The sequence below is a fragment of the Sarcophilus harrisii genome, chromosome 2 (assembly GCF_902635505.1).
Source record: "Sarcophilus harrisii chromosome 2, mSarHar1.11, whole genome shotgun sequence".
In the NCBI taxonomy this organism is placed as follows: domain Eukaryota; kingdom Metazoa; phylum Chordata; class Mammalia; order Dasyuromorphia; family Dasyuridae; genus Sarcophilus; species Sarcophilus harrisii.
The window spans coordinates 475,751,563-475,895,741 of NC_045427.1; the positions used below are offsets into that span (position 1 = coordinate 475,751,563).

The window sequence follows — 144,179 nt, forward strand, 5'->3', positions numbered from 1 at the left end:
ATATCTGAGTCAGGATTCAAACCCAGCTCTTCCTCCCCAGTCCAGCTGTCTATCTACTGTACTCCCTAGTGTGCAGTGTCCCAGTCTGCCTTCAGGAATATAATGCCCCATTCTTTGTGTGGCAGTGTGCCCGTAGTATCTGTGCCTGTGTACTGTACACGTATGGCCCCTTAGCTGTGTATCCCATGGCCCTGTGCATCCCTATAACTGCTATCCTGGTGTGTCCTTGTATGTGTGCACTGTCCCATTGTATTTTTTGGTGTATTTATTGTGACTGTGAATGGATGACATCTTTAGATCTAGGTTTATATAGTGACTCAGTATGTCTCTTCAGCCTGATGAACTGGTCTAAGGAGCTTGTGGAAGATGCATCTAGGAGGGATTTAAGACTAGGACCAGGTCTGAAGAGCTGTAAAATAAGGCTGTAGGTGCAGGGGGCAATGAGATGGGGGCTTCCAGGCTAGTTTGTGAGGAGGGGTGATGGTAAGAATGCAGCTGAGAAAAGAGGAGCTGGGGGGAAGAGGGGGGTTTTGAACCGGTTTCATGCTTCATAGACCTGAAGTTAACAAGGATTTCACTGCCTGTTGTCCCAGAGGCGCCAGTGATTGGCTGCAGGCAGCTGGAGCTCAAGGGGAATCTGCCTGCCCCCTGGAAAGTGGGATTAGAGGGCCTTCAATTCCCAGGGAGTGAATGGGGGGCGTGGTGTGCTGATTGAAATGAATGCTAAAACCAGGCTGTAGCCAGCCATGTGGATCCAGAAGGAGCCTGGATTAAAAAGCCCTGTATATGCAAATGGCCAGGAAGTGTACTGAGCAAAGCTGGAGAATCTTTCCTCTTTGGAAGCTGGAGGTCTTACCCTAGAAGCAGAAAGGCGAACCCCTTCCTTCAGTGAGGATTCCAGGAACACTCATCATTCATTCATTCCAAAAATGAACCCAATTCACTGCTGGGGAGCTGGGGAGACGTAAGGAAGAGACTCATACTCGGGGAATCTGATGTCTAGTGCAGAACCCTGACAGGGACCTTTGAGTTAAAAAGCACCTTATTTCTCCTCACCAATCCCCAGGGAATCTCAGCTTTAGATCTGGGTGCATTTGGACTGGTTTTAGTCAAACCAGAAACAGAGACAAGGAGGAAGATGGTGAGGAGAAGACCAGGGATTCGAATACAGCTTCTCTTATTATAAGTCATGTGTTCTTTCTACTACATCACACTACATCTACCACACCCTCTGCTGCTCAGCCTTCTCTTCCTTCCTCTGTTGTTCTGACTTCAAGGTAAATAAAGAGGCCGAGGTTATAAAACAAGCTCTGTCACTAACTTGCTGTGGGCCTTGAATAATCTGTTTTCTCTTTATGAGGCTCAGTTTACTCATCTATAAAATGAAGGGGGTGGAATAGGTGGTCTCTTGTGCCAATTGCAGTTCTAATTCCTTTAAAACATCGCCAGCTCTGACACTATGTTTTAAAGTCCCTTTCAGCTCTGACATTTTTGTTCTAAGTTCCCTTCTAGCCCTGATATTGTTTGAGTCCTTTCTAGTTCTAATAGTCTGTGTTCTAGTATAACTTCTATCTCTAACATTCTATATTCTTAAGGACCCTTCCAGATCTAATATTCCATATTCTAAGGTTCCTCCCAACTCTGACATTCTATATTATAAAGTCCCTTCTAGCTCTGACATTCCACATTAAAAGGCTCTCTAACACCCCTGATTCTCTATGTTCAGAATTTTTTTCTAGTTCTGAGAGGGTCCTAAGCTTATTTCTACCTTTGGTATCCTATGTTTTCAAGTTTCTTCCATCTCTGAAGTTTTATATATATTTCTGACATTGTGTGACCCATGATCAGATTCATTCTCTCTTTGGTAGCTCCTTGGTCTTGTTGGATGGTCTTAATAAACTATAGCATACCTGAATACCCATCTCTAATCTCCCAACTCCTGACACTCACCATTGAAAGGTATGGTTTGAATAACACTTCCTCCATGAAGTCTTGTCTAACAACCCTGAGCCACAAGGATTTCACTTTCTCCTGTGATTTTCCGTAGCCTAGATCACCTGCCTATCTGGAGCTTACAAATTAAGAGAACTTAGTGTAGACTTCCTAGTATTGCTAATTATTCTTGCATTCAAATCTCATCTCCTCAACAAGATCCCCCTTGCTGCCCAGTGTGGAATCACAGCCATACAATAAATCTGTGTTCTGTAACTTATTCCAGGATGTGTGGATGATCACCAGATTTTTTCATCAAAGGGGGAACAAGATGACTCCATGAACCTGCCCAGAATGACCTTACTTAAAATGTTAGATCTGGGAGGGACTTCCCAGAATAAAATACCAAAGCAGGGAGGGACCTTAAATCTTAGAAGATTTGGGGCATTCGATTAAAGAGGCATTAGAGACCATCTTGTCCAACCCTTTCACTTTACAGAGGAGAAAGAGTGGAATGAATTTAGGAAAAGAGGAAACAACCATTTATTAAGTGCCTACTATTTGCTAGGCACTATGAAAAGAACTTTACAAATATTATCTCATTTGATCCTTATAACAACCTTGGAAAGATAAATTCTATTACTATCTTCAATTTGCATTTGAGGAAAATGGGGCAGACAGAAGTTTAGAAATTTGGCCAGGGTCACACAGCTAGTAGGTGTCTAAGCTGGATCCAAACTCTGTTCTGCCTGACCTGAGTCAAGAAGGACCAATGCTCTATCTACTGTGATATCTAACTGCCCAGATACTTTGCTACTAACAGTGTGATCCTGGACAAGTCACTTAATCTCTGGGTTTTCAGTGTCCTCATTATTAACAGAGGACTTTAATAGCTTCAGTCTCTGCCCTTACAGGCATGGTTAGTGTGAGGAAGTTCTTTGTAAACATTAGAGCATTTAAAAAATGTCTTTCCCAGGGATACAGTTTCCCCATCTGAAAAAAAAAATGAGAGGGCTTATAGTCTAGGTCCCTGGCAACTGTGACACTGAGAAACCTATGAACTGAGAGGAAGTGATGTGCTGAAGACTACTGCCTATGTTGGTGGCAAAGCCAGTTCTCCTGCCCAGTCCAGGGGCCTTTCCATCACATTATCTTGGGACCTCTCCAGAGTCATAGAATCATAACTTTGATTTAGAGTCGCCAAGGAGCCGAAAGTCAGCTAGGTTAACCTTCTCATTTACAAATGAAGCAACTGTGATACTAATAGATGAAATAACTTATAGTAGAAGCAGGATTTGAATTCAGTCTCTCTGTCTCACAATCTTATGCTCTTCCCGATGGAGTCATTACTCTTAGAAGGGACCCACAGATTGAAGGTAGAGTAGGGTCCCTCCCTGGCATATGGGGAGTTAACTGAAATGGAGGTGGAGGGAGTAGCCCAGCAGAGCTTCCTGAGTCCTTCCTGACAATAAAGCTAATGAGTCCCTCCTTGCCATTTCTTTTGCACAATAACATTTAATCATCATTTGTGCAGCTGAGAAGGCGTTTGCAGCAGATGTGTGCAGATTCTGCCAAGCGGCGATTTTCAAGTGTAAGAGAAACATCCCTGCTTCTTTGGGAACACCTGACTCTCTAGAGTTAGCACAGTCTCCTGGGGAGTGTGTATGCAAAGATAAGTACATGACCAATGATCCATGCATGTGAGCACATGTACATTCATGGAGGGGGAAATGTTCAAGAATATATGTGTGGACATACATGTCTGGGGATACACATGCCTATGTACATGAAGATGTGCATGAGAAGAGATGGTATTACAGTAAAAAGTGCCCTGAACTTGGAGTTAGAATACCTGGATCCACCTTTTAGTGGCTGTGTGATGTGGGACAAATTATTTTCCTTCTCTGGGTCTGTTTCTTTGAGTGAATAATGTTAATAGTATACATTCAATGGGACAGTTAGGTGGCATATGGATAGAGTGCTGGGCCTGAAGTTCAAATCTGGCCTCAGACACCTACCAGCTATGTGACCCTGGATAAGTCACTTAACCCTGTGTGCCTCAATTTCCTTGTCTGTAAAATAAGTTGGAGAAAGAAATGGCAAACCACTCTGGTATCTTTGCCAAGAAAACTCCAAATGGGGTCACAAAGAGTCGAAAACAATTGAAAAACAATAACAAGCAACAACAAACATCTTCTATCTTCACCCACAACACAGCACCTCACACATACAATGCAAGACTATAACTTGTCTTTGTAGAAGCAGCTTGGTGGTGCAGTAGACTTGAGTGTCAGACTTTGAGTGAGGAAGACTTCAGTTCAAATACAGTTTCAGACACACACTAGCTGCATGCAGGTCACTTAAATCCTGCCTCAGTTTCTTTGTCTATAAATAGGGGTGATAATAATAGCAAATGAGATAATGCTTGTAGAATGCACAGCTAAACCTAAAAGTGCTATATAAATGCTAGCTATTATTATTGTTGGACTGGAGCATTCATTTCTTTTCATAGAACCTGACAGAGTGGCATCTATATAGCATGCATGAATAAATGTTTAATTGGAATGTCATGTCTTTTGTTTTACCCACAGCGCCTCACACAGCCATCCACAAAGGAAGCAGTAGCAGGTTTTTGGTGAGTTGTTCATGGTCTTCTATTTCCAGGCACATTTCCTAGCACAATACTCTACACCAAGTGGGCACCAATAAATGTTGGTTGGATAAATGAATGAGCACGGTTGAGTTCATATGGTTTGCCAATAAGCATTCCTATCCTTTGGTAGACTAGAGCCTGAAGGGAAGGGAATATAGGATAGATCTGTGAGAGGAGAGGGGAGGGAATAAGCATACATTGCTTACAATGTGTCAGGCACTGAGCTAAGTATTTTTGCAAATATTATTTCATTTGATCTTCACAACAATCCTGGGACACTGAGGAAGACAGGAGTTAAGTGACTTCCCCATGGTCCCATAGCCAGGAAATATATAAGATCAGATTTGAACTCAGGTTTTTCTTCTGACTCCAGGAGAGGGTAAGATTATGGGCTGAAATATGACCAAATGGGCTTTCTAGTGAAATGAGGGCTGGAAAAGCCCCAAAGAAGCCTTCTTCCATAAGAATGCACTTGGAGCTCATCTAGATTTCAGTTCCTATGAGGATATCCAGTTACAGGGTTTCTTCCCTGGAAGATATATATATGCCAAGTATCCCTCCAGAGGGGATACAAACCCAGAATAGAGGAAGTAGAGACTAACTTCAAACCTGTTTCTTCTGGTAGGAACTGTAGGGAGGTTTGATAAACTTACTTGCCTCTGGATCTGGGGTCCCTTTCAGTCCCTTATCGAAATCTTATCTGTCCCTCAAAGTTCAGCTCATAATGCCCTAACTAAATTCCCCTAGCTAAAAGTTGTCTTTCCAAACTCATACTCCCATAGTACTTCTCCCAGAACACAACCTCGCCATCAGTGTCTTCATCAGTTCAGATGCTCTGTGTCTTATCTTTCTCTCTAGGTAATGTTGCTGAGTTGTTATAATTACCTCCCATAGAACCTAGCACAGGACCCCATGTTAGAGGTAACACCATTGCATAGGTTGAGCACTGGACTTTTAGTCAGGAGATCAGGATTCTAGCAGTGACTTTCGACACTATTTTTATAACTTTGGACAAATTACTTCCCTATTCTGAGGCTCGATTTTCTAATCCATAAAAATGGGTATACAACACACTAGCTCTAACATTCAAATCCCACTTCAGATGCTTCCTAGCTGTGTGAACCTGAACAAAGCCTTCAGTTTTCTCATCTGTAAAATGGGCCTGTCAGTAGTACCTACCCCACAGGCTGCAGTGAGGTTTAAATGAGCTAACATATGTAAAACACTTTACAAACTTATAAATGTCATATAAATGTCAGTGAAATTATTATCACTACTTCATAGAGTTGTGAAGACAAAGCTGTAGAGATGTGAGTTATTATTACAGCGGGTACTTAACAAATGTAGTGGAGGTTGATTTGATACCCAAACCTTGCTTGAATTGAATCAGAGCTGTTGTCAATTAGGCATGGCAAAGTATTCGTCAAAACTGGAGGGAATGGCCTTCAGGGAAACAGCCAACTCACAGGCTAACCCAGCTTTTCTTAGTTGGGGCAAAGTGTTTATTTAAAGAGAGGAAGGGAGGGTGTTTGGAGGAATGCATGCAGTTTAAGAGCAGAGATCCTAAGAGGAGGGGAAGGACAGTTCAAGGGTGGAGCTTTGCTAAAAAGATAACACCTCTAGAGCTGGAGATATGAAAGGTAAGCAAAGAATAGTTGGGGGTTGGAAAAGGTGTTATAAAAGAGCTGGTTTGGGAACCTAGAAAAAAGAGGAGAGGAAATACGATCATTTGACTTCAAGTATTTGAAACCTTGTGACAAGAGATAAGAGTTTTGGGGTGTAGTGGGAGGAAGAAGGGAATGAACTTCTTTTTAAGCAACTACTGTGGGCCCGATACTGTGCTAAAAAGTATTAAAATATTATCAAATTTGATCCTCACCACAATCCTATGAGGTAGGTGCTTTGATTATCCTCATTTTAAAGTTAAGGAAACTGGAGGCAGACAGTAAAGTGGTTTGCCCAGAGTCAGGCAACTAATAAGTGTCTGAAGCCAGATTTGAACTCACCTCTTCAGAATTCCAGCCTCCATGTTCTATTCCACTGCACCACTTAGCAGCCTAGAGAATACGGAACTGAATTTGAAGTCAGGAAGACCTAGATATAAATACTGCCTTAGATGTATGACCCTAAGCCCTTCTATGAGCTTCACTTTTCTCATCTGTAAAAATGGTAATGACAATAGTACCTCCCTCAAAGGAAGATCAAATGAGATGCCAAAATATGTAAATCATTGTGCAGACATTAAAGTCTACATAAATGTGAGCTGTTATTAATCTTTTTGGCCCTAGAGAGCAGAATGATGAGAAAGAGAAAAAAAAGAGACAGAGAGATTGAGACAGAGACAGAGACAGGTGTGGGAAGGGAAGAAAAAGAGTCCCTGACATAACAATCAGAGCAGTCTAGAAATGGAATGGAGTGTGTCATATGATAGTGGGCTCCCCATAATAGAGAGCCTTCAAGCAAAGAGGCCTGATAATTACTTATTAACATTGATACAAACTAGATTTCTGCTCAAGAAATGGTGAACTCAAGATCTTCCAAACTTCTTCCATCTGGGACTCTAGGATTGTATAACTTTAGAGGAAATCTTGCAACCTTGTAAACTTACAGACTGAAGTCAATGTATTATAGCCCAATTTCAGTTATGATGTAATGGCAAATCTCCTTGGCTTGGGAGTCAGAAGAACTTTTTTGTTGTTGCTGTTAACTGATTTCCTAAGGGAATCTTCTGACCCTAACATTCTATGTTGTTCTAACATCACTTTCAGCTGTGATATCCTGAGACTTGATCTGTGAATTTCTTCCTAGATTGTCTATTACAGCACAGGGCCAAACTTACAGCTAATTATTCCCTTCAGCCCAGGTCAGGGCCTTGAGCTCATGAGGGGGTACCAGTCTTCATATTTCTTCTCTACAAAGGTAAGGCCACTGCATCTTTCTTTTGTTTTTCTCCCTCTGTCAGTAGACTCAGGGTGCAGAGATCTCTGAGAGAGGGGACATCGAGGACCCAGGGCGTTGAGGTTAGATTCTCTATTCTCCTTGCTGGAACCTCTCCCACAGCCACCAGTCTTCCCTTCCCTCCGTTCCCTTGCAGTCGCCCACGTCTAGGAGAAATAGATCAGTCCCTGTAGGCGGATAGATTAAAGATCTCCACCTTTTTTTCCTTGGCCCCCACCAACCAGCCTGGCGGCTCCATCCATCTCTCTTGAATCACACCCTAGAGGCACTAACGGCACCTGGCATTCTGAAGTCTGGCTTCTCCCTGCGCCTGCGCAACCCCAAAGGTAACTGTACCTTAGAGACAAGGAGGGCAGAAGTAAGGGAAGGGAGGAAAGGAAGAAAAACCCAGGCCCTACCTCACTCCCAGCCTTTCGAGTTGCCACTCTAGCTCAAGTCTTCCCCACTTGTTTCCAGGGCTCAGGAAATCTCCTTAGTTTCCAGAGACCCGCACAAAAAGGGGCTCTGAGAAATCACGTGATGGCTCAGACATCCCCTTGTCTTAACTCCCAGGATCTCTTCTTCACTCTGAGCAGATTTTGCCTCCCCCAACTTCCTTTCCTACCCCCCAGAAGATGGTTGTGGTTGGTTGCAGTAAGCACATAACTGTGTCATTACCTAGCTCAAACTTTCATTGGCTCCCTATTTTCCCTAGGATAACCCCGTCCACCACCACCACCAAACAACATTGTTTTGTGTTTAAGCCCATAATAATCAGACTCCAGCCTATTTTTCCAGGATTAATGGATATTGTCCATCTTCACTGACTATTCCAACCTAACTTGATATTCCCCCTACAGGATATATCTCCTGGCTCCATACAAATTGCTGCTCGAAAAGCCTCCTGGAATCCCTAGTTCCCTTCAGGACTCAACTCAAGTTCCACCTCTCACTAGAGGCTTTTATGATCCCCCCTAGTTGTCAGTGTCCCCTCTGTATTTATTTTGTGTTTACTTGTACATGTTATTTTCCTTCCAGGAGAATATAATTTCTTCGAAGTCACAGTTTTTCGTTTTTGCTTTGGTATCCCCCAGTGTCTGGCACACAGGTTAATAATAAACTCTTATTGAATTGAATATGCTCTTAATGGGTCTTTCTTTTGGGGCAAGGGAGCCTTAGGTTGGGAGAAGGGTGTTTTCCCTCTATATAGAGTAGTAATCATTGCAGCTAGAAAGAGAACTTAGAGGTCTCTCAGGCCACCTCCCTGAATAGGAACCCCCTTTACAACTTTCCTGACAAGAAGTCATCCAGCCTTTGCTTGAAAATCTTTGACAAAGGGCTCACTACCCACAGAAGCAGTCCATTCTACTTTCAGACAGATCTCTTCGTTAGAAAGTTTTCGTAATGTCTGGCAGAACTGTCTCTGCCATTCCACTCACCCCCACTTCCAACCCGGCACTACCTACGTATGCCTTCCAGTGACCATGCTGAAACCCAGTAACTCTTCCACATAATAGTCCTTCAAATAAAAAAGGCTCCCATTTCCTCTTCCCAGCATCTGCTCCCCTAGAGACTAGGAGAGATGCCGGAGAAAGCCCCCCTACAACTTCCCTTATTTCTAACCCAGGTTTTGTTTCCTGACGGATCACAGTCTCCTCCCCCACCCCATTTCTCATGCCTCTAAAGGTCAAAGCACACCCCAAATCCGTTTTCACTGACCCTCTGAATGCCCCCCGCCTGGAAAGCTCCAGGATTTCCCCTTCCCCTAATCACTCCGGATTGTCAGTGCGGGACTTTTAATACAGATGGGGTTGAGAGACCACGGGACACGCGCTCTGAGCTCCCCGCGAGCTCTGGGCACGAAGTTGAGGGTGAAGAGGGTTAGCATTGGGGAAGGGCCCCGGGTCTGTATCTGCTTCTTTCTGTTCCCCGACCCTCCCCACCCCCACCCCCAAACTCAAGGCTCTCCGAGTGAGGTTTGATCAGACGGTGGGAACTGAGGTGAGCGGGTGGGGTGGTGGGGGGTGCTTTGGTCTTTCGGAGCTGCCTCAATGCCAGAGTCACGGAGCCCCGAGGAGAAGGGCGGGCTAGGACGCGTCACCCTCCTCGTCTGCCCTGTGCCCGGCATAGAGCGCGGCCAGCGGGCGGAACCGTGGCCCCCAGCTGCTGAGATAGGAGAAGTCCTGCTCTGAGCTCGAGCGGGTGTGTACCGAACTGAGCGAGGCTGCGGGCGAGTCCGCACCCTCGAAAGCATACGTCTGGAAAGCGTCGTAAGGCGGCACAGACAAGTCCGCGTCCGCCAGCGCCACTTTCCTGCTGATGAAGTCCCTGAAGAGGGAGAAGTCCAGCTCCGGGCTCGGGGCCCCCTGTGGAAGCGGGAGGGAGGGGCGCTCCGACTGCAGACCAGACTGGAGGCCGCCCCCGCCGCAGCTGCCCCCTCCCCCGCCGCCATCCCCGCCTTTGATCTCGCTAAAGTCGTACAGGCTCCGCAGCGCCGACATGTCGTAGGCCTCCGTGTCCTGCTCTCCACCACCCTCGTCGTTGTACTTGATGACGTTGTCTCTCATGTCCTCGTCTTCCTCTGAGCTCAGGTGGCTTTTGTGGTGGCGCTTCAGCGTGAGGATGAGCAGGACCAGCACTGGCCAGGGACAGGGAAGGACACAAGGAGCGGAGACAAGGAGGATTTGGCCCCGGGAGAGGGAAGGGTTTGGTCCAGAGGAGAGTAGGGGTAGGGGATCGATTGGCCGAGAGGTGGGAGTGCCCCACCGAGGCCAATGCAGGGAGGCAAGTTTCGGGGAGGGAGTCGTGGAAAAGCGAGGAGAATGGAAAACAAGCTTAAACGAGGGGAGGAGGCGGAGAGGACACGGAAGGGACAGGACAGAGGACCACACGGAGAACATGGTGTGGGCAGAGGGAGGAAGGGAATAAATAGATGAAGTAGGCAGGGAAAAGATGGATGAGAGACCCACCAGAATGAGGGTAATAGGGAGTGTGTTGGAAGGAAGAAGAAAAGAGAGACATCATTGGAAAAATGGTCCTACGTATGATCTTCAGTACCCCTACCCCCAACCCGTCTGACTTCACCAGGGTCCCTCTCCTGTTCCCACAGAGGGGTTGATGTGGCAGGGGAATCCTAGCGCACACCTCCAAAAGAGACCGCAACCGGCTGTCCTGCAAGTTAATCGGAGGCGCAAGTGAGGTGGATAGATGGCAGGGTATGAGTGGGCTGGAGGCTGGGGGAGTCACTGGAGGGGGAAGCTGGAGCAGATGGCTGCGAGAGCAGGCGGGCAAGGGCTGCAGATGTGACTGCTCCATCAGCTATTCCGCCCGTCACCTTTAGAACACTGATGGGCACTTTATTCGTTTGTGGGCAATTAGGCAGAAATTTGTTTGCACTGCGTTGGAAAATGAAACCGATGTAAAGTGCACCCAGTGGGAAAGGGGTTTCTGAGCTGAGGGGGGGGGGTGAGAGGAGCCTGTCCTTCCTATTTCGGGACTCTCTAGGTTGTCTCTTTTGCCTCTGAGTGTTGTGGAAGGTGAGGCAAGTGTTAACTTAGCCATAGGCTGGTTCCCCTAAAATAGGAGTGGGGGAGAAGAAGCAGAAGGGAGCTTTCTTAGGGACTGAAGTCTGGACTAGGTGAGGGAATGTCCAGATGCAGTACTGTACAAGTTTGAGAAAAGGTGAATGTTTGTGGGTTGGGGAGGGAGACATCCTCATTTTTTTTTTTTTTTATAATAGACCAATGACCCTAGACCTCTAGGAATCTTCAATGACCTCATCTCAGGGTTGTGGAGTAAGGAAAGGATGGACCCTTAAGGCTCCTTTTAAGTTTCAAGAGCTTGAAACTACAATAGGACTTCAGACATCTTGTATATATTCTAAATTCTAGAGTCCCTCCCAATACTAACATCCCATGTTCTATGCTCTAAGCTCCCCTATACCGTTGACATTCTATGTTCTAATGTTCATTCCAGCTCTGAATTCCCAAAGGTCTCCAACAATTCCTCATTCAGTGTAGGAAGGAGTGGGGCTGGGTCTTGCAGTGGATATAATGAACATGGACTTATTTTCAGACTGGAGATTGGGAAATGAAGTCTTCTGGACTCTACATACAACCCAGGCTACAGAACACCACAGTAAGGGAGCAACCTGCCAGAGGGGAAAAGCTGGGTCCACAGCAGACTCACCAACCAGTATGAGGATGCAGACCAGCAGGGCAATGAGGGCCCCTGGGCTCAGTGAGGCAGCCATCACATAGGCTGTGGTGTTGCAGGACTGGATGGCACCAGCACTATCACAGCCACACACACGGATGGTGAGGGTTCCTGTGCTGCTGAGTGTGGGTGGCCCACTGTCCACCACCAGTATGGGGAGGAAGAAGACATCTTGCTCCTGTCGGTTGAAGCCCACGTGTTGTGTGTGCACGGCTGCTGTATTATCTAAATAGAGGTAAGGAGGCATGTGGAGAAGGCAATAACTAAGCCATTACCCTGGCCTAGCCTCTGATTCTACCCATTGGTATACTCTTAGAATCTCTGCCCCTTCCCACATCCCAGTGATTTACTCCCTTCATCTTCTTTTGTAAGTCAATCCTTTCCCATCCCTCCATCACATTTATTGTTCCTCCCTGGCTTCCTGCCAGCTCCTTGGTGCAGAGGTACTCAGAATGGAAGTGATGGCCCTGGCTTCTTTATGGGATGGGATGTGTCAGACTTGGAACCCTCCTTCCTCACTCTTAAGAAGAAACTTTGCTCTGCTTCCCAGCTCTGCCCAATTTCTTCTAGATTTTACTCTCCTCCTCCTCCTCCTTCTCCTCCTCCTCCTCCTCTTCTTCCTCCTCCTCAATTTGAGGTGATTTCTTTAAATTTAATCAGTTCAGTGCCACAAAGTCCAAGAGACAGTGGGTATGAGAAACTTGTCAAAAGAGTACAGCAAATATTTGATAAATAACTATCTTATCCTAGGCACACTAAATTGATTTCCAGTCAATTTAGTTATAAAACTTTTGTGTACCCTTGGAAAAGAAAATTTATTTTATTTCATGTGTTCATATTCATGATAAGCTCTAGAATTTGTTTCATTTCATACTTAATAGGAAGTAAGCAAAGATTTACTGATTTGGGACAGGGATTGGAGGCTAAGAATGCCCAGACAAAGATTCTTTCCAGCACTCTTGTTTTATTTTGATCTTTTCAACCTTATCTCCTGCATCATCCCCAACTCCCTCACTTCAGAAAGTCTTGACTCCAGGTATGCTGACCCATTTGTGGCCAGGTCATTCCCACCTTTATGTTTTGGTTCATATTTAGAGTATCTGCTCTCTTTTCTTGTGCTGCAATCAAGCCAGTTCACCCTCCCAATTGTTCTCCAATGCAGTAGACACATGTGCCTTCCACATACTTAAAACAAAAGGCCCTTTCCTACTTCTGCCTAGCTAAAATCTCCCATCCAAAGCCTCATTTGGCTTCTTCCTATGTCCCAGCTTATAGAATTTCTCCCTCTGAGTTCCTATAATCCTGGCCATCTGTATCCCTCACAGGGGTTTTGTCACACATGGTCTGATAATGGGAATCTTGTCTCCTCAACTGAATCAAGATCTCAGGGCAGAAACCAGCTTTTCTAATGTTTTGCTTTCTTCACATTTCTCACAGAGCCCCATGCTCACATTCACATGGGCAGAGACACATGGGTTTCAATCAGCACTTGTTGACTGACTGACTAACCTTTGAGAAGGCAGATACTTATGTCAGGTAAAAGTAATGTTTACTGAATTCAGCTTAGAGGTTGAGCTGGCAAGACAAGGGGAATAGCTGAAAAAGGAATTCGCTTCTGGGTTTAAGCTTCAGCCTGTGTAATGGGGAACTTAGAGGGGTGTGTGTGGGGAAGAAATAGTCACTAATTAGTTGTTTTGTACTCACAACTGTCTCCTGCTTCTATTCTATTCAATCTCTTGCTGTCAACCTCTAACACCCTACCTGTATTGGGAAATCCTCTCCAGAGCTGGGCCCTTAATAGCCATGATGATAATTCTCCTTTTTCATGGCGCTTTGAGATTTACAAAGTCCCTTCTTCATGGTGTCCCTGAGATGTAGGGAGTACAAATATCACCACTCTCATTTTACAAAGAAGGAAATGAAGGCTCAGAGAATAAAGTTACTTGACCAGGGTTACAAAGCTAACAAATGGCAGAACTGGAATTTGAATCCAAATCTCCTGACTTAAGATCATCTTTATATTGTATCAGGTAAGGAGACCAGACCTTAGGGAGATATAGTGGACCAGGACCTCAAGCCTTCTCCCTCTTCCCCCAGGAGTGACCTGGTAGTCTGAATCCCTATAGTTAATATACCTGCCAATGGTCCAGGTTAGGGAAGCCTCAGAGGCTTGGAGGGGTGCCCTTTTCACCACTGCAAAGAAAGGGTGAGGGAGGGGAGCCAGGGAGCGGCAGGCATCCATCTGGGCTGACATTCATCAGTGTCAGTCCCTGGCTGCAAAAGCAATATTTATAAATCACGTTTCCAAACTGGCTACAAATTTGTACAAAGAAACAGATGGGCCAGGGGTAGCAGTTTGTCACAGTGGATATTTATAAGAAAAAGGGGAGGGAAGGGGGGTGCTCAGGGACAGGGAGGGAGGAGAGGGCCTCCCACCCACTCCTCTAAACGGATTTTTCCTAGCATACAGTAGTTGCCACCCACCAGCCCCCAAATTCCACCAACCCACACAGATAAACAATTACTGAAAGGCAATGCATGTGGTAGCAGAAAAAAAATCAGACTTTTGATCAGGACACCCTGGTTTATAACCTAACTATGCAAATTATTGCAGTGTAAGTGGACAAGTCACGCTCTCTGGACCTCAGTTTATTCAGCTGTAGAAAATAACAAAGGCTCTATAAAAGTGGTAGAAATAACATATGGAAAAGCTAGAGTCAGGAGAAGTTTGCATTGACTTCCAATATTTATTAATTTCACAACTATGAGTAAGTCATTTATCATTAAGCCTTCGTTTCTTTATCTGTAAAATGGGACTAGAACCAGCAAAATATACCTCAGGAAACCATTGTAAGGATCATATGAGATAATGTGTACTCAATATACTTTGTAAACCTTAAGGTACTATACAAATGCCAGACATTATCATTATTATTTGTACAAATCTCATAGGACTACTGTGAGGAAAATGTTATACGATGGTGAGTTATTACAATTATCATTATTGGATTTGTTCTGGGCTTCATCCCCACATGATTTAGATATTCCCCAGCCCCCAGCCAAACAAATATGATTAGAACATTCGGATATAGAATGTCCCAATGTCATTTCTCTTGCTTCCAGATGCTGGAAAACTGGAAGAAAGGAAACAACTATGGACCTGTGGGAAATAGGGGCCATACCTTCTTGGAGGGGGAGGATAAATCAGGCTGCAAATGTCATGCTCTAACCCAGGATCTTCAAGGAATTAATTCTGGATATACACCCAGATCATCCCAGGGTGGTCAATTCAATGATTAAAAGCATGAGGTTAATAGGTGTGATCTCCTGGGTGGTTGACTTGCTTCTATTCCATGACTCTATTATCCTCACCTATCCCTGTCAGCTTCATTAAAAATGCATGTCCTCAATCATAAGAAAAACTAGTGAGAGTGGATAGTTCAGTAAAACCTATTTCTACTACTAGAAAGTTTATTGATCTCAGTAGCACTCTCTTTGTGTACACAAAGGATGCCAACATTTTATTTTGGAGGGGAATGAGTATAAGGTCTCTCATCTTGGGACAAGAAAAGGTGCTTGAGAAATCCTTTTCTCCGACCTCTTCTAATACCAGCAGAGGATATAAGTTCTCTGATGTTGGGAGTGGTTAGACTATGATGGTGTTAACACTGGAATATTATCTGTTATCAGCTTCTCCATCTCCCCTTCTTAGAGTGTATCTCTGTATCTCAGTAGGAATTGCCCACCTTTCTGCTGGATCACTTGGTGGTCCAACTTCTAATTGTTCACAAATAAGTGCATTCCACTTTGGGAAAGCTCTGACTTAGGAAGTTTTTCCTCTGCCTCCCTACGGCTTCCATCCATTACTCCCAGTTTTGTTCCCTAGGAGTAGAACAAGTCTACTTATCCCTCCAAATGAAAAACTTTCAGATATTTCAAGATAACAATCGTTTCCTAAGTTTTTTTCTACTCCAAGAAAATAGACCAAATTTCTTTCAACAAACCTGTGATATAATGGGAAATCCAATCATCTTTTCGTTGCCTACTTCTGGACAAACTACAACTTCCTAAATGGTGGTGACTGGAACTGGACATATTATTCTGGGTGGGATCTGACCTTTCTAGAGAACAACAGGGCTATCGCTCCTTGTTCTGCATACACTACACTTCTATTAATGCAATGAAGAGAAATGGTATTGTCACAATTTGACTCATTGAGAATGCAATGTGTCATGATCCCTATATCTTTTTCTTTCTTTACATTTTTTTGGCATTCTTTTAAAAGTATTGATATCAGGACAGCTAGGGTGGCACAAATACCACTTCAAACACTTATTAGTTGTGTGGCCCTGGGCAATTCACTTAACCCTGATTGTCTCCAAAAATAAAAGTATGGATATCTTTTGTTTTTATATCCCATTCATTTTTAAATATATTCTTCTGCCATCCCATACTCAGTAAGTTTTATAAGAAGGAATTAAAAAGAGAAAGAGAAATTCTGTTCTTTCCCCACATAAACTTTATAAAGCATCCTTACTCTATTCTAGTCAAGGCACTCATGTCTGAAAAGCCATTCACATTCTGCTCTCACTATTAATCCAGCTAGTCACACAATTTTCTCATCCCCTTTAAGGACTCAGCTCAAATTTCACTTCCCATGGAAGCTTCCTCTGATCATTCTAGCTCAAAGGGACTTTGTACCAATGTTGGTGGACTGACTGACTGACGGACATCGATATGGCTCCACAAGACTCTGAGTCCATTACCAAAGTTGGGAGAGATGTCTATGATCCATGGGAAGGGATGGAGGAACTAGATGGGGCTTACCTTTGATATCAAGCAGCGAGAAATGAGGGTTACTGACGGCCTCAGGCACCAGACGGAAGTAAAATCGATGACCTCCCTGTGGTTCATCTCGGTCCACCACACTGATGGTCTGAATGAGCTAAAAGAAAAGATAAAGGATAAGCATAGGCGCTAATCATTGCCAGTCAGGGTGAGATAAAGCTACTCAGGGTCAGTCTCTAGACAGAAGACCTTGGTGGTAGCATTAAGAAGGGGAGATGGAGAAGCTGAGCCACACAGATGTTCCCATCCTGACCCTTATCTCACCTAGCCTTCCTATCCCCGGATAGACATAGTCCGTGAAAAAGCATGGGATTCATATGCAATTCTTAAAAAATAAACAGCATGTGACAAATTCATAGTACCCTCTTGTATGTTCTTTACATATTAGAATATTTGTGTTTGCTGATTTTTAAGTTCATAATAAAAAAAAGAAAGTTTGATTTATTTATTTTATTATTATTAAATAATATTTATTTATTAATGATAACTATTTATGTATTTATTTGCTGCTGGGGCAATTGGGATTAAGTGACTTGCCCAGGGTCACACAGCTAGGAAGTGTTAAGTGTCTGAGGCTGCATTTGAACTCAGGTCCTCCTGACTTCAGGGCTGGTACTCTATCCACTGAGCCACCTAGCTGCCCCCAGAAGATTTTATTTTTAACGGGAAGAGGTAGAAGGATTATGGAACTTGTAGCCATGAGGGCCTAGCTCTGTGTTCCTGGCTAATTATCTCACTACTATTATCCTCCACCACTAATTATCTCATTGACTCTGGATACCTTATTTAAATTTTCTTCCCATATCAGTTTTCTCATGTATAAAATGAGGATGATGCCTGCCTTATGTACCACACAGAGATATGTCATGTGTCTCAGAATGAGATAGATGTGTGTGACTAAGTTTTGTAAAAGTAAAGTTCTAGAGAAATGTCAGCTTCTCTAGAATTGGTCATTACCTGGCCAGGCTTTGCATCCTCACATACAGCAGCTTCATAGGGGGTAGCCAGTTCTGGAGGGTTGTCGTTCACGTCTAGGATCCGTATCCGAAGGGATGCTCTGGATACCTGTGAGTGATTGTCTGTAATCCAGAGGATGAGGGGAACAAGACAGAGAGTTAGGTTGGTTGAAGGGTGATACTGCTCCCAACTACAGAATTCTTCTGTTCTCTTTCTCTGGACAGAATCTATGCCCCAGTGGCTGGGTTTACCATCAGGACTGGGGTGGAACCAGATAAGGCGGGAGAGAGGTTGGGTACAAATCAATGAGAATGGGTCCTCTTGGGCACTGGTCAGCAGACAGTATGGCAGCTTGACTATTTGAAATAAGGACATCTCGATCCTAGGATCACACTCTGTTACAGCTAGTTGTATCACCTTGGACAAGACAACTCATCTTTCTGGGACCCACTTTCTGGGATTCATATCATGAAGGAATTAATTGCATGAACTGATGCAGAGTATGCATAACAAAATGGATAAAAACCACTGAAAAACATCAAAACTGATCCCTGAGGTCACCAATCTTGGACAGCTAGATGGTGCAGTAGATAAAGCTTTGGCCCTGAAGTCAGGAGGACCTGAATTCAAATCTAACCTCAGACACTTAAGATTTACTAGCTGTGTGACCCTAGATAAGTCACTTAACCCAATTGCCTTGAGAGAAAAAAAAGTTACCAATTTCAGAGAAATGACCACAAAATATAGTTCTTTCTCCTATCAGTAGAGGAGCAGTGGACCAGAGAAGAAGAAGAATACAAACATTTTTGCATGTTTATCTTGCATAACAAATATTTTTTGTTATAAGGGAAGGTTCTTTGGTGGGGGAGAAGTATGCTATTGAAGATGGTGGCAGTAATATAATAAAGTTATGAATTTTTTAAAAGTTAAAGGTTTTTTAAATTAGGGATTTTCTATAGAAATTAAGTGGATCAGCTCAACAGAAGTAAAAATTCTCTAGCAATGAAAGCTACCCAAAACTGGAATGGAATTGGATTGGGGAGATAGAGAGGTACCAGAATTGTGAGGCAAGGTGGGGAACTCTATGTCATGGAAAGGTTTTCAGCATAGTGAAGATGATCACTTGTTAGGGAGGAAATGTTATTAGAGGAAATATTGAGCTTCATGCTGGACTATCTGATCTCCAAGTTCTTTCCAGATGAAAATAAGGACCCAGTAGTTCTAAAGAACCTATGATGAAAAATGCTATCTACTTTCAGAGAAAGAACTAATAAATTCTGAGTGCAGATTGAAGGATACCTTTTCACTTTATTTTTCTTAGGGTTTTCTTGGGGGAGGGTGGCTTTTTGCAGCATGGCTAATATGGAAATATGTTTTGCATGACTTTGCATGTATAATCACTATCATATTGCTTGCCTTCTCAAGTGGAAGAGGAAGAGCAAGGGGGAGGGAGAGAATTTGGAACTCAAAATTTAAAAAAAAAAGTTAAATTTTTTTTATAATGCAGTTGGAAAATATTTAACAAAAATAAAAATATACTTTAAAAATTTTTTATATGAGTCCAGAACCCAGTCTAAACTTCTAGCCTTTCTTCCCTGGACAGACACTTTGGCCAGACCCCTATCTCAATCTTTGCCCCAACCTCAGGCAATCAAATCTGACAGGGTTGATATCATCTTTGTTCCCCCCAAATATGGGATTTTAACTAGAGCCTTAGTGGAAAGAGCACTGGATTAGGAAGCATAAGACCCAGGTCTGAGTTTTAAGAGCATAGCCAGATCTGAAAGTAACCCCAGTCCAATTTCCACTTTACAGTGAAGGAAATTGATATTCAAGGAAGCTAAATGACTTATTTCTCAAGGTCACACTTACATTTGTCAGAAGCAGGATATGAACCCAAGTCCTCCAAAGTCTGTGCTCTCTCCTTCCACTGTACCATGCTGCCTCTCTGTTCAACCACCTACTACCTGTGTGATTTTGGACAAATCAATTCCCTTCCTTGGTTTGTTTCCTTATGATAATAAGGTGGTTAAATTAGTCTTGAAATACCTTCCAGCTCTAATATTTTAGAATGCTGGAGGTGAAATTGTGTGTGTGTGTGTGTGTGTGTGTGTGTGTGTGTGTGTGTGTGTGAGTGATGTGGCTAAAACAAAAATTACTAGAATCTAGAAAGGGTTGGAACTTAAACAAAGAAGATTAGAGAGGTTCATGTTCAATAGAGAGGAAGAATGCATAGAGGAGGGAATTTCCCATGCCATGTCGCCTGGTAAGGGAGATATTTAAGGGCAAGGGAACCTTGCTTGTACTTCTGGCATTATATGGTTGTCCACTCACTTGGATGAGCTAGTATTCTGTCCTACCCCACTATTTTCATTCACTTAGGAAGGGTGGAATAGAACATGGCAATCCGCTTCTGCCTTTGCTTAGATGCTAAGAATTGGCTGGTGTCTGTGAGGTTGCTGATAAAAAAAAAAGGAGCCATCATTTGGAAGGCAGGTACAGATCCTCCTGGGTGGGGGGAAGCTCTGTAATTAACCAGGAGCCTGATCCTCTGGCTGAGTTCATTCATGAGTTCATTATACTTAGAGAACCCTTTCTCTTCTCCTGGGGCTGGCCACTGCCTTATCTTTCCAGCTCACCTAGATTTGCCTTTGGTGATTACAGGAAATGCTTTTTTGGGGGAGAGAGAAGTCAAGTCGTGACTGGAAGCTCTGGGTGATCTGTTGTTTTTAAAAATGTATTGTTCAGACCCTTACATAAAACAGTTTCATTTAGAAAACTGAGGAGGATATGAGAAAGAGGAATGGGGGTGTCAAGAAGATACAGGCTGACAGTTGAGCCAAAGGTCAGGACTGGGATGGACAGTTAATTTCTTCTCGCCAGGCAGCAAACCCTTTTTTGGAGATTGGTGGTAAGAATGAGTGAGGCACAAAGGATTGGAGTTCACATCTGCCTGCTCTCTCATCCTTTAAAGCTTTCTCATCTGAAAGCTCCTCCAGGAAACTTTTAATTCCCCCATGACTGAAATTGATCTTCCCTTTATTAGATCTCAAAGCACTCTATATTACAATTGGGCTCTTATCATATTGTTTTAATTAGTCACCTAGTTACCTGTGTAACTAATTTTATTCCTAATAGCAAACTTAATGAGAATTGCAATAATGTCCTTTTTGGTTTTGCACTGTAAGGCACAGAGTAGGTGCTCAGGAAATATATGGTAAATGAATGGAGCCCATCCAAGTACTCTGAATTTAATTACCTCCTGTGTGCAGGACTCTGTGTACAAGCACTAGGAACAGAATGCAAAGTTTAAAGAAGACATGATCCCTGCCTTCATTCAGCTTATATTCTAGGAGTAAGGAGGACTGGATTATAGTTAAACAAAATATATTGTCAGTTTATGTCCTTATAATCCTTATAAGGATTAATAAGGAGAGGAAATTGTCAGGATCTACCAAGGGTGGGGTCAACATGCCAAGAGGTATCTCTTCTCCCCCTCCCCAGCCCACAACTCAAAAGGGGCAAATCCAACCTTAGTTATGGCTAGAGCTAGTTTGAGGAACCCTGGGAAGGTTTCCTAAACTAAAGATGTAGCATTCTTCTTCATCCCTCTCCCAGCTTAATTTGTAATGTCTACAATCCCACTATTTGGGTCCTTCATCTCAGTTAAGTATCACCTGGTCTAGGCTCCTCTTTCAAAATGAAAACAACCCGGAAAGAGATGGGATGGTGGGAGACATTCAGTCTTTCATACCTCAGTGATTTTATGGGAAGTTTATTGTTCCCTATACACAGTATTCCAGCTCTGGCCTCCTGGCCTTTTCAAAGACTGCCCCTGTGCTTTCCTTCTTTACCTCTTCCTCTTTAAATTTCTAGTTCTTTTGGTATTCAGCTAAGGCATAACCTCCCACATGAAGTAATTTTTGGATCCCTCTCGTTGTTTGACTATGTATTTAGTTACTTGCTTTCATATTCCCACTCATCCCTTCTCTCCAACAGAATATAAGCTTCATGAAGGTAGAGATTGTTTTATTTTTGTCTTTGTTTTCCTAGAGCTTAGCAAAGGATTTTGTGCTTAGAATGTACTTAGTAACTGCTTGTTAAATTTAACTGAATTAAATATATCACATGTGGGATAGGGGACAGGGAGAGTGCAGAGACAAAAAAAAAGATGGTGGGGAAAAGACCTAGTTTATCTTCATGAGCCTAATCCAACAAAGTTAATTGTAATCTAGAATGAGGGTAATTAGTGTGGTATAATGATAAAAGCACTAGATATAGTGTCAAGAAACCTGAGTTCAAATTCCTGCACCAACATTTTACTAGCTATCTGGACCATGGTCATGCATGTTACTTTATCTGGGCTTTAGTATTCTAATCTACAAAGTGAAGACAATTGTAATTGTCCAGTCTTCACAAGAGGTTTTTGTGAAGAAAACACTATGTAAATCTTAAAACACTATAGAAATATGAGCTATATTGATCTGCTTCCCACACTAGCCCTCCAATTCCATGAGGCTAGTACCTGGGACAGCTCCCAAGGGAATGAGGTAGAAGAAACCTCAGGTACAAATGCTAGGTAGGTAAATCATACCTGGATCTCCCTCCTGTTAGAACCCTGTCCTAACTGCACCTGCCTGCCCACTAAAGGTACCCCAATCCCAAGGTGGCAGGGTTCCCCCTTACTTACCTTAGCATCTCAGCTAAACTGACTGACATGCAAATTAGTTTAATTATTTCTTCTTCTAAAATAAATTATATTTTGCAGTGACTGCAATATGTTGTGTCAGGCAAAATTACATTCAATATTTTTAAACTAATTGATGCAGCCTTGAGGAAGCCTGATTGACAGCAGTGAGCGGCACAGGCCTGCTACCTAAACGGTTTCTGAAATTAAAATTAAACACGAAGCTTTCCTGCCTTTCCTCCTAGAACTGGCACACCATTAATCTGGGAAGGCAGCTGGGTGAGGCAGGGAAGCCCCGGTGTGCTTAGGAAGTCCAGGGTGTGTCACTAGTAGGAATGACCCTTATTGATGGCATGCCCAGAGCCACTCATTTGTTGTTCAGTCATTTTTTTCTGTTGTGTTCGACTCTTCATAAACCCATTTTGGGAGTTTTCTCGGTGAAGATACTGCAGTAGTTTGCCATTTCCTTTTCAAGCTCATTTGAAAGATGAGAAACTGAGGCAAATCATGTTAAGTTTGCTCAGATTCACAAAGTAGTAAGTGTCTATGGTTAGATTTGAACTCATGAAGAGTCTTCCTCATTCCAAGCCCAGGTCTCTGTTCACTGCATCATCTAGCTGCCAGAGCCACTTAAAGAGAGATTAAAGCTGAGGACTCCTGACCTATAGATAAAGCTCAGAGATATTCTTTTTCCTCAGATGGTCCTTGGATCCCAGTAGAAAGGCCCCTCCTCCATGTGGAGAGGATATGCATTTTGTGAGTACTTAATAAATAAATGTTCCTGGAACTGACCTGGATTGCATATTTGGGTCAATCTGACTCTGTAGAGTCTTGATACATAATGGAAAGGTGCCTGGCATCCTCTGCCCCCTTTATAGGAAACACATAATTGTGTGGAATAAGAATTATAGCAGAAGTTAGGAATTGTAGACTCTATCCCAGCCTCTGTCATTAATTTAACTGTGGGCACTTGTAAGTGAATGTGGAGAGTCACAAAATTATGATTTATTATGAGTAAATGTTTGATTGGTATACTTGTTTTATATACCTACATACCTGAGGTAATCTAAAATTTCTTGGGTAAAAAGGGTCACAAGTGGAAAAAATTTAAGAAGTCCTGAACTAGATGGCCCTTAAGGTGATCTCCAAGGAGAGAAGTAGTCCACAGACCATAGCTAGTCATAGAGTTGAAGAACAGAAAAAGATCTTGGGGAGTCCCAAGGAGGGTAAATGGTAATCTACCCTCAATGGATCTTACTCAATGGAAATTAATTACTTTCAAGGAACCCTATTCCATTTTTGGAGCTGGGAAATTTTTCCTTATATAAAGCTGTAATTTGCCTCTCTACCTTGGTCCTAATTCTACTCTCTGCTTATGTGTCTCTATGGAGATTGCTTAATTCAGTGACCCCAGAATATTTTCAGGATCTCAAATCCAGATTTACCTCACTCATCAGGATAGTGTACTTTTATATCATAGCATGCACACCAACCCTCTTCAGTCCTCTTTCTCCAAGGTACTAGATACCCAGACCCAACCCCATATCAAATACCTCTTCTATGTCATAGTTTTCCAAATATTTAAAGATAAATATCTCACCCTACTTTCCTCATGTATAAACAATTATGATCTATGCACACATTCATAGTGTCCTTAATGAAAACCCAGTGAGGAAACAGGCAGGTTTTTGCTGAGAAGTGCTATTGCTGATCATATCTTTGGCTACAACTTTAATTGAGAGGCGTAGAGAAGATATAAAAGTCCACTCTGTATGTTGTTTGCTGATTCCTTTAAAAAATGTGTGACTTAGTAGAATATAATGCAGCCTTCAAGTCTCCTCAAGTAAGATGTCTCCCACACACATCTTAAAAGTACAGGATTCGATGATATGTGTCTCTATGGAGATTGCTTAATTCAATGACCATAGAATAATTATAGGATCTTAGATCCAGATTTATCCCACTCATACTAATGTACTTATATATCATAGCATGCACATCACCCCTCTTTCTCAGATATATAACCACTCCCCAGACATCCAGACCCAATCTCCAAACTCACATATACTCCTTAACATAACATAGAAATCTACATGCAAAGAATATAATCACATATATGTCATTCTATGCCAAAACCAAAAACATGGCAAACAATCCACCAGCCAGTTACCATCCAAAACACCTTCATTTCAGCTTCAGTCCTCAAACATTCTCACTTATTGAAGAGATACATGGTTTAGTGAAGTGTTGAACTTCAGTCACAAGACTCACTTTTGAATCTCAGTTCTTTTAAGACCTTCTCTATCTGTGGGATTCTGGGCAAACATCCCCCTCTGTGAGCTTTCCATTCCTTATTTATACAATAGGTATAATTAGATTTGTACTATGTACTTCATGGGCTCTCTCTCTTCCTCTGTCTCTGTCTATCTGTCTCTCTCACACACACACCCCACAAAACATACTTCTTACCTATACAAATCCCCAGCCATCCCTCCTGACCATATTATACATACATACATACATACATACACCCCGCCCCCGCCACTGTGCACCTGCTTATCCTAGTTCTTAAAATCTGAGCCTTATACAAACAATATACTGCATATCAACTGCATATTTCACCAGAATACCCATATATTCCTCAGAATAGGTCAACACATATACCCAGGCACATTCTCCTATACAGGAATCAGCTCTCTGTTCTTTTTGCATAGCAGACATGCACAGCACACACACTCTTCCATTTCCACAAATGGCCCCCATTTGTTTTTTTTTTTTCCTTTTGCTCACACCCATCTGACCCACTCTTATAAAGAGAGATAAGCCCACACTGACACTATCCAAGGCTGGAAGGCACTATGCATGAGACATACTAACATCACCTGGCTAGGTGTCCTTGCTTGTAGGGGAGGGAAGAAGAAAAGATTAGAGAGAAAGAAATGAAGGAAATGGAAAGGAAAAAATAAAGAAAAAGAAATAGAAGAGAAAGGTAATAATAAGGTAGAAAAATAAAAGGGGAAAGAGGAAGAGAAAGAAAGAAAGTAGAGAAGGAGAGATCAAGTAGAGAAACAAGTAGAATGAATAAAAAAAAGTCAGACTGAGAGAAAAAAAAGAAGAGATGAGAGTGTAGAGGGGGGAAGAGGAAGGGGAAGTAAAGGGCAGAGGGGAGTGAAAGTAGAGAAAAGGAGAGAGACAGGCAGACAAAGGGGTGGGAGTAGAGAGGAGATAGAGATAAAGTAGAGAGACAGATTGAGGAAGGGGGGATTTAGTGGGAGACACGACTGCCAATGCCTGTCAGCCCCTGGGCTCCCCTCCCCTGGCTGCCGGCCTTCCTATCCTCCCTTGAGGGTAATTAGATTGCGTCCAAACACAATGCTCTGATTAGACTCACTCCCCTCCCGACAGGAAGATTTATCATCTCAATTACAGGCAAACCCAGCCTCAGATACAGCCAGGAGTAGAGCTGAGACCTGTAATAGGGAACCTACCCTCTATCCTCTCCCTCCACCCATCACCTCCAGGAAGGTGCCAAGTGCTTGTTCATCATGGAGGAGGAGGGAGAAAAAGATGATGAGACCAGGTTCATGGAGAAACACTGAATATGGCCCCTAGGAGGATACCCTATTAATTAGTCTCTATGGGGAAGTTATGAAATGAGGGATTTATTCCTCAATTTGAATATTAATCCTATTGGGTCCTGAAATCACTGAATGTTACATCTGAAATGGACCTTAAGACATAGAATTTAAAAGTAGAAAGAGGCTTTGGAGATCTAGATCAGTTCCTTCATTTGCCCTAAACCACATATCAAATTAGTGGCAGGGCTGGGACTTGAATCCGGATCCCCTAACTACCAAGTTATGGGATCTTTCCTCTCCCAAGAAGATTGGCACATTCTCAGATTTTCATTCTGGGGCAGCCAGTGGGCCAGTTAGAATCCTGGGCCTTGAGTCAGGGTTTCTGAGTTCAAATCTGGCTTCAGACACTTACTAGTTATATGACTCTGGACAAGTCACTTAATTCTGTTTGTTTCACTTTCCTTATTTGTAAAATGAGCTAGAGAAGGAATGGCAAAGTATATACTTTGCCATTCCTTCTCTAGCTCATTATATATATATATTACACATATCCATATTACATGCATATAATACACATATATTACATATACATACACATATATTATATATTACATATATGCATAATACATATGTATTATATGTTATATAATTATTTATGTGAGTGTGTCTATACACACATACACACACACACACACACACACACACACATATATATATATAATTATATATACACACACAAACACAGGCAAAAAACCTTCAAATCTCAGAAATCAAATCTAGCTTCTATTGTCTTGAGACCCTTGACCCAATGTCCTGCCTTCTTTGGGATATGTCTGGACACCTTTGAGGACATGATTCCACCTTGACCTCAGATGATCCAGTTCTCTTGGAACATCTGAACTAGAAGAGAATTGATATTATGGAACAAAGAATGTTGGAGCTGGAATTGACCTTACATTACAAAGTGCCAGAGCTGGAAGGAAGTTTCAAATGTTAATGTTAAATGTTAAAATGTTAGAATGTTAACATGAAAAGGGACACCGGACTGCAGAACAGCAGAGCTGGACTGAAGCTTGGAACTTTCTCCACTGTTCTGCCTTCCTGAGGATATGCTTGGTCTCCTCTGAGCACATTCATAGACCTTAATTCAGAGGTCCTAGAGGGTCAAAGCATTGCAGTTAGGTGTCACACCATTCTACCTACCCCTTTCTGACCTCTGCTTAACAGCTGGTGGAAACTGGACTCTCTCCTACATCACCCCAACCCGCCCTGTAGGATTTTTCCTCCTGGCCTGGGAGACACTGGATTTTAGTACAATTCCTGCTCTGGTACCACATGGCTAGGTGATTGTCTAAGTCACAGGATAACAGAATGTTATGATTGAAAGGGACTTTTGAGACAGTCTAATCCCCTCTCCCTTTACAGATGAAGAAACTGAATCTTTAAAGACATTAAGAAATTTACTCAGTCACAAAGCTAGTGAATGGCAGCATTAGTTTCTTTCTCTGAATCTTACTTAGTTTTACAATCCATAAAGTGCTGCATTTGACCTAGACAATCTTTCAGTCCCTTCTGGCCCTGACATGCTATGTTCTAATATTCCCGAGGATCCAGGTCTGTAGTTCTGTGATTCTGTCTTTCCCTCTTCCCCTAAGGTTTAGTTAGCCTCGTTCTCTAACTAGCCCGGACAGGAGAGTCCCGTTAGGGGTTCATGCAGCAGATGAGATTAGCTTCTTATTGTCCTACATTGCCTGACCTCCAGCCTCTAGGAATTTATCTGCTGCTCCCAGGTCCCAGACACCCAGAACTGCCCCCACCTCCCTCTACCCCACAGTGGGGACCAGTTAGACCTCCAAAATTCTCGCTGTCACTTTGAAGGCTTTCCTTCTACAACTGCCCTTTCCACCAGAGGATTCAGACACAAATTGTACTTTAAATTCAATATCGGTCATTAATATTTCATGATTACAAAACGTTAAAGATAATGTCAGTGGAAGGAGCGTCTGGATGGGCAGAATGGATGACTCAGAAGTTACCGGCGGAGGGGAGTCAGAATACTAAGCGGCTCCACAGGCCTTTGAGGTAATCCAGTATGACAGGCGGCCCTGCTGGAGGGGAACTGCAACACTTACTGACTTGTTCGGAAATCTTAGCTGCTGTGTATAAATATTTCCCCTCTGATTCTTGTCACCTTGTGTTTGCCGAAAGAGAGAGAGCTCGGCTGGTTGAACTAGCACCCCCACCCCCTAACCCCCCAGTGTGTCCTGCTCTCCCCAGCGGTTCTCTCCACCCCCAAGCACGGCACACCCCGTTCCCGCCAGCACACTGAGAAACGGAGAACTCTCAGAACGTCAAGGCTTGAAGGAGCCTTAGAACACAGAATGTTAGAACAGTAGTCTGGAAGGAGCCTCAAATCACAGAACAGGGTATGTTTGAGTTCAAAGAGACCTCAGAACAGACTGTAGCAATTGGAGGGGATTTGAAAATACAAAATCTTTGGGCTGGAAAGGACCTCAAAGGTCAACTAAAACAGTATTTCCCCAATTTAATGGAGGAGAAAACCAAGGCTCAGAGAAATGAAATCTTGTATTTCCTCTCATTTGCAAATTGAGGCTGATATTTAGAGTGCAGAGGTTCTTAACTGGGGCTGGGGGGAAATCTATGGATAGATTTCAGAGGCTTCATGAACTCAAATGGGAAAAATATCTTGATAACTGTATTTCAGTATAACTGATTTCCTTTGTAAGTCTGTGTATTTTGTTTTATATGTTTGTTTTTCTTGCATTTTGTTTTGTTTTTTCTGAGAAGGGGTCGGTCCATGAATTTCACCAGACAGCCTGCTCTAATTCTTATGGGATAAATATGTAAAATGTATTATAAACCTTAAGGCACCGTATACACTATTATTATTTGTTGCCCAAGGTCAGAGTTGTCTGACATTGCCATCAGAGCAGGGACTAGAAATATCTTGGAACGCCTTATGGCTCTTACCTTTACCCTAGAATGCCCCCCTGTTACCATTCCTGAGGAGGCTTCTGTTCAATCAGAACTGGCATTGAGTCCCAGATCTGAGCCAGCCTCCAAGTGTAACCTTGGGCCAGATACTTCTTTCTTCCTTGGGCCTCAGTTTCCTCAGATATCTATATCTATATCTATATATCTATACACACATATATATTAATCCCTAAATTGCTTGCCTTCAGGGATCAAAGGAAGATGCAATGCATCTGCAGATAGAGGGGGCGGAGCTGGAGGGTTGTACTTTTTTTCTTTGATGAATTTAGTAATTCTATAAATGTAAGGGATTAATTTTACTAACACCAGTTTATCAGGCAGGTAATGTATACAGTTGTGATTTGCCCCTCTCATGGAATAAGAAATCTATGTTATACAGTAATTCAACCCTCCTGGATTTTGTGAATCTGGTTTTGGGATGCCCTAGAAAAGCAGGGCTCCCTTTGGTTATATACTTTATAAAAATCCATTGGAATCCAGTTCTCCTGGAAACTGGGATTTCTAAAAATGCTCTGGTTTGGGGAACAAGATCTGTGGAAGCTCTGATTTCACCATAAGAATTCTAGGCTCAATGCCCTGGGTCTGGAGGCATTTCACGAAATGCACATGAAAGATGGTGGCTCTAATTTACTGGACAATAGATTTGGAATTTTGAGAGACCTTAGAGCCATTGATTCCAACTCCACCAAGAGAACTAAAATGATTCACCCAACACACCACCACCACCTAGGTAATATCTGCTATAGGATTTGAATCCAGTCACACTAACTCCAGGTCTATTGTTATCTTCCAGTGAGGATGTCACAGTCATTCCCCAGGGGGAAGGGAGCTTTCCCAGAGAGAGACTGGGGCTCTGGTCAATGTGCTTCCAAAGGTCTGTTCCAATGGTCCTCCTCCTCCTCCTTGACTAATCCCATCCTTACAGACCCAGAACTGGATCACATGTTCCCTAAAGAGATCTCTTCCAGTCCTAGCATCAGCTCTATTCTAAGTTCTTTCTCTTTCAGTTCAATTTAGTTCATTTCAATTCAGAAGAAGCTAGATGTATTGTAGATAAAGTACTAGACCTAGAATCAGGAAGATCTGAGTTCACACGCAGCCTCAGACACTTACTAGCTTGTGTTTTCCTAAGTAACTCACTTGTTTACCTCAACTGTAAAATGGGCTTAATAATAGTACCTACCTCCCAGAGTCATTGTGAGGATCAAGTGAGAGAATATTTGTTAAGCATTTAGCCCAGTGGCTGGCACATAGCAGGTGACTAATCAATTCTAGTTTTCTTTTTAGTAATTTAATAGAAAGAGCATTAGACTGAGAATCAGAGGCCCTGGGCTTTTGTCCCAGATCTGGTCTTTCTTATATGATTTTGGGCGAGACACTTTCTTTGGAGCAATTTCTTACCTGTAAAATGAAGAGTTGAATTCAGAGCTATTTTGGTTCCTTCTCATTCTAAAATCCTAAAGGAGTGCATTAATAAGAGCAGAACAACAGACACTACAAAAGGCTACGTGGGAGCCAGGCTTAATGCCCTTCAGATCTTGTCTGTCTCTGTCTCTCTGTATGCCTCTGTCTCTCTGTATGCCTCTGTCTCTCTGTATGTTTGTCTTTGTTCTCTCTGTCTCTCTTTTTCTCTCTTTGTCTGTCAGTTCGTCTCTGTGTATGTATGTCTCTCTCTGTGTCTCTCGTCCCCTGTCTCTCTCTTTCTCCCTGTCTCTGGCTCTCTTTCTCCCTGCTTCTATCTCCCTCCTTCTCTCTGTCTCACTCTCTGTCTCTGTCTTTTTCTGTTTGCCTGTCTCTGTATGTGTGTATGTGTCTTTCTCTGTCTCTCTCCCCTTGTCTGTCTGTCTGTCTGTCTCTCTCTCTCTCTCTCTCTCTCTCTCTCTCTCTCTCTTCTCCTCCTCTCCCCATCTTTGTCTGTCTGTCTTTCTGTCTTTATCTCTCTGTCTCTGTCTCTCCCCTATCTCTCTCTCTCCCCTTGTCTCTCTCTCCCCATCTCTGTCTCTCTCTCTTCTTCTCCCTCCCCATCCTGTCTCTGTCTTTCTGTCTTTATCTCTCTGTCTCTGTCTCTCCCCTATCTCTCTCTGTCTGTCTTTTTTCGCCTGAGGCTTTAGCTGCCTCCTGGGGAGCAAAGAAGGGGGGGGGTTTCTCCTCTCTCTTCCCCAGCTTGGCGGCCACTTGCTCTGTTACTGCTTGTTCTTTTCCTTTCATGCCCCGGGAGGAGTGGATTCAAAGGCACTCATAGCAGCAGCCCAGAGGTTTGCTCTTCCTTTGTATTTCCTTTTAAACTGGAGTTGAAAGCAACAGAGGGAACTTCAGCAGAGGGACTTAACTGGGCCCAGGGCTGGGGCAGTGGGGCTGGACTTAGCTGGGGGAAGGGGCAGGAAACCTGGGCCTCCCCAGGGAGAAGTTTCTCCAGCTCCCTCTGAATGGAGGTCATCTTGGTCAGGGATCTTGATTCTCTTAATGGGGGCGTTGGAACCTTTGGCTTTAAGCCTTTCTTACTAAGTGGGGCTTTATAAGCTTTCTCCTCTAGGGTGACTACAGGGTCAGGAGCCTGGGCTCAGGAAACAAGGGACTGCGAAAAGAAGACAGATTCACTGCAGACTGCAAGTGGCAGTGGATCCAGTGGATGGCAGAAATAATAATAAAATAAAAAGATCGTAGAGAGTCAGAAGAGGTCTTGGAAATTATCCAGTCTAGCCCTCTGTCTTTGTTCTGTCATCTCAATCCTGTCTGACTCTTTTTGACCTCTGCTGAGGTTTTTTTTTTTTTTGGCAGAGATGCTGGAGTAATTCTCCGGTTCATTTGACAGATGAGGAAACTGAGGCAAACTAGGTTAAGTGACTTGTCCGGGGTTACACAGCTAATAAGTGTCTGAGGCTGGATTTGAACTCATAAAGATAACCCTTCCTGATTCCATGCCCAGAGTTCTACCCACCTTATTGCCCCAACCCTCCATTTTGCAGATGAGGAAACTGAGGCACAGAGAGATTAAATGACTTGCAGACAACCATCGACATACTGTAGAAAAGCCAGGATTTGAAATCAGGTCATCAAATATCAATTTCAGCTCCCTTTCCATTATGCTGTGATGCTATTATTTGCACAATCCTATATAAAAGTCACAACGTCTCTGGGACTCTATTTCCTTGTCTACAAAATGGGGATAATAATCCTTGCATTACCTACCTTATAGTGTTGTTTGTTAGGAGAAAATGCTTTGTAAGCCTTAACTCATGAGAGAAATATGAGCTATTTTTCAGATCAGCGACAGAACATCTATTAACCATGCAAAGGTTCTGGGCCCTTAGCCAGCGGGAGTGCCCCAGGAGCACAGTACATGGAGTCTCTGAGGTCCAAGCCCACTATCCTCTGGAAAGAGTCTCCTGATTCCGCTACAGTTCTTTGCAGCGTCTCATCATCAAACTCTGCATGTACATCTAGTATCTACTTCAGCTAAATATCATCCTCTCTTCTGCATTCTCTTCAGCTCAACCTTCTGCACTCTGACAATAACTGTCTGTTGCAGGTCTCTGACTCAGCTCAGGGTTAAGGACTCTGGTATGTCCTGAGAAAGTGGGACAGACAATTGAATCCCCATTTGTACTTGATTGAAGGAAAACTAGGGCTAAAGGGAAAGATGTCCTTCTCTTCCTGCCTACCTTCTTCTCTTTCCCCAGGTAGGAAATCTGGCCCAGTATTTCAGACAGGTCTGTTTAATTAGCAATTAGTAAACAATAAGAGGGCCCCATCTGACACTTGGGCTCATCAGATCTCAATGGGAGATGGATGGTTGGTTTGGGAAGAGGGAAGGCAAGTCTCTAGTGGTTCTGGAGAGAATCTTGAGGAAATCTGTGGACCAGGGCCATTGTAAAAGAGTTTGGGGAGGGAATTCTCAAGTAATGGAAATAGTAAGTAATAGCAGACAGAAGAAAGGGAGTGTGGGGAGAGGAGTTGGCAGGGACCAGATGCAAAGGAGGGGTGGTGTGGGAGGCACCTAGCCATTGTTGTCATTAAGAAACCAAAAGAAGGCCTCTGCTACCAAAAGAGAGACTGGAGTGGGGTTGGAGGTATCCAAGGGGACTGGATCTGTAGGTGGTCTGCAGGGCTATAAGCTTCATGGTTTTTTCCAGGACCAGAAGGCAGAGCCTCCCTCCCTCCCTGTCCTATTCCCATCCCTGCCCCACTCACCAGCCTCCATGGCCAGCACAGTGATGTTGTGCCAGCCTGCTGTCTCCCGGTCCAATCCCTTGCCTGTCACAATGGCACCAGTGTCAGCATCGATGTTGAAGATCTGCTCCAAATCTGAGTCACGGTCGATGGCGTACCTAGGGACCCAGGAAGAGCAGAACTGAGTGGCTCTGAGCCCTAGGAGACTCCCCTCACGGAAATGAGAAGAAGATCTGAAGGAAGTGGGGCAGGGGAAGCTCAGCCTCACTGTCTCCCTCCTTTCCTGCCATCTCAACCCATTTGAAAGGCATAGTATTGTAGTGGATAGAGTTCTGGACTTTGAATTTGGAAGGCGTGCATTAAATTCTTAGTCACAAACTCTCTGAGCCTCACTTTCCCTGTCTGTAAAATGAAGGGGTTGGATTTGATGGCCTCAGAGGTCCCTTCCAGCTCTAAATCTATAATCCTATCATCTGTGCGTCATACTATTCTCAGCAAGCCCTCCCAGCTCTCATCTAGCTTACTTCATCTAAAATCACGAGTCCCAACATGATTGAGGTCTGTGAACAATAGTTTGTTGCCAAGAAGCAGCAGGATGTAGGATCTAACTTAAGAAAAGTTAGAATTACCAGCAACCTGGGATAAAATTCCAGTTCCATCATGTGGTTCTAAGGTTCTAAAATCTGATTCTATCATTTACTTGTGGTATGAACCTTGAATAAGTCACTTAAACTCACAGAGCCTTAGTTTTCTCAGAAAAGGATTAATTCTCAATCTCCTTAGATGGATCTCCATCCAGACCCACTAACTGTGAGTATCTTCAAGTGCTCTATTCTGATTTCTCTTCACTTCTTCTATATTTCTCTTGGTGATCTCATCAACTCCCAAGGATTCAATTAGCATCTCTATGCCAGTGATTCTCAGATTTACTTTCTAGGCCTCACTTCTCTTCTGATCTTTCTGATCTTCTGGTCCCTGCCAACTCCTCTCCCCACACTCCCTTTCTATTGCCTGCTATTACTTACTACTTCCATTACCTTGAGAATTCCTTCCCCAAACTCTCTTAGAATGACCCTGACCCACAAATTTCCCCAAGGTTCTCTCCAGATCTTGCATCTTCAGCTGTCTATTGGACATTTCAAACTTGATGTTCTAAAGGTATCGAACTCATCATGTTCAAAACTGAATTCATTAGCTCAGTTCTTGTGGATTCTACCTTATGTAACATTTCATATATGTCCCCTTCTCTACTCTGATCCTGTCACCATCCTGGTTCAGGCCCTCCTCACCTCATGCTTCTTTTGGTTGGCTTTCATTCCTGAACTGCCTCCCTACTCTAGTCCATCCTTCATTCAACTAGCATAGTGATCTTTCCTTTTTCTTTTTTTTTAAAATAAATTTTTATTGCCAGAACCCATGCCAGGGTAATTTTTTTGCAACATTATCCCTTGCACTCACTTCTGTTTCGATTTTTACTCTCTCTCCCTCCACCCCCTCCCCTACATGGCAAGCAGTCCTATATATGTTAAATATGTCACAGTATATCCTAGATACAACATATGTGTGCAGAACCAAACAGTTCTCTTGTTGCACAGGGAGAATTGGATTCAGAAGGTAGAAATAACCCAGGAAGAAAAACAAAAATACAAACAGTTTTACATTCATTTCCCAGTGTTCTTTCTTTGGGTGTAGCTGCTTCTGTCCATTATTGATCAATTGAAACTGAGTTAGGTCTCTTTGTCAAAGAAATCCCACTTCCATCAGAATACATCTTCATACAATATCGTTGTTGAAGTATAAAATGATCTCCTGGTTCTGCTCATTTCACTTAGCACATAGTGATCTTTCTAAAGTGAAGATCTGACTATGTCATCCCCCAATTCACTCCAATACTCCCTATTCAGGATCAAATATAAGATCTTTTGTTTATATTTTAAAGCTTTTCAAAGTCTGCTCCCCTGATTTCCCCCCACCTCTCCAATATTCTTACATTTTACTCCTCCCACATAGTCTACCATCCTGTAGCTCTGTTCTCTTTGCTGTTCCTCACACCGAGGCACTAGGCAGGACACTGGATGGGACACTGGGCCTACAGTCAAGAAAATCTGACATTTATTAGTTGTGTGATGCTGAATGTCACTTAATCTCTTTCTCTCTTAGTTTCCTCAACTGTATAATAAGGGTAATAATAGCACTCATTAGAGTAAGGCTGTTATGAGGATCAAATGAGATAATATTTGTAAATCATTAAGCACAGTGACTGGTACATAGTAGATGCTTAATAAATAGCATTACTCTTTTCCTCTTCTTCCCTTCCCTCTCATAAGATGAAATTAGTCCCACCTTCTGCAAGAAGTCTTTCCCAGTCTACCTTAATCTTAGTGTTTTCCCTCTGAGATTATGTGCAATTTAGTGTGTGTGTGTGTGTGTGTGTGTGTGTAATGCACACCTTATCTGAACATAATTGTTTGCCTATGGTTTCTCTCTCCTGATGTGTGATCCTTGAGGGCAGGAACTATTTTTGCCTTTTTTGTTCCCCCCCCCCCACATAGTACCAACACATATTAGTGCTTAATAAACATCTATTGTTGTCATATCAGTATTTCACTCATTTTGGAATTATGCTAAGAAAATAACTAAAACCTTACTCTTAGGAATATATCCTGAGAACATCAAAGTTATCCCATGTACACCAATATATTTATAATAGGACTTTTTGTAGTTAATGTCCATTGATTGGGGAATGATTAAACAAATCACAAGATATGAATGTAATAGAATAAATCTGTATCATACAAAGGATGGATAAGAAGAATTTAAGAAAAGCACAAGCAGACTAAGTTGAACTCATACAAAGCAAGAATGCAATATAATCAAATAACTACAACAAAGTCAATGGAAAGAATATTAACCAAAATCAAAATTTAATGGTGGGATAGTAGTATCAAGAATCCCAATATGAGGAGGCTCCAGAACTGGATTTGTAATAAAACTGATGATTAAATTTCTACTCTTTTGTTTAAAAAAAACCCCAAATCTTACTGGTGGGAACTAGCCTGACAAAGAGATGGGAAAATGAGCTTCCCTCTGTTTTTTTGTAGAGGTGCATATATTTCTGCATATATTGTCAGACTCAGTTGATGGGGTGGTTGGTTTTGCTGAACTGCTTTTTTCCTCTTTCTTTTTTATTCTTTGTAACAAGAGGTGACAGGGGAGATCAGACAGGGCTACATTTAGAAATAGAGATGATATAAAAACAAAAGATGTCACTAAAGTTTTTTAAAAATTATAATTGTATGAACAATCTCACAGGATTGCTGTGGGGAAATCCTGTTGTAAGCCTTAAGGCACTTAGAAATGTGAGCTACATGAGCATGGCCTAAAATAATCATATTTCTCTTGCATTTGAAGGTTCACAAAATACTCACAGCAACTCCTGAAAGATTGTTAGGGAAGTATTAGTATATCTCACATTATAGAGGAGGACACTGAGGCTCAGAGAAGTTATTCAATTATGCAATTTTCTTTAAGTGAAGTAGCTTATTAGTGTGTGAGGTGTGATTTGACATCAGATCTCTCTTGGCACCAAATTCAAAGCACTGACTACCATACCACACTACCTGACTATTATTAACTGGTTAAATCTAGCAAATCACCAAATTATAAAAATAAGGAACTAAAAGGAAACTTGGAATCCAGAATGGTAATTCTGGAAGATTCATAACCAAGTATTTGAGAAGCTAGAGCAGGGAGGACACCTAAAAAGTAGCACATCATCCCTGGAAAGGACCTCAAAGATCATCTGGTATAACTCCTTTTTACAGAATAGATTAGTGCTCAGAAAGAAGAAGAGACAAACCCAAATCTTTCCCCATCTGACCACCTAATCTCAGGAGGAAAAAAAAAACATTTTGATAAGGAAGAAAATGAACATCAAGATTTCAAATGCCTTCAACCATTTTCCATTTCCTCTTTATCCCTGGTGATCCTACATATTCTTCAACACTCAGTTACCATCCTCAGATTAATGACTGGAAGTAGTTTGCCTCCTCCCTTTCATCAGAAAATTTGTTTGGTCCTCTCATATTTTAATTTATATTCAATTCAATTCATCAATATATATTTAAGTGTCTACTATGTGCAATGATGCATTGTGCCAGATTCTAGGGATAGAGATTTTTTTAGACATAATACCTGATCTCAAGGAGTTTACAGCATCACATAATTTGCATAATGAAACACAGAGTGTAATGGAAACTACAGACAAAGGGGACCTAAGAAAATGTGAGAAGGGAAAAATACTTTTAATGGGACAGGCTCAGGGGGAGGAAAGAGAAGATCATCAGGGTCAGAGTTAAGCCTGGAAGAGAAAGCTTCTAAAAAGCTAAGAGGTGGAAAGTTCACACTCCAGCTAGGGGAAAAGTTTGTGAATGAATAGAGGCAAGAGATGGGATATTCATTTTGATTCACAAGAATGGCTTCTTGTTCTATATGGCTAGAAAAGACTCATGTAAAGTGCTAAAGACAGGTTGCAGACATATTGTGGGGAGCTTTAAATGCTAAGCTCAGTCTATCTTTTCTCCTATGAGCAATAAGGAGTCATGGAAAGATTTTAATCAGGAGATTGAAATGATCAGATATGGGACCTTTCCATCTTTGATGTCCTTGAGAAATATTTTTAGCAGTGGAACTATTTCTTAGCATAATTTTAAAATTAGTGAAATAGGGAAATAAAATGTGTTTTAGGAAGATGATTTTGGCAGCTGCCTGAAAGATGGATGGGGCTCAGAGGTTGAGGGGCACCTGAAAGCAGATCAGTTTTAAGAGGATATTATAATAGCCCCAGGGAAAAGTGATGAAGGTGTCAACAAGTATAGGGGTACTGTGAGGGGGAGAAAAAGGTATAGATTTGAGAGACACTGTGGAGATAGAATCAATAGGGCATGACAACTGACTAGATGCAAGGGCTGGAGAGGGAAGAGTCAAAGATGATTCTGAGGTATTGAGCTGGGTGACTGACTGGGAAAATGGTGATGGTATCAATTTAAATAGTTAAGTTAGGCAGAGAAGAAGGTTTATCAGGGATGATGATGCATTCTGGGCATGTAGAATTTGAAATGCCAGTGGAACATGCAAATAGAGTCTCTTCAATAAAGTAAATGGCATAATATATATCTGTTGAAATAATGGAACCAACTCCTCCTTAAAAACAGGACTTACAGAGAAGTTTGGATTTGTGAGTTGGTTGATCTTAGCATTAATTAATCAACATGCATTTGTCAAGTGCTTGCTATGTCAGGCACTGTAAGTGCCTGAGGGGATATAAATACAACAGTGAAACAGTCCCTGCCCTCAAGAAACATGTATTCTATTGAAGGAAGAGACAAGATATGCATATATAGATAGATACAAAATAGTTACAAGTAGAATTGTGGTTAGAGCCCAGCTAGAGAGGTTAGAGAGGGAGACTAGGAAGTCTCAGAGGGAGGTTAAGAAAAAAGTGGGGGCAGCCCTATCTAAAAGGTGGCAGGAAACAGGGCTGAGTATGAGAAGTTGTAAAAAGGGCCGTTTGATGGATCACACTGGATGTAAACAAGAGTAAGATATGTTATCGCTCCACCAACACTTCATGTTAGTCTCCTGTCTCTTTGTCTTAGCAAGACTGCTAACAACTATTCCATAAAACTCTTCCTCCCCAATTATTACTTAACTACTTATGACTTTGAGCAAGACACTTATTTCACTTTTCTGGGATGGGTTTTCTCTGCAAAATGAAGCAGTTGGCCTGGGTTCCTTCCAGCTCTAAAGCTGGGATCACCCTTCCTTTCCCGGTGGTCTCCCACACCTACTTCTAGCTTCTTCAGTATCCACACTTCTAAAACTATTAGAGAAACGGTTGGAAATGTCCTTTTCCCAGGAGGGCTCCACATTGTTGAAAGGTCTTAAAGGATTTAAAAATATGGGGACTTAAGGCTCCCCTAGTTTCACAAAGGTGGAAACGGGTGCGGCTAAACGGCAACGCGTCCTAACTAGCCTGGGCTCACGCAGTAAGGTGACTGAGGGGTACGGTACCCAATGTGAGCCAGGCCCTAGGCCTCCAGTTCATCATCTCCCATCTCTCTCCAGCTCCACTCCCTCCCGTTTTCTCCTCTCCCTTCGTTTCCTGTTTCCCTTTCTCCTTCTTCCTCTCTTCTTGCCATAGCATAGCAGCACTGGAGGATTGGGGGCCAGGGGCCATCTAGCAGACGGGCACTCGGCCGGCTCCTCTCCCAAGGCTGCATCTCTCGGCCCTTCCCGCTCGGCAGCCTGGCCAGCGCCAGGATTTGTTCGTCTGAAGCTTTTCAATTGCCGCGTGAAAAAAGCCCTTTGTTCCGGCCCCTTCCCGGCTCCCGCCTGTCTTTGTGCGGCGGGGGCGGCGCGGGCCCGTGTCTAACACATGTCTCGGGCGGCCCGAACAAGGCGGAGGCTGCGCTCCCGCCAACGTCTTCCAAGAGCTGATAAAGCCAGGCCCTGAGCGTGGGGAGCCCCCCCCACCGTCCCCCCCCCCCCCTCCGCAGCTCGCGGCCCAGACAAAGGGCGTGCGCCACGGGCCCAACAAGCAGTTTATTGTGTGGGTCCGGACAAAGAAGGCCCGGAGGGGGGGCGGGAGGAGTGGCGGCGCGGAAGAGCGGGGAGTGGGGAGCCTAGAGCCAGAGCGGAGAGCCAGCAGCCCCTGTCCAGCCGCTTCCACCTACCCCACCAGGTTTGGGGGCTGAAGTCTCTGCCCGACCTCCAGGGAGACCAGCTGCATCAAAGAGGAGCTCAGCCAGTTATTATTTGAGACTGGGCCCCAGCCCAATCAGCCCGGTCTGTGACAACCCACGTCCAGCCAAGCTGCTTAATTAGCACCATCCGACAGCCATGCAAAAGACGCTTCATTGAGCCTGCACAGAGGCGGCCCGAACGCAGAGCTACTGACTGCAGAATCAGGAGTCCAAGCTTCTCTTTCCAACTTGACCATTAACTGGCTGTGACTTTGGGGGCAAGTCCCTATCCCACTCTGGACCTCAGTTCTCTCCTCTGCAAATGAAGAGGGTCAAAGAGATGTTTGCCAGGATAGCAATGGGTTATGCTTTCCCTGTATCTTGTCCCTGGCGAGATCTTGGAACATGAACTGGGTCTTTTCCCACAGGGAGGTTACACTACATTGTCTAGTAAGGGAGGGAGAACAGGGATACTATTATAAGAGCAAGCAGGATGTGATAACTGCAAGACACAAACTGAATGATGGGAGATCAAATGAAGAAGAAATCACATTCTAGCCAGATCTCCCAGAGCCAATCTTCTGGGAAGGAAAAAGGAGAAGGAAGAAATAATAAACTGGGCTTATAGTCCTACTTTACTATCCTCTCTGCTTCTAAATCCTACTTATCCACCTCCTAGAATCAAAGAACTAAAAGGAACTTTGGAGACTAGTTGGAGTGCAATTTCTTCATTTTGCAGATGAGGAAACTAAGTTCATAGGGGGAATAACTTGTTCATCTCAAGATGCTTGAATTTGATGTGAATGGGGCAGATCTCCGGATTGATGCCATAGCTGGATACAACTGTTTCAGGAAAGGTTAATTCAGTGGGGAAGAAATGGGGTGGGTAATTGGCCTCACTAGAGAAGTCCAAGTTAATAGCTTCTAGTTCATGCCTCTCAGCTGAGGATTGCCCTTCTGGGTGGTCTCCCTATCCTGGAAGATCATTTAGAGCTAGAAGGCATTTAAAAATACAGAACATAGATTTTCAAGGCTGAAAGGAATCTTAAAGTGCATTTTAGTCCAACCTTTTATTTTACAGAAAAGCAAAATGAGGTTGATAGAAGGGAAGTATATTTACCTCTTTCCACTCCCCTTATCTTGCTCTTTCCCTTTTCTTTGCTCCCTTCTTTCCTTTCTCTTCTTTACATTTTCCCACTTCTCCTATCTCTCCTCCTCTCTTTGCCCTCTTTTCCCCATCTTTCTCCTCCCCTTTACCACTTTTTTTGTCTTCTTTCTTATCCTCTGCTCCTTTGCTTTCTCTTCTACTCTCCTTTTCTTAACCCCATCCTCTTCTCTTTTTATTTGCTCTCCTACTCCCTACCTTTTCCTCCTCCCTACTCTCTTCCTCTCCCTCCTCTTCATTTCCTCCCTTCCATTTATAGTCTCCTCCTTTCTCCTCTCCTCTCTGCCTATCTTTGCTTTCTTCCTCCCCTTCTTATTTTTATCTTTTTCCTCTCTCCACTTCTCTTAATTTCCCTTTTTTCTCTGTCCCCCCTTTGCTTCTCCACTTTCTGTTCCTCATCCTCCACTTTCTTCTCAGTCTTCTCTCTTCCTCCATTTCCTTTTTCTTCCTTCCCTTCTGTCTCCTTTCTTCTTTCTTTTCTTTTTCCTGTTTTTCTTCTCCTTTTCTCCCTTTTCTTTCCCTCTTCTTCCCCTTTTCTCTCTTTCTTCAATCTTTTCTCCTTTCCATCCTCCACTTCATTCCCCATTCTCTCTTCTTCTCATTTCCCTTTCTCCTCCTTTTGTCCTTTTCCCTTTTTCTGCCTTCTTACTTTCTCCTCTTCTCCTCCTCCCCCTTTGCCACCCTCCCTCTCTTTCCCTATCCATACTCTTACCCATGTCTCATATTTTCCCTTTTCCTCTCATTCCTTTTCTCCTTCCTTCTCTTCCTCTCTTCTCCCTCCATCCCTTGGCAATCCTCTTTTTTGCTCTTTCTGCCTCCTCAGCCTTCAGAGGCTGCTTGTTCTCAGTTCTTGGCTCTTTTGTTTCCTCTGTAAGTAAATAATGTAGAGAAAAGGGGAGGGAGGGAGGGAGGGAGGGAGGAATGGAGGAGGGAATCCCAGGACTGGAGCGTGACAGCCAGGTGTTCCCAAGGACAGCAATGTGGCTGCCAGGCACAGGTCATAGTCATAGCTGCTGAGCCTAGAGTCCTAGTGTGTGTGTGTGTGTGTGTGTGTGTGTGTGTGTGTGAGAGAGAGAGAGAGAGGAAAAAAGGAGAGAGGGAGAATGTGAATGGCATATTTGAATGTGTGTGTGAATATGAATGGCATGTTTTGCGTATGTGTGTGAGAGAGAGGGGTGAAGAGGAGAGAAAGAGAGAAAAAGGAGATAGAAAAGGGAAGAGAGAGAGAGAGGAGGAAGACAAAGACAGAAATAGACCAGAGAGACAGAGAGAAATCCAGAGAGACAGAAATAGAAAGAGGCAGAAGGGAGAGAGAGAAGAGAGACAAACATACACAGAGAGGAAGAAGAGAACAGAGACAGAAAGACATACAGAGAAAGACACAGAAAGAGAAAGGAGAAGGAGAGAGGAGAGACATGGAGAGAAAGGAAGAGAGACAGAGAGAGAGAAAGGAAGAGAGAGAGAGAGAGAGAGAGAGAGAGAGAGAGAGAGAGAGAGAGAGAGAGAAAGTCATTTGCATCTCCCCAGGTTAGGAACTATAGTCAGAGGCCTCTCCCAAAAAATGGGGAGTTCAGGTGTCCTCTCTCACTGAACCAGGTAGGTTCAAAAAAATGGGAATTGAAAATGAAGAAAGGTAAAGGTAATTGAGAACAAGCCTAGTGCGTGGGAGCAAAAAGAAAGGCAAAGGGCTCCCTTCCAAAGACAACCAGAGTGCCAGGGCCTACGGAGAACTCCTCATTTGTGTGATGGCTTTCTATTTCCCGGGGCCCCATGCAGAGGCCCGTGTGTCTTTATGCTTGCCTATGACATAAAGCAATAGAGTAGAAAGAGAGCTGACTTTGAAGTCAGGGATCTGCGGTTGGATGCTACTCTGTTTCTTTGTACTTGTGTGGCCCTGGACAAGTCACTTCCACTCCTGGGACTGTTCCCTGAGGTTACATGATCTTCAAAGTTTCCTTTGGATCTACATTCTATTTAGTTCAACAAATATATTTTAAGCAGTTATTTTATGAAAGGCACCAAGCTAGGCTCTATGGTTGCATTTTTTTTTAAACAAATGATATAGTTTCTACAACCAAAGAGCTTATACAGTACTCGGAAATCAAAAGTTCTGTAGTTCTGTGATTGAGTTTTGAGTCCCTACTATCCACTGACTAATCCTGGGGCTAAGGGCAAGTCCCTTTAATTCACTAGGATTGTTTCCTTTTATTTAAATAGGACTCAGGGTGGCAACTCCCTTTTTTCAGACAAGGAAACAGATCCAGAAACTTGAAGGATTTCCTAAAATTTGGGGCTATCCCAAAGTAGAATGGACTGCTTCATGAAGTAATGAGTTCTCTTCATCAGGGAAGGTTTTCAAGTAGATGTGAGAGTGATTACCTTCTGGAGGAGACACAAGGGGTTGGGCTTCTACTTCTGAGATCCTGTGATTTAGGAATGGACCTCAGAGGTCAGTGCCGGTCCTCCCCTGTCTCTCCCCCTCAGGGCTCCAGGGAGGATCAAATGAGTGTTTTATAAACAGCAAAAGTGCTGAATGTGAGCTATGATAAGGAATATATGAGTAAATAGGTACAGCCAGGTAAGCAGGTGTGTAGCCATGATTGCTGACTATCTATTTCCAGCTTGAGCTGAGCTCTTTACTTCCCAGACTATATATAGGCTCTTATTCCTGGAAAGGGAGAGGGAAGCATATATAAGGTGTTCTTTATAGATCCACCCAACCCTGCACAAGCAGGTGTGCCCATCTGTGCATACCCACCCAATCCCGCGTCACCATGGGCACATGTCTCCCAGAGAAGCCAAATGAGTTTTAGTTCCCAATCATCACTGGAATAGGACAACTCGATGGACACATATTATGGGTGTATCAACACAAGTCTTGCACATAAGTCTAGACATCAACACTAGAAGGAGCTGGGACTCCTCTAGTCTAATCTCATTATGGAGGGACCAGGTCTATGATTGTTTCACATCAAAACTCTTTCTAAACTTAAGGGTCTTACAGAGAGTTGTGTGGAGCACTCACTGAGACATTAAGTGACTTACCCAGGATCACACAGTCATTAAGTATCACAGACAAGATCTGAATCCAAGTTTTTCCAGTTTTTTGGAGGCTGGCTCTCTCTGTTACCATATTGCTTTCCTATCCCTCATTTTGCAAGTAGAGGAACTGAGGTGCAGAGAGAGAGGAGATGGATTTTCCGGATCACACAGTGAGTTAATGGCAGAGCAGAGACAGACAGGTGACTGAGTAACTGGTGTTAGTACACAGAGATGTCTGCCTGCAGGTGCCTTTAGTAAATACCATCCTAGCTTTCTCTTTCCTATGTTTACTTAGTGTGTGTGTGTGTGTGCGTGTGTGTGTGTGTGTGTGTGTGTGTGTCTAGCAGAGGGATCATTCCTTAGGTCCCTTTTCCCTACTTCTTGACTCCTTCACCCCACCCTAAAACTCCCCTATCCGAGGAATCCCATTCCTCTGTCCCGAATCCTATTGGAGGTCAGCCTGGCAGGTGGGTACACATGCCTCCAAGTGCATACTTCTTCCTGTCCTATAGATTTGGCTCCTTTCTTAGGCTTCCAAGCCAGCAGAGGGGGCCTGGGTTGCAGCAAAGAAACCCACTGCAGAGAACAGTTGTTTGGCAAATCAGCTTTTCAATTCCCCCTCTCATTCTTGGAGTGACTCAGTCCAGTTTGCAGAGTCCCTCCCAGCTGCTCTTCTATGCCCAGGGTAATCATAGCCGTGGGAAGGGGGTTCTCCAGAGAAAAGAAATAAAACAAGAGGGGAGGGACTTTGTATAAATGAGCTGGTCACCACCCCCTTTCCTGGTGTGTTCTTTCTCTCTCTCTCTCTCTCTCTCTCTCTCTCTCTCTCTCTCTCTCTCTCTCTCTCTCTCTCTCTCTCTCTCTCTCTCTCTCTCTCTTTCTCTCTCTCTCCCTCTCTTTCTCTCTCTCTCTCTCTCACACACACACACACACACACACACACACACACACACACACACACACTTCTACCCTTCTTTATCCTCAAGAATGGACACTCCTTTGTGCTTAGAAGTTGACTATTTCCTTCTCTCTGCTTACTTGTTCCAGACTGGTATCCCTTGAGCCCCACCTAAATCCATAGTTCATCATCCATGGATGTCTCGCTCTATTTCCAGGTGGGTGACCATGTGTGTGTAATGATGCCTTTGCTGGCCCTCAAGCAAGAGGACCCTACACATTATTTTAGTTTCCTGGGACCTGGCTAAGTCACTATTTGATCTCAGGTTGATTTCCTACTTGAAACCTCAGTTTCTTTCTTTTTTAATGCAGGAAAGAGTTATTTTACATTTTTGGAAGAATGAGTGCCTAATTTAATTTTTAAAACTCCAAAGTTGGTCTCAGTTTCTGTAAAATGAATTTAGACCAAAAAAAGATCTCTGAGTTTCTTTCTAACTGTATAATACTGTACAAGGCAGCTGGGTCTCTCAGTGGATAGAACACTAGACCTAATTAGGAAGACTGGAGTTCAGAGCTCCCTAAATAACTTACCAGCTGTTACCCTGGGCAAATCCTTTGACCTATCTGGCTCAATTTCTTCAGTTACAAAATAATAGCACCTTTATCCTAAAGTTGTTGTGAGGATAAAATGTGATATTTATAAAGTGTTTTGAAAACCTTGAAGTGATACATAAATGCTAGCTATTATTATTATTTTATGTCCTAAAGGGACTTTAGTCCCCCCTTTCAGTGCTGGTATCTCTTATTCTATGTTCTAAGGTCATAAGATCACAGGATTTCAAGCTATAAAGGGCCATGGAAACTCTCCAGGACATCTCTTTCTTTTATAGGTGAGTTCACTGAAGTCCAGAAAGGCCAAGAACCTATGATTCTATGATGGGATTTGTTCAAAATTGCATGGTATGAAATTGTTATTATAGTTTTAAAGGAAGTGAGCTGGGATTTGATTCTGGCTCCAAATCTTGCTTTTTAAAGTGTATATCAAGCTGCCTGCCTTTCAGCTGTGACATTCAGTGTTCTAAGACTTTTTCCAGCTCTGACATCCTATGTTCCATATGTCAACAATCTTGATTCGAAAGCTCTGATGCTTCAGGAAGTTTTGGTATAAACAGTATGTTCAGGTTCCTGCAAATAGGATTATGTGGTCATATACAAGGTATTTTATTACTGCTGGTCCATTCAGCCCCTGGATGAAACATCATATAGATGAAATTAAGCTGGGGGAAAAACTGGGTCAGAACAAAGTTTCCCCAACCCTCCAGTCAGTGATTTGGTCACTTTGGCTCTGGTTGCTCACAGCTAACAAAGCCTATGCCTGCAAAGTAGGATAGATCAAGAAAGGCTGGTCAGGAAGGATGCAGACTGGTAGATTGCAGATGTTTTTGCAAGGTTGCCCTAGTCCCCGAAGAGTTCTAGATGTCCATCTAACCCATTATTTCCCGTATATAACCTTTTCTTGATTCATCGTCCAAAGAGTAAGTAGCTCCCAAGTCTGGCATTTAAAGCCCTTCATTCTACAGATTTATTTCCTTATCCTCTTTGAACAGGAATCTTCTGCTCCAAAGAAATGGATCTTCTTATATTCCTTCCTCCATACTTTTGCTTACACTGTGCCCCCCCCCCCAGCCTGAAAGGAGTATAGGATTTAGAGCTGAAAGGGACTTTTAAAATTATTTGGGTCAATTCACTTATTATACAAGAGAAAACTGAGGTCCAGAAAAGAGCAAGAGGTAGCCTGAGGTCACAGAGTGAGTCCCCCAGTCCCCAGGAGGGAATGACACATCATCATACAGAGAAAAGATTCAAACTCATCTCCTGACTCCTCACCCAGCATGCTCTTCTCACTAGCTCTTATCCTTACTCCAGTCTCTAGAGGGAAGGGAAGGGGGAAGGAACAGACATTTATTAAGTATCTACTATGTGCCTGGCACTGTGCTAAGCACTTCACAAATATTATCTTATTTGATCCTCCCAACAATTCTGGGAAATAGGTGCTATTCTTATTCCCATTTTATGGTTGAAGAAACTGAGGCAGATAAATGACTTGCCCAGGATCCCACAGCCAGTAAGTGTTTATGGCCAAATTTAAACCCTGATCATCCTGACTCCAGGCCCAGCCCTCCTTCCGTTGATGGATATCCCACTAGTTGTTTAATAGATCAGATCCTCTTCCAGGTGCCCTTCCTGACTTTCCCCAACAAGATACGGTCTCCCTCTTTTGTACTTCTTGGGCTGGAGGGAGTGGAGGCGCAGTAGCCCTAAGAGCGCCAGGTAGGGTCAGGGAGCCTCACCGGACAGGCCTGTTGGCAGCATCAGGGTCCAGCGCTGTTATCACGCCCACAACGGAGCCGATTTGGGCATCTTCCTGCACTTCCATGAGCCCAGAGGGCGGCCGGAATTCGGGGGGCTCGTCCACATCCATCACCGTCACCCGGACGATCGCTTGGTCCCTGAAGGTTCCCAGGTCTACAAATCGTGGGTCCACAAACTTGTTCAAGGCCTCAAGTACCACTGTGTGTGTGGCCTGAGCCTCAAAATCCAGGCACTAGGACACAGAGAGGGACCTGGTGAGAGGGCATTGGGTCCTTAGTGGGAACTTTGGAGCTCGGGCCTGAGGGAGAGGCAGGGGTCCCGTGGAGCCTGAGTAATGAGTCAGTGGGGGTGACAAAGACCTGGGCCCTCTGTGCTGCCCCTTTGGGGCCTTCTGGAGAGAGGGACAACTCAAATACCCAACCCTGGCAGTAGAATGGCAGGCCCTTGCTGGGGCAGGCCCTTGCTGGGGCAGGCCTTTGCTGGGGACGGGTTATCGGGATAGATATCCACAGTGGGGATATATCTCCCCCAGGAATGGACCTCTTCATCTCCCCTTCCTGGGCCAACCAGGTGAACACCCCAAGCTCCTGTTCCAGCCACCACTCAGACCCAGGGCACTAACCTCTGGCTTTAACCCCAGTCCTGCCACTGCCTTGTTGTGCAGCCCTAAGCAAGTCACCCCTGAGCTGGGTCTCAGTTTCCTCCTCAATAGAATGAAAGGTTTAAACGAAAAGCTCTCTAAGGCCTCTTCCTGCTCCAACAATCTGTGGTCTGAGAATTCCAGATGTGCATTCAAAATCACCCATGCGGCTTCTGATTCCTTGGGGACCGACCATTCTGAGCCAACTCCTCAGGGGATACTAATAATTAATAACCTCTCCCCCTCTCAGTAAATACTGACTAGGACCTTCTGGAGACCCCAGCTTCACCCAAAGGAGCACAGGTGGTAGAATTTTAGTTTCTGTAGAAAGTGCTGGGAGAGAGATTGGAGCAGAAAGGCTTTCTCCGAGGCCCTCCAATAGCATGCCATAGGGGCTGCCTAGTTTTTCTATATATAGGTAATGTTGGCTCTGCTGATTTTAGAGGAAAAAGTCATTAACGAAGTCAAGGCCAGCTTCTCCCTCCTCCCTCCCCTTTCTCACTCTGGGGGATGCCCGTTCCCCTCCCACTCCTGCTAGCCTCTGCTCCTGGGAAATCAGGATGCAGGGAAGCCACTGAGTGATGGGCTTGGAGCCGGGGTCATCAATCAGGGGGGGACTCACTTCGCTACCATGCTGACATGACAGAGCGGCTGAGGGTGCTTTAGGAGCACGTGTGATGAGAGGAGACACTCTTTGCACGGCCATTTGGGGGGTGGGGTGGCCAGGAAGAATGGATGCTCTGCTTATCATGAAGGGAGAAAAGGGTTGTTGGTTCCCTTCCAGAGAAGGCAAGGATATATCCCTTTACTCTACCATTTTAGAATCACCTCACATATTTTTTGACTTTGACTTTTTCCATATTTGGAAAGTACTGTGGAACATAGAATGTTAGGACCCGGAACACAGAGTGCTGGAAAGGATAGGGGCCTTGGAACTTAGAATTCTGGGATATAAAACACAGTGTCAGAGCTTGAAGGGATCTCAAGGATCATCTAATCCAGTCTTTTATTTTGTCATTCTACAGAGGAAACACAGGCTCAGCATGGTAAACAGTGACTCCTCCTAAATCCCATAGCCACTAAGTTACTCTAATCGAGGGCTTCTGGCTCAGTGGCCAAGGCTCATCCTCAACCTTGGCCCAGGTGGCAGCTTGTTCCTCCCCATCCCACCCCACCGGGGTCCCCACCTTCTGCACAGTGATGATGGCCTCCTGGGTGTTGCTGTCTGTGGTGACCTTGAACATGTCCCCGCCGCCCTCGTCCTTGAGCTGGTATGTCATGTCAGTGTTTTCTCCCACATCTGAGTCCTCAGCCTTCACTCGCCCAATGGCAGTGCCAATGGGTGCTGTCTCCACGATGCTGAACTGGTACATCTCTGAAAGGGGCCCCACAGAGCCTGTGAGCCAAGGAACTCTTGGCTCCAGTGTTAAGGCCCTTTAAGGCCCTTGCTCTGCCACCATCTGCCCTTGTCCAGAGAACCCACAGACCTTCCGTTTCTTTGGGAGGAGGGATGGGGAGGGGTATGGTGATGGGGTAGGGAATGAAGGAGACTTCCAGGGGCAGCTAAATGGTGCAGTGGATAGAGCACTGGCCCTAAGTTCAAATTTGATCTCAGAACCTAACATCTATTAGCTGTAGCAAGCCATTTAACCCCAATTGCCTTTAAAAAAAAAAAAAGAGGAAGGGGATTTCCATGGGAGGTGGGATGTGGCGGGGAACGAGAGGGCAGCAAGGAGGAGAAAGAATGTGCTACAGTATAAATTTCTTGAGGGAAAGGACTGTGCCTTATCTTTCTGTCAAACCAAACCCATCTGAAAGTCAGCACCTAAACATTGTTGAGTTGGGGAACCAAATCCTTAGACTAAAAAATTCCCTGACAGCAAAGGACTGAATTGGGGCTTAGAGCTGACTGACTAGGGTCCATGGGATAGGGACCTGAGTGGGTCCTGTGAAATTATTCAGCCCAACCCCTTTTTTTCATCGGGGAGGCCCAGAAAGAGAGTGACTCCCTAAGAGTGCAAGAGCACACAGCTAATAGCAGCAGTGCAGAAATTTGGATCCAGCCCCTCTGACTCCAACTATAGTGCTCTTGCCACTCCCCACCCTGACTGGAAGCTGCTCTGGGGCGGATCCACAAGTATATAGTCTTGTGACTTAACCATCACTGAGCGCCTCCCACTTGTGGTAAGGAAATCAGTTCCAGCCCCAGCTTCATTTCCTTATTGGTATTTTATAAGGATATTCATTCCACCTACATTCAAAGGTTATGATGAAAACAGAAAGTGGCCACAAACTTTTTCCCCTGTGGCAATTTCCCTGAGGTAAGTGACTTGCCCAGGGTCACACGGCTAGGAAGTGTTAAGTGTCTGAGACAGATTTGAACTCAGGTCTTCCTGGCTTCTATGCCCTGGACCACCTCGCTGCCCTAACAAACTTTTCTTAAAAGAAAAATTATTATGAGGATCAAGGCGAAGCTGACATCATGCTTATGAGTCAGTCACCGGGGCCTGCTTCAAGCCTGAGAATGGGTTGCATACCTCCACAGGATGGACGGAGAGATGGCTGCCCATCCCACGGCTCTTCTATGGACTGCGGCTGGGGGTGGGAGACCTGGACCTGATTTCCGGCTCTGCCCCTGATTTAGTCTATGAGGCTGGCAAAGGCACAGCCTCTGGGAGCCTCAGTGTCTCACCTGTGATGCAGCGAGGCTGGACCACAGTCTCTACGGACCCTCCCAGGACTAAGACTCCATGTTCCAAGGTCTTGTTCAGCTTGGACAATCTCAGATCCTGCCTGATGAGGGGGAGGTTTTTGGCACCGGGGGTTGGCAGGCATGGGCACCAGGCCCATGGGGCAGCCCAGCTGCACAGCACCCCTTCCCCCCAAAGTCTGGATTCCTCCTCAGCAGCCTGCTCTGCGGCAGGAGTGCGAGGTAGAGATTACGGCTGGCTCCGTGCGGATAGGCTTCTGTTATCTCCCGGGGGTCAGTCCCCTGTGGCAGAGTCCTAATGTGAGAGCTCCAGACCTCTCATAATGACTCGCCCGATAGGAATCAGCTCACATCCCCACCGGCATTTAATCTCTGCCAGCGCCTGGCTGCTTCTCCGGCTCCCAGGCAGCGGCAGTGAGGGCTGGAGTTAAGGATGGAGGGGCCCAGCTGGGCAGGTAGAGGGAGGCCCTGGGGGTGGGGGGACCGGGCTGCAGGAGCTTGGACAAATCACCCATTTCTCTGGGTTTCCTCACCTGCAAAATGGGCTTGAGAGGGAGCGGGGCTGGGAGCTGGGAGGGGTGCAGAGATCGGGAAACAAGCCTGGGGACCCTCCTCAGACTGGGGACCCTCAGGAGCGGGGAGATCCTACAGACAGCTTGGAAGAAAATTTGCCTCTAGGTGCCCAGACCTCCAGGCCCAGCCAAAGGGCCTAGAGCTCAAGACAAAGGAACAATCATGGGCAAAAGAGGGAAAAGGCAAAAACCCTGAGCTTGGAGTCGAGAGATTGGAGTTCCAATCCTGACTCCAATCCCTTAATTCAAAATGTAGGTTAGGGCAAGTCACTTCCAAATAACTGCCTTCCTGTCCACTTGCCTTTGGGGCACTATAAGCCTTGTGCAATCATGGGCAAGAGCCTTGAAAGTCTTAAGCGCTATAATTTGTATCTCCTTGATGTCCCTGTTGTACAACAATAATAACTCACATTGTGATAGCACTTGAAGGTCTGTAAAGTACTTTCCTCATAAAAGCCCTGTGAATTATGTATGGGAAACAGTGTTACCTCCTTGTTACAGATGATAAAACTGAGGCTCATAAAGGGGAAGGGTTTAGTCACACGAGTGGTTATGTGGCAAGTACGAGGAGGAAAGAGCAGTAGCTGCAGGGAGGGAGCACAGGACCGGGGGCCTTCGCTGGCTCTTCCTCCAGCGGATATCTGGTGGCAGGACCGATCTGTGCCAAGTCAGGCAGATGGCAAGACCTGGCTTAGCGGGTCTCTCGTCTCCCAGCCCCCTGTATGCCTCAATGCCCCTCGTCAGATCCAGCCATCTGGGCCCCTTCCTGAGCACTGCCAAGGCGGGCTGGAGTGGTAATTGTAACAGGACAAAGGGCCCCGGGACAGATGGGTGGGAGACGGGCCTCTAATTTTTCAAGTACTGGCAAGGAAGGAAGATAGCACTGTGAGAGACGGGTCCGAGAGAAAGAAAGGGAGGGGGACAAAGGTAAGCTCTTTGAGGGCAGACATTTTCATTTTGCTTTTTTATCTGCATCCCCAGAATCTAGAACAGTGTCTTAGCCACAAAGGTAGTTACTGAATGAATGCTTTTTGGACTGAACTGAACTGAGAGTGGAGGAGCTTTAAGGGTCAATGGATCCTGCAAATGGGCGGACACTGGGGGGTCCTTACTCTGTGGGAAGCGGGGTGGGTTGTCATTGACATCAGTAATGACGATGGTCACTGTGGTGGAGCCCGACAAGCCTCCCAGCTGGCCAGCCATGTCTGTGGCCTGGATCACAACCTCGTAACGCTCCTGTTTCTCTCGGTCCAAGTCGGCCACTGCTGTGCGGATCACACCTGGGAAGAAGCAAAGGGATCCCGGCTCAGGCTCAGTTGGGAAGCGGGGACCTTGCGGGCTCTCCAGCCTGGTGGCTCTCGGCCTAAGTGACAGCCCCCAACCTCTCTTCCTCCTCCGCCCCTCCTCCGCACAAGGGACTGAGCTTCCTTTGTCAGATTCTGGGAGCTGGGCTGGGAGGGACAGACCGAGAGCTAAGAGCCTTTCACTCATTCACAGTCATGGAAGACAGATGTAAGTTCATCCAGTAATCCTGAATACATTCTATCCAGACACACACACAAGCTCCACACACAACTCAGACCACATAATATACAACTGCCGTCACAACTCAATTTCACACACAATCAGCTTACACAACTCACTGACACACTCACACATAATTCACACCCAGCTCCGTGGATTGCCATACATTCACAGAACATTAGAGACGGAGGTTTGTCACACGCCGTGCATACAACTTAGACATACAGCCCTGACACACCCCCATGTGTGCTCCTTCTCTGCAAACAGTCCTCAGTTCCCCTTTCCCCTCCCTCTCAAATTGTTCCCCTTCCCCCTTCCCCTCCAATTATTCCCATCTATCTCCGGATGGATCTCATAAACTCCCTGTTTGATCCAACTCCATATTAGAGACAGTCAACAAAGTGGACAATTGAGAAAGAACTGGGCTAACACCAGGCCCAGGGGCCCCTCACGCCTCCAGAGGGTGATCAGCTCAGCGCTCCCCAACCTGCTGAGAACCAGCTGGCGATGGGCAGCGCCTGGGGCCGGGCTCCCCCTCCTGCTCCCGCTCCTTTCTGGCTCAGCTCTGACCCCTCGAAGCTGTGAGTGCCAGGCGGAGTTACGCACCAGCTGCCTTTTTATTTCTCCAATAAAACCCAGGCTCCTGCCTCCACAAGCCGGCCCCTGGGCTCTCCCGGGCTCTAAATCTCCCCCAAATGACCCCCAGATTTTCTTCCACTTATGGTACTGCAGCCTCAGCCTGCTGGGAGGTGTATGAAGAGAAGGGTCCACATTTGGCCCGAAGATGTTGAATCCTTGGACATGAAGGACTTGTCAAAGAGGAAAACCCAGAGTAGGGAGGGCTCTCTTTCATCCTGAGAGCTTTCTCCCAGGGTTTTTTCCAACAGAGTTTGGGAGCAGTCACTTCTGGGAAGAAAGAAACGGGTGGGAGCAAATACAGTCATAGGGGATCAAAATCTGTTACTGTTCAGTACTATTTGTTTTACTTCATCCTCTATAACATGTTCATTTGTCTCCTCGCCTGTGATCTCCTTTCAGGGCAAGGACTAACTTATTGAGAGGCAGTGTGTCATTGTATGTGGGATGTTAGATGAGGGAATCAGGAAAACATTGATCCAAATGCCACATTCACCTCTTTGTTTCCTCACCTGTAAAGTGAAGTTGTAATTGTTGACCTCTAGGTTGCTTTTCAGCTCTAAATCTATGACTATGGCACTCCTTTGCATCCTTGCCAGGGTCTGACACGAGGCTCAACAAGGTGTTACTTTAATGGATACTCAAAAGGGAAGCACTGACTAACCCTGCATTTGAGATTATCACTCACTATCTGTTTGACCTTGGGCTTCAGTGTTTTCATCTACTACAAACTGAGGAGATGGATTAGCTTTCTGAGTTTCTAGTTCAGGAGCTACACCATCCTGGGCAGTTCTGTAAGATGGTAAGTTGCAGAAAAGAAAAGACTAGTTTTCTAGGCTAGTCTGCAATGGTGAAGGAAGTTTTCTCATCTGGAGTTCCGAAGTCAATGAAATCACAGGTCTAGTCCCTCTTCCTGTGACTGACATATTGGCTGGTGCAAAGCCGAGTGCTCTCTAGACCTGTGGAGGTAAAGAAATCCACTCAGACTGTTAGAGCCGGAAGGACTCTTGGAGAACAACCCCCTGATATAATGGATGACAAAGCTGAGGCAGAGAGAAATAACTGGTCTTAGTTAGAAGCACAACTAAGACCAGCCCATGTATGTCCTGATCCCAGTCCAGTGATCTTTCCCCACACTTCAATTCCAAGCTCTTCAGCTGGCTAAGGGGGAGGAGGTGGCTGCTCAGACCAGGAAGACTTCTGTGGGGCAATGGGCGATGGGCACCCCAACAACAGCTAATCCAAGGAGGTTGGGTTCGATGGCTAAGGCTACTGCTGTCCCCTCCTCCTCTCAGAACAGAAGAGAAAAAAAAGAGAAAGAAAGAGAGAAATAGAAAAAGAGGGAGGGAAAGAGAAGAAAACAGGAGGGTCTTCTTGAGTTATTAGGAACAAATCCTATCCCACTGACTCAGGATGAGAGATGGTAGTCAATTGTCATAGGGAGAGGGAGAACTGTGGTGATAATATATTTTCCATATTAATATATATGTGTCCATACAAACACACAAGTGTATATGTGTGTATACATATACATACACACATGCAGCAAGGTGGCACAGTGAACAGAGCGCAGGGCCTGGATTGAGGAAGATTTGTCTTCCCGAGTTCAAATCTGGCCTAAGACACCCATTAGCTTTGTGATCCTGACCAAGTCACTTAACCCTGTTTGCCTCTGTTTCCTTATGTGAAAGCTGAAGAAAGAAATGACAAGCCATTCGAGTGTCTTTGCCAAGAAAATATGGGACCACAAAGAGTCATACTGGACTGAAATGACTGAGTAATTATGTGTGGGTATGTGAGTATATATACATATGTACGTACTATATTGTATGTATGACTATATACATATATATCTACATCTGTATCCACATCTATCTATACCACTGGTGTCTATCCATTGGTGAACTAGTATACAAAGACAGTGAAATATTATGCCCTAGAAGAAATAATAAATAAGGAAAATTCATATAAGCATGGGAAGACTTATATGAACTGAGGCAGAAGGAATAAGAAGCCCTAGGAAAACAATATATAAAAATGATCACAATAATATAAATGGAAACAAGAAGAATGTTGGGAATTGAATGATTTATATCTATGTCTATATCTACCTAATTATCTCATTATAATGGCTAGGTCTGGCCTTGGAGAAGAGATAAGAAAATGTACTTCCCTCCCTTCCTTATAGAGGTGAGGAATTACAGGTGTGGGACATTCTAACTATATATTATTAGACTCAGTTGATGCACTGGTTAGTTTCACTGAACTGTTTTTTTCCCCGCTTTTTTATTTTTTTATTACAAGGACTGGCTCTCTAGGGAAGGGAAGAGAAGGGATTTATTCTGAAATGAGACTGATGTAAAAATAAAAAATATCAATAAAATAGAGATGAGGAGGGAACCAACCCAATGGAGCCTTGAATTAGAGAACCATTTAGGAGGCCCCCCATCCCCTCTGTCTCCCGGCCTTCCTTCTAGCTGCAATGAAGTGGTTAGGCCTCTACAGGGAAATCAGTCACCCAGCTAATGGGTCCATGAGCCAGTCCCAGCACACACTCCTCTGGGTCTTAATTAGACAATTGAATCCTCATTTACCCAGCATGGCCCTCCTTAAACCCTTGCCAAGCTCTAGGGCCCAAATAAAGGTCAGAAGTGCAGGAAAGGAAGGAAATGGAGAATCCAAACTGAATATTTTCCAACAACTTAGATCTACAGCCTGATTTAGTGGACAATGCACCAGATTTACAATCAAAGGCTCACAAGCTGAGGATTTGCTTATGTGACTTTAGGAAGGTCAGTTGAACCCATTTGTCTCTCCCTCCTAATTTATAATTCTCATTTCTGTGGTACTCTACAGCTTAGAAAGCACTTTCCTTGAAACAACTCTGTCAGAATATAAATTGTATTGCCCCCATTTTACAGATATGGAGCCTGAGGCTGAGAGAAGTTAAATGATTACTAAGATCACACAGATAATAAGTAGGAGACCCAGAATCTGAACTCAGATTTCCTGATTTCAAATTCTTTAAGTACCACACCATAGCTGATTCCCTCCACACCTCTCTTTTCTCTTTTCTTTCATCCCTCCCCCATTTTTATCTCTATCCAGACCCCTGTCTCCCTCAGTCTTTCTCCATCACTCTTCTGTTTCTCATATTTTCTTCTTTGATTGAATCTTTGTTTTAGAGCTATAAGGAATCTTAGAGGTATCTGGTCTAACCATCATTTTAGGGAGAAGAAACAGATGCAGAGAGGCCCACAAAGCTTTTCTTTTAATCAAAGTAATAGTGTGTTCTTGGACTAATTTGTTTTAATTCTTGGATTATAATCTCTCCACCCTCCAGAAATGTGAACTCTTACTCAGAAGGGAGAAGGAAAAGGGAAAATAAACAAACAAGAACAAGGTAGGGGGCTCAGGAGCAATAGAAAGTAAATAGAGGCAGAAAGGGAGGGGCAGTGATGAAAGATGTACCAAGAGAGAGCTGAAAGACACGAATCAAAGATCTTAAAATCAGAAGGAACCTCAGAATTATCCAGTGCAGCACTTTCATTTTACAAAGGAAGAAACTGAGATCTAGAAGTAAAATGACTTAACCAACATTACACAAGTAATAAGTGAACAGAACTGCAAACTGAGTCCAAATCCTCAGGCTTCAAATCCAGTAAATTTTCTAACCAAGAGAAAAGGGAGAGAGAAATAAAAGGAAGACTAGAAGGATGGAGAAATCCTAAGAGAAAAAGAGAGAGGAAGGGAAGCCCAGAAGAATTGTACTTTTCGAGTAACAAGAGATCTTTTCCCTTTTTTGTATTATTTTCCTCCATTAGATTGGAAGCTCAATGACAGCAAAGACTATCTTGTTTTTATTTGTACCTAAGCATAGTAACTGGCACATAGCTATAGTGCTTATAAAATGCTTAACTATAGTGCTTATAAAAATATTTAACAAATGCTCTATCATCTCTATCTATCCTATTTTGGGGAAGCCATTGGACATCTCTGGACACCATATGGATGTTGAGAAGGGGAATATATAAACACCACGATCTTCCCTCCCTCCCTCTTGACCTTATTTCTTCACCACTTCTCCATGCATTTACACACTACTTACACATTCATCACCCACACCCACCCACACCCAATTTTCCCCAACACACACACACACACACACACCTCAGTAGCTTCTAAAGACTGGGCTACTAGAGCCTTCTCCCTTTCTGTAACCAGGTTATGGAAATTAGCATTGTGGGAGTAAAGCTGGAAAGAAACTGAAGAGTTCATCTAATACTCCCATTTTACACATGGAAAAACTAAGGCCCAGAGAGAGAATGAGGCTTTCCATGGATCAAACATGTACTAAGTAGAAGAACTAGGATTCAAACAAAGCTAGGAACTTTCCAACTATAAATCTGGGGCTCTTTCTAATGATTAAGAACTATAGGGAGTAGGCAGCCATCTTCCTGTTTCCTAACCTGCTCCAACTTTTTCTGGAAACAGTTCATTCCCAAACTATGAGAAATGTGAATAGCTGTCCCAGATAGTCAAGTCATGGAAGGAGAATCTAATCCAGTTTCCCTTTATGCCCAAAGTACTTTAGGCAGGTGGGTCCTAGGGTATCCTCATTGGTCCGTGTGAAAAACTAAATCCCAGGAAAAGACTAAATGTCAAACAACTCTGATCCCAACCTTAAATTCGACCTATTTATGGAAATGACAAAGCCAATTTGGGAAAAAAGGCTTAGATTTAGAGTTGAAAGGGTCTTTAGGGTCATTAAGACCAATCCTTCATTTTTCAGATGAGGATATTGTGTTCGAAGAGACCATTTTCTCAGGATCAAGTCATGATTTGAATCCAGGTATTCCTGATTCCAAGCCCAACCCCCTATCCACTGTCATCCCCTCTATTTTCATTCTGTTTCCATTCTTAGAGTCAATTTTTTTTAGGAGGAGGGGCAGCGCAGATGTGGTAGATCACAGCCCAGAACACTGATACCCTATGGTGGATTGCCACCAACTCTGTGTGGAATCTTAGGTCACTTCCACTTGGTAGAGAAAATTTCCTCCTCTAGACTCAATGGTCTCTAAGATTTCCTCCAGCTCCATCAGTCAATGTTCTATGTTCTAATGCCTGTCCCAACTCTAGCATTCAGTATTTTATGTTCCAAGGCTCCTTTTGCATCTGACATATTATGTTCTAAGTCCACTTCCACTATTCTATGTTTAGGGTCTCTTCCAGTTCTAACATCCTGTGTTCTAGGTTGTAAGACCCCTTCCAGCTCTGAAATTCTATGCCCTATATTCCAAGGTTCCATCTAGTCCTGTCATTCTTTGTTCTAAGGTCCTTTCTAGTTCTGACATTCTATAATTCTAGGAGCCTTTGACAACTGATATTTGACATCTCTGGTTCTTGAAAAACATGTGGATTTTTTAAGGACAGAGCTGAGGATTTCTGGCTAGGCTCTTTCTACCCCTTGGAGGAGATGGCAAGATTTGTTTTGAGAGGTGGGCTGGGAAGGTGGTGAATTGAGAGGGATTTAGAGCTCTCTAATAATTGTGACATGGCTACTCCACCTCCCTCCCTCTGGCCCCATGCTAACCCATCCTTCACACTTGCAGGGCCAAGCATCCAGCTGTTTCCCCTCCAGCTGCTGCTGCAGGGGCCACGAAGGGGCGCAGCGTGAGATGCCTCATTAGTCACACAAATGCCATTCCTGTTCCAGATGATGGGGGCCACGTTGGGAGATTTGGCCTTTAAAACACACAAGTTAATTTCTCCTCTTACAAGAAGGGTTCTTTTTTCTTATTCCTCTTCCCCCCTCTCTCTTTCTCCTCACACCTTCCTCTCAGGGCCCCGTTCCGGCTACGCTCCCTGCTAACTGCACAGTGAGAACAGACTGTACCAATGAGCATCTGCTAAATATAGCCCAGAGAATGTTATCAGTTTAATATTCCCAGCTTATGGAACGAAACACGCTTCTGAGCCAGGTCTGGCACCAACCCCTGATACTGTAGGGAGATGAGAGCCCAGAGGAGGAACAATGAGGGAAGAGTGGATTGGAAGTAGGGCAACCAAGAAGGGACTGGAGAAACTTGATCTTTCCCTTGGACATGACCTCTCTCCTGGAAAAAGGCCCCTAAGGGTTTTCCAGATCCTCAGAAAGTAAGGGGTTGACCTTGCTCCTTTTTTTATGATCATGCACAATTTCCCTCCAGGACTCAGTTTCCTCATCTAAAGTGAGAGCTTTGGATAGGGTAATCCTTGAAGGACCCTTTCAAAACTTCCAAATTTAAATCCTATGCTTTCTTATCTTCTCTCCATGGCTCTCAGGGCATATCATATCCTGGGAAATAGAGGAGGGAGTGTAATAGTATGGGGACTCAGTTTTCCAATATGTATAATGAGAGATAACGACTTACCTCACAGGAATGTTGTGAGGACAGGCCTTTGTAAATTATAAAGCACTACAGAAATGGTAGGTAGAATTAGCCAGCCCAGGACATTGATGGGAACTCTTCAACCTACAACATCTACTTCTCCCTTACTCCCAGAAACCAGGCTCCCATCTCAATTGATGAGGCAGCATGGTTTCATAGAGCATTGGACTGGAAATTAGGAACACCTGAATTCAAATCCTGCCCTTAGAGCACTTATTAGTTTTTTGATCTAGGGGAGGTCAATTAACTCCCCTATGATTCAGTTTCCTCTTCTATAAAAATACACAGTTGGACTCATTGACCTCTAAGATCCCTTCTACCTCTAAATCTCTGATGCTGTACTCTATGATCTGGGCTACTTCTGATCCTATCTATGTGACCATTTCTCAGTCTCAGTTTACTCATCTTTATGAGAATAACAAAGTCTGCAGTACCTGCCTTACAGAGTTTTTGTAAGTTTCAAATGAGAATGTAAATTAAATTTCTCTAAGCAAACTTCAAGGTGCTATATAAATGCTAGTAATTATTATTAACTAATCTGGGACCATAGTTTGAGAGAGATGGAAGGGACCTTAAAGATCATCTGGTCCAGAGAATCTCCAAATGTAGTTCCAGATCCTCCATTAAAAGAGGGTGCCCAGGTCAGCCATCCCTTCCTTTCTTATCTAGATGCACCCATCTGGACTTCATCGTGCTCTCCTTTTCAACTTCCTGTTCTTTCCCAATAAGGCTAAGTTCCTTGAGGGCAAAAACTGCTTTATGTCTTCTTTGTATCCTAGCACTCAGCAGTATCTGGCACACTGTAGGGGCTCAATAAATGTCCACTGACTGACTCACTGATTGAACTCGTAGGATTTCTGACTTTTTGCAAAGATCCTTGAAATTAATACTATTGATTTTTATAATAATATAAAATAGCCTGATATGATAAGTATTGATCAATCAATCAATAAAAATTTATTAAGCACCTACCAGGCACTATGTAAGCATGGGATAGATAGAATCCACATAAACAAAAATCTTTTGGGGAGTTCTCAATATTTTTTAAGAGTGGAAAGGGGAGAGAGAGAAAGAGAGAGAGAGAGAGAATCTCTGATCTTTTCCAATGTCCTCATTTTACAGATGAAAAAAAAAAAAAAAACTGAAGCTCAGAGAGGAAGTGACTAGTCCAAGCCTTCACAGCTAGACAGAAGCAGAGTCCAGATTTCAACTCATTTACTCAAGGGTTCTTTCCATTAAACCAGAAAGCCAGTGATATCCTACTTGGCAAATCCAATGGTCTTTGCTCAGCTCTCATCCTCTTCTTCCTCTCTACCTCACTTCACTGGTTGCCTTGTTCAATACCCTATGAAGCTGTCCTTTGTTCTCTTTTGATATTTTTCCCCTAATACCTCTCCAACTGCTCTTTCTCTGTGGCTTGACCATTCCTCTTCCTTTCACCTCTTAACCTTGGGCTTTCCCCAAGGCTCTGTTCTGGACCTATTTATCTTCTTTCTCTATGCTGTCTCCCTTGGAAACCTTAGCTGTTCCCATGGCTCAAACTAACACCCCTGTGGATGCTTCCCAAATCTAGACCTCTCCTCAAGATTCCAGACCAACATCCCTAAATGCCTGTGGGACACTTTCATCTGGATATACCAGCCAGATCTTAAATTTGACATGTCCACCCTAGGCTCACCCTGTTTCCCTTTAAAACTACTCCATGTCCCAATTTCTTTATTTCTGTTGATTTGGAATTGCTGCCCCTTCCCTACCCTGTTCCTGGAGTTCCCAATATCCAGTGCCTTAGATGTCCTTTGCCATACCTCTGGCACGTGTTCCCCCCTTTCTATATCCATTATCACCACCTGAGCCCAGGCCCATGATGCTTCTCCTCTGGATAACTGTAACAGCCTTCTAACTAGCTGATCTCTCAGCTCCTAGTTTCTCCTTCATATGACTCCCAATGCACTACTCTGAACATACATTTGGACGGCATAAAATACAAATTTGGCTTGTGGGAGCTAGGGAGCTAACCATTTGGGGGCAAAGAGCAACCAAAACTTGGGGAGTCCAGTGTAAGGGGTTGGGAAGGCCATGTTTAAAACTTGAACTAACCAACCAAAAGACTTCCTATTCTCCTCTTTGTCATCCATACCTTTCTTTCTTTCAACTGACAGCTGGGGATATGGGCTTCTGGCTGGGCCTTGCTCAGTCTGAAGGCCCACTTTCAGAGGCCATCCTCCTATCACTCTCGCCAACCTTTTTGTTCCTATGTCTCCCTATTACTCTGCATGCTCTGTTTGCCTCCCCATCTCTCCTTCTGTTTCCTTGCTCTTCCTACTCAGAAGTCCCTCCCCATCTCTCAGTTCTCACCCCAACAACCTGGGGCCTCCCATTCCTCTATATCTTATATATCCTTCCATTTTGTTTCCATTCCCTATCCCTCTGTCTCCTGCTCTTCTTCACCATTCTGTCCCTTCTCCTATCTTTAGCTTTCTGTCCTTTCACCTTATCTTCTCAGTCTTCCAATCCCTCTAGCTTTTACCTCTACCCCCACTCTGCTGTTCTCTGCTCCTGTTTTTTTGCCTCTCAACCCAATCTCTTATTCCTTGTCCCCTATCTTTCCATCTCCCCTGTTCACTGTTTTTCTGGACCTCTAGCTCCCCAGTTAGGTGACACAGTGAATAATAGAGCATTATCCGGAAGTCAGGAGGTTCATATCTGCCCTCAGATACTTAGTAGCTTGTAACTCGGGACAAGTCATTTAACCTCTGTCTGCCTCAAATTTCTCATTTGTAAATAGGGGATAATAATAGCGCCTACCTCCCAGGGTTATTGTGAGGATCAAATGAGATATTAATTATAAAATGCTTAGCACAGAGCCTGGCACATAGTAAGTGCTATATAAATATTAGCTACTATAGTTTTATCACTATTATTATTTTTTATCATCACTATTGTTCCATCTTCTCTCTTCTTCCATCCCTTAGTACCCTTGTCCTGGTACCTCCCAAGAGCTGTCCTCCATCTGTTCATGGCAGTCCTCCCATAATCCTTTATTTTTCCTTGGGGAAGAATTTAATTCCTCAGCCTCCTTTCCCCACTTACCCCACTGGGATCAATTTCTAGGATACAGGGCGCATGTCTGCCATCCCTTCTGCTGAGCACTCCCCACAGAGCTCCTCACCTGTCTTGTTGTCCACAGTGAAGTGCTGCTCACCATCCAGGACACTGTACACCAGTCGTGCGCTGCTCCCATACGTGGGGTCATCTGCATCTGATGCCATCACCTGCATTACTGAAGTGCCTGGGCCCATGAAGGGGGAAAGTAGGGGGGACCAAGGAGAGACACGGTTGTGAGATCATCTGCCTGGAGCCTGAGAGGGAAAAGAGACTCGCTGGGAGGTGTTACTGAGCTCCCAGCCCCATCTCCTCACGGAGTCTGCATCCTGCTCACTGAGCCCCTGGCTTGCTCTCCCCAAGTCTCCCGTTCTCCCCATTAAGCCCCCCCACATTCATGCCTCCTGCCACCCTCCCCGCAAGGAGCTGTGAGTGAAGAAGGGTGAGTTGTGGGGCAGTGTCCGGGTCCTTTAACCTTTCCCAGCCTGGACACTTACACCAGAGCCATGTCCTGCTTGGAGTGGGGATGGGGAAGGGGAGGGAGGATGTAATATCCATGTCTCATCTAGTGGGGGTATAGATTGTAAGAGGATGTGGTTCGTCTGACTGGGCTCTAGGCTCCTGTCAGGCCTTCTAGGCCTGTCAAGTGCCTCTGAGGGGAAAAAAAGAGTTGGAAAGCATCTCTCAGTTTATGTAGTCCAATACCTTCAGCTTCCGGAAATGGAAGTCCAGGTCCGGAGGGAGCAAATCACCGAATTTGAGAGAGAAAAGGGAACTCGCAGGTCATTTAGTGCAATCCATACCTAAATAAGAATCCTTTCTCCAAAAACCCTTCCAAGTAGTCATCCAACTAACCTGCAGTGATAGGGAGCTCATTAGCCCCTCCAGAGCAATCTATTCTATGTTTCAACAAGCTCTAATACTAGCAGGTTTTCCCTTCCATCGGGGATGAAAGGAACTTGTCCAAGATCACACAGTAAAATTAGAGACAAAGGATGGATTAGAAGCTGGAGTTCCTGAGTCCCAGGACAGAAACCTTTTTCTTACCTCACTGCAAAAAATAGCTTGGATGTGATTCTTAAGCAAACACAGGATTTAGAAATGGAAAGGATACTTTTCACACTTTAGGAAACTGAGGCCCACAGAGGTTGTCCCTTGTCCAAGGTCACAAGGGCAAGATAGCAAAACCAGGATTAGAACTCAAATTCTTCAATTCTGAATGTAGCGCTCTTGCCAGTATTTCATGCCTGTATCTCCATGATGTACCTGTAGAATGGGCTCAGCCAGAGGGTAGTGGAGGTTGAAAGGTAGAAAGAAGCTGATTTGTAAGCCTTGTGAGGCAGCGAACAGCTAGAGTCACTGCTCTGGATACTGCCCCACAGCTCAACCTCCTAGGAGTGCTGGGAGGGAGACGGGGAGACAGTTCCACTGCCATCCTCCAGCCTGAGCTCTGGATTCTCCCACCCTGATATTCAGAGAGAGGAAAAGCCAGAATGGAGGAGCTGGGAGAGGGCCGGGCCAGAAACAGTCCAGGGCAGCGGTGCCATCCCCCCTCCCCAGGGGACCCAGACAGGGCCCTCTCTCCTCATGCTCTGCACGTAGCCGGCCGGGGAGAGTATAAATTGGATAAAAGTCCATCAAACGGCTGCAATTAAGTTATTGATTTTCGACGCTGCCTCATTAAACCGAGCGCTTCACTCTGCCTGTCCCCGCCATGGTTCTAATTTGACATCATGTTCAATTTGAGGAGAGCAGAACTTGGGACGTGAGGCTCAGCTGGGGGCAGCGGGGGAGAGAACGGGAGAGACCAAGAGACGGAAGGACAGACAGACCTAGGTGGCCTCGCCTGCTGGTAAGGGAACTGAGGCCTCCTAGAATAAGTCAGACCTCAGAGCAGAACCTAAAGGGCTTTTTCCTAGGGCCCTGTGGGCAGACTTGGTGTTTGCCCCATTACATTCTACCTCCTCTGTGTGCGTGTTATTTCTACCACTAGTCAATGACAATATCCTTAGGAGGAAAGGAGAATGCTGTTTTTTGTATTTTTATCTGCAGCCCTGAACATAGAATCTCCCACACAGAAGGCAGCTAAAGAAGGACTGAACCATATTCTAAATCGAATGGCAAAGGTGGAAGGAAACTCAGAACATGGAATATCAAAGCGAGGCAGGACCTTGGAACATAGCATGTCAGACCAGAATACAGACTGTATAATATATATATATATATATATATATATATATATATATATATAATACACAATGTAGACTGACCAAGCTGTTTGGAACCTTAGAGATCAGACTAGATGAGAGCCAGTCTGGTTGGCCTGGCGATTCCTTCTTAGGGAAATGTTATTAAATGCATAACGTAAAATACAAGGGTTACAAAGAAAACCAATTATATAAAGATATAATTTCCATCCAGTTTCATGGACCTCCAGATATATATCCATTAAGATTAAGAACCTCTCAAAATTCTCATTTTACAGATATTTTATATCCAGATTGGGTGATCTGTCTAAGCTCACACAAAAAGTTTGGGGAAAACTTCCAGATCTTAGTTTCTATATTTGCAAAATTAAAGATTTGTTTAGACTATTCTGAAGGTGTTTCCTGCCTCTAACTCATGTCCCTGCTGGAGGGACCCCATCTGCTCTGCCCCATGCCCACTGCTAGCCCAGGGCTCCAGCTGGGAATATGGGGTATCAGAATATTTGGAACTCCCAAGTTCCCCTTCCACAAGCCCTGGCCTATTTCATCCCAGCTGTTGTCCTCCTTCCCCATGGACAGCATGGTCTTCAAGCTGTCCTGCCTGGTCAGTCCAGAGGTGAGTCCAGCTCACTGCCTGGCCTAATGAGGGAGTGTCAATGCTACTGCAGCATTTCTCCACGAACTCCCCACCCCCTTCCCTCCCTCCCTCTCTCTTTCCCAACCCGCCTCCCGTCTTCCCTTCTCTGGCCCTTGGCGGGCTGGAGAGACATATATTTATTTCTTTGTCTTTAGTATTTCTTCTTTTCCTCCCCACCCACTCTTCTTCCTCCAGCCCCCCCCACCCCGCAATACGCCTCCCTCTCTTCCATTAAAATTGGAATCACCAAGGAGAAAAAGGAAAAGGAGGAAGAGGAGGAAGAAGAGGAGGAGGAGGAGGAGGAGGAGGAGGAGGAGGAGGAGGAGGAGGAGGAAGAGGAAGAGGAGGAGGAAGAGAAAGAGAAGGAGGAAAAGGAGGAAGACAACGAGGAGGAGGAGGAGGAAGAAGAGGAGAAAAAAGGAGGAGGAAAGGGATGAGAAATGAGATCTTAACATCCCAGGGAAGGAAGAATGGGGAGCAAGGAACCAGGAACCGAGGTACAGGATAGGACTGGGGAACATGAGTACCTCTGAGTCTCACACACCAGGATCGAAGTCTGAGCTCTCCTACTTACTACTTCTATGATGTTGGTCAAGTTACAGCCACTCTCTGAATTCCAGAATTCCCTGGGTAGGATGCAGTAGTGATACCTCTTGTAGACAGGACCAAAATCAATACACATTCTGAATAGTTTTTCTAGAATCTTTCACTCTAACATTGCTAAAAGGTAGAAATGCCACAGGACTCAAGAATATTACCTTAGAGGCAGTTAGGTGACACAGTGGATAAAGCACTGCACTTAGATTCAAGAAAAACTGAATTCAAATCCAGTCTCTGACACTTATTAGCTAAATGACCCTGGCCAAGTCACTTAACTTCTGCCTCAGTTTCCCCATATATAAAATGTGGATAGCATTAGCAATCATCTCCCAGGGTTATTGTTAAAGTCCAATGTCTGTGAAGTATTTCATTAACTTTAAAGGACTCTATAAATATTACTATTTGCTATTGCTATTGTTACTATTATTACTAAATTGTTATAATCACTGTAATCAAAGATAGACAAGGATCCATAATATGCAGCAAGGAGATTGCAGTGGAAGAAGCACTCCATTTGAAGTCAAAGGAGCTTAGTTTTAATCTCAACTTGATTACTGTACTACCTTGGACAAAGCACCTCACTGCTCTCCTGGATTTAATGAGAGCTGACTGGACTCGATGATCTCAAAAGTCGTATCAGCACTAAAGTCTGTGATCCTCGTATATATTTTTATGGTTTTTAAAGGATCTTCCACAGTCATTATATGGTTTGATTCTCATAACAACCCTAGAAAGAAGGCAGTATAAATGCTATGTAAGGAAAACCACATAAGCCCACGTTCTGGTCTACCTGGACTACTTGGTACTTCCCCACAACATTCCATCTGCTCCCCCGTGTCCAAATGTTTTCTCTTCTCACCTCTGCCTCTTGAAATCCCTGGCTCCCATCAGGTCACCACAACAGCCACTTCTATACTGGGACTTTCTCAATCCCCTGGATCCCTCAAGTATTAGGTTTCTCCTCCCCAAATTACTATGTATTTATTTCACGTATATTTTTTATTTAGCTTTTTCTGTTCCTCTCTGTTTCCTCTCAGTAGAATTCCAGATCCATGATAATAGGGACCATTTTGGGTTTTCTTTCAGTCTTGAATCTCTGGAATGTAGCATAGGCAAATATAAAGGGCTTAACACACGCTTTTTGAACAGAATGGAACTGAGTAAGATCTATCCAAGAATGGACTAGATTACATTAGGAGATAGTGAGTCTTTTGTCAGTGAATATCTTTGAGTAAAAGCTGCACAACCACTTTGGAAAAATATAAAGGCCATTCCTATTCAGATACCAATTCAATAATCTTGAGTTTCAAGGACTCTGGCTATCATTCCCATTTTCCAGATATGAAAATTGAAGCTCAGAACAGTAAAGTGACTTGGTACAGGTCACATAGGTAGGAGGTGCCTGAGCTAAGACTGAAACACTGGCTGTAGCTATCAAAACAGAACAAAGAGGATTTCCCCAATAGAAGCCTCCTTAACATACCATATAAGCATTGGCTATCATTATTATTAAACCTTAGTTTGTTGCTTTTGCCACATCCCAGTCTCAGCCTGGACACGGTACAAGGGATCAAAGGGGTGGCCATTATGCAGCCTTCCAAGGACCCCATCATATGGAGTCCTCTAAGATTGCAAGAGTTAGAGGCAGGAGAGAGACTTGCTTGTTTGAAGTTCTATCTCTTTGCAGGTAGGACATCCTGTGCTACATTCTTAATAAGTGGCCATCCCATCTCTATTTAAAGATCTTTAGTGACTGGGAACTCATTCTTTCCTCAGGCAGTCCTTTCTACTTCTGAACAGTTCCAGACCTAGGAAGCTTTGCTTCTGCCCACTGCTCCTAATTCTGTTCTCTGTAGCCAAGCAGAGGGAGCTTCATCCCTCCTGACTATGCCAGCCTTTCAGATGCTATGTCCTATGATTATCGATCACATAGGCTATGCTGGATTTGAACTCAGGTTCTCTGACTCCAGAATCCATACTCTTTTTGGCTGCTTCCCCACTTAGTCACCTCCAGGCTTAATATCCCCATCTCCTCTATCAAATAATGTCTGAGCTATTCACACTCTTTTGCCTATCAGTGTAGCACCCAGAGCCAAAAACAATATTTTAGACACAATATAACCAGGACAGAAAGAGGCTGGACCATCACCTGCCTTGTTCTATATGCTAGATTTCTGTTTACACAAATTAAGCTCTTCTTTGCCTTCCAGATCACTAAACTGCCCTTTAGCAGCTATGCGACATTATTGGGGCATCTGGGAGATGGTTCTGGTGGTTCTAGTGGTCCTGCCCATCTCCACTGGCTTATAGAACCTCAATTAGGATCTGGGATTTTTTCTGAGCCTGTCACATATCCACAGAACTCATGCTTCCCAGTTTCAATTTGGGGACTTCTGTTACTTTGTCTTGGTTTCTCTGCTGCTCTTATTGTTACTACTGGTACTGAAGGCTCACTGGTGTTCTCCCTAGGTAAAAGCTCCCCTCATCTAGGATGCTCCCCATTCCAAACCTCCTGCAGATGGCAGGAACACCTTCTGCTAAACACACTTGCCACACTGACACGCCTTCCTTGTAATCATGGCAGATCAACACTGGAAATGATTTGAGATGTGGAGCATTATGGGTAGAAATCACCTTAGAGACCGTCTCGGCTAACTCTTTCATTTTAGAGAAAACACATTGAAACTCCGACAGAGGTAGCCACTTATTCAAGGTTATACAACTAGGTTCTAGCCTCCGCACTCAGGATAGAACCGAGGTCCCTCTCTACATCATTATGTGCTGTCAACCCAATGGGGCTAGCAACATATCAGAAATGATGGATGGAAAAGTCACCTGTCATTCTGCAGAAATGTAGTTTAAGGTCCCTAGGGGGCTGGAGGACTGCTATATGATTTTCAGCAAATGACTCTAGGTCTTAGTTTATCTTTCTATAAATAAGAGAGACAGGAGAGAAGATAATCCTACTTTCTCTGCCCTTACCACTCCTTCTCATAATTTGACAGGTCAGTTCAAAACCTCCTCTTCCAGGAAGCCTTTTCTATTTATTCTTATTAATACAAATTTCTTCCCTTCCTAACAACAGTACAGCAGGTAGGTGGTACAGTGAATAGAGCAGAAGGTATGAAGTCAAGAAATCAGAGTTCAAATCCAGCCTGAGACATTTACTAGCCATGTCACTCTGAACAAGTCACTTAACCCCTGCTCACCTAACAGTACCTTACTTTCCAGGATTTTTATGAGGATCAAATAAGATAATCATTATGAAGCACTTAGCATAATGCCTGGCAGATAGTAAGCACTACATAAATGTTAGCTATTATTATTATTGTGAAACTGAACATAAAATTATATTCAAATGTCAACTATCCAAGTAGAGAGAATATTGGACGTGGGAGAGATTTTAACAGGTGGAGATGGAAGGGGATAACTGGGGAGAAAAGTTGTCTAGGCAAAAAGAGCATCCTGACCAAATATGCAAGAAGGTGGGAAACACTGGATAGATAGAGGAATGTAGTTAATGATTCATTTTGGTGGAGTGTAGACAAAATAATAAGTTCTATAGTGCTTTAGAGATTACAGAGAATTTTCTTCCCAATAACTCTGAAAGGCAGGGAGAATATGGAACCCCAGGCATGGTATTATAGAAAGAAGACCAGTCCAGGTTCAAATTCCAGCCTTGCTATTTACTGACTATGTCACCATAGCTAAGTCACTTAATATCACTGAGTCTGTATCCTCATCTATAAAATGACCATTTAACTTTGTATCCATAGTGCCTCATATATAGTAGGCACTTAATAAATACCTGCTAATGGAAAACCTACCAGAATTATTGTGCACAATTTATGTTATGAGTTTAAAGTACTCTTGGATTGTATAATTAAGAGAATTAACATTCCTGATCTTTCTAAGGATCACTACACAAGACCAATTTATGAAATCCTTACTACAATATTAGCATGATAGAGGCAGGAAGTAGCTGTTACATTGGATACCATAAGCCTGCCCCAGGGAAACCAGCCTAGAGAGATGAAGTGGCTTCCTAACATCACACAGCTAGGAAGGGATTCATGTCCAGGTCTACATTCTGTTCACTGTGAGATAAATCTGAAAAGGTAAGTTGGGGTTAGAATGTGAAAGGCCTTGAATGCCAGGCTTTTCTGGCTTTTCAGGGAGATTGTTTTCTCCTCTTGTCCCTCTATCTAGTTCCGGCTCTTGCCCAAGCCCTTGGGGACCTTGTTATCTCATGAATGTAGCCTTCAGAAAGTGAAGTCTTTTTAAAATATTGATTGATTTGGAGTATTTAGAAAAGAAATAGTATCACTAGGAAAGTATTCCCTACATAGCAGGAACTGTCAAAGGAATATCCCTGATGGACATGAATACAAGAACAGCTTTCAGAGAGCTGGAAGAGATCAGCAAGTCCAGCACTCTCATTTGCACATGAGGAAATGGTTTGTCTAAGGTCCCATGGGCAGTAAATAGCAGAGCCAATATTAGTTCTCGTACTCAAAATTCAAGTTGTTTTTCCCCTATTTTCCCTATATTTCTACTTTTTCTTTCCCCCCCCCCTCCTCCCATTCATGTGGGCTCTTTTCTCCAGGGATGTGACTCTTCTGAGCCATTTCCAGACCAAGTCATCTCTAATCCAGACTTTATTCCCTCCTTCCCACCAGAAGCCTGGATTTGGCCCCTAAAACCACTTAGGCTCTGACAAATGAGCTTTTGCCTCATCTTGCATAAATGTAGGCCTCAATTCACTTTCTGGACATCATCAGACCATGCTGCCACATGTTCCCAATCCTGATATCCAGAGCCCCTTAAGAGTTGTCTTCCTCTTTATAGTGTAAGCTCCTTGAGAACAGGGACTATCTTACTTATTTGTATTTCTCTCTCTAGTGATTAGCACAGCACTTGACAATACTCTATCCAGCTATCATCACATCTATGTATCTATGTATCTAATTAACTCCCTGTGTGTTTGTCTATCAGTCAATTTATCTATCTATGTCTATCTACCTATCTTTCAGTCAATTTATCTATCAATTAATTTATCTATTTGTCTGTCTTTCTACTATCTAGACTAAATCCCTACACATACTGCCATTTTCAGGTCAGCTGGGCCCTAACTTAGTCCTACTAATGGGGAGAAGGGAAGAAGAATTTTTGGACAAACAGAAAGTTCATGTTCTGTGTTTGACTGAAGAAAATGATATCTATTTCTTAACTTGGAAAATTTTAATTTCTTAATGAAATTTCTAAAGCTAGCAGAGACCATGACTCCAACAAAGCTCAGTAGTTCCACGTGGTTGCAGGCACCAAATGGAAAAAGAAGAAAGAGCAAAAAACGAGAATGGAAGAATCAGATGTGGAGAAGGAAGAGGAAGATGAACAACACATCATTTGACAGGAGAAAATGGAAGGACAAGATGGGATGGGGATGAGGAAAAAGAAAAGACAGAGGGAGGGAGAAGAAAAGGAAGGAGGAAAAAGAAATGCAGGAAAAGGATATGGAAGAAGAAAAGAAGTGGAAGGAATGATACAAATCAGGGGGGAGAAGGATGAGGAGAAAGAAAAGGGCAAGAAAGAAGAAATAAAGTTGAGGAAAAAGATGTAAGAAAAATTAAAATTAAAACATGGTACATGATTTAATAGTTCTTTGAAGTTGTTCACAAAGTGCTTTCTTTACGATAACTCCATGGGAAAGCCAGGACAGAGATAATTATTCCCACTTTAAAGATAAAGAAGTTGAGGCACTGGAAGTCAGTTCTCTGGCCCTAACACTATTCACTTCAAATCCTTCTTTGCTTGAAGTACCTCTAGGACATAAAAGAACTGGATTATTTTTATGGACAAAACTGTGATAAATCTTTGGAATATTCCATCTATCATCTATCATAGTTCTATAACCATCATGTCTAATTCTGTCCAGGCAGCAGATCAGCCCTGACTGGGGCACAGGGAGATTGGAGGAGGCGCAGACATGAGAATGAGAGCTCCAAAAAGCCACAGAATACAGAACATAGATATGAGATGGAAGGCCCATAGGATGTTAGAGAGTGACGTTAGAACATAGAATGTTCAGGTGGGAGGATCCTTATGGGTATCCCACTGGGTGTCCAGGGTGGGGGAGAGGATCCTAGAATAGGTCCAAAATGAAAAGGGGCTTGGAAATCAATCTCAGAGGTAGAAGGGAGTCTCAGATACGTGGGCTGTCAGAGCTGGAAGAGGCCCTAGAAATTATCCAGTGTAAGCTAGACATCTTATAGGAATCCAAGCTAGGGGGACTTCTTGGACTTTGACTTTGCTTTTCAGACTTGTAAAAGAGAAACCCTATCCTGGCCCTGTCTTTCTCCATCACCTGCAGCTGCTCTAACTGCTCTGAACACTTTCTATTAAAAATTAAAAACCACTTGTCGAGGCCCCAGGAACGTACTGATTACACAGGAAACAACCCTCCTTTTCAAGCTCTTCTCAGCTCCCTCGGTGATCATCACTCCTGCAGCCAGCTCACTTTGCTGGCCTCAACTCCGGGGCTTCCGGCTACACAGCCTAATCTAGACGGATGAGCCTTGGGAGACACAGGACACGTTAGACAGCAGCTAAGGGAAGAGGCAAAGCAGGAGAGAGAGGGAAAAGGGAGGGACGCAGGCAGGAGGAGATGAGACCAGGATGTACAGAGAAAGGCCCAGGGGATGAAGGCGAGGAAGGGAAGGGGCAGGGGGAAGAAGCAAGGATGGAGGAGGAATAGGAAGGAAGAAAGGAGAGATGGGACAGTAGGGTCAGCAATGAATGGGTGGGTCAGGTACCCCCCCCCATTCTTCTTTCTCCCATAGGAGATGGTCTTGGGTGACAACCCTGCAGCAGCAGCAACAACAAGAGTGTTGAGTGGAACACGCTCCTGAGCTCCTGGAAGCAAGAATAGTCCATGAGCCACCAAATGTTACCAATTAGAGTGTTTGGGAGCTGTGGGCACCCCTCCAGCCCAAGTCAGGATAGTTTTAGCTTCGCCCAGCAGACTGGGGGCAGCTAGGAGTCTCAGCTGCTCGAACGCCCGGACTCCCTCAGCCCCCGCTGTTGGATCTGGTCCTTCCTCCCCACCACAGAGCAGGAGAGAGAAGGCCAGTGTGAGACTTGGTCAGGATAGTGATGGCCTCTCAGGGGAGTCGGCCTGGGGCGTGAGACCTTGGAAGGAGGAGGCCTGTCAGCTTCCTGAATTCTGCATATATCAGTTCTAAGTTCCAGGAAGCATTAGTGGTAAAAAGGGGCTTGGAACAAAGGGTGTTAGCCCCTAAAACAGACTGTAGAATGCACAGTCACTCTTAGAGGAAATTTTATCTCCTTGGATACAAAACAGAGGACACAGGACTGGAAAGGCCCTTAGAACACAGGATGCTAGAGCTAGAAATGTTCTAAAAAGATGATCTATTTTAAAACTCTCATTTTACAGAAAAGACCATTGAGACCTGGAGGAAGAAATTGATGTGTCTAAGGTCACAGAGCCAGCCAAGAGAAAAGACTAGACTAGAGCACCCAGCCCTCCTGACTCCCGGATCAGGGCTCCTTCCCAGGCCCAGCATTATAATTCACCGACTGTTGCTCTCAGCACTTACATTAGGCCTACATTAAGTAGGATTGATGAGCCTGCTTTGATTAGGATTTTATTGTGTTACTCTGGGCTTCCAGCAGGAGAGAATTAGATCCCTGGATGCCCCAGACCCAGGTGGCTCATCCGCCCCAAGGAAACTCCGATTTCCCAACTGCTCCTCCGGTCTCACCATCCCCTTTTGCTTTTGGATCTTTTCTGTGGAACGGCCCGGACCCACAGCTCTTCTCCAGGGGCTCAGAGGCCCGTCTGCCTCTCCTCTTGTCCTCCCTTGATTTGGCCTCATTCTCCCCCTGCCCCAGGCCTGGCCCCTCTTGGTAGTGAAAGCCAAGTGCTGTTGCTAGGCAAAGAGATATTGCACATATAGATCTTCCTGGACTTTAATTAAAAACTTCTTTAGAAGTTGTCTCTGTGGACGCTGGGCACGATTGATTCCATCTCTGGCCCCTGGGGGCTCCCTAGCCAGCCCTCTCCCTGGTCCCTGAGTCAGCCTCCTTCCTGTCCTCCTCACTGGAGACAGGGAGCCATGAGCCAGCTCAGGAAGGGAAAGGGGTCTTTGTGGCCAGACCCTCGTCCTCCTTGATCTCCCTGCGGGAAGAGGTCTTCTAAGACAGTGCTGTTCGGGCTCATTAAGGCCAGACCATGGCTTCTGGTTTTTTACTCAATTCTATCCCTGCCAACAACTAATTCACAGAGTGACCTTGGCCTTCTCTTGGCTTGGGCTTCCCATCTGGACCTCACAGTATAGTAGAAAGAGCAGTGGTTTTGAGTATCAGGGGTGTGGAGTATAAATCCCAGATCTATAATTTACTACCCATATGAACTTGGCAAGTCACTTAACTCTCTGGTCCTCCATTTCTTCATCCATAAAACGAAGGGGTTGAACAAGATGATTTCCTGTCCAGCTCTGAGTCCAAATATCCTTTTCCTTATCTATACAATAGGTTTTATTAGGTCAGATACTTATTAAAGCTCTTTTAGCTTTAACATTCTATAATTTTCCCAACTTATGCTCCTCCATTCATTCACCAGAGTACAAATCAGCAAGATTAAGAGTGTGATAAAACGTGTGTGTGTGTGTGTGTGTGTGTGTGTGTGTACTGAATTGGTCATCCAGAGATCTAGGTTTTAAAAGTAGCTTCCTCACTGACTAGCACTATCACCTTGGATAAGTCCCTTCTATTCTCGGGGCCTGACTGAATTTTCTTCTCTGGAAAATGGGAATGACCCTGTCTGCCCTCCAATGATCTTGGGAGGATAAAGTGAGATAATATATTTTAAAGCCAGCAGGAAAAGTTCAAAGTGCTTGAGGTTGGTTGTTATTATTCAATGAGTGTCTTGGGAGGCTCTGACTGCATTACTGTCTCCCCCACAGGGAGTTGCTCAGAGCGCAGAAGAGATGTCTGGGAACAAAACTCCTCCACCATATGCATCATTTGGCAAATTATAGCCCCTTGGGCCCCAAGATTCAAATTTATACTTGTGACAGGAAAGGGAGAAGGGGCTGGGGACCATTCCTCCCTCTGCCTATAGACAGGACTCCAGTAGCACAGCAGATGCAACACATTGCAAAATATTATTACTGGCAGGGCAGGGATGTTAGCATGTCAGAACACTGACTATGCAAGTGGAAAAGGGACCTTAAAGCTCAGTCAGCCTAAGCCCCTTATTTTACAAATCATACTGTTTTGAGCTGGAAAAGATCTTTGAAGTCAGCTGGTCTAACCAACTTTTAGTTTAGACAATTGAGGTTCAGAAGCAATTGCCCCTGGGTAACAGAGTGAGTGGACAGAGCTGGGATGTGAACTCAGGGCCAAGACTCCCTGCCTGCTTCTGGCTGCCCCTCCTCTCATTGGAGTCCCCGTCCACTGGAAGCTGCTCCACACACTCTCATTCCCTTTTAACTTCTAAGCATGATAATTTGCAAGGACTGCCGCCTTTCATGTTTCCCAGCCGTATTTCCCTTCTCCCTCTGATCTCCAATTTTGCACAGACACTGTCGCCTCTCGTAGGCCTTGTTCCCATCAGTTGATGATCAGGCAACTCGGTAAATGTGAGTGATTTTCAAAGCCGCCTGGATTCTTGTAAAATACCTTGGTGTCAGGATAGCTTCCGCTTTAAAAGTTGCTGAAGTAACATAAATTAATTTCATTTAATTTCTTTTCCCAATGGTCTCACAGATTTACTTGGCTCTGGAGTCCACCCACCCATCCAGGAAGAACAGACACAGTGCCCTGGTTATCCCGGCTTTACAGCGCCTTCGAAGCCCTCTGCCACCAACCTGGCCCTTCCATAGCCATGGAGGTCAATAAGTCAGCGTGTCCTAACAACAGCTGCCCCCTCAAATACAACTGCACTCAAGCCTCCCATTAGATTTTAGGATTTAGATCTGAAGGTGACTTTAGAGACCAGCTAATTCAATGCCCTCCTCATGGAGCAGGAAAATCATCTGCCCAAGGTCACACAGCCAGTAAGCAACTGAGACTGTTTTCAAAGCAAAATTCTTTGTCTCCAAATACAGTGTTCATAACTGTTCTGGGAGGTTGTTAGTTAATTTTCAAAAATAATAAAAATAGCAGCTAGAATTTATATTGCTCTTTAACATTTGAGAAGCATTATATATATATATATATATATATATATATATATATACTCATTTGAATCTTACAACTACCCTGGGAAACAGATGTAATTACGATCTTCATTTTGTAGTTGAGGGGAAACTGAAGCTGAAAGAGGTTAAGTGGCTTTTTCGGGGTCTTGTAGCTGCTAAGTGTCTTAGGCTGGATTTGAACTTAGATTTTCCTGACTCCAGAGCACTATGGCACCACCTAGTGGTCTATTATTGTTGCTGGCAGAGAAGTAAACCTAGGCTCAAGGAAGGAAGTCACTTATTTGAGGCCCCATAACTAGTAAGTGAGGAATCTGGGATTTGAACCCAGAACTCCTATTTCCCAGGACACAGCTCTTTCTACTTCATAAAGCTACTTTTCCTAAAAATCTCCAATTGATTTGTTCAGTAAGTAGACCTTAAAAATTCATTAGCTCATTTGATTGGTCCTAATAGAAAATCAATTATTATATCTACGGGCAAAGAAGGAAATTGAGGCACAAAGTAATCATCCATTTTCTGCTTGAGTCTTCTAGCAACAAAGAACTCACTACCTGGCAAGGCAGACCATTAATTGCTGGATAACAGTGATTTTTGGGAAATTCTTAATTATACTGAGTCCAAATCTACCTTCTTGTAACTTCACTGCATTGTTAATGAACTCCCCTTTCAGACCTCATACGTGCTTTGTTTTGTATTTCTCTGAAGCATTCGTTACATAATACTGCATAGCATAGTTAACGATGGGTCTTTTACCTCTGATAATTGGCGGTTCTGCGATGGCAGGGACTCTACCTTAATCATCTTTGAATCTCTCCAACATCTACTTAGCAAAGGGCTCTGCACATGCAAGTGTTTAATAAATATTTGTTGCCCTGATCTGAATGAAATGGTTCTATTTCTACCTTCTGAAGCCAAGCACAACATTCCTAATATGGTGGCTTTTCAAATACCTGAAGGCAGCCACCACAGAACTGCAGATTTAAATCAGGAAGAAACCTCTGAGACCAGCTAGTCCAATATCCCACATTTTACAGATGAAGGAACTGAGGCTCAGTGAGATTATGTGTCTTGCCCAAGGTCATAAAAACAGCAAGTATTAGAAGTAGTGTTGAACTCAGATCCTCTGAATTCAAGCCCAATGCTTTTTTCACCACACTGAGCAATCTGTATCTCATATACTATGTCTTCTCTTCTCCAGGCTAAACATCCGGTTCCTTCTATTGATCATCAATATGGCCTAGTTTTCAATCCCCTTGACATTCTGGTTGCCTTCTTCTGGATGTTATCCAGCTTGCAATGAGCCTTCTAAAATGTGGTACCAAGTATATAGATAATTCCAATTGGGAGCTCTATGTTGTCTGCTTTGATAGGCATGTATGATTGCTCTCTCTCTCTCTCTCTCTCTCTCTCTCTCTCTCTCTCTCTCTCTCTTTTTCTCTCTCCTTTCACTCTCTCTCTCCTCTCTCTCTTTTCTCTTCCTCTCCCTTTTTCTCTCTTTGTCTCTCTCCCTCTTTTTCTTTTTTCTCTCCTCTCTCTTCTCTTTCTCTCTCTTGTCTCTCGTGTTCCCTCTCTTGCTCTTTCACTCTCCTCTTTTTCTTTTTTTCTTCTCTTCTCTCTCTCTCTGTTTCTCTCTCTCCTTGCTTCCTTCTCTCCTTGTCTCTTCTTATGTCTGTCTGTTACAAACACACACACATTCATATATACTTAGGAGAAATGCAATACACACACACACACACACACACATATATATATATATATATATATGTATATATATATATATATATATAAATTCACGCACAGACTAAGTACCCATGCATGCAGTTATTCTCTCTCTCTTTTTTTTTAGAAAGAAAACAGGAATTTTTTATTGCAAGTTTTACTGAAAAAAAGTTTAGTTTCTCAAATATAGAGGTAATTAAGCCAAATTTACCAAGATTAGAGCTATTCTCCAATTGATAAGTCATCAAAGAATGTAAACAGCATGCAGTTATTCTCACAGTATAAATGTGTGTAAATTCATACACAAGTACTATATGAACACATATAGTAAGTGTATCTGGAGATAGAAAGGAGCAATATTTGTGTATATGTGCACATAGGTGCTTCTGGTTCCAGGAGCCTCCCCAGTTTTCCCTTTCCTTTGCATCTGTCACTTTTTCTGGCCCATTTTCTCCTCTTCTATTTCCCTGGGCTGATTGTTTGGAAGAAGCTGCCTGATCATTACCTGTCAATCCCACTGGCCCAGAGAGAGCTAGGAATTACTACTCCCAGAAACAGGATGCCTCCTCGTGCCCTCATGTGTCGGCCCCCCTTTCTTGCTCCTGTAACCGTGCTCCCTGAATTCCCCTGTAAGAATAAAGCTCATCTTGGAGCCCTGCCCCTGGGCCCTTTAGTGACAGCCAGAGTAGAGACACAGAAAGAGACCAGGCCTCAGGGCTTACAAGGGATGGACCAAGAAAGAGAAGGCTTTCCCTCCCCTCTCCTGGAGACCTTGGCCCATGTTTCTTGGGAGGCAGAGGGCTAAAGAAAGTGCCAGGGCAGAGTCACCAGGTTACAACAGAAGGCAACTCAGAGCTAACAATATGGGGGTGGCCATCCCACAGACAAATTATCTCAGCTTCACCTGGGAAAATCTTCCCTCCAAGGAGGTGAGAAATGCAAAGAGGCAGGCGCGTTCCTCTTGGGATGCACTCTGGACATCATGCTGTGTGTCCAATTCACTCCATCAGCAAGCATTCGTGTTTCTCTGTGTTAGTTTGTCTAAGTATGTGTGTGCCTGCTTTCTGTATTTTTATCTGTGCAACTGTATCTATATCTGTGCAACTCTGTATCTATATCATCTGTGCAACTCACGCCCACCTCTCAATGTCTCCCTTTGTATGGACAGGAGGCTGCGTGTCTTTTCACATGATTACTTGTGCATGTGTATATATTTGTATCTGTCTATAAGTCTGTTTCTGTCTAGGAAAGACTTCTTTCCAGGTCCCCCTGACCTCCACTCCACATTTCCCCTGCCTCCCCTCTGCAATTAATTCCCATTTACTTGGCAGCACATGTCTTGTACATACATAATTTATCTGTATGTCATCTCCCTCATTAGAATATAAGCTCCCTGCATGTGTTTTTGCCTCTCTTTGTATCCTCTCTGCTTTGTAGCCTCGTTGTATCCTCACAGTGCCCAGCACACAGTAAGAGCTTAATAAATGCTTGTTCTGATTCTATCTCTCTCCTCTCTCTTAGTCTGTCTCTGAATCTGTGTGTTTCAGTACATCAGTATGTGTGGTTCTATGTCTCTGTGTCTTGATGCATGTCTCCGTGGATGTATATATGGTCTCTGAGTGTCTCCGGACATGGGATTCAGTCTCTCTGAATCATAATGCATCTTGAGTGTCCATAATGTAGCTGGTATCTACACTCACCCATTATTCTCTCTCAGCAACAAATGACCTTCCTAACAGCCCTCAGACAGTCGCAGAAATTGTAGCTGCATTTGAAGGTTTGAATGGCCCTGCCCAATTCAAGGGCTTTAGGAGGTTTTCCTCACATCACAAGGAAAGAGGATCCCGAGGCAACCATGGTACAGTTCCTCCCTCTCCCCAGCAATGAACACCCTCCAAAACCTGCCCACCACTGGCCCAGGAAACAGGACCAGAAGCAGAATATTCCATGGCCTAGCCTTCTCAGACAGGCAGACCAGCCTCCCAGAGACCCATGTGCTGATCGTCACCCAGAAAAGCGGACCCTCCTCACCTACCTATGGGTGAGAGCTCAGCCACACTGCCAATGTAGGGGCCCTGCAGGAAGCGAGGTTCGCTGTCGTTGATGTCCTGGACCTTGATGATAAACTCTGACTCGGGTTCCAGGAGCTGGTCTGTAGCCCTATCCCGTGCCTGGGCTCGAAGTGTATAGAAAGTTTTCTGCTCCCGGTCAAGCCGCTCCATGGCATGAATGTCACCGGTCAATTCATCAATCAGGAAGATTGTCCCAGCCCCCTCCCCAGAGATAGTGTATTTGATAGAGCCATCACCTTCATCAGAGTCAGAATGGATCTGCAGAGAAGGAAAGAAAACACTGCGTCTAAGTGGGGAGGGGGGGGGGGACGGGGAGGATAAGGAGAAGATGGACAGCAACTTTCTCCTGACCAACAAAGGTAATAATCCCCTTACACAGACTGGTACATTTATTCAAACGTTGCTTCAGTTAGGCAGCTAGGTGGTGCAGTCAATCTCAGAGCATCCTACCTATAGTCAAATAGACTCTTCTTAATGAGTTCAACTCTAGCTTCAGACACTAGCTGCACAACCCTGAGTCAGTCACTTAACCCTGTTTGCCTCAATTTCCTCAGCTGAAAAATGAGCTGGAGAAGGAAATGGCAAACCCTTCCAGTAGCTTTGCTAAGAAAACCCCAAATGGGGTCACAAAGAGTTAAACATGACTGAACAACAACATGGTCTCATTTGATAGCTTATTAGACTATAAACTCTTTGAATACAGGGTTTGGGTCATATCTTGTCATAGATCGACACCACTCTACATTTACTTGGTGTTTTAAGTTCTCATTAAAGATCCTATAAGAGGGGCAGTGAGATGGTACAAAGGGTAGAGCACCAGCTCTGAAGTCAGGAAGACCTGAGTTCAAATGTGACCTCAGACACTTAACACTTCCTGGCTGTGTGATCCTGGGCAAGTCACTTAACCCCAACTGCCTCAGGGGGAAAAAAGACCCTATAAGAGATAAAATGACTCACCCCATATCACATAGCAAAAATGCAGTGGAACTAGAGCTCAAAGTCAGGTTATCCAATCAGTCCACTTGCACCACCCTGCTTTTCATGGTTGCTAATAGCTTAGCTCTTACCCAACTCTAAGTTTACAAAGCACATGTATATGTATACGCATACACACAACATACACAGTCTCATTTGATTCTTACAATAACACTGGGAGACAGGTAATACAGGAGATAGGTAATCTGCTTTACAGATGAGGAAAATGAGGTAGACAGAAGTTAGCTTGTTTAGGGTCACACATCTCATAAAATGCTGATGAAAGATGGGAACCTAGTCCATAATTCCAAGTCTAGTCTTCTCTTCACTGCCTCCTAAAAATGACTGTGCCAGATCTGCAATCAGATTCCCTGTGCTGAGCATAGAGTCTTGCCTATACTAAGTGCTTTAACTATTGAATTCTTCCCATTTTTAAATCTCAACTCTACTGCCTCCTCTTCCATGAAGCCTTCTTTGATCTCCCTATCAAGTTATTTCCCCCAGGGAAACAGCATTTTGTTTACACCTATGTGTTACACACAGCATGTATTATGGTTCAATAGGATCAAAGTTTTTTGGTATATTTCATATTCTTCTACTAAGTTGTAAGTAGAGGTAGCTAAGTAGTCCATTATATAGAGCACTTGGACCTGAAGTTAGAATGACTTGAGTTCCTCCTCAGAATCTATTATGTATCTCTGGGAGCATCATTTAATCCTGGTCTATCTCAGTTTCCTCATCTGTAAAATGGAGATAATAATAGCAACTACTTTCCAGGATTGTTGTAAGGAATGCAATAATATTTGTAAAACTCAGTGAAAGCCTTAATGCTACAAATATTAGTGTTGTTCAACTCTTATCACAACACACCTTAATTTTGCATCTCCTCCAGCACTTATTATAGGGCTCTGGACTCAGTAGTGGATGAATTTAAACCACCTCACAAAAGCCCTGTCCTTTCTCCAAATCTGCAAAAAGTTCATAAAAGGTCTCTGTCTCTTCTCACTCACTCCCCCAATCCATGCTTCACATACTAGCAGATTTGTTTCCTTTGCATAGATATCACTCTTTAGTCCAATGCACCCCACATCCCTTTCAGTTCTTTTCTGCTTACTAAGCAGAAACCCAGTTCCTCAGCCTAATCAACAAACATTTCTTTAGAGCTTCCTTTGTGCCTGGCAGTGTGCTAAGTGTAGAGAATAAAAAAAAATGAAACACCTCCTGTCCTCAAGGAGCTTACATTTTCTACAATTAGTGTTCTACTTTTCTTTTTAAAAAAATTTATTTGTTTGCATACATTTATATTCTGTACCTCTCATATCCCTCCCTGAATTGAACAATTAAACTCTCACCATAAACATTTGTAGTCTAGAGAAATGAACCCCAACTTTGACCACATCCCCAATGTCTTTTATCTCAGTTGGCCTCTGTCTCTGTTTCTCTCTGTGTGCATTTGGAGTCAATCCATTTTCTGGGAGGAGATGAGAAATGGATTTCTGATTACTCACTACCCTACTTTTCTAGCATTGTCTTAGATTACTCCCCTTTTCCCTCCATAATCTCCACACTCCTGGTAAACTGAACCATTCCCTACTCCCTCCCTGATCCTTCTGAAACTTGCATGACTCAGTGCCTTTATTTGCCCTATTCCTTTCCCCCAAAAATTTGGTTGAGGTACCTCCAAGATCCTCTAGACTCTTTCAGGAGGTGGTTAGGTCAAAATTATTTTCATAATAATCCTAATATGTTTCAATTTTTAATGTAGTAAACAGCAATAGCATAACCCACATTAAAACTTTGAGGTCCTCAATAATTTTTGAGTGTATTATTATAATTGTCATTAAGACTGTCAAACCTACAGTTACTATGTTTAGTGTAATGCTGAAGTCAAGAGTGTTTTGTATTTAAGTTTCAACATCTTTATTAATAAACATCATTCCCATCTCAAAAAAAAAAAGTATAAAGGGGTTGAGACCAAACACTTTGAGTTACACTGACTTAGACTATCCTTTCACCTATTGCTACCAGTTAACACCTCTCCATCCCTAAATGCCACCAAATATCCTACATTATTTGGAGAGAAGGGCATTGGGCTTAGACTTAGAAGTGCCTCCTTTGCTTCTCCATCAAGTGTCTACACCAGGTAATGACCTTCTCTCACCCCATTCTTTACACTTCAGACCTCTAATAATACTTCATACCTCTCTAAAGCTCATGTATTTTGTGACATGGTTTTCTGTCAAATTCACCAGATGAGTGGGACACACTTGTTCTCTGTGGCTCCACAGGGAATATTGAAGAAGCGGAATGAGAAAATGAAGAATCAGAGGATTTAAAAGTAAAAGGACCTATGATCAGATCCCAAATCTGCTACTTGGGACCTGTGTGACCTTGGGTCTCATCTATAGAATAAAAGGGTTGGACTAGAAAGTTGTAGGATTACAAAGTTAAAGTTGGAAGGCATCTTAGGGTCATTGAGTCTGATAGACTCGTCTCCATCTTGTAGTTCAATAAAAACAGTGTCATATAACTAGTATATATCTAAGATAAGATTTGATTCCTACAAAGTTTCTTCTAAGTCTAAATATATCCTCCAATGAATTAGGACCAAGGAGAAAAGTTAGAGGGAGGCAGATTTCAGCTTAATAAAAGGGAGAATTTTCTAATAACTGGTGCCATCTAAAAATGGAATGAGCTGTCTTATGTGCTAGTGAGCCCCCAGTCACTGCTGATATTCAAGCAGAGACTGGATGACTGCCCTGCTAAACACACTATGGATTTTTGCTTTAAATAGGGTCTCTTCCAACTCTTTAGTTTATGCTTCCAAGAGAGGGTTTCTGAGCTGATCCAGAGATGGTTTACCACATGCTTTACACATGCTTGATCCCCTAAGCCTTGTTTCTTATGTCTTCCACCTCCTCCACAAACCCTACATTATGTATGGGAAGAGCATTAGATTTAGACTCGATAGCCCTGGATTCAAATCTTGACTTTGCCTTTTTATCTGTGCAGCCCTGAGCAAGTCCCATCTCTGAGGATTCAGCTTTACCACATTTAAAATAAAGGAGCTGAAAATGAGAGATTGTTCTGTGATCCCTCAGCTGCTGGCAGATGCAAATCCTAGAATCCTACAAGGCCAGCTAAGTCCCCCCTCCTCCAGAAAGCTTCTCATTCTCCACAGCTGGGCCAAGTACCACAGCTTCTGTGAAGCGTCCTCCACCACTGTGGCCCACACTAATCTCTTCCGCCTTTGAACTCCTGTAGCACTTACTGTCTGTATCACTCATGCTGATAGTAAATCATTCACACCCTTGTACTGGAACTTAACTGTTTCACGTAAGCCTTATCTCATCCGTGAGACTATAAGCTCCTAGAGGGATGTATCTTCTCCTTAAGGAGGCTAAGCCCAAAGGACAGACTCAGTTCTGCACAGAGGGAGACACAGAATTGGAATGAATGGAATATAAGGGAAGGGGAGGGAAAGGAAGGGAATTAGACTGATGCAACCAACATCATTCCTCTGCCATATTGGGACAAAGGATAGGCCCAGGAAGGGGAGAGACTGAGAATTTGAAGGAAGGTCTCTATCTCCAATCCGGGATACTCTTCTAGTCCAATCCCCTCATTTTGCAGAGGTGGAAACTGAGGCCCAGAGAAGGAAAAGGAATTACCCAAGATTATACAATCAATCAGCGACAGAAGAAGAAGCAATGTGACATGGGGGAAGTCTTTTAGATTAGAAATCAGAGGCCTGGGATTTGAATTCCAGCTCTGGAAATTTACTACCTCAGTAACCTTTTAGAAAGAATGCTCTCCTCTCCCCTCTCTTTCTCTCTTACTTGGTCTGATGAATTCCAGTAGTTCCTTTAAAGCCCAACTCAAACGCCATCTCCTCCATCAATCTTACCCCCCCCCCCCATTCCTCAGGCAGAAATGGCCTACATTATGGTGCTTCTTCAACACACTTACCTGTCTTGCTCCTCTCTAATATGCTTACTGTATAGCACTCTGATTCTTATCTTGCTGCTAGCTTGAGAACTCGAACAGCAGGGAACATGTCTTATCTAAATTCTGCATACCTTTCCGGAGCCCAGCTTAGGACTCTGCACATAGTAGGTATTCAATAATTGGCTGTTGAATGTCAATGTCAGTTGACTGTGCACCGGGTACCTACTGTGTGCTTAGCCCTGTGGTGGGGGAGGGGAGGAGTCGGTAGAAGATTGAAAAAAACAACAACTATCCAGACTCTCAAATCATTTGGGAGGGGGAATGCAAAATGTACACAGAAGAAATAATTATAAAAATGACTGAGGAATGAGAAATGTGGTCTTGAGTCTAAGCATGGCCAGGAATTTAAAGGAGGGAGAGTTTACTGTAGTTTGGGGCTTCATTGGGGAAGCTTCAGAGGAGGACCTGAGCTGAATTGGGAAGGATGAATGGGGCTCAGATCCTAACAAGATCCCATCTGGGGCATGGAACAATAGGGCAAGAGAGTAAATGGGGAATGCTAGCAGTCCCAATGAGTGATCAAAGCCATCTAGATCAGGGGTTCTTAATCTGGTATCCATGAATGTGGTGATTTTTTATTTATTTCTTACATTCATTTTTTTATTATAGCTTTTTATTTACAAAACATATACATGGGTAATTTTTCAGCACTGACCCTTGCAAAACTTTCTGTTCCAACTTTTCCCCTCCTTCCCTCCACCTTCTCCCTGAGATGGCAGGTAGACCAATACATGTTAAATATGTTAAAGTATATGTTAAATACAATATATTACATTCATTTTAAAAAAATAATAGCTTCCTATTTTCAAAACATATACAAAGATAGTTTTTAACACTCACTCATGCAAAATCCCATGCCTCCAATTTTTTTCTCCCTTCCTTTTCTCCACTCCCTCCCCTAGACAGGAAGCAATCCAATATATGTCAAATATGTGCAACTCTTCTACACATATCTCTAAAATCATTATGCTGCACAAGAAAAATCAAATCAAAAAGGAAAAAGAGAAAAAACAAAAAGCAAGCAAACAACAGAAAAGATGAAAAGACTATGTTGTGATCCACACTCAGTCTCTACAGTCCTCTCCCTGCTCTCCCCATCACAAATCCACTGAAATTGACCTGAATAACCCATTACCAAAAAGAGCCATCAGAATCAATTGTTGCATAATCTTGTTGTTGCTGTATAAATGTGGTGATTTTAAATAAATATATATATATATGATAAATATATTTCAATATAATTGATTTCCTCTGTACTCCTGTGTGTTTTATTTTATGTGCTTAAAAATATATTATTTTAAGAAGGGATTTTAGACTTCACCAGAATGCCAGAAGAGTTTATGATATGAGTTTTAAGAGCACCTGGCCTGTGCTCATAGGTTCTTGTCCTTCAGCTCCAACCATACATCCTAGTCTCCATTCAGATCCAAGCCCTAACCTCATCTAGTCTTCACTTTGCTGAGATTTGCTAGAGTAGTTTGGGAAAGTTTATTGCTGACTACCTGGTTGAGGATTAGGAGAAAGCAGGTTTTTGAAGCAATAACACATTACCCAACTATAGCAACTGCTCATTCCCTCCATGACCACACTTATGTACACACACACACACACACACACACACACACACACATTTCAATCCCAAGCCCTACCTCTCTCCATCTCTAGGGCCAGCTTCTCAGAAAAAGTGAGACTTAGAGTTGAAAAGGATTTTAGGGGTTGACTAGTCCAAACTCCTCATTTTACAGAGAAGGAAACTGAGGACAAGAAACATGAAATGATTCACCAAAAGTCCCATAAGTAAGAAGTGACAGAGATGGTCTTCTGATTGCATGACCAATGGTCTTTCTATAGTATAATTCTGAAGTGAAGCTTTCAGGATAGGAGAACTTTAGATTATATCCAACACAGCTATTCTTTTGGGGGTTATTAGAAGGAAATGGTGGGTGGGTGGCTGGGTGGTCACTCCTAATCAGATCCAAACAGCCCTCCCAGAGGCAGCCTGGGAGGATCTCCAGAGGTTGCAATATGGGGCAAAACCATCAAGGATTCCAGTTGCCACAGACTTTCTGGAAAGGAGGTGTCATCTCTGTGGCCAGAGTCTGTACCACTCACCTACTGTAGTCTAATTTCCTTCTTATAGAACAGGAACAAATAAAATAGTTAGAAAGCAGATATGACCATAGACAATATGGATTTTCTAGTAAAGAATAAATGAGAGAACTATCAGGGTTAAACCACAGTGTTGGGAAAACAATATTTCAGGGAAACAGTACTAGATTTTGCCCTTACAACATAGAAAGTTAGAGCAAGAAAGAACTCTGTGACAGTGTTCTCAACTTGTGGATGAAAATTCCCCAGGAAACCCATAGTTATTCTCAGGGGTGCTCAAATCCATATGTGCATCCAGCACTGTCAATTTGATCTTTATTTAGTTCCAACAAAATATGCAGTGTGAATGCAACTGCTATCATGTGGGGGGCCGCAACATTTTTTGACATTTAGAAAAGGGTTCTCATACTCAAAAAGGTTAGAAATCTCCTTGCCTTAGGACATGGAACTTTTGAGCTGGAAATTCAGGAATCATTTAGTCCAATCCTCCTGATCTTAGAGAAGGGGAAACTGAGGCTCAACAAGTGATGACTTGGGTCAGACATCAAATTAATGGTAGAGCTAAGAATAAAACCCAGATTGATTGACTTCTGGGCCACTGATTTTTTTCATTATCCTCTATAATGGTTGGAAGGGGAATGGTTTGGTAACTTGGGCCTCAGTAGTTGGCAGAAGAAAATCTGAAGCTGAGGGAGCCTCTCACAGGAGCTTTAAATTGTTTTATGGCTTTGAGTTGGAGACTACCTTATAGACTCAATTTCATATAGTAATAAATGGGAAGGGGAAGAAGAGGGAGAAAAGGGAAATCCTCCTATTATTTCAGGGACATTAGACAGGTTTCCCTTTAAAGTTGGTGAACCTGTATGTGTCCTTCCCTTGTTCTCAAGGGTAAATATGTTCCCTTTCTCCCAGAATTCTAGGCAGTTCTCAAGTTCTTGTTATCTTATGCCTCTTAAGGCATGACCATGGAGTGCCCAAAACAAAGTCCTCTTAGCACAGAAACTCAGTCCAGTTGTGATGCTAGGACTGAGAGGGGAAATTCCATACTGGGACCCAGTCTCTTTCTTCCGTTCCTAATTTCTCTCAACAGAGGAAGGGAGTGAAAGGGTAAATAGCAAACAGGAAAGACAGGCCTTCTCATCCCCAAGAACCGCCAGTGATTCAGGGCCGACCGTCCTGAGATAATTTTATTGGTGGCATTAAACTGAGTTATGAGGTTTTTACAATCCAGCCACTTATGAGAAATCTATTAACAGTAACTGGACAGGAAGAATGCATCTCGGTGGAGCCCAGGACGGGCATTAATTGGGGCAATCTATAAGGGGACGGGGACCCGGAAAGGTTCCACCCGACGCCACCATTTACTCCCCGTGATTTCTGCTGAGAATCAGCAAAGTTGCCAAAAAAAGAGAGACGTCCATTAATCGGCTAATGAAATATGAAAATGTTTATGGGCCATTCAATCTTCCAAACGGCAGTTCTATAATCCACCTTTCAGACACACAGTTCCACCAGATAGAATTTATACCCAAGATCTAGGTGGTGTGGGCTGCCTTTTTCCCCATCTATGACAACTTCATCCCATTCGTCCTCTCTTTGGGTGGGGTTGGGGTAACTCCTCATGGGCCCATAGAGCATGCATTACAATAGTTTTCATTTTACAAAGATGGAAATTAAGGCTAAGAAAGGACAACTGACTTACTTGCCCAAGATGACAGCAAATTCATGATGTAAAAGAATTTGAAATCAAAAAGCCGATTACCTGTGTGAGCTTGGCCACATAATTTCAATTCACTTTAACTCATTAGTACAATGAAGACATTGGAACAGCTGACCTCTAAGGTCCTTTTAGCTCTAAATCCTATGATCCAGGGACACTAGGCTTACAGTATCTAGGTGGTGCAGTAGATAGAGCACTGCTCTGAAATCAAGAGTTCTAATTTGACCTCAGAAACTCAACACTTACTAGCTGTGTGACCCTGGGCATTTCACTTAACTCTGATTGTCTTGTCCTCCCACATCACCCCACTCTCTCAAAAAACACCAGGTTTTCAGTCAAGAACTTGAGGTTTTAGTCCTAGGTAAGCAATTAATTTCTGTGGCTTTAGCCAAGTTCAGAGTATTAAGGAAGAATAGCATTTCTCTACACTGGCCCTCTATTTTTCCTCCTCTGTGAAATAAAAGGGTTGTATTGAATTATTCCTAAAGTCCACTCTAGCCCTAAAACTATCATTCTAGAGACAGACCTGAGATTAGAACCCAAGATTGCTAGAAGATTTGGCCCTTTTCCAGTCAACTGCCTTGAATAATAAGATTACAAGATTGGGGAGAAGGACTTGGGAAGCCCCAATTTTTGCATAGGGAATATCCTTTCCATCAGTTCTCCCTTAAGTGATGGGCAGTAATGGGCACTGAGCTTAAGTCAGACAGGATCACTTGTAATAAACCTTAGAGGCTGCAAGAAAAAGGGGGGTAGGAGGAGAGGGAGACAACTTAAGGGTGATGTCACTGATGTTCTATTGCAATTTACAAAGTGGAGCACACTATAAGATTGATGGTCAGACCTCCAGGGACTACAGAATCAAACAGGGCTCTCTCCTGTCTCCTGAAACCTTGCATTTGGCAGCCTGCAGCAGCAGAAAAACTAGGAGTCAAGAGACTCAGGTTTGAATTTCCTTTTCAATTGCTTCTTATTGCAGGCAAATTATTAATCTTGTGCCTTAACTTCCTTATCTGTAAAATGGGGATAAATCTGATGCTATATACTTCAGTATATTGTATGAGCTTTTGTAAAGAATGTTAAGAGGACTTGATGAAGATCAAGGTTCTTTTCATAACTCTAACCCTAATTTGCTATGTGGCCAAGTTATTTTCCCTATCTTGTAAAATAAGAGGGTAGGATTAGAAGATCCCCAAACCCTCTTGTAGCTCTAAAATTCTTGGTTCTAAGGTCCCTTCCAGCACTAATATTCTATATGGAGTGTTGTAACATTTATTCCAGCTCTGACATTCTAGTTATTGGAGTCCTTATAGTGCTAACATTCTATACACTACGGTCCCTTCCAGAAGTAAATTCTATTTTATAAATTTTAAGGGCTCTTCTAGCTCAGAAATTCTATCTTTTAAAGGTCCCTCCCAGTTCTGGTTCTCTGATAAATGTTAAGTTCTTACTATTTTTCTGGAGAAAATTTTCAGGGTATTGTATTCTTGCCTGTAAGCAATATCTCAATATTGGATAGAGACCTATTTCTTGAACCAAATCAGAGACAAAAACCAGAGACTTCTGGGAAGGGAAACATAGCAGAAATGGGATGTCTTGGCTCCAGCAGCAAAATCAGAATGAACAGATGTAAATCTTTCCAAGCATAGAGAACCTGAGCTTTTTGGCAGAAATTACTTTCTCTAAATGGATCTTTGTTGGGAAAGGGGGGGGCTTTTTAAACTTTAAGCTCCCTGAGAACCAGAGACCACATCCACTTTTGATTAATCTGGTGGGGCCCCAATCCTAGAGTGAATCCTCAGTGAATAAACATCTATAATTCATTCTTCTGGGAGATAAGGGAGAAAGCTCACAGGAGCTGAAAACAGGCAGAGAGACCATGTTGTTCAGTCCCACTGGCTGAGAAATAACCCACTGCCCAGATTTGAGATTGAACATGGGCACCAGTGACTGGACGAATCAGCACAATACAAGACCACTTGGCTCAAATCCAACTTCTGTCACTACTTGTGGGATCCTGGGCCTCAGAATTTTTTTTTCAATTTTGAAGTCAATTCCAGCTCTTAATTTGTAATTCTGCTCCAATATCCTCAATTATCACCCATCCTTTTTTGAAGGCCTATGATGACATGGACTTCATCCCCAAGGAAGCATATTCCACTTCTAAATGGTTCTAATTGGAAGGAAGTTTTTTCTTACATTAAGTTGAAATTTGCCCCTGCAGAACCTTTATATACCCTTTCTGGTCCTGCTCTCCGGTGCCAAAGTAAACAAGTCTAACCCTTTTTTGTGACTGTTTTTCAGATGGGTGCCATCAAGTATCATATCTTCTCCAAGTCTTCTCTTCTCCATGCTCAAAATTCCCAGTTACTCTTATTAATCAATCAAGTATATGCAATGTTCCGGCTAAAAGAACAAAAAACAGGAATAGCTCCTGCCCTCATGAAGCTTCCATTCCAACCTCATGTGGAGTGTCTTCAGGTCCTTTATCAGATTAATTGCTCTCCTCTGAATATTTTCCAGTTCATTAATATCCTTCCTAAAAAGACACTGGTTACTTAGAACCAAATAGAATACTATGAATCGGAGTCCTCATTTTAGGCCTCTCCTAAAGCAGCCCAGCTTTTTTGGATACTGTGTCTCTTACACATAATCATCATAAAAACATGCTTATATCCTTCAACAACTACCATCCTTTGAAGAAAGGATCTCGAGTCAGGTCGGAGGGTTTTGATGCTAGAGCTGGAGGGGTCCTTAAAAGTCATAAAATCCTTTATTTAACCAAGAAGAAATTTAGAAGAATTAAGGGAAATGAAGTGATTGTCCAAGGTCATGGAAACAAATAGAGTCTGAATTCAAGTCCAATTCCCTGGACTCCAAATCCAGAGCTCTTTCCACTGCATTAAAGCCAGATCTCCTTAAGTCCTCCTGCTTCCACATATTCAGGAGAATTGACCTAATATTTGCAGCTCTTCCTTCCTCCCTAATCTTACCAATCTGCCCACCCCATCTCTCAAGACTCAGCTCAAACGTTGCTGCCTCCGGGAAGCCATCTCTGATTCCCCCGGCTGGAAGTGATCTCTCTGTCATCTGGTACTCAGTACTCCTCTGATGTGCTTGACACATTCTGATTTGTCCCATGCAGACCAAGCCACTGACATTTATTAAGCACTTACTGTGTGGACAATACTGCGTGATACTGCAAAACGTAACAAAGTTTGACTCCTGGAGTTTATGGTTTGAGAGAAGTTCAGACACCAGCACTGAAAACCACAATGCATAATACTACATGATAGATACACAGAGAGTTATAAAAACAAGGTGGGGGAGGAGGCAGGAGAGGGCTGTGTACGGGCTGCTTTCTCCCTGATTGTCTGACTATGGGGCATAGTTCCATCCCTGACCTGGCTCTTCTCGGCCCACCCCCAGGATAACTCCTGAGGAAAGGCTCAGGCAGAGGCCCGCCAAGCTCCAGCCCTCACCCATCAACAATGGGAAATATACCAGAGCTGTAGTTGGTCTCTCCTTGGGGGGCTGAAAAGTGCGATTTATGAGCCCATTAATTACTTCCTCCTAATTAAATCAAAATTAAATGCGAACAGAGGTACGTTTTTTCCTTATTAAAAACAATTAAATGGACAGCGTGGATACACAAATAAAACGACTCCGGGATTTAACCAGAAAGGAGATCAAATCAAAATGCTCCCCATTAATGAGACCGGCTCTCATGTTGGAGCCCCTCGTAAACCAGGAGTTCATCAATTTTCTTTAAATATTAGCAACTTAATTAAATCTGCTCCCCCCCTGCTTTAATCCCACCATATATCTAAAATAGATCTCACCACCCGCAGAAGTCGGTAACAAGTGCTGACCCCATAATTCTATCTTTAAAAAAATTTTTTTAAATCCTACCGAAATCCACATCCAACTGACAGAGGCCTCGGGGGAAATTACAGTTCAGAAAAGGGATTAGCCAAAGTACCCAGATTTTATGGAAATGTTGTTGGTTCGGGGGAGGTTGTGAAAGGTGGGTGTGGGGGAGATGTTTGGGGTAAAGATGCAGGCTTGGGTGCTTGCTGGAGGGGGGGGGTGGGCAGAACTAGGGAGAGGGAAGCTAAGCTACCCAGTGTGGGATCAAGTGGGGGAGGGGGAGGGAAGCAGAAGGAGCCAGAGCCAGGACGGTGGGTGACAATGGATGACGGCTGTGAGCGATGGGGAAAAGGGCTGTAAAATGGGTTAGCTCTAGGTGCCCGGGGTTCACTCTGGAAATGAGGCTGTTGCTAGGCTACCTCTGGAATTCGACAAGGACGGATGCTCGGAGCGGCTCCCTGGGGTGGGGGTGGGGGGGGAGACAGTGAATTAACTGAAAGTACAGAGAATACCTTTCCCCTGCAAGGGGGGACTTGACTGAAGAGGATAAGGCAGAACAGGGACAGGTTATTTTTAAAACCCCAGACCCAGACATTTTAAAGGAAGGGGAAGCTGGGGAAGGATGACTGTGGGACTCCATTCCAGGGATGAGGACCAAACAAGGCCCATCTTTTCAGGAAATGAGAGACCCAGTGCTGCAGAGGATTTAGAGTCAATCCTGTCTGCCTTCTACTGAGGATGTGACTTTGGGCAAGTCCTTTAACTTTAAAAGCCTCAGTTTTCTCGTGTGAAATAAGAAAATGAAGGCTGCTGTACCTCAACAGTCTCTAACATCCATTTCAGATCTAAATCCTATGATTCCAAGTGGCATAATTGGGGTAGAGGGGGAGGAAAAGAAGGCAAGGATGAAAAGAAATCATTTAATGGGCAACTATTTTCTCAGAAACAGGATAAACTGCTTCCCTTGGAGCATAGCCATCCATGTCTAATAATCTATGAGCCTAAATGACTTCTTTTCTCGACTTCTGCAGCATAAAGGACCCCAAGGATTGTAGGACTGAGGACAGGTTTTCAAAGCCCATTCAGGGATGCCCTTGAGATGGTAGAGCTGGACCCTGATAGTAACAAATCCGACTTTCCTATGATATAAGGGAGTTCAGAACAAGCAGCCCTGAAAGAAAGACTTGGCTTACTCCTTGATCCTCAGTTTCCACACATGTAAAACGGGAATAATAATATCTTTATTTTCTGTTGTAATGTTCAAATGAGGCAGCATATGACATGCATTTTGTAAACTTAAAAGCAATGTTATAGAAGCTAGATCTGATTGGTTGGAGAAGATGGTCATAAACTTGGGGACAACAGTTTATGCAGTACAGTGGATAGAGTCTGGCCCTGGATCCGGGAAGATGGTAGTTTAAATCCAGTTTTAGATACTTACTAGCTACAGGTTGGGCAAGTTATTTAATCTCTATTTGCCTCCACTTCTTCCTCCATTTGTGAAGCAAATGGACATAATTATAGCACCTCTCAGGGTTGTTGTGAGGATCAAATTTGTAATGCATTTAGCACAGTGCCTGGCACATAGTAGGTGCTATATAAATGCTAGCTTGCCATTATGATGATAGCAAGGATAAAAGAATAGGAATTCCCTGACCTAGGTTTCAAGAAATTGGTTTTGGAAATCTAGCTCTACCATCACACAGGATCATAGAATCAGACTGAAAGCTAAGTAGACCCTGAGAGGTCTCTTAGTCCAAGACCCTTATTTGACAGAAAGATTAAGGGACCTACTCTAAGTCATTCAGGTTGTAAGCAGAGAAACTAAGATTTTAAATCCAAGTTCTTTCTTTCTAAACATGCAACTTTCCATTGTGCTACATTCCCTTTTATGATCTCAATGATCTATATACTTTGCCATACTTTGTCCAAATCCTATAAACCAAAAGTCACTTTCTCCAAGACTTTCCTTGGCTCTCTTCTCACCTCTCTGTGTCCTTCCTCTTGGTGATTTCATATTGACTGCATGACTTTGGGCAAGTAACAAGGACAGAGGAACCCCAATGGATTCATTTATCATCTCTATACCCCCAAACCTACATAATCCAGCTCCATACTTTACCCTCAGTGATAGTCCCACCACTTGGTTGGTCCATAGGCAGTTCAAGCTCAACAGAATAGAATGCATCATTTTCCCCTTCAAACTCATAAGCCCTCTAAACCTTTTGTTTCTGTAAGGACAACATCATTCTTCTAGTCAAGAAGATGATAATTTTCAACTTTCTGCTCTCCTTCATCCCCCTATATTCCACCAGACCTTGTCTAGTACATTTCCCTAACATCTCTCACATCTATCCTCATTTTTCCATTCATACAACCACCTCCCTAGTTCAAGGCTTTATCACCTTTCACTTGGGCCACGACAATAGCTTCACAATTGAAATTCTCTTTTTAAGTTTCTCCTTGCTCTGCTCCATACGTCACAGAGATGCCAAAAAAATTGTCTTTTTCCCCCAAGTACAGGTCTAATCATATTTACCCCTCTCCTCTAACATCTCTAGTGGCTTCCTATTGCCTAGGGGATAAAATATAAACTTCTCTTCTTAGTGTTTAAAGCCCTCCACAGCTAAGCTCCAGAATATCTTTCCAGGCTCATTTCCAATTATTTCCTTTCATGTGCCAAAACTAGCAGGCTTTGCTGCTCCCTGAACTCTGCATTTCAGCCCTTGCCCATGTACCTCTCCACAGGCTGTCTCTCATGTTTGGAATCCATACCCTCCTCAGCTCAACCTCCTAGAATACTTGGTCATCTTTTAAGGATCAGCATGGGTGCCAATTATTCTATAAAGCTGTTCCTGATCCTATTAGTTCTTTGCACTCTTTCCCTCCTCAGATGATCTTTTATTTGTTCATCTATTTATATGTTATATCTCCTATTTGAATATATAAACTTCTGTAAAGCAAGTCTTTTTTCACTTTAGTCTTTGAATTCCTCAGCACCTGGTACATTGGGTTGCATTTTATAAGTATTGGTTAAATCGAATTGAATCTCTCCCAGGGTAGTCAAGTTGGAAGATCAGTCAGGTTTTATCCTTCTCCCTCAATATGATCTTGATCAAGTCATCGGGCTTTACTGGGCCCATTTTCTTAAAAGTTCTATAAACAAGGGCAGCTATGTGATACAGTGGGTTAGAGCATTAGGTTTAGTATCAGATTCATTTTTTGTGACTTCAAATACAACCTCAGACATTTCCCAGCTGATTTGCTAGGCAAATCATTTGACCTTGCTTGTCTCAATTTCCTCATTTGAAAAATGAGCTGGAGAAGGAAGTGGCAAACCACTTCAGTATCTATGCCAAGAAAACTCCAAATGGAATCCCAAAAAGTCAAATACAAAGTATTGAACATTAGAAACTTAAAGCCTACTAAGACTTCTTCCAAGACTTTCTTGGGCTTCCTTTTCTCTCCTTTCTAAATTCTTCCTCCTGGTGATATCATAATAGCTAGATGACCTGGGTAAATCATAGGAACCTGTGGAGATTCCTCCTAATCAAAGATCCAATTCTACAACTTTATAGGCATTTATGCTTACTCTCACAAGCTACTTGGTAGTAGCTTGTAACTCATCACTCTAGGTCTCTGTTTTCATCATCTACAAAATTAGGGGCTGGATCACAAAATGCAAAATAGCCACTTTGATTATATAGAATTTAAATCTTTTGCACAATCAAAATCAATGAAACCAGAATAAATAAAGAGAAACTGTAGATTAGAAGAGGGGAAGGACAGAATCTTTGTATATAGCATCTCTGATAAAAGTCTGATATATAAGATATATGTGGAATGAAACAAACATATTATATAAAATTATTATTTGTGTGTATATATATACACATATAAATTGATAACTTAGTAACTTTTCTCACATATAACTTTAGATTTTCAATTAAGTTTATGTTAAACGGAGTCATTTCCCATTAGCTAAGTGGTCAAAAGATAGGAACAATTTTCAAAAGAAGAAATGCAAATGATCAATAATCTATATGAAGAGATACAAATAAATATTAAGAAATTAAATTAAAATCTAATTTATAAATCAACTTAAAATTAAAGCAACACTGGAGTTTAACTTCACAGCTTTCAAATTTGCAAAGGTGGTCAAAGATAGAAATAGTCAATGTTGAAAGGACTATAGGAAGTCTAGCACACTAATTAATTGCTGAAATTGTTGATTGGTCTAACTGTGTAGGGAAACAATATGAAGTTATCGAGAAAAGATGCTAAATTATTCATACTGAACTCAGCCATATATATTATTCATGTATTAGTATTAAACTATCCATATTCATAATCCCACAACTGGGCAGATAACCCACAGAAGTCAGAGAGGAAAAAAAGGTGTTGTAGATGCCAAAATGGTCCTAGCAGCATATTTTGTTATAGTAAAATATTAGAAAGATGTGGGTTCCCATCAAATGGAGAATGGCTAAATAAATTATGGCATGTGAATGCAATGGGATCTTGTTATACCATGAGAAAAAATGACTGAGGTATAGAAAGGTAAGGAAATATTGTGTTATAAGAAACAATGAGTAGTAGAAACAATTATGTAGTGGGGAGAAAGGTGGTCTCAGAGTCAAGAAGACACAGCTTCAAGTCCTACTTCTGATTGTGTGACTCTGGGAAGGTCATTGCATCATTTAATCCAAACTCCATCATTTTAGAGATGAATAAACGGAAGCTCTGAGAGAGGGAGTAACTTATTCAAAGTTAAAACAATTTGGAAGAAATATAGTTGAAATTCAAATCAAGACTGTCTGAATCCAAATCCAGCATATTTATCATTGTGCCAAAGTTCTGGACAACTCTTGAAGGCTTTAAAATGTAGAGAAAGTACTAACTTACATTGATAGAGAATTTCCTCCTCTAATGTGCTATGTCAATGAAACTATATTTCTAATGTGATCTAATCCCTATGAAATAGTGATTATGGAAAATTTATTCATTCATTAAGTTTCAAACTAATATGGTACAAAGAAAATAGAATCAAGAAAATATACACAATTACTAGCACCATACTTAAAACACACATAATCACAAAAGCATCTGAAAATATGTTTTGATCTATACTCAGAGTTTATCGGTTCTCTCACTGGAAGCAGATAACATTTTTCATTGTGAGTTCTTTGGAATTGTCTTGGATCATTATATTGATAGAGTAACTAAGTCTTTCACAGTTGATTATCATTACAATATTGCTATTACTATGTACAATGTTCTCCTAGTTCTTCCCACTTCATTTTGCATTAGGTCATACAAGTCTTCCTGAGTTTTTCTGAAACCATCCCTTTTGTCATTCTTACAGTTCAATAGTATTCTATTACCATCATATACCGTAACCCGTTTAGTCACTTCCCAATTAATGGTTATCTCCTCAGTTTCTAATACTTTTCTACCACAAAAATGAAAAGCTGCTAAAAATATTTTTGTTCCTATAGGTCCATTTCCTTCTCCTTTGACCTCATTGGGATATAGACTCAGTAGAAGCATTTTTGGGTCAAGAATATGCACAGCTTTATATCCATTTGGGTACAGTTCCAAATTGTTTCCCTACAGAAAAATAGATTGCTTTGTGTTTTCCAGGTCAATATAGGATCTTTGAGGAAATGTGAGGAGTAAAAATTCTGCATACCTTACCATAAATTGAGTTTCTGATATAGGAGGGGATGGTAGGAATTAAAAGATTTAGAACCAAAAAGACCTCAGAGATCTAATCCACTTCCTTCAAATGATATATTCAGAGTTTTATTACTACCTTTTGGGTTTTATTTATGTGACATCTCCAAAATGACTGGACTAATTCACAGCTCCACCAACGTGTATTGTTAGTCTACATATTTTTCCAGACTCCCTCCACCAATATTTGTCATTTTCCTTTTTCTGTCATGTTAGCCAATCTAATGGGTATGAGATAGTACCTCAGAGTTGTTTTAATATACATTTCTCTAATTATTAGTGATTTACAGCATTTTTATATAACTATTGATAGCTTTGATTTAAAAAAAAAAACTTCCTGTTCATATCCTTTGACCATCTATTAATCAAGGAATGACTCTTATTTTTGTAAATTTGGTTCAGTTGCCTATATATTTGAGAAATGAAATTTTATAAGCCCTCTGAATTAAAATTAGATTTAATGATCTTAATTCCAAATAAAGAGGTCCAGGGCAGATAGATTCACAGAACCTCTGAATTAAAAGGAATCTCAAAAAATGTTGAGTACAACTAGACCAAGATTACCTACAATAAGTGATCCATGCAACCTGCAACCATGGAAGGTAGGTATTATTACTGTTAACATTTTGTAGTTATAGAAACTGAAGCAGACAGGGAGTAAGTGACATATCCAGTTACATAGCAAAATTTGAAGTCAGGTCTTCCTGATTCCAAAGCCAACACTATCTGCTGTGCCATATAACCTTACTTTAAAGATATGTAGTGAAATAGCCCATTTTCCTGATTCTAGTTCCATGGTTCTAGGTTATTTTTCTTGACATCAAACCTTAATCTATCTCTGCTCTGGAGTCAAACAGAACAAATCTATTTGACAAGTCCACATAAAGCCCTTCACATTCTTTAAGACTGCTCTCATATTCCACCACCATGCTTTCTCCAATCTCAATTTCCTTACCCTCCTCATTGCCCATTCTATACTTCCTTGCAATCTCAAGGTATTTCACCATCTTGGTTTTATTCCTCTACTTTATCACTGTCCTGTTCAAAATGTGATACCTGGATCTGAACCCCATATTTGAGATGCTGTATGACCAGAACCAGCAGAGTGCTGATAAATGCTTAATAAATATCTGGGAGTGTGTGTGAAATGTACCCATGACACATTTTTAGGTTTAATCTGAATCATTAATATTTTTCCCATCACTTTCTTACATTTAGGCAATCATCATAACAACCAATCAAGTCCTGTTTTGGAGCATTTGTGGGTTTCTGCGGCCTAAATGCTTATGCTGAAAATGTAACAGTTATTGAGCTGCTCCCGTGGTACCCTGACCAGGGTACTACAGTGGGTATCTCTCTAGATACTGCTCTTAATGAAGTCTAATCTACATTGCTTGATGTAGTATACTGTCTTCCAGTACAGATTTTGTAACTACCCAGTGGAATGCTGTATACCTCATCTGATCATTTCTGGGTCAGTTGGTTTTACTTAACTGTTTTTCTTTGGTATAGTAAGAGGGAGCATAGCTCAGGAAGAAACTGTGACATAAATAAAACCCAAAAGGTATTAATAAAACTTTAAAAATATCATTTGAAGGGACTGGATTAGATCTCTGAAGTCCTTTTTTAGTTCTGAATCCTACACTTCCTACCGACCCCCTCCTATCTCAGAAACTCAACCTATGGTAAGGTATATACTCCTATCTAATACAGGGTTTCACTTCTTACATTTCCTCAAAGAGCTTTTATGGACCTGAAAAGAATAAAGCAATCCACTCTTCAGTAGGGAAACAATCACTGTGCATTTCAAAAGGCAGTGTTGTCTAATTAGAAGAACATCAAGGTCAAGTCCCCATTAATTTATTATATGATTTTGGATAAGTCACATCCCCAAATCTAGGCCTATTTCTTTACCTATAAAATAAGATTATATATATATAATATATATATATATATTTAAATGTCTATAAAATAATGATTACAAACCAAGGCACAGAAATCATGCATGATAACATTGGAAAAAGTAAGAAGCATAAGAGATTATTCTAAAGGGATAGAGAAGGAAGGTCTAGGCTTACCTTCTTTTAAGCTCCAAAGATTTAAGATGCCAGACCTCCTGCCTTCATTCCTAGGTCTGTTCCTTTGGCCTAGACATAAAGTTGGCAAAGAATGGCTGCTTTACATAGTGAAAAAAATCTGTATTGAAAGCATCCTGGATTTGAAGTCAGACTAACTAAACGGTTTGAATCTCAAACTATTGCTATTTGCAATCTGTGTGACCTTAGACAATACGTCCCTAAACCTCTCTGGGCCTCAGGCTTCTCCACTGAAAAGGGTTGGAGGGGTTTGAACCAAATAAGCCAGAACCTTCCAGTTCTGTAGTCTATAAATTTATAAATAGAAGACCTGGGTTTGAGCCCCAACTCTGCCCCCTAATTCTTCAGGTTAGCCTTAGAATGTCCCTTCTTGATGGATACCAATTTCTTCCCTTGTAAAAAAAGGAACAACAATCTGATTGGGCATTTGGGACAGAAGCAATTTGTAAATCATCTTCCTGGAAATATATATCTGAGCTATTACCACCATAGAAAATCAACCCAACCTCTCGCTCCAGCTCACTCACCCCTCTCATGCATATCACTGCTGTTAATCTTTTTTTCCAGGCCCCAATCACTGGCACCTGCATGCTCCTTCTATGAAAATCTTTTATATGAACTGGAATTTGGTTATGTAAATTTTATGACAACATCACTGGTGGGTGAACAGCTGGAATGGGAAGGAACAAAGGCAACAGGTTTTATTTAATCCCTACCAGACAGAGAAAATAGTTAACCAGTCCCTTGCTGCCACTAAACTGTCCAGAGAGATTATTGGCCATAGCTGAGTGCAGAACTGGGAGCTCTTGAAAGATTCTAGCCCAACCCAAAGGTGTTCAAGCAAACTGCCCCTGAGACAATCTCTCAGATAACCCTAGCATCTGCCTTTTCACTTAAGTTCCAAGAAAGGCTGATCTCCAAAACAGAACCATAGAACAGAATACCCAGAAGGGAGTAGCTCTTAATATACTGAATATTAGAAAACAGAATGTCAAAAGTACAAGAGATAATAGAATATAGTATATAGAATATTAGAACTTCAAAGATCCCTGGACAAAGTCTAGTACAAAACCATAGCTTGTCAGAGGTAGAAACTGAGATAAGGGAAATAACTGGGCTAAGGTCACACAACTAGTGAGCTGTGGAACTGGGACTAAAACCCAGGTCTTCTGATTCCTAATCCACTATTTTTTCCATTAAACCATGCTATCTCCCACTAAGTCATTCTGTCTTTCACCAAAATCAGTCCATGCCTTTGGAGACGGATGATCTTCAGAGCAGACAAAGAGCTTTGTGGATGGAATCAGGAGACATGAAGAATCACCTTCAAGACAAAATACTAAAATAGTACCCTCATCTTCATAGATACCTACATGAAAGTCTCCCTCTCGGGTTAAGCATTATCCTTTTTTCTGTTCCTCTTTTCAAGTATATTCCCCTAGGGGAAATCAACAGCCACAAATTATTTGTTGTCAAGTCTTGTTCATTCTAACTCCAAAAATGTCGCCAACATGTAGCCCCTTCCCTCCACTAACATAGTCACTTCCCTATTCCAGTCCCTCATCATTGAGGAGGACAGCTTACCTCAAATACCCCTCCAACATATGTGTGCTTCTGTGTTTGGGTCACCCTTGTCTTAGCTGGTGTATCTGCCTCCATAACTATTTTAACAGCCTTTTAAATGACCTGCCTGTCTATAACCTCTCCTCTCCCCAATCCATCTTTCATATAAAGGTACAAATAATCTTCCCAATGTACAGATCTGACTTATATTACTCCATTTCTGAAGATCCTTCTGGGGCTCCCTCAAGTTACAGGATAAAACTCAAACTCCTCGTCCTCACCTGTAATCCTCTACACCACTAGACTACAATTCACTTTTCAAGACTTATATACTCCCTATCACACATTCTACCTTCTTGTCAAACTGGGCAACTAGATGATGTGAAACTCAACCTGCCACTTTCCGGTTCTATGAAGTCCTGCAAACTGCTGTTCTTACACCTCTCCAGATTTCAAAATCCTCCTCTTGAATTCTTTGCTCAGACACTACCACCCCAAAAGTGCAAACTTATTGCACTTTTGCAGGTTATTAGTGGTCTCTCCCTCCTGAGATTTTCCCAGAGTATTTCTTATGGATCTCTCTTCATTTTACTCTAACCTACTCTTAAAGGTACCTTATCTATGAGTTCTCAGACTTCCTTTGTCTCAAATAAAAGCCTGTCTTTTACAGGAAGCCTTTCTCATTCTCTCTTAATCCTACTGTTTTTTTTTTCCTATTTGTCTTGTATTTATCTTGCTTTGTATATATTTGTTTGCATGTTGTCTCCTATATTAGATTGTGAGCCTCTTGAGAGCAGGATTGTCTTTTACTTCTTTTTGTATCCCCAGCACTTAGCATAGTGTCTGGCACATAGTAGGTACTTAATAAGCACTGATTGATTGAGAGGAGGAAACATCATCTTCATAATTGTATCTCTATCACCTAGAACACTGCCTTCAACAAAAGAACTTCAATGCAATAAACATTTATTAAGTTCATGAGCACCTCCTGTGATCAAAGTAACATGATAAACACTGATTTGTAATAGTGACAAAGGCAGAATTTCAACCCAGGAAAACCAGCTAGAAATCCAGCACTCTATCTGCTACAAAGTCCTTAGTTTCCCTGAGATTCTGTGTTCTAAGTACTTCTCAAGTCTGACACTTTGCAATCTGTGTCCTAAAGTCCCTTAAAAGTCTAATACTCTGTTCTAAGGACTCTTCCCTTCCCTGATTTTCTAGGTTCCAAGGAATCTCCTTGTTGAAATTCTAAGCTCCAAGAAGTTTCTTGAGTCTGAAATTTTAGGCTCCAAAGAGTTTCCCTGCTCTAACATTCTAAGCTCCAAGGAGTTTCTTTGTTCTAGAACTTATGATGCCTTCCAAGTCTGATATTTTGAATTGCTTTATAGTTCTAGGAATTTGGTCATCATTGCCCTGGTAGCAGAGGGAGACTCCAGGTGAGGAAGTAAGAATATAGGAAGGAAGAGAAGAAAAAGAAGAAGGGAAAAAGGAAGAAGGTGTCACCTCTTCCTCCTCCCTCACCCCTGAACTTTACCTTGCCCACATACAAAGGTTCGGTACCCGTGTACTCCTCCACCACGAAGAATTGGTTCCAGACCCAGCCTCTCTTTACTCGACTACTGGATAGAGTTCCGTCGTCTTCCTCAGGTCCCGATTTGGCTGGGGTCCCAGAAGCCCACACGCTTCCCAGAAGCAAAAGCAGAGGAGGCAGCAACAGTGGTGGCAGAGATAAGTTGGCCCCCACAGGCCTCCCCCTAGCTCCGGGGCACGGCCTCCTCATATTTCTCCGTGGTGGGAGCCAGACCCAGGCACATGGACGGAGAGGCTACGCCCCAGGACGCACCTGAGCCGCGGTCACATATTGGTCTCAGGCCCCCCGGGGGGCCAAGGTCAGGCCAGTGCTGAGCCGGCTGAGCTCCTCATGGTACGTCTCTTCCGACTGGTTCAGTGCCTGGATAGGACGGCCCGGGAAGGACCCACTGAAATACTGGTCCCGGGGGCAGGGGCGCTGGCACAGCGCCCAACTGGACTGGGGACTGCTGCTTGCATTGGAGGCCCCCCCACTCTGGGCCTGGATACTTCACGCAGCAGTCGGGAGACCGCCTGCAGATTACTCAGAAACCCGGCTCTTGCCCGGGCTACACCGGGCCATCTCCAGGCTCCCAGGCAGTGGTGCGGAGGTGTACACCTCTGACTCGTGGCAGAGTTTTCCTAGGGCCTGGTCAGGAGGTGGACTGTTGCCTGGATGGTCCACTCCAGAAACCTGGAGGAAAGAGAGAGATATCAGTGGCAACTTTGAGAGGGGACATTGACTGCTCTTTCCCTTTGAGGTGCTCTCTATCCTTGTTCTTGCACATTTACTGTCTATGTGCATTTGAGTAAGTTCTGTCATCCCTCAGGATCGATTAAATGATTTCCAAAGTTTCTTCCAGATGTAAAGTCTATGATTCCTCTTCCTGCCAGTCCCCTTTTTCTACCAGCCCTCCTCCCCAGTCCCCTGATGGACACACCTTCACACAAGCACTCTTTCCCAACATTCATCCCAAAGGGGCCTTTCCATTAGCTTGGTATAGTTGCTTCATCTAAAATTCAGGAGACCTGGATTCTCATCATAGTTCTGTCACTAACTTCTTATTGAGCCTGGACCATTCAAGAGCCTTAGATTTCTCCTTTGTTTAAAAAAAAAAAAGAAAGAAAAAAGCAGAAAAGAGGAGAAAAGGAGGTTGATCTGATTGGTCTCTCAGGTGATTCCATCTCAAATATTCTCTATACTATGTTCATCTCTTAAAGTTGAGGCTGGACCTTATGAACCTCAAAGTAAAGATGTCCCTGCTTCTCCAGAAGAGAAGAACCTAAGGCCTCTTTTACCCTAACCCATCAGTCATCTCTGAAGTAACTTTTATTCTCCACCTAAAATGTAACTTTGGTCTAATTTGGCCTAGACCAAATTATATAGTTATATGAATTATCAGAATCTGGAGGGACCTTAGAACAGAACAATTGTTTTGGGTAGAATGAATGAATGAAAAAAGTATTTCAAGGACATAACATCTGAAGTACCACTAATTTTAGCCTTGAAAGATATCAAGTGATAGTGAGACTTCTATGCTTTATCTATAAAGACATAGTCTCCTGAAATGCATTCTTTCCTCCTCTCTCTGAACTAAGCAGATCCATCCAGTAACTCTGACATTTATGGGGTTTGAATGGTAAGGATTCAAAAAGGAATCTTTATTTAAGAGGATTAATAAAGATTTAAGAGGACTTGACTGGGAAACTGAGGAAGAAGTATGTCTATAAATCAACCCTAGACCAGCTGGTATCTAAGGCTTGGCAACCATATTTAGATCAAGGTTTTATTCCCCACATTCAGGTCCCAGTTGAAATAAGACTGGAATTATAGACAAGGAAGAGTCTCTGACACATAAGACTTCATTTTGGGAAGGTTATGACTCTCTGAGGAATGGCTAGCAGACCTAAGATAGCTCCCTTGGTTCTATCAGGTAGTTCCAAGCTCCATCACTGCTCAGCAGGGAGATATTGTGAGGAAGAAAGGACTGGAAGGTGGCTTGAAACCTCCTCCCATGAGAAGTAAGAAATAACAAAGAGGAAGCAATAATGGAGAGGAGACAGGAACACCTCCTTCCATCAACTATACCAGTTTCATTAACAATCCCCAGAGTCTGTCCTCTATGGAGAAACTCCATGGCTGGTCAAAAGTAGGAATCATTGAACCCCACCAAATGTATTCTCAAATCCCTTCCATTTAAAAAAATCTATTTTTCTATGATCTCTTCCAACTCTAGAAATCTGCAATTCTTCCTCAGCCCCTTTGTCTGTCCCTATTCCCACTCCCATTACTCCTTCCCTAAATGAGAGGGGAGGTGATCTGTCCATTTTAACTCACAATCTAGCTGGTTTGAAGTATGATCTCTTTAAAGCCCAGACTCATTTCTTGTAGATTCTAGGTTTATAAATATGAGGAGCTACTTGGGTATGAACAAAAGGTCCTGTAAATCCTTCCAAAAGATGTTAGGAAGACTGGAACTTTCCCTCCCCTACTTTTCAACTTAAACAAATGACTCATGGAACACAGAATATCAGAGCTAGAAGGGACCTCAGACACCAACCATCCCAGCATCTTCATTTTACAAAAGAGGATGCCTGAGGTCCCAAGGTGCTAAATGGCACAAAGGGAGATCCTGAACAGAATAGGCTGAATTTCCCAGCTATGTAAATTTCTCTTCTTACCTGCTATGAACTGTGGGTGCCCATGTATGTGTGCATATCCCAGAATATAGCAGCTTTTGGACATATGGTATCAACACTGGATAGAATGTTGAATCTTAGACATTTAATTCCCTCATTTTGGCAGATAAAGAACCTGGGACCCAGAGAAGGAAAGGAACTTGAGAAAGGTTGCACAGCTGCCTTAGTGACAGTGCCAAACACATGTGCATGTGTTTGGTGACAGGGCCAGCTTTGGCAGATCTGTCTCTGGGTGTTATTAATGGGCTGGTCCCTCCCTCTCTGGGGCAGTAATGACGACTTTAATAAAGCTTTGTGCATGAGAGACACTACATAAGTACAGCCCTCACTGACATTAAATCAGCTTGGCCCTGGTGCCGACCCTGCAACCCCCACTGGCAGCTCCTCCGACAGGCGAGTGGGTCATTCATCACCCTCCTTTGTTTATAGACTTTCCGTCAGGGCTCATAAGCAGCCGATTTAATCCCTCTGGCCGGACATGGGCCCAGAGAGGCCCCCAGGCAACAGCTGCTTCCTCACACCAACATCCTTACCACAGCTAAAGATTTCTTCTCAACAGCAGGCTCTAGCTCGGTTAAGGGACCATCTCTAACCCCACTCCTTCCTCTTATAACAGCTTAGGTTTCTATAGCACCACAGGGTCTACCAAGTACTTTCCTTAACATATCTCTTAGAGATAGGAAATATTACTACCTCCATTTTATAGCTAAGGAGACTAGACTCAGTATCTGGGAGCTGGGAAGGACCTTAGAAATCATCTAGTCCAATGAGTTCATTTTACAGAGGAGGAAACTGAGGCCCAGAGATGCTAAGTGACTTGGCTGATATCAAGACTCTATCCACTAGCCACTTATAGTCTTGGAAAGTTGTTCAGCTAATAAGCAAAAGAATTGGGATGAAAAATTGCTCTTTGGTCCATTTATCTTCTACATAGCCAGATGGTGTCAGAAACTGCCCCTGTCATTTCCAGTGGCCCAAAAGGAAAGAGAATAGCTCCATTCCCTTCCAGCTTCCAGTGGCTTTTGGGGTGGGTCTCCAGAAAAATCTGGACACATAAACAGTTGCTTAATTGTCAATAATTAAGTACACCTGTCTGCCACCTCTCTGACCTCATACTATTATCTGATCCTGAATTCCAAACCAGGGAAGCCCTGCAAATAGCTTTTCCTCCACTTCCCAATGTTGAACTTGGATGCCGAATGAGAAGCATCCTGGAGCTCTGAGAGACACAAGACTGAGAGTCAATAGTACTTAGCTCCAGCCCTGCCATGGAGTTATTAGTGAGATCTTAAGTAAATTAATTTCCTTCCCTGGGACTTAGTTTTCTCATCTATACAATGAAAGAGTAGGACTGGATTAGGGATTTTTACCCTTTTTGAATCAGAGACCTCTTTGACAGTCTAGTGAAGTCTATGGACTTCTTTTCAAAATAAATTTTTTAAAATTCAAAATTGAAGAAAATGCCAAATTTGAGTTAAGAGATTCATGAAAATAAAGATGTTATTTTTTCCCATCCAATTTCATGGACCACTTGAAATTTATCATGTCCCTTTCAGCTCAGGCACTCTGTTCTAAAATTTCTCTCTTTCATCCAACAAGCAGCATTTCTTAAATATTATTTCTGTACAGATCACTTGGTATAGGAGACCCAACATTCAGATAAGGTTCAGCCCTTTCCCTCATGGAGAATTCACAGTAGTAGCAGAATAGGGCACAAACATAGAAAACTATAATCTACAACATTCTAGAGTTAATACATTAGATGCTTAGAGCAAAGTACTACTTAAGGCCTGAGGATGAAGGGTTCTCTGCTGGAGAGATGCATTCGATGCATCTCTTCTAGTAAAGAGAATACACAACACGAAATCATAGTCTTAAAATTCAGAAGGCCATCTAGTCCAATCTCCTCATTTTACAGAATAGGAAACTGAAGTGCAGTCCAAAGTTCAGAAGTCCTATTTGAACCTTATTTCTTTCCTGCTAAGACCATGTCACTTTCTATTATATTCTTTTATCAAACTTAGAGCAGCAACTTCAGTTGAATTCCTGATTGTTCTTCAGGCTCAATGGTCACTGCTATTTCCCTTGCCTGGAATGCTTTCCCTATCTTCAAATCCAGAATCCTTCATCTTACTTTCTTTATTCAAAGTTCAGATCAGGTTCCACTTTCTCTAGGAAATATTCCTGACCCTCCCAGCCCATGAAGATCTCTTCCTTTGAGCTATGTGTCTCTACCACTACTTGGGTACATAACATATAGGCCGATGGTCTCCTAACATGTGTAGAATTTTAGTGCTCAAAGAACCAGATTGTCAACAAGAACTCATACAGGGCTAGTAGAGATGAGTACAGGGTCAGAATCCCAGGAGCCTCCTAATTGGTCTCCCTGCTTCCAGTTTGCTCTCTTTAGTTCATCTTCCACATGTCTGTCAAAAGAATTATCCCTAAAGCACAGTCATCCCCTGCTCAGGAATCTTCAAGAGCTCTCTTTTGCCTCTAGCAAAAAAAAAATATAAACTTCTAACCTTGGCATTTAGTCCTCCTTCAAAGTCCTCACTTTTCTTCCATAGGCCTTCTCATCATTTTCCAATCTTAGTATTGTGTGTTGCACTAGCTATCGCATATACTTGCAATGTTCTCTCTCCTTATCTCTTGGTGCTCCTTGCTTTCTTTAAAGATCAATGAATAAGCCCATGGGAAGTCTTTCCATAGTCACCTAGCTGCTAACATTCTCCCCTTCCTCAAATGATCTTGTATTTATTTACCTGTTCAAAGACTCTACCCTTTAGGAGAAGACATGCTTCTTGAAGTCAAGGACTGCTTTTTGGCTTGGCTTTCTATCCCCAGAACCTACCTCATACTAGATTCTGAATAAATTCTTATCAAATAGAATTCAGTAAAGACTAGCACAGAGCAAGGCACACAGTAAGCATTTGATCGACAAATGCAGGACCATGCAATCTGTCAGTAAGCAATAGCATAAGGCTGTGTACACAGTAATAATAGCTGACATTTATATAGTGCTTTAAGATTTATAATATCATAAATTTAGAACTGGAAGGGACTTCAGAGATGGTTTAGTTCAAGCTTATTATTTTACAGATAAGGAAACTGAGGCCTAAAAAAGGCAAATGATTTTTAATGAGTGGTAGAGCTGGGATTTGAATTAATATCTTCTAAGCATCAGATTCAGCATTCTGCCCACTACCTCCTGATTCAGAAGGTGATTGAAATTAGTATCATATCTGAGGCTTAGGGCAACCATTTGAGGGGGAGCTCTACAAGTGTTTTTATCCTCATTTTATAAGCGAAGTAAATGAGTGACTTGTCCATTGTCAGGTATCTAGTAAGTATTCAGATGAAATTGGATGTTTCCCTTCTAGAGTTGTCTTTACTACATCTTGCTACTTTTGAAAGCTGAGTAGAAGCTCAAATAGGACTGGACACCCAGTAGGTATTCAATAATGAATTGCTAACTGCTGGATTTTCTGGGCCTTCTTAAGCAACTTTTCTCCTTTCCTCTCCAATGAATACCCCACCTTGTCTGCTGACTTACTATTTTGAGCTCAGTTCTATTTAGCTCACCCCACATTGATTGAGTGCCTACTATGCACCCAGCACTGTTTCTCCAGCTTTGGCCTGCTCTTTCCTTTCCTGAGGGCAGACATTATTGCACACTGCATGTCCTTTCCTAAGTTCCCAATTCCCTTTCAGCATTACTCTTGCCTGGCATAGTTGCCATGGCTCAGCTGCTTCAGGGCTCTCATTTATTACTCAGACCAAGATCCTCTGAGAGCTCTCTGTGGGCATGAGCTTACTGTCCTACCACTTAACCCTATCTTACTCCTGCTGTGCTGATCTTTCAGGGCCATTTGGAGGGTATGGTAAATAGAATTTCACCCCCAAAACCCCAGTGACTAAATGCCCAGGATAAGCAGGGTCCAGTTTTTCCACTACTATATAGATGAATTCAGATTTAAATAGATAACACTCCTGGCTTTTGTGATCTGAGGTACACCATTTTTTTTTAATTTAATAGCCTTTTATTTACAGGATATATACATGGGTAACTTTACAGCATTAACAATAGCCAAACCTCTTGTTCAATTTTCACCTCTTACCCCCCCCCCTCCTAAATGGCAGGATGACCAGTAGATGTTAAATATATTAAAATATAACTTAGATACACAATAAGTATACATGACCAAAGCATTATTTTGCTGTACAAAAGAATCAGACTCTGAATTATTGTACAATTAGCTTGTGAAGGAAATCAAAAATGCAGGTGTGCATAAATATAGGGATTAGGAATTCAATGTAATGGTTTTAGTCATCTCCCAGAGTTCTTTTCTGGGTATAGCTAGTTCAGTTCATTACTGCTCCATTAGAAATGATTTGGTTGATCTCGTTGCTGAGGATGGCCTGATCCATCAGAACTGGTCATCATCTAGTATTTTGTTGAAGTATAGAATGATCTCCTGGTCCTGCTCATTTCACTCAGCATCAGTTCAGTGTAAGTCTCTCCAGGCCTTTCTGAAATCATCCTGTTGGTCATTTCTTACAGAACAGTAATATTCCATAATTTTCATATACCACAATTTATTCAGCCATTCTCCAACTGATGGACATCCATTCAGTTTCCAGTTTCTAGCCACTACAAAAGGGCTGCCACAAACATTCGTGCACATACAGGTCCCTTTCCCTTCTTTATAATGTCTTTGGGATATAATCCCAGTAGTAACACTGCTGGATCAAAGGGTATGCACAGTTTGATAACTTTTTGAGCATAGATCAAACTACTCTCAAAATGGTTGGATTCGTTCACAACTCCACCAACAATGAATCAATGTCCCAGTTTTCCACATCCCCTCAACAATCATCATTATTTTTCCTGTCATCTTAGCCAATCTGACAGGTGTGTAGTAGTATCTTAGAGTTGTCTTAATTTGCATTTCTCTGATTAATAATGACTTGGAGCATCTTTTCATATGACTAGAAATAGTTTCAATTTCTTCATCTGAGAATTGTCTGTTCATATCCTTTGACCATTTTTCAATTGGAGAATGGCTTGATTTTTTATAAATTAGAGTTAATTCTCTATATATTTTGGAAATGAGGCCTTTATCAGAACCTTTGACTGTAAAAATGAGGTACACCATTAACACTCACATGGAGTTCCCCTATCTAATTCAGTACAATGCAATATTCATTAAGTACCTACTGTGTGTGAAGCAATAGATAAGATGGGAAATTTAGATAAGGTCTCTATCCACTTTTCACCTCTTGCTGTTGGCTAAGTAATCAGATCAATACTACTATTGCTTCTGGAAAGTGATTGCTTCAATCATTGGTCTGCTGCCAGATCTCTACTCTTCTCAATGTGCTGTCTTTCCCTGTGGTATGTATATGTAAGCTTTTTGAGGGTAAGCTCACTTTTGCATTTGTATTTCCAATAATGAACACAATTCCAGGCACAGAGGAAACATTACATAAATGCTGCTTAAAAATTCATCTGTAGTCTCATAGAGTCATATGACTATGCTATGGCACATTCAGATGACATAAAATATTATATGATAACCACATTAGAGAAATACAAAATCCCTCAGGGAGAATTGCATTTTGGGCCTATAGAGTACCTCAAAGTAAGAGACAGTGGCAGTTATCATGAGGAAGTATTAAGTAAATATGTCCCTGCCATATAAGGACTGTGAGCCCAAGCCCATTTGATCAGTACTAGTTATAATTGTAACAGGTTTATGTGTAAGAATTTGAAAGGAATAGGGGGTAGAAGACTTAACAGAGGAGAGAGCCTTCTGTTTCCCTCCCTTCAGTTTTCCCCACTGTTACTAGCAGGAAAACTCTTTTAAATGAGTTCAGAACCTTTAAATGAGCTTCCGAATCTGAGGTCCAAGTCCCTACAGCTTCTTACTCAGCAAAACACACACACACACACACACACACACGCACACACACACACACCACCTCTATCCACATCTCCGTTCCTTCTTTGATAACACCAGTTCAGGTTTATCCTACAGAAGGAAAGAGGAGGGAAAGGAAATCTTTTTTCCTTTTCCATAGGGCAAATGTGTTCCATTTATGCCAAATTGGAATTCCAGTAGCCTTTTCTCAAACCTAATTCTCCTTAACCTCCCTGCAGCACTTGACACTGTTGATCATCTCTCTTTTCATGGGTTTCACAACATGGTTCTCTCCTGATTCTCCCATTTGTACAATCACTCCTTTTCAGTCACCTTTGTGGTTCTTCATCTAAATTATGTCCAAGTGAATGTCTCCCAAGACTCTTAGAGCCTCTATACTATTTATTTATTTATCTATCCATTTATCCATCTATCTGTCTACCTATCAATCTATCTCACTTGATGTCATCAGTTCCTAGGGGTTCACAATTATGTTCTCTATATAGCTGATTCCTAAGTCTATATATCCAGCCATCATCTCTTTTTGCTGAACTACAGTCATACATCTTCAGCTTTCTTTTGGATATTTTGAATTAGATATTCCACAGGACAAGTTTCCAACATGTCCAAAATAAAACCCATTATCTAACTCTACCCCACTTCCAAACTTTTCTATTACTGCCAAGGATGCCAACATCCTCCTAGCTACCCAAGCTCCCAACTCAATGTCATCTCAATGCCTTACTCTCATTCATTCAATCCTTTGCTGAATCTTGTTGTTTCTGTCTTCACAATATCTGTTACATAATTGTCCTCTTTTACAATATCTGTTTGTAATATCTTTTCTCTTCTCTCTACTTACATAAGCAGCACCCTAGTTCAAGTACTCATTGGTTCTGTCCTGCTCTTTTGCAATTGTTCTCCTTGCTTTATCTTTCTGTACTCCATCTTCCACTCAACTGTCAAAATGATTTTTTCTAAATAATAGGTCTAATCATGTCATCCTTCTCCCTACCACCACCATATACCCCATTCAAAGACCTTCAATGACTCCCTGTTACCTCTGGGATCATACACAAATTCTTCTGTTTGGCATTGAAAGTGCTTTATAATTTTGCCCCCTTTCTACCTTTCCAGTCTCCTTATACTTTAAGCTTCTCCATAAACTCTATGATCCCACAATACTGATCAAGTTGGAGTTCCTTTAACATAACACTCCAGCTTTCTTCTCCACATCTTTGTACCCCTGTGCATGGCATGCTCTGTCCCCTCAGTTCTTAGTTCCCCTGGTTTCCTTAAACCCAACTCAAATCCTCCCTTCTACAAGATACCTTTCCAGACATTATCCTCCTCTCTCTAGCTGCCAATGTCATCTGCTTTCAAATTACTATCATCTAGGGGCAGTTAGGTAGTGGAGGAGATAGAACGCTGGATCTGGAGCCTGGAGGACCTATGTTCAAATCTGACCTCAGATACTTAATAATTGTGTACCTTAACCCTGATTGCCTCAGTTTCCTCATGTGTAAAATGAAGAAGGAAATGGTGAACCACTCCAATATCTTGCCAAGAAAACTCCAAATGGGGTCACGGAGAGTCAAAGAACTGAAAAAAACTCAACAAACAAATTCTGGATATCGCTTGTATGTACCTAAATAATTATGTATTGACTCTACTTTTTGTGAGCAGGGATTTTTTTCTTTGTATTCTCAGGGCTTAGCTTGATGCCTGGCACATAGTACCATAGTGAATAAACACCTTTTGGCTGAGTGCACTGTTCCACATAGATATTATTTATGTATGACCTAAAAAAAAATTGTTACCCATATATGGTTCAGTAGAAATATAGTTACCCTTTTTCTTATCTAAAAGAAACATATTAGCTATAAAACTGTTACACAGAAAGTGTTACCTCTATGCTGGTCCCATAGAAACATAGCAGTCTAGATAGACATTGCTCCCTATTTTTATCTATGAAGTTTCCTTCAGAAACATGTATGGATTTACACATATACTCATATATATATGAAAAACAATGTTACTCATGGCAGCACTGATAGTGTCTGGGTTTAATAGACTTTCCAAAAAATACCTAACTCCTTTGAGTGATGTTATTTCTATTTGATAATACCTCCTGACTTCCAAACATTTCCAGTTTCAATGGAAGTAATAATGTTAATCTTCACTGTAGGTTGAAATGAAAAAGTGGAGAATGAACAAGGATTTCAGAGCAAGTCCAAGTTTTTTCCTGACAGCTTTTAATGCTCTGGGTACACATAGCCCTGGATAATTCACTGTGTCCCAGAATAGCCCGGGGGCTATGGGGTCAGAGGCCGAGCATGGTCTGTGCTCTCCAGTTATTGATGAGCCTTGTTCTATTTTACAGAGGCCTTACAGCACTATAAATAACCAAGAAACAAATGTGTCCAGAGTCACTGAGTCATGCACGTTTGATCATGTGTCAGCAGTTCCTATTGGGGTCGGGGGTGGGGTGTTAAATGATTGTGCAAATCCGTGGCTATGATGGGAGAGCACTTTAACTAGACTCTGAACTTGGAGTTAGAGGCTCCCAAATTGAACTTCACTTTTGCTATTTACTACCTACATGACCTTAGGCCAGTCACTTAAACTCTTTTGACCTCATTTTTCTCATCTGGAAAATGAGAGGGTTGAAGTAGATGATTTCTAGTTCCCCTATGAATGATGAAATTATTTGTGAGCGGGACTAAGAAACAGGAGATGGGAGAGAAGCAGAGCCTTCACCAATGGGCGTTAAAATAAGAATGAGACTCATGCACATGAGCCCTAATGCCCCCCTCCATTCTGGCAACGTGTAGGATCAGCCATCTCCCCCACATCCATGGCTTAGACTGTCTCTGATGAGTATTTAATTTAATTTCCCCAAGATTTTCCAAGAGATAAAAGGAAGGGAGGGATACAGAGTTATGTGTCGCAGTCTGACGATCAGTAGTGATGGACCAGGGTCCACGTGTCTCCCTAGAGACTCCCTGTGCCCCTTGAATACTCTCCTCTACTCTACTTGGACTCTTTACATCTCCAGGAGACATGGAGTGTTCCCCATATGACTCTCCCCAGAAATGGTACCCCCACCCAGGATCATACTTCAGGCCATCCCCATCTCTTCTGAGAGTGCAAACCCACCCTGTATGAACAGACCAATCCCTACCCTCCTGTCCTGCTTGGAATCCACCTTATCCTGGCCAGTGGTTACTGGCCCCAGCCTTCAACCCCCCAGTGCCAAACCGGTGCCTGCCCCTCCGGCTGCGCTTCTCTCGCCTGACTGCCCCCTACCCCCTCCCCCTACACAGGGCGCTGGCAGAGGCCTACTGTACATCATGTTGACAGTAGAAATTACATCCTGAGCGTATGTTTTACACCGCGCCCTGTCAGAACTCACCGCAGCCCAGTGATCAGGACAAATTGAATACCATCCTGGCCGTGTCAATATTGATTTCATTTTACAAATGCAGCCTGATTTGGGGGAGAGGGAGGGAGAGCACACTGATGATGTGGAACCCCCTGGAGAAGGTGGAGGGTAGGAAGGGGAGATTCCCCCTCCCTCTAGTTCCCTCCTCCCCTATAATCAGCTTCCTGTTTGGTTCCAGTCAGGAACATGGCTTCAACCCTTTAGGGATTTGATTCCTGAAACCCAACACACCCAGGAAATGAAGTATCACCATTCCCCTTCGCCTCCCCTACCTATCAGAAAGCAGCTTAGACAAATGCTACATTCATAGATTGTCATAGCTAGGAGAGCCTTTGTAACATAAAACATAATGTCAAGAATGAAAGGGACCCTAGAACATAGAGAATAGAATATTAGAGCTTAGAGGGGCATTAGAATAAAGAATATTGAAGCTGGAAGGGATTTTAAAGAACATTCCAATTCCCTCATTTCATAGAGGAAGAAACTAAAGGAAGGGAAATGATTTGCCTGTGGCTATTCAATGAATCAGTAGCAGAAATGAGACTAGAACCCCTAATCCAATATTCTTTTCTTTATTAGACCAAGCTAGACTCACAACAGTTCCTGTTTGTGGAAGGCTGAATGGGCAACTTTAATATTCCTTTAAAGAGTAACACTCTCCAATCCCACAGGAGATTCTCTGATAACTTTCCATGATTCCATAGACCCAAATGGACCAGGGCACATAGCTGCCTCTTTTCCCTTATTACAGAATGGGAGGCTGAATAAGGGACTTAGTAATACACTTCCAAAACAGGCAATGTCCATACCATTGGAGGCATGTGACGGCGCACTCAGATATTCCTTTGTAGCTCAACTTTTCCTAGATCAGCACCTTGGCATCCAGGAAAAGTAGAAGGCAACCAAACCTATAACAGGAGTTGCTCTCAGTGGTATATGCCCATTCACACCAGGATGAAGTTGTAGCCAGCCAAACACACCTCTTCCTACATACACACACACAGACACACAAATGAATTCAAAACAGAAGGAACATTTTATGTTCCTAAGCTTTAAATATATATATAAATATATATGCAAATACCAAGCTGTGACTGACATATACAAATCCCATTAACATGACACACATGTGCACACCCACACAGAGATACACACAAATACTTCCCTGTGATTGACACATAACACAACATACATATTTTCTTGTGACACACACTCCATCTTGTCACTCACTATCTTCATCAGCCCACATTAGGGAAACAATTTGCCTGGTCCACCAAGTAAATCTCCAAATTCACTGAAACCCTCTTGGAAATCTCAGATTCTAGTCTCCTTGGAGGAGGGGGGAGGACTTATATTAGGTGTACATCCACAGAAACCTCTTCTACTTCCACTCCCCACACAAGCCCTACTTCTTTTCAGCCAAGATACTAACATCAAATCTGAACTATGCTACACGGAGAGCAGAGATATCATGAGCCTAGAGAAAAAATAAAACTTCCCTTTCCATCAAATGTGAAACACACACACACAAACACACACACACAAATGCACAACCCACTACCAAAGGAGATGGATATAATAAACATCCCAGGAATAAAAAGGTATTATGGGGATGGACGGGTAGGGAAGATATATTTCCATATCATTTCTTTGTACAGAAACTTGAGATTTAGCACACTCTGATCTAATGGACTGAATCAGTATCATTCATGAATTCTACCCTCTAGCTGAGCCCAAAGAGGGGTGCAGGGAGGCCAAATATCTCTCCTTAAGACCAACAACCAGTTCAGATTCATTTCAGTGCTATTATAGAAAACAAATGAGAGAATGTATTCAAAATGCTTTGCAGGACTCTGGGCCAGGCACTGTGCTAAATGCTAGGGATACAAAGAAAGACAAAACCAGTTCTTATTCACAAGGAGTTCACATTCTACTAGGTGAAACAACATGCAAACAATTGTAAACAAAATGGAAAAATATGCATATAGTTATAAATATAGCTAGAAGAGAGGAAGAGGAAGGGAAGGAGGAAGGGAAGGAGAAAAAGGTGAGAAAAGAAACATAGAAAATAGAAGGAAATCTCAGAAAGAAGGCCCTAGAATTAAACAGTACTGTGAAAGTCAGGTTTCTTGTCAAATGTGAGATTTTTAATTGAGACTTGAAGGAAGCCAAGGAAACCCAGAGAAAGAACATTCCAGTCATGGGGGACAGCAATGAAAAGCACTGAGTCAGGACATAGATTGGCTAGTGTAAGGAACAGCAAGGAGGCCCATGTCGCTGAATTATAGACTAGATAGAAGGAAGTAAAATGTAAGAAGATTGGAAAGTTAGGAGAGGCTCAGGTTATAAAGGAGCTAAGTAGAGGATTTTATATTCAATTCTGGAGGTAATAGGGAGCCACTGTAATTTATTAAATGTATTCTTGAGAGGGGTATGTGTGATATAAACAAATCTGCACTTCAGAAAGATCAGTTTGACAGCCAAATGAAGGATAGAGTGGAATGGGAAGAGACTTGAGGCAGGATCAATAAGAATATTCTTGTAGTAGTACAGGGCTGAAGTGATGAAGAGCTTCAACCAGGGTAAGAGTTATGGCAGAGAAGAGAAAGGGGTATATAGTCAGGTTTTGTGGGGAAAATGAACAAAATCGAGCAAGATTTTTGAAATTGGGAGTTAGAGAGAGTGAAAAATTCAGGATGACACAGATTGTGAATCTGGGTGATTGGAAAGAGGGCAGTGATGTTAATGGAGAAGTTTGAAAGAGGGAAGGTTTGGAGGAAAGATAATGAGTTCAGTTTTGAACATGTGGAGTTTGAGATATCTATGGAGCAGGCAACATAAGATATGCAAAGGGCAATTCAGAATTGGAAATCAGAGACTGGAGAGGTTAGAACTGGATAAATAGATCCAAAAATCATCTGCAGAGAGATTATAACCGGGGAGCAGCTAGGTGGCCCAGTGAATAGACTACTGGCTCTAGAGTCAGGAGGACCTGGGTTTAAATCTGACCTCAAATACATGTGTGATCATGAGCAAATCACTTAACCCCAAATACAGAAAAAGAGAGAGATAGACAAAGACAGAGACAGAGAGACAGAGATAGAGAAACAGAGACAGAGACAGAGAGACCAATTGAATTTGCAAAACTTAAAGTATAATATAAGCATGTGTTAATAATAACAATAATATTGTCACTGTTGCACTGAGAAACATGATGTTGTATAGTCAGTAGAAATAACCTTAGAGTCAGAAGGGCCTGAGTTCAAGTTCTGCCCTTAATACATCCTAGTTGTGAAGCTGGGCAGGTGCCCCCAGACAGCTCTCTCAGACTCCAAGTGGCAGAGGAATCTGAAATGGCAGAGGAAGTTCCTTGCCTGGAGTTCCATAAATGAATGAAATCACAGGTCTAGTCTGTTTATGGAATATAGAGCAAGAAGGAACCTTACACCATATAATATAGAATGTTAACACTAGATGTGATCTTAGAAACCACCTCATTTTACAAAGGAAGAAACTAAGGTCCAAAGAGAGGAAATTTTCTGCCTAAGAAGCCACAGGTGAGCCAGTTCTAGAATCCCAGTGTCTAGACAGCTAGCACAGGCCCAAGTTCACGCTACAGCCTTGGTGCTATTCATTTGAAAAGCCTCTATCGAATCCCTACTATGTGCCAGTAAGCATTGCCATGAGCTCTCTGAAGCTGGAACGATAAAGCTGCCATTGGAAGAAAGAAGGCAAGAGCAGTGGTGCAGTAGCAAGTGACCCCAATTAGGGTTCAAAGACCCTGGGCAAAGAACCATTGGTTCACTAACCATGATGACCAAGAAACAAGTTTCATCCTTCCTTTTTCTGTTTCATTTTGCCCATTAAAGAGAATAATCTAATGCCATACTGATAATAAAAATATTCAAGGTAGTTAGTTTTTATTGCAAGAAGAGTGAAGGATGCTGTGGAATACATTTTAATCCTGGTACAATAGAAAAAACACTTATCTGGGAATCAAGAAACCCAGTTTCTTCCCTTCCACATTCCCCATGGGAGGCATGAGACCAGAGTTGCCTTCTGCTTCTGCTATTAACTCACTATGTCATTTTGGGCAAGTCACTTCGTTCCGGACCTAAGCTTACCCTTATGAAATATAATGGCATTATAATGGGACAGGGTAGCATAATAAAAAGAACCATGGATTGGAGCTGGAGGCCTGCTTTCAGTCCCACTCTGGGTACCTGGGCAAGTCACCTCCTCTCCGGGTCTGTTTCCTTCTCTGTAAAATGATAATAATGTTTACAACTGATGTTTCCATAGCACATTAAGATGTTCTTTCACAGTGTTTTCTTTACAGTAGCCCTGTAAAGTTGAATTAAAGAAAGCATTTATTAAGTGTTTACTATCAAAGAGTTCCTATTCTAATAGCTAAGTGGGGAGGAGTCCAAAAGCAGTCCAGAGAATCAGGGAGTGAGAATGATTTGAAATAGCTTGCAAAAGTGTTTCCTCACATGGAGGTTCTGGAGTAAAACTCACCAATCAGAGAAGGTCACAGGGGTGGAAATGGAAAAATAATTCTGGAAGCCAGGAAGCTGAGTTAGAAATTATAATCTCCATTGTATAAATGGACAAACTGAAGCCCAGAGAAGTGATTTGCCAACCAAGGTCATACATCTGGCACAACATTCTAAGTCTCCCAACTCTGTGCCCCATGTTCTTTCTACCATGTTACACTGAGATTTTGGTGGCAGTGAGGTGTAATGGTGCATCAGTCCCTCAATAGGATACTAAGAGCCTCAAATTTTAGTCCCAGAGTTCTGCTCCTAACTTGTAATGTGATGTTGAGCCTCTCACTGTCCCACCCTGGACTTCAACTTCTATAAAATGAGGGAATTGGTTTGATCAGTATTTTTTAATTAAATTGACAATAGAACATCCTGAGGTTTGAAATATATTGATTAGTCTTCAAGTACTGATGTGGGGATGTTAGGAAATTTGGATACCTCAGGGAAAATGAAAGATAAGAAAATCTTTGGAATGAGAAGATAATGGATATTAATGAAGGGATATTGGAAATGCAGTTTATTTTCTCACCAAAAACATTCTAAACATGTCTTTCATATATAAGTTTTTTGTATTTAAAGGGGAAATCTCAGGAGTATTAAAATATTCAGACATAGGCAAGACATTTAAAGCAGTTTGCTTGCCCACCAGTGACCTTCATATGAGAGCTGTTGTGCAGTCTGGAGACAGCAGCCCTAGGAGCTCTCCAAGGTCCTTTCCTGCTCTAGCACAGATTCTAATTCCAATACATAACAAACCCCTAGGATTCTGATTCTAATACATATAAACAGATTCCTCTGGGCAAAAGCGTCATTTCCCCTCCACATTCCCTAACAATCTTTTGAAGAATTTGACATGTAGGACACTCAAGCCCCAGAACCCCCAAGACAGAGTATGGATTCAACATCCTATAATCCTTTCCTAACTCCCATGGTGGTCCCATCTCTATATATCCAACACTTTTCTTCAGTGTTCCATGATACTTTTCATTCCCCCATCCCCAAAATTTCCAATTATCACTATTAATCTCTATCTCTTCCTGATCTCCATTATACTCTCATCCCTATCCTTGCCCCATTTGTCCCAGCTGTAAGCTGAAGATTCCCCAGTGTTCTCCACACTTCTCATCAATATCATGATTCAACTAATTATAATAATCTCCCATTCCTACCATTCATTGATCCCCAGTATCTCCTGATAAGCCTCATCTCTAACCTCCAAACACTTTTATAGCCAGCCATTCCCCTTCTGATTCTCACTGTCCCCCCATCTCTCATTTTCCTCCAGCTCCTCAGCATCCCTAATCCTCCCTCACTATCTCCACATCACTTTACTGATCTCCAGCATCTCCCTATCCATGAGTGATCTTGATCCTCATCTCTACTACTCTCATCTTCACTATTCTTCCATTGATCCCCACTGTCTCCAGTGAGCTCTATTGTTCCTCTGTCTTTACCACCCCTCCTCTCCATTCTGATCCCTTCCATCTGATTCCCATTAACTCCCTGATCCACCTGACCCCACCCCTCCAAGACACACATACAGACCCATCCTTGTCATTTCCCAGGCCTCTCAGAAGCAGTAGGCTGAGGTCTGCTAAGCTAGGAGCTCATCCTGGACAGCTGTTCTGTACAGTTCTCCCACCTAGGGCAGGCAACAGACTGACTGCATTACAGTCGGATCAGCCCCCGGATCCCACTTAATGCCTCAGCAAGACCGCCTGCCTGGCAGCTCATCTCCTGCCAGCAGCCCTGGAGCTCCCAGAGCCTGGCCACACAGCCTGTGATTATCCCCCCGACAAATTCTCTGCTCATATTGTCAACAGTGCAGTAAATTACAGGCCCGGGTGCCGGGGGCTTCCTCCTTAAACAAGATTCAATTCTACTTAGCTGCACCCCCTCACACACCCGCTCTTCTCCCTGCCACCCCCTCCCCCAACCCCTGAATTTATTTCCTGGCCTGTAGGCCCAGAGGCTGAGTAACCATGGCAAAATCCTTGGGGGAATCTTCAGGCTGAAGTATCTAAGCCATTCTCTAGACTAGTGATACAATGTAAAGAACATTTTCTCTAGAGTCAGAAGACTTGCGTTCAAATCCCATCTCTGACATTACTGCCTGTACGATCCCAGGTAAGTTACTGAGTCTCTGTTTTCTCATCTGTAAATGAGGAGATTTCACCTAATGATCTCAGAACACCCTTCTGAGTAGTAGTAAATCCATGATCTTATCTCCTGGACTATCTACCTTCAGCAGGAGGGAAATGAAAAGAGTTGGGTGGGGATAGGGGAGAGAGTAGCTGGGAACCACATTTCTAATGATAGAGAAAGATGGGATGGAAAAGGCCCTCTTCTGAGAGGTTCCTGCTCCTGGCTACGCCACTTCTCAGTGACCTTGCACAAGTCTCTTCCCTTCTCAAGACTTTTGATTTTCTAGATTCAAAAATGAAGATTGAATAGTTTTTCTAATCCTGATGTTCCATTGGCTGTGTTCTAAATCCTTTCTATCTCTGATGTTCTATATTTTATATTTTATGCTTTATTCTCCTTCATTCTAATGTTCTTTCCTCTAAGGTGTCTTTCAATTCTGATATTCTGTATTCTAAGGTACCTTCCAGATGCAACAGCCTAGGATTCTGTGATTTTAATCTTCCTAAAGCATAATTAGTTGGGTCCTTCCACTTGCTTCATACCACATATGGTTCCTTATGACCTGAAGGATAAAATGAAAGTCTTTCATGTGACATTCAAGGTCCCCTATTGTATGGCCCCATCCTACCTACTCTACCATGACCTGGAAGACTGTGTCTGCAAGGGCCAGATAGGAAATTCTAATTCCTCTAACCCAGAGGCTTCCTCTGACTGTTCTTTCTGACATAGATGATGAAGTCAAGAGATAAAAAGCTGTCTCTAATCTCCTGTGCTCTTTTTAGGCTGGAATAAGAAAGGGAAATTATGTCCCATCACTTGTTCAAACCTTAATCCCTCTCTTTCCTGAAGCTAAATCTATAGAACATCCTTTCTTGATTCTTCCATTGGCCTGTTCTTAGGACTCCCCAGTAAGAAGAAAGAGGACCTTTAAGGGTTAATAGGGGTGTGTTGGGCCTAAAAATCAGAAGAAACTATTAGCACTGTCTTCACACCAGAGCTCAGAAATCTGTTGCACACACATGCACACACACTCACACACCCCAATAAAAAAGAAATCCCTTTTCTACCTATGTCTGAAATTGTTAATGTTATTAAATCATAGATTACTGATTTGGAGTGGAAAAACCTTAGAGTTCATATAGTCTCACACTTTTATTTTACGTATTGGAAAACCGAGGTCCATTTGCTTGCCCAAAGTCGCATGGTTATTAAGCTTCAGAACCAGTATCTAAACCCAGATTCTTTGACTTCAGATTTATCTCCATTGTCTCACAATGACACCTTATCCTCTTAAAACTCTTCTTGCCATTTTTATTGGCTATCATGTCACAAAAGATAGCATTACCAAGTCTGTAATCCACTAAAACCCTCAGATCTTTTTCTACCAATGATGTTGTATCACTATGCTACCCCCTATTTAAGAGAGAGAGACCCACATAGGGTGGGTTGCCATTATGCTATGGAGAGAGTTTCAAATAGAAAGCTGAGGAGTAGAATGTCACAGACTAGACCCAGGCAGCTCTGATTCACAGGAGGTGGGGAGGAAGAGAGAGAAGGAAAAAGGAAGGAGGGAGAAATAGTGTTTGTTAAAATTCACACCCAGTAATTGTTTAGGAAAAGTATTTCCCAAGTTTAAAAGGCTTTCTCCTCCACATTTTCCTTGGTCCCAGTTTCAAAGGAATTTTAATTGCAAAGAAAATTTTGCCATCTCCCTTAGGGGAGAAAGGGCTCTATGGGCAGAACAGTCTCGCTCAGCACTGATTCCTCTCCAAAGAGGGGATTTTCACGCTTGGGCTAAGTGAATGCAGGCCAGGGACTGAGGAGGTGGGGGAGGAAAGGGAAGAACAAGAGAGGATGGGAGAAACTGGGGTCTGTTTCCTCTCACCTCAATGCTTAGGCTATCCAATCCAGTGGATTGGGTAACTGACATTGTTCAGTAGAGATGAAGTTTATATCTCCCTTCATCTATCTGCCCTGTTCCCCCACTTCGCCAATGTCAATTGGCCTTAGAACAATCTGTGCTTTTGCTAACAAAAGGCCCTCACCACTGTCCATTGCTTTATCCCAGTATATTCCAGGGAAAAACCTTTCCCCATTCATGGCCTCACTGAAAAAAATCTATACAAATCTCTTGGGAAATAGATAGTACAAGGCTTATTATCACCACTTTACAGGGAGAAAACTAAGATTCAAAATGGGGGAGTGACTTGCTTCAAGTCACATAACTAGGCAGGAGTGGAAGCTATGTCACTTCAAGTCTAGCTTCCTTTCTCCTATACTAGACCAACTTCTGCCATTACAATCCACCAGCTACATCTATTAGAATTCAGATGTAGACCTGTCACTGCAACTTTAACATTTTATCAGCAATTTATTGTTTTGTTTAAGACTGACCCAACTTAATTGCTGTCTAAACTGCCTAGCTGAGAGGTTACAGTTAGGGAGACCTTGGGGACCAGGTTCCATACCTGGGTTAGCACAGAGATACACAGCATCCCTAATAATTAAAATGATCTTTCAAATCTACATCACATTTTACGATTGCAAAATATTTCCCATTCATTACCTTATCTAATGATCATACAAATCTTGGTAGGGAAACAGAGCAAAATTAGCTCCTTTTAAAGGTGAAGAAACTAGCAGAAAGAGAAAGAACAATTTGCCCAACATAGGGAGTTAATAGAACAGCTGTCCTCAAGAGAACCAGAATGTCCATGGTTAAGAAAGTGACAGTTCCCCCACCCTTGACCCTGGTCAGACCACACCTGGAGCCCAAACTGGAAATGTACTGGTGAGAGGATTAGAAATTATGCTGAAAGTTGGTTAAGGGAACTAGAAATGTTTAACTAGAGGAATTGCATGAATGTGATAGTTGTCTTCAAGTATTTGAAGGCATATCACGGCAGATGATTTGTTCTGCTCAGTCCCAGAGGTCAGAACCAAAAGAAATGAGTAGTGGTTGCAGAGAAGCCATTTTAAAGCACTATATAAAGGGAGAAAACACTTCTCAACCATTGTTATTCTTCAGTCATGTCTGACTCTTTCCGACCTCTATTTGGGATTTTTTGACAAAAATATTGAGGTGGTTTGCCATTTCTTTCTGCAGCTTACTTTATAGATAAAGAAACTGAGGTAAACAGGATTAAGTGCCTTACTCAAGGTCATAAAGCCAGTAAGTGTCTGAGGCTAGATTTGAACTCATGCAGATGAGTCTTTCTGATTCCACTGTGCCACCTAGATGCCTTCAACCATTAGAGCTTTCCCAGAGGTGAAATGGGTTGTCTTGAGAAGTATTAAATTATTCCTTACTGGAAGCCTTTTAGCAAGAGTCAGATGACCTCTTACTGGGATATTGTCAAGGGGATTACTGTGAAGCCATTTGTTGGCTTATATATACTCAAGTCCCTCTAGTTCTGAAATTCTATGTTTAAGTGATTCTAGGATTCTGTGACAAGAACCCAAGCCTTCTGACTCCCAGTGCTGGACTCTTTCCATTGCACCTGCTAATGCAAATGTACTATTTGCTGATTCCTGAGAGTCCCCAGGGTCATAGATTAATTGGAGTTTTGCACCTGGCTTTATCTTTAAACTCTTTCCTACAAAGGCTCCTCATAATCACATATTCACAACATCTGAGAGCAGGACAAGTCTACAAAGATCATCCAGGTGCACTAACACCTCAATAGGAATCCCAAATACAGCAGCCATTCTTCCATGTGGTTAAGAGACATCTATTCTTTTCCTGAAGACCTCCCTCAAATGGAAGCCTACTATGTTTAAATACACCCTATTTTACTCATACACAGGGAGTGGGAGGTTTTGGTTGGGAAGGGTTTTTTGTACATCAAACCCAAACATCCTTCTCTTCAGTTTTTGACCCACTGCTCCTTCTGACCTCTGGAACAAAGCAGAACAAATGTAATCCATCTCGACCATGAGATCATCCAAATACCTGGATACAACTATAATAATATCCTGTCTAAAGTTTCTCTTTTCTAGGCTAAACATCCTCAATTATGAGATTCAGTATTTGTACAGCATGGTCTCCAGTTTCCTCACCATCCTTATTACTATCCTTTAGATATTATCCAGTTTGTCAACATCCTTCCTAAAATGCAATATCTAGCACCAAATGCAAAACCCTAGCTGTAGTCAAATAAGAACAAGACAGCCACTTTATCACCTTACTCACTCTATAACTAAGATAGTATTAATTAATTTTTTCACACTATTGACTCATATTGGAAGACTGTGCCCAAGAGAAGCCAAGATACTCCACTCTGAACTACCTGAGCCTAGAAAACCTAATCTTCATCCTGATCATTTTCTACATGTTCAAGTACTCTTAGGACTCTTTTCCCTACCTTTTGCTCAAAGAACTATAATAAAATCAATACTAGCATTATTTCTGCCCTATTTTTCTGCTCACCATCCTGTGCCTTCCCAAACTAAATCATTTTTCCCTATCCAGAATTCCCCTATATGTGCTCCCATTAGAATTTAAGCTTCTCATGGCCAGGAACTATGTCATTTATGAATTTATATACCAGGAACCTAGCACTATGGCAACATAGTAAATAATTAATGCTTCACTCATTGATTCACTTATTTCATTCATTCATTGTTTGTTTTCCATTAAAATACTAAATCTTTTCTGATTAAACGGTTAATTTCATCTCTCCCACCCTGCACTTGTAGCATTGAATTTTTGAACACGTGTCAGACAATTCATTTATTCCTATTAAATGTTGCCTTATTAGATCCATCATTCCAGCCTGTTGAGATTTTTTTTCAAATCTTGACTCTGTCATCCAATATATTAGTTATCCTTTTTAGCTTTGTTTTATTTGCAAATTTGATAGGTATGCCATGTATGTCTTTAAGTCACTGATAAAAAAGGGTTTTGTGTAGATTCCTGGGGTTCTCCTAGAGAAAGCTCTTTGACAGGTTGATCAACCTATTAATTTCTATTCTCTGGCTTAAATAATTCAACCAGTTCCAAATGCACCTAATTGTACAATCATGTAGCTCATATCTCTTCATCTATATCCCCAAAAATTGTATGAAAGATTTTGTTAAATACTTTGCTAAAATCCAAATAAAATGTTGCTAAAATATTTAGCTAAATGAAGTTATCCTGGCATGATTTCTTTTTGATGAAGCCATATTGATTCATAGTGACCACTGTACTCTTTTATAAATGCTCACAAATTATCACTTTTAATAGTACATTCTAGAATTTTTCCAGGAGTCAAAAGGAGCCTTATAGTTGGCAAAACTTCACAATTTTTCTTTTTCTCTTTTTTAAACCTCTAGTCCTGGGGTATTTTTCACATTCTCTAGGATATTGTCCAAGATCTCTAATGTCAGCTCAAAAATTCTTAAAGTACTAATTAAAATAGACAGCATTTTCATAGGCAAACTCTTCAGAAGTTGATCATCCAACTTTATGGGTTTGCATACAACTGTTCTGTTAAAATAATCATTAGTCTTAAAGCTAGAGATCATCTGTTTCAGTTCTTTCACTTTACAGATTAGGAAACCCAAAGAGAACCTCCATTTGAGTGTGTCTAGGGTTCAACTTAACATTTGTGATAAGCAGCAAAGTTGTGAGTTGAGGTTTTCTAACTCATGTAGGGTACAATAAAAAGAGGTCTGGAGTCTGAAGACTACAATTTGAACCCAGATTCTCCCCATTATTAACAGTGTGACCCTTAATCACTTAACAATGGGTCTCTGTTTCCACATTTATAAAATGCAAGGTTAGATTAGCTGATCTCTAACCTTACAGTGCTAAATCTCTGATTCTATTTCTCCTAATCCATTGCCTCTGAAACGATATCATGTTGTCTGACCAATAAGATGTTTCTACTTTGAGTGCCCTCTAATACTTGATCTCACAGGCTTTCTAACCAGCTTTGAAAACTAAAAGATGAGAGAGTGGATTCCAGCAGAATCTGCCCAGAAGAAAAAAGGCAAGTTGTCCCCATTTATAGATAGCAATCTGAGAATTGTTATGGGGAAACAATTTGGTCAAGGTCACACAGCTGTTTTTACTACTTTAGAGAGAAGACTATGTTGAAATGGGAGGCTTGTCATGGTGAAGAGAGGAAACAAATAAGAAAAGGAGAATATGGGGAAGTGGAAGAGGAAGATCCAGGCAGGACTATTAGAAGCCCAAAGAAGTCATGGTCTCTGTCTGATATGATCAGAATAGTAATTATAGACTATTTCTTGAAAGTGCATTCATATTCAGTATTTCCTTTCCTTTCATATCTTTATACATAGATCAGGCTCAGAGTTGGATTAAATGGCTCCTAAAATTGCTTCTAACAGGAAATTTCTATGATTTTATGACTTCATCAATTTATTTATTTATTCAACAAACATTTATTAATCACCTGCTGTTTAAAGGGATTTAGGCTAGAGCCCTGGGGCAGATACAAAATTTAGATAGGACAGTATTCCTGCCTTGATGGAGGTTGCAGTTTACTAAAAGAATATGACATCACATGTATACTTATTGTGTATCTAATTTATATTTTAATATATTTAACATCTACTGGTCATCCTGCCATCAAGGGGAGGGGGTGGGGGGGTAAGAGGTAAAAAATTGGAACAAGAGGTTTGGCAATTGTTAATGCTGTAAAGTTACCCATGCATATGTAAATAAATAGGCTGTAAATAAAAGGCTATTAAATTAAAAAAAAAAAAGAGAGAATATGACATCAGCAAAGATAATTCTACTATACAATGTGACCTAATAAGTACATTAGAGAAGAATAAAGTAAGGTTCTACCTGAGGGAAGATGGTCATTATTGAGTGGGGAAATCAGAAAAGACTTGATAGAGATAACTTTTGTGTTAGGCTTCAGAAGCTAGGCAGAAACTCACAGGAACTATCTCTTCTCACCCTAAAAAGTACTGTGAGAATATCATTGTCATCCCCCTTCTCTATCAAAAACAGGATAGGCTACATCACTCAGGGCCACAGAATGAGGTAATGGTAGAGTTGGTATTAGAATGCAGACCCAAGGCCCTCTCCACTAGTAGTCCTTATTGCCTTCAGTTCTGTTGTCTTAATTCTGTCGGATGAAGGTCACAATATGTTCTATATATGACAAATTGTTCTCCATTTCATTTTCAATTGGGTTGGAAGGCAGTGAGTAAGGTAACAACAACAACAATAATAATTTACATAGTGCCTACTATGGGTCAGGCACTATGTTAAGCACTTTACAAATATTATTTCATTTGAGCCTCATAGCAACTCGGGAAGTAGTTCCTATCATTACCCCCATTATTCAATTAAAGAAAGTGAGGCAAATAGAATTTAAGTGACTGGCCTGAGGTCACAGATTTGAAAGCAACTTTTCCTGACCATAAGCCCAGCACTCTATCCACTATGCTGTCCAAACTAGTGGGGGAAATTATGTGACTTGAGTCTCTGGAATGCCACCACCATGCTTATGAATAATGGCAAGTCAGTTCCTGTGTTTGGACTTTAATTTCCTCATCTGTAAAATATAAGACATAGAAGTAGAAAATGGCTAAGGTTTCATTATTCCAGGACCCTTTCCAGCTCTTCCCATTGTATGGTTCTATGGATTGATAATGATAATGCTATTATCATGCTACATGTTATTTAGAAACTCTTGGGATCTCTAGAATAAAATCAGAAACTCATCTAGAACGGATTTTCTGAGCAGCCCTCCCATTATTCCATTGGGAATCTTTGGCTGATATAAAACTACCCCTCTTCTCTCTCCCTTCCCAGTCTCTCTTCTCCCAACAGAGAACAAGGCACAATAAGGAAAGAAATAAATGTGTTTCTTAAGGACTTATCATATGCCAGGGATTGTGCTAAGCACTTTACAAATTTCATCTCCTTGGACTGTCACAACAACCCTTCTAGGTTTGTGCCATTATCATCCCCATTTTAGAGTTTGAGGTAATTGAGTTATTGTTGATGATGATCAGTTGTCTCAGTTATTCAGCTCTCCTTGACCCCATTTGGGGCTTTCTTAGCAGAGATATTGGAGTGGGTTGCTATTCCCTTTTCCACTTCATTTTATAGGTGAGGAAACTGAGGCAAAAAGAATTAACTGACTTGCCCAGGTCACACAGCTAATAAATGAGGTGGGATTCAAACTCAGAATATTGAGAGTAATCAGGGACTGGGTCTGTTCCCAAGAAGACCAAACTTAGGACTTCCTGACTCCAGGCCCAGTATCACCTAGATGCATCCTGAGTCAATAAGATTAACAACCATTGTCTCTTTTGCTTCTCATCATGGCCCTATCAGACCAAACAGAGTTTTGTTAATTCTCTCTCCCCCTATCTCCCGCTCTCTTCCTCTCTCTCCTTCCCTCTATCTCTGTCTCTTTCTCTTTACACCTATCTCTCTCTCTCTCTTTCTTTGCCTTTTTCATACATATGCATAGAAAAACATAAATATGAATGTATTCATATATAAGATATAATGTAGATATTTATGTTTGTGTGGATAGCCCAAAATTACACTAGTATATGACAAAATTGAGAATAGAACCCAGGTTTCCAGATTTTCATTTGGAGTTTTGTTATTGTTGTTATGAACATCATGAGGTATACAAAGAAGCTATAAGATGTTCTTTCTGCCCTCAAAGCGCTCAATGTCAAATTGAAGAGGCAAAATATATACATACAGAGACCAGAGAGTGCTTGCTAAGAGATAAATGAACCATACAAGCAATAAGGGTTATGGGAATTTCGATATAAGGGTGAAATTTCTAGAAGCAAAAAGGGGAGTTAGTGAGGTAAATCAAAGAGAGAAGAGGTAGGATTGTATTGGGGCTTCCTTAAAAGATGAGGAAAATTCAGATTGACAGAGAAGATGTAGGAAGGATTGGGATAATCTAAATTAAGGCAGAAATAAACCTGATGTAGAAGGGGATGATATGAAGATATTTTGACTGGAATGGACAGTGTGTGGAGCAGCAATCCTATTTCATAGGCTCCCAGGACCTTCAAATCATAGACTTACGGACGTTTAAGAATCTTAAAATCAGAGAACCTTTGAAGGAGAGATTCATACAATCTTAGAACTACAGAGTCTTAAAAACAGAACCTTAGAATGCTAGACTCCCAGCATCTTGGAATCACTGACTCTCAGAAACTTTGACTCATCGAATTTCGGAATATTAAAACTGGCAGGGACGTTAGTGATTATCGAATCTAAACCCCTCATTTTGAACAAGAGAAAACAGACCCAGAAAGGAAAAAGGCTGTTTCACCTGCTGGGAGGTGGGGGAAGAGAGGTGCGGGGAGGGAGGAGGGTCTTATACAGAATGACTGGAGTGTTGAAGAAGGGGGAATGGAAGGAAGTCGGCACTTCCCTATTTATTACCTCTGGGCTCTCCAATGCCTGACTACCAGGCAGAAATGACAAAATAAAAAGGAAGAGGAAAAAATGCGAGCTACAGTCAGAATAAAATCAGGGCAAATAGAATAAAGCCTGACAGCCAAGTATAAATAAATATTCGTAAAAGAGTTAAAGGACAGATTAAAATAAAAACACCAAAAGCAATTCTTACCCCCTGACAAATGCAGTGCGAATTGGGTTCTTTTAATCAAATGTTTGGCAGGTGTATGAATTATTTATAATTCAATATCGTGTGGTTAAATGGAAAATGGAAGATGTTTTCAGCATCTTGTCTCAGCCCCCGCCTCTCCCTAAAGAAGCATCCCCCAAATTTTCCCTAGGGAGAAGAAAACTGAACCCCAATGTCTTGGTTAGTAGTCAGATCGTTCGCTGGCTCATTCCCCCAATCCCATGGCACAGTGAAGACCTGACTTAGGAGTGAGGAGATCTGGCATATAGTTGTGAACCTGCCCTTAACTAGCTATATGACCTTGGACAAGTATCTTTCCTCCTCTAGATCTTAGTTTTCTTATCCATAAACAAAAGGAATTGGAGTGGATGATGGCTAAAGTCCTTGAAGTTCCAAATGGTTCTAAAAATCTTCCATCTTTCTCATTTGCCCCTTTTTCCCCACAGCTTCTTTCTCATAGTGCAGTGATTAGGCATAGGACTAGATTCAGGAAAGCTATCTATATTCTAGTCCCAGTTCTGCCACTAACTGGCTTTGTAATCTTAAGCAACCTGAACCCTACCAACCCCTACACCCTACTCCTTGGAGCACTAGTTATCTCCTCTGTGAAATGGGTATAATATTCATTGTCCCCACAGCCTTAAAGAAGTATTGTGAACTTAGTCACAGAAAACTGTGATAAGGAGACTGAGAAGGATCCACGTGAAGAAAAGGTCTTCCCTGGAGGGCCCATTGTCTGAGTCAGTGCCAGAGAAAGATAATAACAGTTGATCTTTAAGATCTTTTTGTTGAGTTATGTTTGACATTTTGTGACCATATTTAGAGTTTTCTTGGCAAAGAAACTGGAGCAAATAGAGTTAAGTAACCAGGGTCAAACAACTAGTGATTGCCTGAGGTCAGATTTGAACTCAGGCAGAGTGTTCCTGATTCTAAACTCAGTGTTCTATCCACTGCTTCACCTAGCTGCCTCATTCTGCCCCTTCCTCTTTTAAGATTTATAAAGTGCTTTTCATACATTTTCACACATTTAATAATGAAGAGACAAGTTCAAGATCATCTGGTTCCTTGTCCATCTTTCCACATCAGATGATACCTTCCCTTGTTGGGTGAACCTGTTCTGAAATCAATTTGGCTCCTTCTCCTTTCTCCCTTTTCTCCTCCCACCTAGCTACGGTTCCCTAAAGGTCTAGAACAATAATCCCCAAGAGTGCAACATGCGGTGAGATTAATCAGGGAAGAAGTACTTCTGGGCCCTGCAAGGCCTGCAAAGCTTAGTGAAGGAAGGTGCCGAGAAGAGGAGCCAACTGGGGAAGATGTGCTGACTAACTTCCTGGTGGCAGATGAATGAGTCCTCAGCACTAACAAACGGCTGTCAGAAAGGTGGAAGAATGAAGGTAATTAGTCCCTTTAATGCCGATTTCAGACTAATCTTTCACACTTAAGAAAATTGTTCCAATGATTTTCTTATTTTCAGGGGAACTCGTTAAATAAGAATTAGAAAATAGATAAGGTAATAGATAAGAAAATGGGTTTTGCCAATGAATAGCAGCCAAAACATGAAAAGTAAGCTTGGGGGTGGGGCATACTTGGAATAATGAAGATAATATCTTTAGGGGAATGAGAGGACATGGAAAGGATCCCCAGGAGCCAAACTTTGGGCAAATGATGATTGAGACTCAGTCTACTGGAAGCCACAAAGATTTAGAATATAGAATGTCATATAGAATGTCGTCATATAGATAGACATATAGAATGTCAGACACAGAAGGACCTCTAGAATATCCAATGTCAGAACCATGAGAACTTTAGAACTGAGAGAAACCTTAGAACCTGGAAATTGGAAAATTGAAGCTGTAAGAGACCTCAGAAGTTAGAACATAGAATGTTAGAACTACAAGGAGCCCCAGAACTGGGAAGTACAGTAGAACTCAGAACATAGAATGTTAGGATTATCAGGGTCCTTAGAAGTTATGATCATAGAATGTCAGACTGCAACAACTTTAAATGCTCCTCTTCCAAACCCCTCATTTTACAGAGGATCTTGAGGACTAGAAGAAGGGAAATTACTTGCCCAGCTCACAATGAGTCAAGACCGCGACTCCTATTGGACCGGGTCCTGTATCTTCTTCCCTTCCCCTTCCTCAGAGTCTGCTCAGGATCCTCCCATTCTTTAAAGGCTATGGAAGATCCCTTATCCCAGAGAGGTGAGAGAAGGGGGATGAGGAGGGGGGCCCCTCCTCAGGCACTACTGTCATAGCATGTTTTTCTCCCTGGTATCATTTCCCTGGCATGATCTCTAGTGTCTCTACGTGAAGGTTTCACCCCATTAGCCTTGCTTAAAAAAGTGCAGCCGGGCCTGGGCCCGTTATTGCCCACATAAATCAGGAGGCTTTGAATACGGAACACCTTTAAATAAACAGCTGATGGGAGTGAAGTTCCAAGATCATTATTAATAGCTTTTCATTTGTGTGGCCGCTGTGCTGTGACATTCTTTCCCAGCAGAAAGCCTTCGCTTCCAGCCCCCGGTACATCTGATCCCCCGAGTCCTCCAGTCAGAATGAATGACTGTACCTTTGTGTTAATTGCATACACCGTTCCACAAACTGAATACTAATATTAACTAGCAGGAGGAGAGGTGGGCCTGATGGCAGAGGGGCTCAGGAGCTGTCCTGCCCACCTAGGAGAAGGCTCGGGACAGAAGAGGTCAACAGGGTGAGAGAAGCAGATGGGATGCATATCTTGGCTGCCTGGAGGAGGCAGCCCGAGCATGGCACCTGGCCAGATCTAGCCTGAGAAGGGATGGAGAGAGGCTGCGGGAAGAACAGAGCTGTTCCTGAGCTCCCAGACCAGAGTCCCTAATTCAATTCAATTCAACAAACATTTATTAAGCCTCTATTATGTACACAGTATTACACTAGCTACTGGATAATGATAACTCCTATTTCTATGGGGCTTTAAGGCTTGCTTTCCTCACAATGGCCCTATAAGACAGTTAATACAAGTATCACTCTTCTCATTTTATAAATTAAGATACTAAGGTTTCCAAAGTGACTTGCCCCAAATCCCACAACTGGGAAGTATCAACAACAGAAACTTGAATTCATATCTTCTGACTCAAAGTACAAATTCTACACCACACCTTTCAGGTAACCCCCAAATCTTCCCCACACACACACACCTGCAGCCACAGAAACAAGAGAGGGGAGAAGTACTAGGGAGCAAGTACCCAAGCAGCTCAGCGGCAATCTGAGTGGAGCAGAGATCCATGATAGCCCTCAAAGACAAGCATGGACTGCCCTATGCTTCTGAACACATGATAAAGCCCCAGGCCAATCTTTCTCATGACCCTATTGTGCCCATCCAGGAATATCAATAGCAAATGTGACACAGTGACTGGAAAAGTGGCTAGAAAAAAACCATGGAGCTTCTTTAGACTTTAGGGTTAAGAGTTTAATGGAATGATGAATTTAGGCTTAAGATTTCAGGGTCTTATATTAAAGTTTAAGGTTTGCATATAAGACTTACAATTATAGTTTTGAATTAATGCCTAAAGACACACACACACACACACACACACATACACACACACACTCACAATTAAGGCTTAAAATATTGTCCTTGGCCCACATTTAGACTTATAAAATGTCAATGCTAGAAGAAACTTTAGAACATACAAAGGGCTTCAAGAAACTTGGGAACATAAAGAATATCAGAGCTAGTAAAAGACTTTAGAAAATAGAATTTCACTGCTAAAATCAACCTTAAATATCATTTAGTCTAATGTCCTCATTTTGCAGGTGGGAAAACTGAGGCTCAGAGAGATTAAGCAATTTTTTCAATGTCATGAAGTAGTAAGTAGCAAAGTTAGGCTTTCAACACAGGACTTTGAACTCTAAGAACCTTTCTCTCCACAGAATATTGAATTTAAGGTTTAGTCTTTAGGGTTAGAATTTGGGGTAAAGATAAAGTTATTCAAATTTGGAGTCCAAGACTAAGACTTCAGGTGTGGCTTTAAGGTTTGGGGTTAGAGTTAGTAATTGAACCTCAAATTTGGGGCTTAAGGACAGATTTGGTGTTTGAGGCTTTATTTTCCACCTCACAGAAGGCCAAAGCTATTTCTTCACTGGCCCACAGTGGCCCTTTCCATAGACCTTTTTTTGGACAGAGTTTTTAGCTCCTTAGCTGAGTTGCTAGATTTGCTCTGTCCCAAGGATTATGTACCAAAAAGGGAAGTCCATGCAACTGGGGCTAAGGGGTTCTATGGATCAGAATTGAAGCTCAGGGTTGTTGTGATCAGGCCAAACTTTGATGTGCCTCAGGCCTCAGCTGTAGCTTGTCCTGCTCCATGAGCTTCCTAGATAGAGTCCAATAACTCAGCTATTTCCTTTCTTGCCTTTCCTTCATTGCTCTCCAGGACCCAAGAGCAATAACAGGGAGGAAACCCTGGGTTCAAATTTTAACTCTACCAATGATTATTTTTGCATGAGCTGGGGCACTTCCTTTCTATGAACTTCAGTTTCCTTCATAAAATAAAGAAATCTCAAAGGTTTTAAGTCTCTTCCAACTCTAAATCCTTTAAGAAATTCAATTCAGTTCAGCTTAATGGCTAAAGGAGATCCAGAACATATATTAGATGAGGTCTCTGCCTTCAAGGATCTTATAGTCAGATGGCTGGAAGAGACTGCTGTAGGGTGGGAAGATATCTCCCCTTTATTCAGAATTAGGTTCTATCAGTATTTAGCCACAGCTCAGAGGTTTAAGCCTATCTTTCCTCCCTTCAATCTTCCTTTTCTCTTTTCTAATCAGAATAACTCACGTTCCTACAGTGCTTACAGTAAAGCAAAAGAGCACTTTATATGCCACTGATCTCATTTCAACCTTCAAACATCCCTGTGAAAAGTAAATATTCTTACCCTCATTTATAAATGGGAAAACTGAGGCTTGTGGAGGGGAGACACTTTTCCAAAGTCACATAGATAATTAGCAACCCAGACCAGAACCCAAGGCTTCTAACACCCACTCTAGGGTTTTTTTCCCCTATACTGCGTTCCTGCAAGGGTCTAAGAAAGGAAGGGAGGAAACAAGTATTTATTAAGCACCTAGGATATGCCAGGTATTTCTTTATTCAGTCATTTCAGTCTGGTTCTTCGTGACCCCATCTGGAGTTTTCTTAGCAAAATACTGAAGTGGTTTGCCATTTCCTTCTCCAGCTCATAAATGAGAAAACTGAGGCAAAGAGAGTTAAGTGACTTACCCAACTAGTAAGTATCTTTGGCTACATTTGACTCAGGTCTTCCTGACTCTAAGCCTGGCTTTCTATCTGTGCTACCTAGCTGCCACAAGCATTGTACTAAAAGCTTTATAAATATTATAATTTCATTTGATCCTCACAACAATTCTGGGAGGTAGGTGCTATTATTACCCCTATCTTACAGTTGAGTAAATTGAGGCAAACAGGATTGAGTGACTTGCCCAGGATCACACAACTACTGAGGGTAAATTTGAATTTAGGTCCTTCTGACTCCAGCCCAGAGCTCTATCCACTGTACTATTTAGCTTCCTCTTAGAGATCACCTGATTCCACTTCCTCATTTTTCAGAAAAAGAAAATAAGGCTTAAAGGAGGTGGGATTAATTGGCTAAAGTCAGTGTCAGAGTCGGGACTAGAAATCAGGTCTTATAACTTCCAATCCAGAACTCTTAGAACCCCAAAATATGTCCAACTAAGGAGTCAGCTTGTGGCCTTGGGCATTCCAAATTTGGCTTTCAATATAAATAAGAAATTAAAAGAAAGGAAAACTGGGCAGGAACCAGCTTGGCTGGGGAAGAGTGTACATGTAAAGGAACTATGAAAGACTAATGAGGGGCAGATAGACTGGGGCCAGACTGTGGATAGCATCAATTGCCAAACCAAGAAGTTAGAACTTTATTCTGTAGAGCATTAAGAACCATGGAAAATTCTTGGACAGCAAAGAATAAAAGTGGGATCCAGAACCACTGTGGAGTTCTGGTAAAGATTCCCTACTCAGGAGTCCCCTAGGTTAACTGACTCTTCTAACATGTGGATCAGTCCATGAGATCAGCGAAGGTCAGATTATTCAAGAAGGGCAGACTCCTTCCTCTAAACCAGCAGGAACAGTCCCCTCGGACAGCAGACCTTGCCTTCTGGCAAAGTGTTCAAGGGCTCAGGGGTCCCAGGTGCTGAATTCTACAAACCAGGAAAAGCAGATTCCCTCTTCTTTGGGTAAAAAATACTTAGACTGGGATTTGGAAGACTTTGATGCTAGTTCCAGCTTTATCATTTACTAATTAGTAAATGCCCTCTTTGGGCCTCAGTTTCCCCTTGTTTACAATGAATGAGTGGGCCTAAAGTTCTTTGTTCAAAAGTTCTTTCCAGAACTGATATTTTAATGTCATAGTGATGGGGATGAATCCTGAAACTGTCCAAACTCTACTCTGGAAGAAGTCCAAGGGAGGGATACAAACAGATCTTTTGGGGAGATTCTCAAACCCTGGGAAAAACATACCTTTCCCAGATAAGCTGTTCCCAAGTTAAGTGGTTTCATTCAATCAAAGATCTTGGTCAATCACCCTCCCCCCCCCATTGATATAAACTGAGATCTTTTGGAAGCTCCTCCTGAAACTATACCTACTTCAGGGAGTTCCCAAACCCTGGGAAAATCTTGCAAAATTCCAGATATTCAATTGGAGATCTCTGTCTGATGGTTCTCTATTGAGTATCCCAGACACCTCCCACCCCAGACTAAGATTTACCCATATAACCAAGGGTATACCTTTGCCAAATTCCTAATGAGGAGTTTTGCCCACTAAAAAAGCTTCCTTTTTAGTGAACAATAAAATTCCCTTTTTTGCCACACACAAATTTTGGGTTTGCCATCCCTACCAGAGTGGATTCTTCACCTCAATTCTTGCACCTCTTCACTACCATTAGTGATTTGTATCATTTGCACTTCATCAATAGGGTCCTTTCCAATATAACATTCTATATTCTATATTCCAAGATCACTTCCATTGTTAACTTTCTGTGTTCTACATTCTATGTTCTAAGATTTCCAGGATATAAGAACATTGAAAAGATCCTGAAGTTGGGAGTAAATAATCTTTAGTTAAGAATTCCAGCGCAGCCACTTAACTGCTTTGAGATCATGAACAAATCAATCTCTTCCAGTCTGTTCCTCCATCTGCAAAATGAGTGATAGATAATAATTATCCTTGTTTTATAGGATTGTTGTGGGAAAAGGGCCTTATAAACCATAATGTATTATAGCAATATGAATAGATAATAATAATGATCCTTTCTGCTCTAGCATCCTGGAAAATGGGAACCATAATGTCCATTCTAAACAGGGGAAAAATCACTGGATTTTGAGCCAGAATGTCTGGATTCAAATCTGGGTTCTGCCATTTGTTATTTTTGCATCTTTCACCTGAGCCTGAGTTTCCTTATGTGTTTTAAAAAAATGAAGAGATTGTTGATCTCTGGGTTCCTTCCAACTCAATCTATGATCTTTTGGTGATCCTCTGTGAATAAAAAGGGCCAAATCATTTAATTTATAAGCTCTTCTCTCTCCCTCCGTTCTCCCTGGATCTCCTGAATATATCCCATCCCCAGCCAGTGTGTGTATGTAAGGGGAACAATGAAGGTTTGGGGCTGAGGTAGGCTGATTGTGATTCTATCAAGTCTCATAGGAACTTGTGTAGGACCAGCTAGTCTCAGGAAGAGAAAGTCCAAAAATAGAGTAAGAATCAGGAGCCCCATTCCTTTCACCGGTTCTATTGTGGGTAAACCAGCAGGCCTTTTTGTGCCTCAGTTTTTTCAACTGTCAGATGAGTGTTGGACTGGCTGATGTCTGAGATCCCTTCCAGCCCTGAAATTTTATGAAAATATGAATCAATAAGAGATAGGAAATAAGGCCTGCAGAGGCTGGAAGAAATAGGCCTGCAGAGGCTGGGAGAAAGGGTGGGGACAGCTCCCTGGCCCTATGCCAACCCAGTCCCAAAACCAGAGGAAAGAATTATAAAAAGAATCTGTCAAATCCCCCAACCCTCCCTACTCTTTTCCTTCCCCTCCCCCTGCAAAATGAAGCAGGGGACTGTGTTCAAAAGCTCAGCAATAGGCCTGAGAAAAGAAGTATACTAGAAATGGAAAAGACCAGGAGGGAGCTGAGCTGGACAGGGCTGGGGTTGGAGGTGGGAGAAGGGAGGAGCTTGGCCAGGTTTGAGGGACGAGTTAACAGCTCAATTGTTACTTCAATTACACGGATTATTTGAAAACAATGTTATGAATTTCATCACTGACAGTCCCAGGAAACGGCTGCCATGGCAACAGGGGAAAATAACAGGGTTTGGGTGGCCAATCAGAAGTTCCTTCCTCAGCCCCACCAGGGATTCAGTTCGCAAAAACTCCTTTAGTGCCCATGACCCCTCCTTGGGAAGAACAAGGATGGGGAGGAGACAAGGAAGGGGGAATCTGACTGACACAAAAGAGGTAGGACATCGAGATAAGAGGGAGGCAGCTAATGGGGTAGAAGGGCTGAGAAGACTTGGGTTTTAAGTTCCAGCTCTGACAAGGACTTTCTCTGTGAGCTCAGGCAAGTCAATTCCTCTGTCTGGTCTCAGTTTCCTCCTCTGCAACATGAGGGAATTTTGCTAGATAGCGACCTTGTGGGAAACTTTCGGTTCTAACAGAGGAAAGAATGCTAGTCTGTTGTCAGAGAGCACAGCTTTTGCCACTTGGGTCAACTGTATCACCTTGGACAGCTCACTTACCTCTGCCTCAGATTGTCCACAGGCAAACCGTGAAGGTTGGAACAGATCCAAAGTCTCTCCTAGTTCTATTCCAAGATCCATGACCATCCATCCTAAGATATTTTCCACTCTCGACAGCCTATGCGCTACATTCTGAGCTTTAGGTGAGATCCCTGTGAACTGGATTGATCTAGGAAGTCTTCCTTGGGAAGACAGGCCTTGAGCTCAGCCCTGACACGTGGGAAGGATTTTTTGGCAAGGCCGAGAGTGTGAGGGAGAGGGAGTACAGCAAAGGTGAGAGGACCGGAGTGACGCTGGGAACATACTGACCTGGATGGAGCAATGCTCTGCATACTGTGGACACTTACTAAATGTTTGCTGAATGAATGGCTACAGCAGAGGATATGTGTTAAAAGCAGTGGGAGATTAAGTTAGAAAGTAGGAATAGATTTAATGTGGGAAGCCATGGGGAGCCATTGCTGGCAGGGGAATCTCTTTCCTCTCCCTTCCACTCTCTAAACCTCCTCTTTCCTCTTTTTCTCACTGCGATGCAATTTCCCAAAAGCATTTTTCCTAATTTGTGATTGTTTTTAACCTAGCAGCAGGCAGCATTTCTGGCATCTCACAGCCTACGAGTGCCACCAATTTGTCCAGTCTCTCTTCCTACAGAGCTCCTCCATAGTGACAGAACGTCAGAGTTGGGAGGGCCCTCAAAGCATACATAACCCATAGAATTTTACAGTTGGAAGAGACCCCTTGAAAGACATCATCTCCTCCAATCCTCTACATTATAAATGGAAAAACAAAGGACCAGAGAAAGGATCAAGGTCACCTAGTAAGTCAGAGACACAGACAGGACTCACTTCCCACTTCACCCTTTGGAGAAACTAAGGTTCAGGAAGTAGAAGAGGTTGCCCATTTGCCCCTGATTCAGTTAAAAAAAAAAGTACTAGAAGGAACTTAGAGAAAATGTACTTCATTTTATTACAAGCAATTGAGATCTTTTTGCCTACCCTCTACCCTCCAAAACCTGGTGCTCCATTGCTACCCCCCTCCTGGGGGTTTCCCACATCCTGGAATAGGTAAACAGGAATCACTGGGTGGAAAACCAAAAGATTGTGTGTTCATGATGGAATAAAATAACAAACAAACAAACAATTAATTCGATGCCCTCAGAGGACTTGGGTTTGAATTCTAACTGCTACCTGGGCGAAGCTGGCTAAGTTGCATTCTGATCTTTAGCTCCCTCAGCTGTGAAATGAGGAATTGGTTAGATGATCTCTAAGGTTCCTTTGAGCTATAAATGTGATGCTCCTGTGCCTTTGATACCTGCTCTGTCCCAACTTGTCTTAGTAGGCTAATAAAATGAGAGGGAGTCTTCTTTATCTCAGTGTTTGGAACATTGAGATCCTAAACCAATGGGCAAGAAGAGTACGAAAACTAGCCACTTGTTGGAGGGTTGAGGAGTCTGCCTGACATGAGAGAGCAAAGCATATGGAAGCATGGGCAGTGTGGGGCCCACATGAGCTCCATCAGAGAAGACAGAAGAAAAAGAAAGATAAATGGAGCTTCAAGATTTGGGGGGTGGAATTAGATGAGTAAAGAATGTGCAAAAAGAGAGCTCAATTGCCTGCCTAAGGCTATAAAATGAGGAAGAACATCACAGCTAGGTTTCTTTTAGTACAGTTTTTTTTTTTTTTTTTACTGAATCAGGGAAAATGGGGAACCTCTTCTATTTCTGAATCTTCATTTTTCCATTTATAAAAGGAGTAGGAGACAGTGAAAAGACTTTGGAGTCAGATGACCTAAGTTCAAATGCCATTTGATTTCCTACTTGTTAAAGTTGGGCAAGTCACATAACTTCCCTTGGCCTCAGTTTACTCATCTATAAAATGGCAGGGCTAGGCTTGATGATCTCTGAGATCCCTCTCCCAGCTCCAAATCTAGAATCCTATGACTATGGATGTTTAGCATCTCAGGCATTCTATGATTTTTCTTTTACATTATATTCAGATGAAGTTCCCCTCTTAATTAAAAGTCTTACCCCCAAAAAGGTTTCTTCAAAGGGCCCAAGCAAACTCACTCAGAGCCCAACAGGGACCTGGGCTGCCCCCTCATCACCCATCTCCCCTAGAGGCTCAAGGCCTGCTAAGGCTGGGGATCTGACTGCTCTAGTGCTCATTAGCCAAGTTCATTAAGGAAGACAAATGACCCGTGTCCAGCCTCCACGCATCAGCAGCTCCACCTGAGGGTGAGAGGGTGGAGGGATAGACAGGCTGCTTGTAGGAAATGCTGGAGAGTTCTGGATGCTTATGCCAATGTGTGGGCTAGGATTAGCAGGGGAGAGGAACCCTGGGTTCTTTGAACAGAATTCAGTGATTTGAAACAACAAGGGCACCACAGACACTGCTACCCAAGTTTGGAAGCAGTAGCACAGGGCAGGCTGGGAAACAGCTCTCCTAGTCCCATTTATTTCCACTCCCTAAACCTAAAAACAGGAGGGGGGAGCACCAGGAATTAAGCCAGCTCTCCATAAATGTCATCTCTCTCTTCCACCAGGCTGGGTTACTTCCTTCAGGAAGCCCCCCATGCCCCTGGCTGGTTATGTTTGAGGAATGAGCCAAAGTTGAATCCTAAAAAGGCAGCTGGGAATACCTTTAAACTGGAATCCCTGGTATCCCTATTTGGTATCTGGTATCCCTAGATAACAGAAAAAAGGGAGGAGAAAGGGAGAAGAAAGGGGGAGGGGAGAAGAAGAAAATAATGGGAAAAGAGAAAAGAAGATGAAAGAAGGGCTGACAAGAGAAAAGAGAGTGGGTACAAAGCAGGATGGGAGAGGGGAAGGAAAGGAAATAGATCTGGGATTTCACAATGGCATTTTATTGCTTTTCAGCTGTGTCTGAGTCTTCATGACCCCATTTGGAGTTTTCTTGGCAAATATCCTGGAGTAGTTGGCCATTTCCTTCTCCAGCTCATTTTACAGATAAGGAAACTGAGGCAAATAGGGTGAAATGAGTTGTCCAGGATCGCATAGCTAGTTGTCTGAAGCCAGATTTGAATTCACGAAGATGACTTTTTTTGACTCCAAGTTCAGTGCTCTATCTACTCTGCCACCTAAATGCCCCT

The 144,179-nt window shown here is 42.6% G+C and overlaps 1 protein-coding gene across 3 annotated transcripts; it reads right to left on the reverse strand.

The window, feature by feature from the left end:
• Positions 1-4,390: 4,390 nt before the first annotated feature.
• On the reverse strand, positions 4,391-104,427 carry CDH22 (cadherin 22). 3 transcript variants are annotated; one of them, XM_031954593.1, is made up of 12 exons: positions 103,897-103,987; positions 100,782-100,850; positions 80,249-80,543; positions 62,895-63,014; positions 52,247-52,414; positions 49,040-49,227; positions 47,191-47,444; positions 33,014-33,150; positions 17,543-17,664; positions 16,565-16,682; positions 11,711-11,962; positions 4,391-10,160 (listed from the first exon to the last, which is right to left on the reverse strand). In XM_031954593.1, exons 3-12 carry the CDS (start codon positions 80,433-80,435, stop codon positions 9,610-9,612), a joined length of 2,097 nt encoding a protein of 698 aa, XP_031810453.1. In that variant the 5' UTR covers positions 80,436-80,543; positions 100,782-100,850; positions 103,897-103,987; the 3' UTR covers positions 4,391-9,609. The 3 variants fall into 3 exon arrangements, with proteins under 3 accessions (XP_031810453.1, XP_031810451.1, XP_031810452.1); XM_031954591.1 differs by lacking the exon at positions 100,782-100,850 and having other exon boundaries at positions 103,897-104,427; XM_031954592.1 differs by lacking the exon at positions 100,782-100,850 and having other exon boundaries at positions 9,932-10,356; positions 103,897-104,427.
• Positions 104,428-144,179: the final 39,752 nt, after the last annotated feature.

Coding starts and splice junctions, on each gene's coding strand:
- CDH22 (XM_031954591.1), bottom strand. CDS start 104,142: ATGAGGAGGCCGTGCCCCGGAGCTAGGGGGAGGCCTGTGGGGGCCAAC. Junction 17,665..33,013: donor TGTGCTGGCCATGGAGGCTG/GTGAGTGGGGCA, acceptor TCTGGATTACAG/ACAATCACTCACAGGTATCC. Junction 11,963..16,564: donor CTCGCTGCTTGATATCAAAG/GTAAGCCCCATC, acceptor ACCTCTATTTAG/ATAATACAGCAGCCGTGCAC.